Source organism: Salvelinus namaycush, chromosome 40, assembly GCF_016432855.1.
Source record: "Salvelinus namaycush isolate Seneca chromosome 40, SaNama_1.0, whole genome shotgun sequence".
NCBI classification, from domain to species: domain Eukaryota; kingdom Metazoa; phylum Chordata; class Actinopteri; order Salmoniformes; family Salmonidae; genus Salvelinus; species Salvelinus namaycush.
The window spans coordinates 575,690-701,706 of NC_052346.1; the positions used below are offsets into that span (position 1 = coordinate 575,690).

General features: G+C 42.7%; 3 protein-coding genes across 4 annotated transcripts; 2 read left to right on the forward strand and 1 right to left on the reverse strand.

Moving 5' to 3' along the window:
- Positions 1-15,354: 15,354 nt before the first annotated feature.
- On the reverse strand, positions 15,355-70,203 carry LOC120033316 (nck-associated protein 1-like). 2 transcript variants are annotated; one of them, XM_038979615.1, is made up of 31 exons: positions 69,395-70,203; positions 53,477-53,587; positions 50,566-50,658; positions 50,073-50,129; positions 49,831-49,973; positions 49,650-49,740; positions 49,298-49,435; positions 48,938-48,986; positions 48,304-48,460; positions 46,925-46,981; positions 46,719-46,815; positions 46,282-46,388; positions 38,265-38,397; positions 38,065-38,146; positions 37,874-37,932; positions 31,400-31,545; positions 27,358-27,490; positions 26,606-26,725; positions 26,145-26,284; positions 25,931-26,062; positions 23,894-24,112; positions 21,856-21,986; positions 21,463-21,560; positions 21,180-21,273; positions 20,844-20,926; positions 20,404-20,484; positions 19,988-20,081; positions 19,585-19,701; positions 18,167-18,276; positions 17,441-17,530; positions 15,355-16,994 (listed from the first exon to the last, which is right to left on the reverse strand). In XM_038979615.1, the coding sequence occupies exons 1-31, from the start codon at positions 69,500-69,502 to the stop codon at positions 16,878-16,880; spliced, it is 3,387 nt and encodes a 1,128-aa protein (XP_038835543.1). In that variant the 5' UTR covers positions 69,503-70,203; the 3' UTR covers positions 15,355-16,877. The 2 variants fall into 2 exon arrangements, with proteins under 2 accessions (XP_038835543.1, XP_038835544.1); XM_038979616.1 differs by lacking the exons at positions 53,477-53,587; positions 69,395-70,203 and adding an exon at positions 53,283-53,406.
- LOC120033317 (dual specificity protein phosphatase 19-like) lies at positions 69,769-80,124 on the forward strand. The gene is made up of 4 exons (XM_038979617.1): positions 69,769-70,147; positions 78,926-78,972; positions 79,057-79,209; positions 79,449-80,124. The coding sequence occupies exons 1-4, from the start codon at positions 69,931-69,933 to the stop codon at positions 79,629-79,631; spliced, it is 600 nt and encodes a 199-aa protein (XP_038835545.1). The 5' UTR covers positions 69,769-69,930; the 3' UTR covers positions 79,632-80,124.
- A 19,081-nt stretch (positions 80,125-99,205) lies between these two features.
- On the forward strand, positions 99,206-117,819 carry LOC120033160 (calcium/calmodulin-dependent 3',5'-cyclic nucleotide phosphodiesterase 1A-like). Its single transcript, XM_038979445.1, has 13 exons — positions 99,206-99,317; positions 101,190-101,300; positions 101,705-101,809; positions 104,900-104,960; positions 106,202-106,343; positions 106,558-106,698; positions 106,904-106,980; positions 107,487-107,580; positions 108,007-108,129; positions 116,056-116,135; positions 116,643-116,765; positions 116,980-117,082; positions 117,754-117,819. Exons 1-13 carry the CDS (start codon positions 99,206-99,208, stop codon positions 117,817-117,819), a joined length of 1,338 nt encoding a protein of 445 aa, XP_038835373.1.
- The last annotated feature ends 8,198 nt before the right edge of the window (positions 117,820-126,017 follow it).

Consider the following 126,017-nt stretch of genomic DNA (forward strand, 5'->3'; position numbering starts at 1 on the left):
CTATTTTGGTTAGTTCGGGGTGTGACTAGGGTGGGTGATCTAGTGCATTTATTTCTATGTTGGGCTGGTATGGTTCCCAATCAGAGGCAGCTGTTTATTGTTGTCTCTGATTGGGGTTCATATTTAGGCAGCCATTTCCCCACTGGTTTTTGTGGGATCTTGTTTGTGTGTAGTTGCCTGTGAGCAATCCATGACTTCACTTCTCATTTGCTGTTTATTGTTTTTGTGAGTTTCCTTTATTAAACATGTGGAACCCAAATCACGCTGCACGTTGGTCTGAGTATATTTCCAGTTCGTACGATGGTCGTGACAAAAACATGTTTGATGCAATTTGTAAGTCAAAGTTACTGCAGTACTGGTAGTAGAGATGATAGGAACAGTATGAGACAATGTTCAGCAGTTTGCAACTTTGAAATATAGTTATAAACAGTTTTCCATAAACAAGTTCTAAAAACATGTTTGATGCGATTTGTAATTAAAAATGTGTGCAGTACTGGTGGTCGAGATGATAGGAACACGTGACATTTTTATGCCTTTTGCAACTGGGAAATATAATTATAAACAGTTTTCCAGAAACAAGGTCTAAAACATGTTTGATGCATTTTGTAAGAACAAATTGGTGCAGTACTGGTGGTCGAGATGATAGGAGCACTATGAGATAATTTTCATCATGTTGCAACTGTGAAATATAGTTAAACAGTTTTCAATAAATAAGGTCTAAAAACATGTTTGATGCAATTTGTAAGAAAAAAGTACTGCAGTACTGGTAGTAGAGATGATTGGAACACTATGAGACAATTTTCAGCGTGTTGCAACTGTGAAATATAGTTAAACAGTTTTAAATAAACAAGGTCTAAAATATGTTTGATGCAATTTGTAAGTCAAAGTTACTGCAGTACTGGTAGTTGAGATGATAGTGTTCCTATGAGAACATTTTCAGCAGTTGGCAACTTTGAAATATAGTTATAAACAGTTTTAAATAAACAAGGTCTAAAATATGTTTGATGCAATTTGTAAGTCAAAGTTACTGCAGTACTGGTAGTTGAGATGATAGTGTTCCTATGAGAACATTTTCAGCAGTTGGCAACTTTGAAATATAGTTATAAACAGTTTTAAATAAATAAGGTCTAAAACATGTTTGATGCAATTTGTATGTCAAAGTTACTGCAGTACTGGTATTTGAGATGATGGGACCAGTATGAGACAATTTTCAGCATGTTGCAACTGTGAAAAATAGTTGTAAGCAGTTTTCCAGAAAAAAAGATGTCACGACTTCCGCCGAAGTCGGTCACTCTCCTTGTTCGGACGGTGTTTGGCGGTCGACGTCACTGACCTTCTAGCCATCGCTGATCCATTTTTCATTGGTTTTGTCTTGTCTTACATCACTCCTGGTTCCAATATCATCAATTACATGTAGTGTATTTAACCCTCTGTTTCCCCTCATGTCCTTGTCGGTGATTGTTTGTTTGTATGTGATGTGCAAGTTATGTTCTAGTGCGCGACGGGTTTTGTACCCACTTTTATTATTTTGTATATTTTGGTTTTCGTTGTTTTGTGAGCACTTATTAAATGACTCCGTTTATACCAAGTTCGTTCTCCTGCGATTGACATCCCTGCCACCAGAACGCACCCATTACAGAATCACCGACCGGTGACTATGGAGTCAGCAGGAGAAGGTACCCCGGCAAATTGAGGTGGAGGAGCGCGTCCAGGAGCATGCAGTACTACTTCACCATCTTGGTACCGCCATGGATCGCAATGTTTGGACAATGGACCGCTGGGAGAGACAGGGAGTTCTTCCAGCGCCTCCACCAGCACAACCTCTCTTGAGCACCCCTTTCCCGCCTGAACCCAGTGGGATCCGTCTCTCCTTTCCTCGGGAGTACGACAGGGGGGGGGGGGGGGGGGGGTTGGCTGCGAACTGCCAGGGGTTCTTATTACAATTAGACCTCTATCTGGCCACCGTTCATCGGGCCGTGAGAGGGTGTCCGCCCTCGTCTCGTGCCTCACCGGGAGAGCCCTGGAGTGGGCCAACCCCGTGTGGAGAGGGAGATGCAGCGTTGGACCAGTTTGAGGAGTTCACCCGTCTTCGACCACCCGCCCGAGTGTAGAGCGGCGGGTGAGCGCCACTACCATCTGAGGTAGGAGACGAGGAGCGCCCAGGAGTTCGCCCTGGAGTTTAGGACCCTGGCTCCCGGTGCAGGATGGAACAACAGGGCCCTGATCGACCATTACCGCTGCAGTCTGCGCAAGGACATCCGTCAGGAGCTGGCCTGCAGAGACACGTGGACCAGCTGGTGGACCTGTCCATCCGGCTGGACAACCTGCTGGCTACTCGTGGACGTTCAGATCGGGGTCTGGTAGTTCCATCCTCCCGCACCCCCTCTCCGATACCCATGGAGCGGTGAGGGGCGGTGCGCAGGGAGACCGGAGGGGGTTCCCGCTCGTGCACCATCTGTGGCCCTGCCGGTCGGTGCCGGGTTGGTTCCTCTGGGAGTCGAGGCAGCAGGCAGGGCGCTCTGGCGTCACCCCAGGTGAGCCGGCACCATTCTCACCCAGAGTCTTCTGTTGCACAGATGTTTGTGTTCGTCACGTTCCCTGAGTTTCCCCCACATTCCCAGCATAAGGCGCTAGTCGATTCAGGCGCGGCTGGGAATTTTATCGATAGTGCTTTAGCCCATAGTTTAGGGATCCCCATTGTTCCCGTGGATGTGCCCTTCCCTGTTCACGACTTAGATAGTCGACCATTAGGGTCAGGGTTAATTAGGGAGGTCACCGCGCCTTTGGACATGGTGACGCAGGGGCGGGTCATACGGAGAGAATTAGTCTCTTCCTTATTGACTCTCCTGCGTTTCCCGTCGTGCTGGGCCTACCCTGGTTAGCTTGTCATAACCCCACTGTTTCTTGGCCACAGAGGGCTCTCACAGGGTGGTCGCAAGAGTGCTCAGGTAGGTGTTTCCGTTGGTGCTACTATGGAGGAACGTCCAGACCAGGTCTCAACCGTGCGCATTCCCCCTGAATATGCCGATTTGACTCTCACCTTCTCCAAAAAGAAGGCGACTCAATTACCACCTCATCGACGGGGCGATTGTGCGATAGATCTCCTTGTAGACGCTGCACTTCCCAGGAGCACGTGTACCCCCTCTCACAGGCGGAAACGGAGGCTATGGAAACATATGTCTCCGAATCCCTGCTTCAGGGTTACGTTCGGTCCTCCACTTCACCCGCCGCCTCTATTTTTTTTTGTGAAGGAGGGAGGTCTGCGCCCGTGTATTGACTATCTGGGTCTGAATCAGATCACTGTGAGGTATAGTTACCCGCTACCGCTCATAGGCACAGCGATAGAGTCAATGCACGGGGCGCGCTTCTTCACCAAACTAGATCTCAGGAGCGCTTACAACCTGGTGCATATCCGAGAGGGAGATGAATGGAAGACGGCTTTCAGTACCACCTCTGGGCACTATGAGTACCTCGTCTTGCCGTACGGGTTGATGAATACGCAATCAGTCTTCCAAGCCTTGGTAGATGAGATTTTCAGGGACCTGCACGGGCAGGGTGTAGTGGTGTATATTGATGACATTTTTAAATATTCCGCTACACTTGCTGAGCATGTGTCCCTGGTGCGTAGAGTACTTGGTCGCCTGTTGGAGCATGACCTGTACGTCAAGGCTGAGAAATGCCTGTTCTTCCAACAGTCTGTCTCCTTCCTAGGGTATCGCTTTTCCACTTCAGGGGTGGAGATGGAGAGTGACCGTATTGCAGCCGTGCGTAATTGGCCGACTCCCACCACGGTAAAGGAGGTGCAGCGGTTCTTAGGGTTTTCCAACTACTACCGGAGGTTTATCCGGGGTCAGCTGAGGCGGACAGGGCTTTTAGTCACCTGAGGGCTCTGTTTACCTCGGCTCCCGTGTTGGCCCATCCGGATCCCTCTTTGGCATTCATAGTGGAGGTGGACGCGTCCGAGGCTGGGATAGGAGCTGTGCTCTCTCAGTGCTCGGGTACGCCACCGAAGCTCTGCCCCTGTGCCTTCTTCTCGAAGAAGCTCATCCCGGCGGAGCGAAACTATGATGTGGGGGACCGGGAGCTGTTGGCTGTCGTAAAGGCCTTGAAGGCATGGAGACATTGGCATGAGTGGGCTAGACACCCTTTTCTCATCTGGACTGACCACCGCAATCTGGAGTACATCCGGCGGCGAGGAGACTGAACACTCGCCAGGCAAGGTGGGCCATGTTTTTCACCCATTTTGTGTTTACCCGTTCCTACAGACCAGGCTCCCAGAACGTTAAGGCAGACGCATTGTCCCGGCTGTATGAGAGAGAGGAATGGCCCATGTATCCCACTCCCATACTCCCCGCCTCTTGCCTGGTGGTGCCGGTGGTGTGGGAGCTGGACGCGGACATTGAGCCTGGTCGTTGTGGATCGTTTTTCTAAGTCCTGTCGTCTCCTCCCTTTGCCCGGTCTCCCTACGGCCCTACAGACTGCGGAAGCCCTGTTAACACACGTCTTCCAGCACTACGGGGTGCCTGAGGATATAGTGTCTGATCGGGGTCCCCAGTCCAAGTCGAGGGTCTGGAGGGCGTTCATGGAACGTCTGGGGGTCTCGGTCAGCCTTACCTCAGGTTTTCACCTCGAGAGTAACGGGCAGGTGGAGAGAGTTAACTAGGATGTGGGTAGGTTTCTGAGGTCTTATTGCCAGGACCGTCCGGGGGAGTGGGCAGCGTTTGTGCCCTGGGCAGAGATGGCCCAGAACTCACGCCGCCACTCCTCCACTAACCTCTCTCCCTTCCAGTGTGTATTGGGGTACCAGCCGGTTCTGGCGCCTTGGCATCAGAGTCAGACTGAGGTTCCTGCGGTGGACAACTGGTTCAGGCGCGCGGAGGAGACATTGGAAGCTGTCCGTGTTCACCATCAGCAGGCCGTGATACGCCAAAAGGAGAACGCAGAAGAGGTGCTGGTTTCCGGTCGAGGATGTGTTGGGCCCTTTAATGCTGCAGGAGTTCCACCGTCTTCGTCCGGATCGCCTGGCCCCTCGCCCTCCGGGTCTTCCCCGAGGTCGGTGTCGGCGCGCTGCACATGTAGTGCTTGTGCACGTTATGCTGGGGGTTACCGGGTTTTGTTTGACCCATTATTATATTGTTCTGTCTACGTTGGTTTTTATGTGTATTAAACGACACCGTTGTAAATCAGTTTTCGCTCTCCTGCGCCAGACTTCTCTGCCGCCAGTATGCACAACGCTACAATCTTGTTATTAGTCCCACCCTTCAGCTCCATTCAACCCCTCCCATCTATAACACCATCCATTTTGTATTTCTGTTTGCCATAAATTTTTCAACTGTGCTGTGATGTTTCACAAAAGTACTGAACCTTTCTATTCTCATAGCTTCCACAGATTGTACATTTAAAATAATATTGTTGATATCATATTATTGATTGATTGACTCTAGCTTTTCAAATCACCCAGTATTGCTATGTGCAGCGTTAGTTCTAGGCAAATGTTGCAATTCTTCAGCCATTCCTGGACCTGTGACCAAAAACAAGATACATATGGACAATAACAAAGTAAATGATCTAATGACTCTGCCTCCTCACAGCAAAATCTGCAGAGCTGGGAAGATTGTATTCCCCATATATATAACATTCTATTGACTGCAAGAATTTTGTATAGTAATTTAAATTGAAAATTTTTGAAACCGGCATTGTTTTCTGTATCAATTCATAAACCATGTGCCATGGAATGGGTACATCGAAAATCTCTTGCCAACTATTTTGCAATTTATATGGCACAGCTGTCAGTTTTTGGTCCTTAAATGAAATTGGTATACCTTTTTATTTATCACACTTTTCTTCAACCATTTATGTTCTTTAATGCAGGGCCGACATACAAGTTCCTTACTTTTTTCCCTTCTACTTGCCTCTTCCATTTTTGTGGTAATGCTGCAATTAGTTGGTTGTAATTTTGGGTAGAGCAGACATTTCCATATGTCTGTGTTAGCTGCATGTGTGACATAACTCCACCAGTCCTATTTATGATACCATTCACAAAAATTGTACCTTTTTAAAACATATCTTAAAAAAATTTTTTTTAATCAATTATATATTTGAGTTTAACCACAATATTTGTTGTATTATTTGTTCTGTCTTTTCAGGCAGATTAAACTGAAATTGCAACCAACTTTCTAAAGCTTTTAAAAAAAAATCACGATATTTTGGAGATGATTGTCACGATCGTTATAAGGAGTGGACCAAGATGCAGCGTGGTATGTTTCCATCTTTTTTAATTTGGAAGAGAAACTCAAAGGAAAAAACAATAAAGCGAAAAAACGAAACGTAAAGCTCAAAGTAGTGCTCGCAGGCAACTATACCTAGACAAGATCCCACAAAGCACAATGGGGAAATGGGTGCCTAAATATGATCCCCAATCAGAGACATCGATTAAGAGCTGCCTCTGATTGAGAACCATACCAGGCCAACATAGATAATTAATCACCTAGATAACCCACCCTAGTCACTGTCACGCCCCAACCAACATAGAGAATAAACAGCTCTCTATGGTCAGGGCGTGACAATGATTTCTTTATCAAACAACCGAAAGTGAGCAGGTGTAATCTGAATAAAGGGAAAAAGGCCATTCTTGAACATTGGTAGGAATGTCTCATCCTACTTACTAGAGAATCAGTTTGGATTTAAGTATATCTTGTCTGACTGATGCCTTTAGTGAGAGGTCTAATGCTTTAATAGTTAATCATTTCTGCCATCCGAATTCATATTCGTTATACAAATAGGCCTTTTTAATTGTGTGGCTTGCCATTCTAAATAAAATTGAATATTTTTTGTTCATATAATTTAAAAAGCAGGTCACTAGGTGTAGGCAACACCATATATATGAATTACAAATCAATCATGTTTCTAGTCTATTGCATAGTTACAATGTGTAATCATTGATGTTCCAGGAGCAGGAGTGGTAAACACTGTTGAAGTGTATAATTGTAATACATACATGCAGACACAGCATCATTCAAATAATGGAGTTTGGTATGACTGAAAAATAATGTCTCAGAGATTCATACCTGAACCACACCTTTATTTGCCAAGGAAGAGTACATGATCAGTGAATATATTCAATGTACAGGCTACAATGTGGGAATCTCATGTGTGGTAATAACTACAGTACATGTGTATATAGGACTTGCATCCTTGGCACAATAAAGTTATTATATTTTACTCCATCCACATGTAACAGTATAGCTTCCGTCCCTCTCCTCACCCCTACCTGGGATGGAAACAGGGACCCTCTGCACACATCGACAACAGGCACCCTCGAAGCATCGCTCCACAAGAGCCGCGGCCCTTGCAGAGCAAGGGGAACAACTACTTCAAGGTCTCAGAGCGAGTGACGTCACCGATTGAAATGCTATTAGCGCACACCCCGCTAGCCATCTCACAGCCATCTCACACCAGTTACACAGAGGACATGGTCAGTGAATATATTCAATGTACAGACTACAATGTGGGGATATCATGCGTGGTAATAACTACAGTACATGTATATAGGACTTGCATCCTTGGCACAATAAAGTTATTATATCCTACTAAATCCATAGGCTTCATTAATGCCATTCAGACTTGAAGTTGATACAACAACTCTGATAGCTGAGGTTCATAGATTGGTATGAATATTAGTTCAGAACCTAACGTTTTAGGGTCCATACACAGATTGGCTACATACTGTAGCTTGCTACACATCCATAGGCATACAGTTATTTTTATCCTCCACTACACAATAAGCAAGTAAATAGTTAGCTATTTTACTTCAGCTGCATTGCAAGGCAAGCTTACACAATTGTACATTCAATTTGCAGTAAATGCTTTAGCTAGCTAGATTCTTTAAATCCACTGTTTCACAAGACGACAGCCTGGTTTGCTGGTTTTCTAAAGAGTCCCTAAAACATTAAACAACACAAATTACAAATTCATTCTCCTAACACAAGCTAGCTGGCTAATGTTAGCTAGTCAGATAATTTACTAATTATTATAATTAACTTAGCAAGTTAATTTCATGACAAAAAGTCTCTACATTAACTAACATATTCCTCTCAATTGCACATTTTTTGTTTGACTCGTTATGATGTTATAACAACTTACATTTGGTTCCACCGTAATGTTTTGTCAGCCATCTTCACCCAGGGACGTGTGGCTCGTAATTGGAACCACTTAATATGATTGGTCATATAAAAACCTTGGGACCCAAATGCATAATGAGTGCTCTAACTCCCCCCTGTGGAGGTCTGGAGCCATGACGCTGGGTATCTCTAAGTCCCGTGGTGCAAGCTCACAACTTTTAAAAGGAGGAACCACTCTGTAGTACCCTCCAAATTCATCAATTCTGTAGTACCCTCCAAATTCGACCCTAGGTCTCGACCCTGCCCTATGCAACTGGGTCCTAGACTTTGACGGGCCTCCCCAGATGGTGAAGGTAGGAAACAACTTCTCCACCCCGATGACCCTCAACACTGGGACTTCACAAGGGTGTGTTCTCAGCCCTCTCCTGTACGCCCTGTTCACCCATGACTGCGTGGCCATGCACGCTTCCAACTCAATCATCAAGTTTGCAGATGACACTACAGTGGTAGGCTTGATTACCAACAACGACGAGACGGCCTACAGGGAGGAGGTGAGGGCCCTCGGAGTCTGGTGTCAGGAAAATAACCTCTCACTCAACGTCAACTAAACAAAGGAGATGATCATGGACTTCAGGAAACAGCAGAGCGAGCACCCCCCCATCCACATTGATGGGACAGTAGTGGAGAAGGTTGAAAGTTAAGTTCCTCGGCGTACACATCACTGACAAACTGAAATGGTCCACCCACACAGACAGCGTGGTGAAGGCGGCGCAACAGCGCCTCTTTAACCTCAGGAAGCTGAACAAATTTGGTCTGTCACCTAAAACCCTCACAAACCTTTACAGATGCACAATCGAGGGCATCCTGACGGGCTGTATCACCGCCTGGTACGGCAATTGCACCGCCCTCAACCGCAAGGCTCTCCAGAGGGTAGTGCTGTCTGCACAATGCATCATGGGGGGGGGGGGGGGGGGGGGGACTACCTGCCCTTCATGACACCTACAGCACCCGATGTCACACGAAGGCCAAAAAGATCATGAAGGACAACACTCACCCGAGCCACTGCCTGTTCACCCCGCAATCATCCAGAAGGCGAGGTCAGTACAGGTGCATCAAAGCTGGGACCGAGAGACTGAAAAACAGCTTCACTAACATAGAGAGGCTGCTGTCAACATACAGATTCAAATTTCTGGCCACTTTAATAAATTGACTTAATAAAGGTATCACTAGTCACCTTAAATAACGGCACTTTAATAATGTTTACATATCCTACAGCAACCATCTCATATGTATATACTGTTCTATACCATCTACTGCATCTTGCCTATGCCTATCATTAGTCACTTTAAATAACGGCACTTTAATAATGTTTACATATCCTACATTACTCATCTCATATGTATATACTGCTCTATACCATCTACTGCATCTTGCCTATGCCGCACGGCCATCGCTCATCCATATATTTATATGTACATATTCTTATTCATACCTTACTATAAGGTAGTTGTTGTGAATTTGTTAAATTACTTGTTAGATATTACTGCATTGTCGGAACTAGAAGCACAAGCATTTCGCTACACTCGCATTAACATCTGCTAACCATGTGTATGCGACCAATAAAATGTTATTTGATTTGAACTAGTCCAGGGCCCATATCCACAAAGCATCTCAGAAAAAGTCCTAGGAATCATGTTAAAACCTGTTTTCAGACCAAAAAAACCTCCCAACTCAGGTCAGAGTAGGTTTTAGGATGATGTTAAGACACTGCCCAGACAAACTCTGAAACAGGAGCAAATGTAACTTAGTTTTATCTCAGCTGGTAATCATGACAGTTTGATGTACCGCAAAGGAAAGATTGCGATGACACTCATTTACATTGTTGCAAATGATCGTGAAAAAACAATTATTTATATGTACACTAGATAACTTACAGCGGGCGCTGCTTGAAACCACCTCGCCTCCATCTTGGCACTCCCCCACCTTTGAAAAATATATTTTGTAAGCTTTAGAAATACATTTATTAATGTCTACATGTGTTTTTTTTCTCTCACTTTTACTCTATTAAATGTCAACTTTGGGTATGAAAAACGGCCTCTTTCTCTATTTTTAAATAGAAATGGGGGTGCGCCTTCGGTGGTTGATCAATGATGACAATAAGTTACTTTTTCTGACGAGTGGAAGTAACTGTATTAGTTGACAGCGGAGGGTTTCTATCGTAGCTAAGCCACTGTAGCTACAGTTAGCTTACGTAAGATAACATAGCACTAGTAGCTATTACTACGAAGACGAGCTTACTGTAACGTAGCTGATTCCACTATAGTATCTGGGCAGAGAGGGAGAAGTAAAAGATAGATTTGCATCTCCCCCTTTTCAGAGTCTGCCGTGTCGACTCCTCCAATATTTGTCCACGCTATTTCAGAGGATTTAATTTAGGACGGAAGCTGTAGAGATCGATAAGTGGCACTTCTGTAGCCAAATATCGACTTTAAAATAATTTTAAAGTATGCATTTATGTGAGCTAAACAGTTTTTAAAATAATAAAAACATGTAAAAAGAAAAATCTTTGGGAATAATTGGGAAAGTTCAAATGTTACTATAAATACATGTAACTTTGTCTTTGAAACATTTAATTGAAATACTGTCGAATTCCTTTCATTCCTATGGAGGACTGCTTCTTCTGGGGAGTGCCAATATGGCCGACCGGTGACTTCAAAGCCTCTCAATGGCCAAAAAAATAGCATCAGCAATCCAGGGTTTATATACATCATTGGGAAAATCCAATCGTGATGAGGCATCCCCAGCTGTGAACTCTATAGCACGCTTCAGACAACCAAAGAGAATGTGACTGTACATCAAATGTTACAATGGTAAAACGTTTGATAAAATTAGCCTGACATGGTCACTTTGCCCCAAACTTTAAATCGCTTTGGCACAGTAGGCATCAAGTCACTTGCCGATAATGTTGCATTCAACGCTGCATATAACATTTGAAAGGTCTATACTTTTCATTTAACACAATCAAAGTTGTGTTCAATTATATACAGTAAGCCCTAGATTCCTTCAATGGCCTCGTAGGCATGCCCAATTTAGGTTGCCTGGCTACCCAGACTCCTTGCTCCGGCCAAACGCTACCCCACGCCCACAGACATAGTTTCTTCTCCGCCCAATTAACACCCATTCACTCCTTGAAGGAGAGCTTTCCTTGTCCCAGAATCATCCAGAATGCACAGCGCGCCCAATTGACGAAATGGACTACGTACATAATATGCGATAATACGATTCCAATGGAGTTTCCCATCTCCTCAAAAGTATCCCTGGTACCTCCCCAACCCTTCACCGAATGCGAACACATTCGGGACCGCCTGATTGGTCGAGAAGCCGAGAAGCCAGAACACACGTGGGTAAAACAGCGATTCAAAAATGATACTCTGATCGTTTAGAGACAATCCTATCTCAGACTAAAGTATGTAGCGAACGACAGAGCACGTAAAAATCATCTGTCCTCAGTTGCAACACTCACTACCGAGTTCCAAACTGCCTCCGGAAGCAAAGTCAGCACAATAACTGTTAGTCGGGAGCTTCATAAAATGGGTTTCCATGGCCGAGCAGCTGCACACAAGCCTAAGATCACCATGCGCAATGCCAAGTATCGGCTGGAGTGGTGTAAAGCTCATTGGACTCTGGAGCAGCGGAAACGCGTTCTCTGTTCTTGTGCTGACGTCTGGCAGTCCGACAGACGAATCTGGGTTTGTCGGATGCCAGGAGAACGCTACCTGCCCGAATGCATAGTGTCAACTGTAAAGTTTGGTGGAGGAGAAATAATGGTTCGGGCTAGACCGTTAGTTCCAGTGAAATCTTAACATTACAGCATACAATGACATTCTAGACTATTCTGTGCTTCCAACTTTGTGGCAACAGTTTGGGGAAGGCTCTTTCCTGTTTCACCCCCATTTGTCAAGATCAGTGTGGAAGAACTTGACTGGCCTGCACAGAGCCCTGATCTTAACCCCATTGAACACCTTTGAGATGAATTGGAATGCCGACTGCAAGCCAGGTCTAATCGCTCAACATCAGTGCCTGACCTCACTAGCAACTCCATACTAGTGTCCATGATTTTAAAATGAGATGTTCGACCAGCAGGTGTCCAAATACTTTTGGTGATGTAGTGTATGTGGTGGTAAATGTTACCAGTGTGCACATGACTGTACAAAGGAATGATGAGGGGGCCATCTTGTGGCCAAGAAATGTTGTTGATGTGAAGAATATTTGTTGAACCGTGGTGTGCAATGAGAAGCAACCAGGTGCTGCACTGACACATTTATGCACCCATTAAGAAAATGACTGTACAAACTGTTAAATCCCAGCGGATTGATGGGGAATTTAAAAAATGTATAGTTGAGAGGGATGAGGCTAAATAAATGGCAAATAGGTCTGGCTGCACAACAGATTGGCAAATGTACTGCAAATTGAGAAATCATGTGACTAAACGAAATAAAAATAAGAAACCACACTACGAAATAAAGAAGCATAGTAAAAAGCTTTGGAGCACCTTAAATTACATTTTGGGCAAAAAGACCAACTCTGCTCCATCATTCATTGAATCAGATGGCTCATTCATCACAAAACCCACTGATATTGCCAACTACTTTAAAGAAGATGGAAAATTACTGAGAATAATAGCGGATGATATTACCACTCCTAAACTCATGAAAAAAAAAAGTTATACTTTTTTCAGGACCCCGTCTTTCAAAGATAATTCGTAAAAATCCAAATAACTTCACAGATCTTCATTGTAAAGGGTTTAAACACTGTTTCCCATGCTTTTTCAATGAACATGCACCTGTGGAACGGTCGATAAGACAAACAGCTTAGGCAATTAATGTCAGTTATGAAAACTTAGGACACTAAGGCAGGTCATCACCGGCAACAACGTCACCTATGGGCACAAACCCACCGTCGCTGGACTAGACAGGACTGGCAAAAAGTGCTCTTCACTGACAAGTCGCAGTTTTGTCTCACCAGGAGTGATGGTCGGATTCACGTTTATCGTCGAAGGAATGAGCGTTACGCTGAGGCCTGTACTCTGGAGCGGCATCGATTTGGAGGGTCCGTCGTGGTCTGGGGCGGTTTGTCACAGCATCATCGGACTGTGCTTGTTGTCATTGCAGGCGATCTCAATGCTGTGCATTACAGGGAAGACATCCTCCACCCTCATGTGGTACCCTTCCTGCAGGCTCATCCTGACATGACCCTCCAGCATGACAATGCCACCAGCCATACTGCTCGTTCTGTGCGTGATTTCCTGCAAGACAGGAATGTTAGTGTTCTGCCATGGCCAGCGAAGAGACTGGATCTCAATCCCATTGAGCACGTCTGGGACCTGTTGGATCGGAGGGTGAGGGCTAGGGCCATCCCCCCCAGAAATGTCTGGACATTTGCAGGTGCCTTGGTGGAAGAGTGGGGTAACATCTCACAGCAAGAACTGGCAAATCTGGTGCAGTCCATAAGGAGGAGATGCACTGCAGTACTAAATGCAGCTGGTGGCCACACCAGATACTGACTGTTACTTTTGATTTTGACCCCCCCCCCCCCCTTTGTTGAGGGACACATTATTCAATTTCTGTTAGTCACATGTCTGTGGAACTTGTTCAGTTTGTGTCTGTTGTTGAATCTTGTTATGTCATACAAATATTTACACATTTTAAGTTTGCTGAAAATAAAAGCAGTTGACAGTGAGAGGACGTTTTTTTTTTTTGCTGAGTTTATTTGCCATATCTTTAATTTAAACATACTAGAAAGTGTGTGCCCTCAGGCCTGGAGGGAAGCAAAAGTTATTCCCCTACCTAAGGATAGTAAAGCCCCCTTTACTGGCTCAAATAGCCAACCAATCAGCCTGTTACAAACTTTTGGAAAAACATTTGACCAGACACAATGCTATTTTAAAGTAAACAAATTCACAACAGACTTTCAGCACACTTATAGGGAAGGGCATTCAACAAACTTACACAAATGACAGAGAAATTGACAATTAAAAAGATTGTGGGGGCTGTGTTGTTATTCAGTGTGGTTGACATTATCGATCATAGTTTGTTGCTGGAAAAACTTGTGTTATGGATCTACACCCCCTGCTATATTGTGGGTGTTCTCCAACAAAGTCCAGGTCAAATCAGGAATTCCCCAGGGCAGCTGTCTAGGCCCCTTACTTCTTTCAATCATTACTAACGACCCTTGCTTTTTACATTTTTTACTAACTACATGCCAGTGACTTTGAGTAAAGTCAGTGTATCTATGTATGCGGATGACTCAACACTATACACGTCAGCTACTACAGCGACTGAAATGACTGCAACACTTAACAAAGAGCTGCAGTTAGTTTCAGAATGGGTCGCAAGGAATAAGAGTCCTAAATATAAAAAAAACGAAACGCATTGTATTTGGGACAAATAATTCACTAAACCTCAACTAAATTTTGCAATAAATAATGTCTTAACTGAGCAAGTTGAGGAGACTGAACTGCTTGGAGTAACCTTGGACGGCAAACTGTCATGGTCATAACATATTCATACAACAGTAGCTAAGGTGGGGAGAAGTCTGTCCATAATAAAGTGTTGCTTCGTATTCTTAACAGCACTATAAACAAGGCAGGTCCTACAGGCCCTAGTTTTGTCGCACCTGGACTAGTGTTCAGTCGTGTGGTCAGGTGCCACAAAGGAAAATTGCAATTAGCTCAGAACAGGGCAGCACGGCTTGCCCTCGCAAGTACACAGAGAGCTAACATTAATAATATGCATGTCAATCTCTCTTGGCTCAAAGTGGAGGAGAGATTGACTTCATCACTACTTGTATTTGTGAGAAGTATTGACATGTTGAATGCACCGAGCTGTCTGTTTGAACTACTGGCAGACAGCTCGGACACCCATGCATACCCCACAAGACATGCCACAATAGGTCTCTTCACAGTCCCAAGTCCAGAACAGACTATGGGAGGCACACAGTACTACATAGAGCCATGACTACATGGAACTCTATTCCACATCAGGTAACTGATGCAAGTAGTAAAATTAGACTTAAAAAACAGATACAAATACACCTTATGGGAGAGCGGGGACTGTGAAGCAACACAGAGGCACAGACACATGCATACACACGATAACATACGCATTATACACACACATACACAGAGTAGGGGCCAGAGAGCACACACACTTAAGATGTTGTGAAATCTGTTGTAAATGTATTGTAATATTTAAAACAAATTATAACTGCCTTCATTTTGCTGGACCCCAGGAAGAGTGGCAGTAGCTAATGGGGATCCATCCAAAAAGACATACAAATATTCACAGATAATGAAGGAAAAACTATTCCCCCCCTCCTAAGTCAAAAGACTTGACCATTTGGCCTTGTTTCTCTTTCAATGGTGTTCAGATTGACTTGGTTGGTGGCACTGCTCTGACTGCATATTTTCTGAAGCTGGGGGTATGAATCAGATGTTCCCTTTCTTAGTACATGTCTGAGGGGTGTCCTAGAAAGTAAGATCAATGACTTAGCCAGCTAACTTACAAGAATATTCTGAAATAGCTATGTAATATTTTAAGAAGATAAGCATAACATGGTCTAACTGACTCATCAACCAAAAACACCTATGAACCAGAAAATCAATAGTTATTTCAGGTTGTTTATCAATTTTAGCTGGCTAACTCGTTGATCCTGCTTTGTGGTATATCCCTCTGGTCTGTCAGACGTGAAACTAGCTGGGTAGATAAGCATCCGAGTGGCCATCGATGAGCCTCCTCCCCAACAACTTGAAGTTAGTAAAACTAAATGAAAGACAACTGTTGCTCATGGAGTCAGTTTGCACAGTTGACGTTGAGTGGTGAGCGATGTGCACAAAAGGTTGAGAGTTTGTGTCACAGTTGGGATGGAACTCACTCTGGTACAATGGTCCGTCAACTGAATGCTGCTATATTTGGACTAACAGAGCAGTTTGATATAACCTATTGTTTATTTATGTTATGGAAGTTAGTGTAATTTTCAAAAACGTATAACATAAATTGGTTAAGGTAGAACAATTTATAAACATTCCATAAATATGCAATAATTTTAATCATACCATATGGGCAGGTACAATGGTGAGTTAATGACACTGAGGCATCATGAGTTAGTAAAAAAATTATACTATGCTTTGTACAAACACATCTGTTCGTCTTATTATATAGCTACCGGCAACAATGTTGAGTATCAAACCAAATTAGACGCATTTGTGTCAATAATTTGGCAAATATAAAAACCAAACTGTAAAAAAACACACAGAATAACCCATAAAAATCTAGAACCACCACCTAAATAAAATCACTGTTCATCATTAAAGCTCCGGTCAATAAACAGGCAACATGTTCGCATTATTAATAATAAAGATATTTAAAATTCAGCCCCCAAACATCAGATTGTTATTTTTCCATTACACCTTTTTCTCATGTTGAAAAACGGACGCTTCTCATAAAAAAATGGAATTTAGTAGTGTAAAATCATATATATATTTTTTAAATCAAGCAAAACTCATAGGTTACTACTGTATGACTCTTTTAGGAAACGACAGGTCATTAATGCAATTTCACGAGGAGAAAAAATGTATCCCACAATTTCATAGTGTAGTTTTAAGACCAAGTGAAATGAGCACATGGCAGTTCATGTTAGCAAGGCTCCTGTGGTCCACTTGATGCCCCATGTGAGGGACTTATGTTCTGAAGAGGAGACTTATGCAGAGGAGCTGACGCTCTGCTTGTAGACGGCATGGTACGCGTTTCTCAGTAGCGCGTAGGGGAAGCATGACTCCAGGAGGTCCATGGTGAGGAATGGAGACTCTTGGACAATCTGAAACCAAACCAAATACATGTATTTTGTGCCGAAACCTAGTTGTAGCACTCCAGACTAAACATTGCCCCGTACAGCATGGGTTTAAAGCCCACATGCACCTTGTGTATTTCTCTATCTGTCATCCCCACTCATTTCTGACTTTCTATCTCAAAAAGAAAATATGAATAAAAAAAATACAGTATGTATAAAAAAGATGCTCAGAGAAAATGTGTGGGTGTGAACTTTTATTTATCATGCATATGCATAATGATAATGGGTGACATTCATAGATGGGACATTATTTATGCAATTTGCTGTTTTAAATAATGGTCTACTTCCCACGAACATCACATAATAAAAGTAGCTAAATAAATCACCAGTTGCAGTATTCGGAAATCTCCTTGGGTGATGTGCCATACCGTATCGTGCCATCCCAAATATATAGAATCAGCACAAATACTCACCATGTCCAGCAGCAGGTACACAGACTCCCTGTTTCGTGTCGTCATTTTGTCGGTCTCCTGGCCGATCTTCAGCAAGCTGGAAGACGCCAGCTGTAAATACCAAAACAGCAGAGGATTAAAGGTCTGCAGCAACACTGATTGATGTTAAAGTTGCTCATCAATTTTAAAAATACATTTGAAGTTTTCAAAGACACTGCATTTCAGAAACTGCTCAGTAGTGAAAAAAAAAAAAAAGTTGTGACAAATCCATTTGTAATGTTAAAGTGAATCTAGGATTCAAACAACAATAAAGCGGTCACCTTGCCACTTTTTTTGACCAACAGCTGAGGGATGGGGCTGGAGAAATGTAGTCACTCTCAAATTCATAGACAGAGCCATGATACATGGACTGGCCCTCCATGAGGTCAACATTATAGTTTTAACTATGTTCTGAAGCTATACAGTGTTTGTTTACAATTACTTTGCTTACAAACAATGACGTAAAACAAGCTCACATTTTGGGTTTAGATGGGGTAAGAAAGTTGAACTAAACTCATGAGGTATTTATTTATAAAGTTATATCCAAGAATCAATGGCTAATTATAATGAATGTAAAAGTACAAAAATGGATGCACCAATCCAATGTGATAAATCACAGGGAGGGAAAGGAAAAATGCATATAATATATCAATGTTGACAATTCATTGCATATGGTCGATAGGCATAAGAGCGACATGTTGCACTTACAGCCAGAAATTCTTTGAGACGATCTTCAATGCTTCCCTTGTGAATGGTGAACAAGGCAGCAGCTATCTGGTTGACAGCTTTCGCCAGACAGTGAATATTGTTGCAGTGTCCTTAGAAAGATTGAAGAAAACATTTACTTCTCAGTTATCACAGTCCAACAACAATTGCTCAACTGTTTACCTTGGCTACCTCAATCACTCTATAGTTATATACAAATCAAAAGAAAGTAGTAGCCAAATAGTAATTGGTTACTACTTACTAAAACTACATACTGTGTACTAATCATAATACGTACAACTATGGAACATACCGTTTTAATAAAAAATATGCAGTAAGCAACACATATCAATATACTAGGCTCATTCATACTGAGAAAGCATCACATAATGTGCGATCGCGCCTGTTCCCCCCGCCATTCATTTATTTTGGAAGCGCATATCTCCTTATCTTATGATCAGCTGTTTTCGAACACACGTGGGTCTGAAAAGACGTTTCTCTTGTCCAATAGAAAAAAATTGAAAAGCTGAAATGAGCATACCATACTGGCATATAAAGCATACCAAATGTTCAATATTTCACATAGACCTACTAAAAAGTATTATATTTCCGCATACCCGATCAGAGTACTTACTATTTAGAAAGGGTATTCGGACATGGCCACTGTGTACTAACCATACTACTAGTGATGCACCGGTATGACATTTTTGCACGATACCGATATCCAATATTTTCTTTGCCAAAAGACCTGATACCAATATTGACATTTTTAGTGGCCTTTTAAGCATTCTAGTACAGTTAAATAGTTCACACACACACACACAGCGGTCTAAGGCACTGCATCTCAGTGCAAGAGGCGTCACTACAGTCCCTGGTTCGAATCCAGGCTGTATCACATCCGGCTGTGATTGGGAGTCCCATTGGGCTGTGCAATTGGCTTTAATGGATTTGCCTTTGAGTTATCTCGCTGAAATGTTCTTACTCTTTCAAATGACTGCTCGACTTGTTGACTGCTCGATCCACACAGCAGACATTTTGGCCTAGGTTAGGAATGCTGTGTTGCATGTGTAGGGCAGAATTTTATGTGGCGTCATTACGTCATGTACCTACGTTATATAGGTATGCACGGCAGTTTTGACATCAGTTTTTAACATCGGTGTTAAACTAGACATCGGGCCGATACCGTTGTTGGCATGTTTAGCTAATATCGGCCAATTCTGATATGTTCACCGATAAATCGTGCATCCCTACATACTATTAAGGATATACGGCCTGTCCTATAGGGCCTGTCCGAATACCCAGACGTGTGTTCTAAAAAGTACTCAGACAGATCTATATCTGCGCCTGGTGGGTTCTATGGTTAATCAGATATGGCCACTATTACCCAAACAGCCATTGACAAATAGAAATGATTAAAATACCTTCGATTGCAGGGCTATATTGAGACATGACGTTGCTGGCCAGAGTTGGCATGGAAACGGCAACGAAGACCATGAGCAGACAGGCGATCTTATACTCCTCCTCTGGGCTTATGTTTTCTGGAAACAGTGGTATTATGTACAGTTAATAACTGGACGACAATCAAACAGTAGCTCTTAGAAAACAATGTCAAAGCTCTGCCAACTACACCATAATCATGTTTATGTTTTTCCAGATAGCAGTATTCAGTACGGCCAGGCTTTCCTTTTGTAATGAATTGAAGATACACATAAGAAACCTGCACACTGTGAACATACACATGAAATGAACATCTTCCTCAAATGTGTTTATCTCCATTGGCAAACACTGTCAGCCCTTTTGCAGGGGCCTAGTTGTGGAGCTCACCTGATTTCTGTGAAGAAAGGGCCACCACTAAGGCTGGGTCTATCTCACAGGGCAGGCCTGCTGCAGACGACAGCTCATACACATTCATGGCCACCTGACAGGAAGAGGAAATCATAGACTCAGCCAGAAAAACAACAGATCATCATCTTCAAAAGTGTTTCCAAAATCTATCCTCCAGCACAGGGGACACCAGTTCCACCTATTTTATGTATTCCAGAACTAGCACACCTGATTCAACTAATGCAGGACTTGGTGATTGGTTAACCAATTGAATCAGGTGTGCTCATACTGGAAAACATCTAATAAGTCAAACTGTATAGGGGGTACTCAAGAGAGGTTTGGGAAAGACTGATCTAGACTGTTGTCTCCATTGTAACCCACTGAGAAAGGTTCTATATACACACGTTGCCTCCTACCTTCATGTCAGTCTCTCTGGGAATGTGGTCCTTGAAATCCTCGACGGAGCTCACCAGGAAAGGAATGTGGAAGGACAGCACCTGACGACGGGTGAGGGGACAGAAAAATGGGTCACATTTGAGTGCCGGCATGTTGTCATGTTAAATCTAGTTACTGGCATCTTTCTTTCACATCTTATATATTTGTATACATTTTATTGGACAGAGAAAGTCGGGAATAATAGGACGAGAGTGTGTTTTCAAACCCATGTCGACACTGGTATAGAAGTGCTGTAGGCGGTGGCACTAACTGCTATACCACCCAAGCTACATTACTGGCAATTTTGACTTGATCTTATTTGTACCCAGATATACAGCAGAGGACTTCAGTGATGATACAGAGGACTAGTTAGTGACAGTGATACAGTATTGGCCAGGATAAGTGTTGTGACTGGACTTACGTCGCGGAGTGCTTCCTGGGCCAGTGATCGGAATGACAAGATGACTCCAATGATGGTCATCCTCTTCAGGACGCTGTCAACAGCTACAGAACACAGACAAGGACACAAACAAGGCTTTAACCTCCTGTAACAGTGTTTCAAAATGAAAAACATATAACTAAAGAGAGTTCAATGCTCAGTGCTGATCTGATGGAAAACCATTTAGCGAGCACATCTTGAGTCATTACCATATACAGGATGTGTTTAATATGGCAACAAGCACACTGACAAACACACTGTTTCTTCTGTTTTGGGGCTACAAGAGTAAGACATGGGCAAGGCAAGAGAGAGACGTACATGAGAGCTTCTTAAAGAGGGCAGCCATCTGCTCTGGCTTATCAAAGCTGGTCCTCATCTGGTTCAGAACTTCCATGTTGTCCACCACCAGTTTCTATGGAAGTGAGAAGGAAGGGGGAGAGCGAGAAAGACGGTGCCAGACAAAAAAACAGAAAGAACAAAATAAAAGGAGAGGTACTATTAATGAGATTCAGAGATAAAGAGCCCAGGGGCATCAACATCAGTACAAAAAGCTCAGAAGGAAAATAAAAACAAACGCCTCTGGTTCAGTCAGTGACCACACCTTGAGTTCTGCCACCTGGGAGGATATGTGCCACATGAGGCTCTCGCTGAGGAACTTCATGCCATAGGGTCCCAGCAGCTCTGACAGTGACCTCATCTCTGTGGGAAAGACAGAGAGCAGGGGGATGTTTTTGGGATTGCTTTTGAGATTTAAGTATGTAGGTGGCCATGATTAAAATGTACACATATTTAACCCGATAAAGGCAATGCTTTCCCCAAAAAATGACTTGTCCTAGAGTGGCGGAATATTCACAAAACTATATTCACTATACAGCAGCCTCAGCATACACTATACCCATCTCGTCACATTATCCTATTCAGGACAGGCTACAAATTCCTACTCAAAGTATTGCAAGCCTCTATTATGTCTAATAAATTATTCTGATGGTCTCACCGGATATATCTGAGTACTCCTCAGCATTAAAGGTGAGCTCGTTCTCCGTAGGCAGGTTGACAAAGGCCTTCATGGCCGGGAAGTAGGCAATGTGGCCGTTGCTTACCTGCCGGAGCAAGGTCTCCAGATACCTATGGACACACAAGCAGACTCAATCTCACTGGGTGACACGATAGATATCCATTCTATCAAGAGTGCTGATCTAGGATCAGGTCCCCCAGTCCATGTTACCTTATTCATTGTGATCCTAAATAAGCACTGCTACTCTGAGACGCTTAATACATACGGCCCAAATCTCCATCTACTCATTGGACATTTTTTTGTCCTGGTTTTGTGAGGAATCACCTAGGTGACATAATACAGTGCCTTGCGAAAGTATTAATCCCTCTTGGTGTTTTTCCTATTTTGTTGCATTACAACCTGTAATTTAAATGGATTTTATTTGGATTTCATGTAATGGACATACACAAAATAGTCAAAATTGGTGAAGCAAAAAAAAATGTACATGTTTCAAAAAATCCCCAAAAATTCTAAACGGAAAAGGGGTGCGTGCAAATGTATTCACCCCTTTGCTATGAAGCCCTTAAATAAGAGCTGGTGCAAACAATTACCTTCAGAAGTCACATAATTAGTTAAATAAAGTCCACCTGTGTGCAATCTAAGTGTCACATGATCAGTCACATGATCTCAGTACATATATATCTGTTCTGAAAGGCCCCATAATCTGCAACACCACTGAGCAAGAGGCACCACCAAGCAAGCGGCATCACGAAGACCAAGGAGCTCTCCAAATAGGTCAGGGACAAAGTTATGGAGAAGTACAGTTCAGGGCTGGGTTATAAAAAAATATCTGAAACTTTGAACATCCCACAGAGCACCATTAAATCCATTATTAACATCCCACAGAGCACCATTAAATCCATTATTAAAAACTGGTAAGAATGGCACCACAGCAACCCTGCCAAAAGAGTGTCGTCCACAAACAGTCACGGACCAGGCAAGGAGGGCATTAATCATAGAGGCAACAAAGACCCCAAAGATAACCTTTAAGGAGCTGCAAAGATCCACAGCGGAGATACACTCCATACACTCCACAGAGCTGGGCTTTATGGAAGAGTGTCCAGAAAAAATACATTGCTTTAAGAAAAAAATAAGAAAACACATTTAGTGTTCGCCAAAAGGCATGTGGGATACTCACCAAACATATGGAAGAAGGTACTCTGGTCAGATGAGGCTAAAATGTAGCTTTTTGGCCATCAAGGAAAACGCTATGTCTAGCGCAAACCTAACACCTCTCATCACCCCAAAAACCCCATCTCCACAGTGAAGCTGTGGCAGCATCATGCTGTGAGGATGTTTTTCATCAGCAGGGACTGGGAAATTGGTCAGAATTGAATGGTGCTAATGGGTGCTAAATACAGGGTGCTAAATACAGGGAAATTCTTGAGGAAAACCTGCTTCAGTCTTCCAGAGATTTGAGACCGGGATAGAGGTTCAGCTTCCAGCAGGACAATGACCCTAAGCATACTGCTGAAGCAACACTCGAGTGGTTTAACGGAAAACATTTAAATGTCTTGGAATGGCCTAGTCAAAGCCCAGACCCCAATCCAATTGAAAATCTGTGTTATGACTTTGCTGTACACCAGCGGAACCCATCTAACTTGAAGGAGATGGAGCAGTTTTGCCTTGAAGACTGGACAAATATCACAGTGGCTAGATGTGCCAAGCTTATAGAGACATACCCCAAGAGAATTGCAGCTGTAATTGCTGCAAACGGTGGATCTGCAAAGTATCACCTTCGGGGGGATGAATAGTTATGCATGCTCAAGTTTTCTTGTTTGTTTCACAATAAAAAATATTTTGCATCTTCAAAATGGTAGGCATGTTGTGTAAATCAAATGATACAACCCCCCCCCCAAAATAAATTTGCATTCCAGGTTGTAAGGCAACAAAATAGGAAAAATGCCAAGGGGGTGAATACTTTCGCAAGCCAACGTATGTGAACTGAGGACTGGTGTGTTGGTTGGGTGGGACTCACCAGTTGGTGTAGAGGCTGGTGATGGTGGGCTCCCCATGGCTGTCCAGGTGCTGGGTCTGCTGCAGCAGCACATTGTTGAACACCCGCGTGATGTCAATCTGCACATAGTTCTCGATGGACTGCAGCACTGTCATGTAGGAACGCACGCTGGTGAGCAGCTCGGAGGGCTTGGCGATCTCTTGCGTGGCCTGGTTGTACATGGTCATCCCCACAATGGACCTGAGAGAAGAGGGAGCATCATGAGTCTTGGATCGATCTATACATTGTATCTATCGATCACATTGTTTCAATCCATGGTAATGTATCATACAGTTGAAGTCAGAAGTTTACATACACCTCAGCCAAATACATGATTCTGCCACCCCTGTGCTTCACGGTTGGGATGGTGTTCTTTGGCTTGCAAGCCTCCCTCTTTTTACTCCAAACATAACGATGGTCATAATGCCCAAACAGTTCTATTTTTGTTTCATCAGACCAGAGGACATTTCTCCCAAAAGTACAATCTTGTCCCCATGCGCAGTTGCAAACCATAGTCAGTTTTTTTATGGAGCAGTGGCTTCTCCCTTGCTGAGAGGCCTTTCAGGTTATGTTGATATAGGACTCGTTTTACTGTGGATATAGATACTATTGTACCTGTTTCCTCCAGCATCTTCACAAGGTCCATTGCTGTTGTTCTGGGATTGATTTGCACTTTTCGCACCAAAGTACGTTCATCTCTAGGAGACAGAACGCGTCTCCTTCCTGAGCGGTATGACGGCTGCGTGGTCCCACGGTGTTTATACTTTAAGTTTTTTTTAAATGTTACATTTTTTTTCTTTAATTTTTTTCCCCCTCCCCAATTTCGTGGTAGCCAATTGGTAGTAGTTACAGTCTTGTCTCATCGCTACAACTCCCGTACGGACTCGGGAGAGGCGAAGGTCGAGAGCCATGCGTCCTCCGAAACACAACCCAACCTAGCCGCAATGCTTCTTGACACAACGCACATCCAACGCGGAAGCCAGCCGCACCAATGTGTCGGAGGAAACACCGTACACCTGGCGACCTGGTCAGCGTGCACTTCACCCGGCCCGCCACAGGAGTCGCTAGTGTGCGATGAGAAAAGGATATCCCTGCCGGCCAAACCCTCCCTAACCCGGACGACACTGGGCCAATTGTGCGTCGCCCCATGGACCTCCCGGTCGCGGCCGGCTGCGACAGAGCCTGGGCTCGAACCCAGAATCTCTGGTGGCACACTGCGATGCAGTGCCGTAGACCACTGCGCCACCCGGGAGGCCCCATGGTGTTTATACTTGCGTACTATTGTTTGTACAGATGAATGTGGTACCTTCAGGCATTTGGAAATTGCCCCCAAGGATGAACCAGACTTGTGGGGGTCTACAATTTATTTTCTGAGGTCTTGGCTGATTTCGTTTGATTTTCCCATGATATCAAGCAAAGAGGCAATGAGTTTGAAGGTAGGCCTTGAAATACATCCACAGGTACACCTCCAATTGACTCAAATGATGTCAATTAGCCTAACAGAAGCTTCTAAAGCCATGACATACTTTTCTGGAATGTTCCAAGCTATTCAAAGGCACAGTCAACTTAGTGTATGTAAACTTCTGACCCACTGGAATTGTGATACAGTGAATGATAAGTGAAATAATCTGTCTGTAAACAATTGTTGGAAAAATGACTTGTGTCATGCATAAAGTAGATGTCCTAACGAATTGCCAAAACTATAGTTTGTTAACAAGAAATTTGTGGAGTGGTTGAAAAACGAGTTAACGACGCCAACCTAAGTGTATGTAAACTTCCGACTTCAACTGTATATATCGTATCATATCCATAGTATTTATTGTATCGTATGATATCCTAACACAGCATAAATACTTGAAGACCAGAGGGATAGGAAACACTGCTGTTGAAATATACTGTGTCCCAAATGGAAGCCTATACCCTATATCGGGCACTTAGGGCCCTGGTCAAAAGTAGAGCACTAAACAGGGAAAAGCGCACCATTTGGGAGGCATTCTATGTGTAGGTGGGCGGACTCACTTGGTGAAGCGGATCTCCAGGTGGGAGGTGAGGTATTCGCGGGGGGTAAAGGTGTGTTCCCACACCACAATGTTGGGCACGTAGTTAATGGAGAAGCACAGCTCTGACAGCGCCGTGTGCAGCTTGTCCAGGCTGGAAGACACAACAAGATAGAAATGAACATCAGCAACTACTAACATACACCATCACACACACACACGCAGGCACAACTCACTTGGTGACCAGGAGCCTGTTCTTCCTCATGCTCTCAACACCCGGCTTCTCTCGCTCTGGCTCGCCTTTCTTCCCAGTCAGCTTTTTGGACTTCTTGTTCACTGCCTGACTGATGGTTTTCGCACAGTGTTTAGGGAGCAGCTGCAAAGAGATCAAATCTAATCTGAATGAAAATCCACGTGCAATAATTGTATCTATACTTTGATAAGAAGGTAACATAGGACTCCATGAAACTGTCATATATCGTCAATAAGGCCTTACATCAATATGGCCCCTGTCCATTCATTATAAAAGGCAAACCTGATCCTAGAATCGGCACTCCTACTCTGGATCACATACTAAAAATATATGCATTCACTGTACTGAAGTCACTATGGAAAAAAGATACCGCTAAAGTGACAAACGCATCCTTATATACCCTGTTCCACAAGGACATGGTTCTCCATGCCGATGACCCCTCACCTGGTCACTGAGCATGCACTGCTCTGTGCAGATGTCAGTGATGAGGTTGCGCGCCTGCTTGGCCATCTCGTCCAGGAACATGTTGCAGAGTGACAGACTGCGGTCGCCAATGTGATGCCGCTGGGAGAACGCAGGGAAGGGGCAGGTAGTTAACCACTCAGGAACAGTGTGAGATGGGAATCTTAGGGCAACACTTCCATAGTGCAAAATGATTATTCAAAGTGCAAAACTGACAATAAACCTCAATCTCGCAGTGATTTAATTTGAAACGTTTCTTGAACAATGTGCTTTATAAGCAGGCTTCTTTTTTTTCTTTTTACTTGAGTAGTAAACTGATCAATACAATCACTTTGTTATGCACATTGCAAATTGTTGAAGAAAAGTTTCAAATTATATCACACAGATGATTATAGTGACATTTTATAGTAAGTTTTGCACTTTGCACAATGAAAAATGCTGCCCTTAGTGTTTTATGAGAATCTCAAGTTGGGTTGCAAAATTCCAGAAACTTTCCCAAAGTTCCCCGGTTTAAAAAAAAATCCCAGTTGGAGGATTCCCAGAGTCAGAAGGGAAAATGCAGCGAGGGAACACTCCAACTGGGAATCCTGCAACCAGGACTTCTGGAAAACCCAGGAACTTTTAAGAATGTTTCCTGAATTTTGCAGACCTAACCTTACAAAACGAATTGTAGATATGGATGTGATGTTACGCTTCATAAGGGTTTCTTTCAACCATTGGTTGTGGGGCCTTACCTCTTCGGGACAGAGCTCATGGGTGCAGCTCATGAAGTGTGTGCACAGCAGGGGGAATGAGATAGAGTGGCGCGACTGTGAGGGCAGTTCCAAACACTGCTGAAACATCTTCTCAAATGCTCGGCTGTAGAAGCTATCACCACCAATGAGACGAGGACACCAAGAAAGACAAACTCAACATCCATCTAGAGCAATCATATCCAAAACAATAAATGAATTAATCTTGTTTTCATATCTTGTCATTAACATATATTTTCACAAATATTTATTTATGCAATTATTTTTTACATTTGTGTTATGCCCATTTATTATCGTTAGAGGCTCATGTTTATGGCAAATAATTTTACCGAGCGCCTTGATGTCATTCATTGTTTTTTTGGTAAAAAATAAGCCCTTACTGGACTGTATTACTTACTATAACTCTATTACTAATTGCATTTATTGTAAGGTAAATTAAAACATGCTACGTGTTGCAGTAGGCCTTTAGAATAATGCAAAACATATCGTTGACTATCCGAGGTGACAAGTGAGAGGAAGCAAACTACACCTAAACTATACCGAAACTAATTTCACACATAAGTTAGCCTAAAGACAAGATTAAATTGACAATAATCTGATGACTGACAATACTATGAGTTGTAAATTGTACATGAAGAGATGGGCACAGCTTGGAATTAATTGAACGAGGCAGGGACAGGAGCACCACTTTATCAAGTCCTCCTTCAAATCACATGCAGGTAGAACATTTGATATATTAGAATGAGCATATTCTGCAGTTTCTAAGATGCTTAGCTTTGTCAAATAGCTCTCCAAATATCACTTTTTAAAAGAATAACAGTGCTGTGCCGTGTGTTCAGCACATGATAATCGCACCAGAGGGGATGGCTGCCGTTTTATGGGCCCTTAACCAACCATGCTATTTTGTTTGTTTTTTCGCATTGTTTGTAACTTATTTTATACATAATGTTGCTGCTCGCTGTTGTTATTTTACTGCCACTCTTACCACTGCACTTTAATTATTTGTTCTTTAGTAATTCTTATTAAAAACTGCATTGTTGGTTATACGGGATCGGTCATCCACGGGACGGATGAGCTAACATGCGCTAATGTGATTAGCATGACGTTGTAAGTAACAAGGACATTTCCCAGGGCATAGACAAGTCTTATATGGGAGAAAGCTTACATTCTTATTAATCTAACTGCACTGTCCAATTTACAGTAGGTATTACAGCAAAAAAAATACCATGCTGTTTGAAGAGAGTGCACAACAACAAAAAACTTTTCACGGTCAGTGGTTTGGTGACCTCTGAAGGTAAATAATGTACTTACATTTAGTAATCTTGCTCTGATTTGTCATCCTGAGGGTCCCAGAGATAAAATGTAACATAGTTTTGTTTGATAAAATCTATTTTTATATTCAAATGTAGGAACTGGGTTCTACAGTTGGAATCCCTGCTGTGTTTGCTGCACCCCCCATCTAGATGTGTGAAGGTTAGTGTCTTTTCTGTAGGGAAGCTAATTATCCATCATGTATGACATTCCTGAAAGTGTGTAAACTTATATTTTGTATTACCATATCATTTGTTAATAATGGCCTCTTGCATTTCAAAAGGTGGAATATTTTTCTATTTAAACTGAAGTTTTTTTCTTAATAATCTTTTACCAGATCTAATGTGTTATATTAATTTCACATTTCCACAAACTTCAAAGTTTTTCCTTTCAAATGATGTCAAGAATATGCATATCCTTTCTTCAGGTCCTGAGCTACAGGCAGTTAGAGTTGGGTATGTCATTTTAGGCGAAGATTGAAAAAAAGGGTCAGATCCTTAAGAGGTTTTAAGGGCTTGTAGGTAAGCATTTCACTGTAAGGTCTACCAACGCCTGTTGTATTCGGCACATGTGACAAATAACATTTCATTTGATGAGTACTCGTGCAGCAGCATTGCTCAGGCTACTAGGCAAAGACTAGTAACATAGACTTTAATAATAGACCTGCCAAAACAAAATTATAATGATTTCTGTTTTATGGTTTTCATTTTGTTTTTACTTATAGCCTACAGTAACAAACTAATAAATGCTATTATATTCTAATGTTACCTTAACACCTTCATAAACACAACCAAATTATTACTCTTCCGATTGCATATATGACATGTATTTATTAGATTGTTAGAATGCTGACCCGTCATTGGCTGGAGGCTATGCGTATGCTAATGGAGTCCCCAGTGTAAGTAATGAGTGGTCCACGTCTCCCAGTCTGCTGAGGGCTTTGAGAACACCCAATGTGAGTCCAAGTCCCCCCACCCTCGGCCCCAAACTCCAGCGATTTTTGAAATGGGGGAGCAGCAGGAGATTCACCTGCTCCAGCTGGAAGGAATCGTCCTACATGAAGCACAGGGCTCTGCAAACCTGTTCCTTGGAGTGTTACCGTCCTATAGGTTTTCACTCTGGGGTTGGAGCAAAAACCTACAGGAGGGTAAGCTCTCCAGGAACAGGGTTGGAGACCCCGGATCTAGCATCATTGCTGAAACCTCCATGGTTTGTCATGTGGCCGTCCCAGATGCAAGTACTCTTTATTACCTGGGGGTGCGCATGATGGATTTACAAGAACTGTTCCCAACCATCAAAATGAATGTCAAGTGAGTGAAAGCAGAAAAGCTCAAATCCATTTTCAAAACAGCTTATTGAGACCATACAGGATTCGGGTAAACAACCCATAACCTCTGGTCCTATTCCTTCTGCGCGTTGGAACTGCGAGAAATTCAGCCGTAAGTGGTCTCTACATGTTTGGCTAAGAAACCATTGTAGATCTATTTCACCCTAATGAAAAAGGATCCAGACTGCTATCACCAACATTTGCTCAGTACTAAGAGCTGTTAGGCTTACTCGAGCAAGAACCCTCACTAACACTTATTATATTCCATGTCCTCGCTTGAGGCATATACCCAATGGTACAGTTTTATACAATCTTACATCTATAACAGGACAAAATGTGTACTTATCAAATGTAGTTTCCTCAATATTAAGAAAGGAGTGCCGCAGGGGTCAATTTTGGCCTCCGTTCTTTTCACTATTTATATAGACAAATATTATTTATCTTAAAACCTGTAACAATCATCTCTATAAGCAGATAGTACAGCAGGCCATTCATGACTTTCAACATTATTGACCCAATAAAAATTGCTTACTGATCTTAAACTAGTGCTTAATCCTAATAAAACCAGGTTTGTTGTTCTCTGGGTCTCGTAATATTGACCCTGAGAACCTGCGTATTTGCACATTGAAGGGAACCCAAATTGAGCAAGTTCCCCATTATAAGTACTTGGACTGACGATGAGCTATTTTTTTAAAACACACATTGAAAAGCAGATAATTAAGATTGGTTTCTTTTATAGAAATACATCCTGCCTTAATTTTAAAAGTAGGAAGGTTGTTCAAGCATCTCTTCTCCCAGTACTTAATTATGGTGATATAATCCACATTCACGCGGCAGTCTCTGTTTTAAAATCTTTAAATTCAGCACTGCGTTTTATTACAGGGGACAATTTCTGTACACATCACTGCATTTTGTATAGTTTTGTTGGCTGGGAGTCTCTGACTACCAGAAGGGTCCAGCATTGTATCCTTTTTAATATGAAGCGTTTTTTTCAGAGACTCCCCCACATCACGCAATAATTGGAGATCCAGCTAATTTTCAGACCCGCTCTTGGACTGGCTGGTTCTGGAGGTCCCACGGGGTCTCCACTGAGAGGGTGAAAAATACTTTTAGTTTTTATACCCCCAGCTCATGGAATAGCCTTGAGGCCATTGCTGGTCTGCATTGGACAGATTAGATCAAGTTTAAGGACGGTGATGTGAGACTTGTGTTTGTTTTGATTAATCTTGTTGTACTGATAGTCATTGTATTGTATTACATTTTATTGGTGTATGTACATGCTTACACAGCTCCCTTGTATATGAGACCCTGGTATCAATGCTGACCTACCCTGTATGAACAAAATGAAATATGTATATATTTTCTGTCTGTTGGGTTATGTATTACCAGAAGATGGAGATGTCTGAGGTTTCCGCCAACATCTCCACCAGGGAGTCCACCATCTTGGTGTGGAATGTGATGGTGTTCATCATCTTGCCCAGTTCACGGTGGTCAGCGATGCCCAGAGAGGCTTTTGACACACTAGTGTAGGCCTGGAGAGAGCGAGAGAGACAGACAACAGTTTCATCACATCAATCAAAACACCTTGAATTTCAAATCAAAACCATTCTCCATTTCAGCTAGCATCATATTACAAGTCTCTCTTACAACTGGTGTTTAACCCCCTAGAGTCGATTGACACGTCAATCTAAGTTACATATCACATCCGGCCGTGATTGGGAGTCCCATAGGGCGGCGCACAATTGGCTCAGCTTCGTCCGGGTTTGGCCGGGGTAGGCCAAATAAGAATTTGTTCTTAACTGACTTGCCTAGTTAAATAAAGGTTCAATCTTTTATTATTTAATAACGAAAAAAAGAGTGAAATCAGTTTTTCTTGCATTGGATGAGTCTCAATTCACCGCATCCGCCAGTGTCACACTTCCGCTTCTTGGTCCCATGTTTAATGAGCTGAAATAAAAAATCCCAGAAATGTTCCATTCGCACAACAGAGCTTATTTCTCCCAAATGTTGTGCACAAATTTGTTTTCATCCATGTTAGTAAGCATTTATCCTTAGACAAGATAATCTATCTACCTGACAGGTGTGGCATATGAAGAAGCTGATTAAACAGCATGCTCATTACCCGGGTGCACCTTGTGCTGGGGAAAATAAAAGCCCAGTTTAAAATGTGCAGTTTTGTCACAACACAATGCCACAGATGTCTCAAGTTCTGAGGGAGCGTGCAATTGGCATGCTGACTGCAGGAATGTCCAGTAGAGCCGTTGCCAGACAATTTAATATTCATAAGCTGCCAAAAACATTGTTTTAGAGAATTTAGTAGTACGTCCAACCGGTCTCACAACCACAGACCATGTGTAACCATGCCAGCCCAGGACCCAGGGTGGGTGGAGTATTTCTGTCTGTAATAAAGCCCTATTGTGGGGGGGAAAAAACAAATTCTGATTGGCTGGGCCTGGCTCTGCAGTGGGTGGGCCTGGCTGCAAAGTGGGTGGGCCTGGCTGCCAAGTGGGTGGGCCTGGCTGCCAAGTGGGTGGGCCTGGCTGCCAAGTGGGTGGGCCTGGCTGCCAAGTGGGTGGGTCTATGCCCTCCAAGGCCCACCCATGGCTGCACTCTTGCCCAGTCATGTGAGGGCCTAATGAAACTCAGTAAAATCTTTGAAATTGCATGTGGCGTTAATATTTTTTGTTCAGTACATTATGACCAATCTATGGAAAGGGGAGAATCTCACGAACACAATGGTGTTCTCCATTTTGCTCTTCGACCCCCAGAGTGTCACAGGACTCTAATGGAAGCATGAAGGTAGTTTTGTGCCTATAAAAAAAGGGGTTAAATGTGTGTAAAATATATATATATATATACACACTGCAAATACAGTGCATTCAGAAAGTATTCAGACCCCTACACCTTTTCCATATTTTGTTACGTTACAGCCTTATTATAAAACGGATTAAATAATTTTTTCCCCCTCATCAATCTACACACAATACACCATAATGAGGTCCTGAGTGCTCTGGAGCAGGTTTTCAAAAAGGATCTCTGTATTTTGCTCTGTTTATCTTTCAGACGTGACGCTTTGCATTCAGGCCAAAGAGTTCAATCTTGGTTTCATCAGACCAGAGAATCTTGTTTCTCATGGTCAGAGTCCTTTAGGGGCCTTTTGGCAAACTCCAAGTAGGCTTTCATTTGCATTTTACTGAAGAGTGGCTTCCATCTGGCCACACTACCATAAAGGTCTGATTGGTGGAGTGCTGCAGAGATGGGAGAACCTTCCAGAAGGACAACCATCTCCACAGAGTAACTCTGGAGCTCTGTCAGAGTGACCATCAGGTTCATGGTTACCTCCCTGACCAAGGCCCTTCTCCACCAATTGCTTAGCTTGGCTGGGCTGTCCTGGTGGTTACACATTTCTTCCATTTAAGAATGGAGGCCACTGTGTTCTTGGGGACCTTCAATGCTGTAGAAATTTGTCGGTACCCTTCACCAGCTCTGTGCCTCAACACAATCCTGTCTCGGCGCTCTACGGACAATTCCTTCGACCTCATGGCTTGGTTTCTGCTCTCACATGCACTGTCAACTGTGTGACCTTATATAGACAGGTGTGTGCCTTTCCAAATCACGTCCAATAGACTGAATTTACCAAAGGTGGACTCCAATCAAGTTGTAGAAACATCTGAAGGATGATCAATGGAAATGCACCTCAGCTCAATTTCGAGTCTCGTTTTCGCTTTGTCATTATGGGGTATTGTCTGTAGATTAAAGAGAGACAGGTAATGTAATACATTTTAGAATAAGGCTCTAACGTAACAAAATGTGGAAAATGTCAAGGGGACTGAATACTTTCCAAATTAACAGTACATTTCCTGAGATTTTTATAGCTCCTAAACTTAGAACAGACACTTCAAAACCGTGTTTCTTGTTTTTTGAACTGCCCTTTATGCCATTTATGAATGTTATTCAATGCGTTTCTTTGGGATTTAGTAGAAAAGGTCAAAATCAACATTGTATCAAATATTTTTTTTATATACAGTACCAGTCACAAGTTTGGAAACACCTACTCATTCTAGGGTTTTTCATAATTTTGACTATTTTCTAAATTGTAGAATAATAGTGAAGACATCAAAACTATGAAATAACACATATGGAATCATGTAGTAACCAAAAAAAGTGTTAAACAAATCAAAATATATTTCATATGAGATTTTTCAAAGTAGCCACCCTTTGCCTTGATTACAGCTTTGCACACTCTTGGCATTCTCTCAACCAGCTTCACGAGGAATGCTTTTCCAACAGTCTTGAAGGAGTTCCAATATATGCTGAGCACTTGTTGGCTGCTTTTCCTTCACTCTGCGGTCCAACTCATCCCAGGCCAGGTCATCTGATACAGCACTCCATCACTCTCCTTCTCGGTCAAATAGCCCTTACACAGCCTGGAGGTGTGTTGGGTCATTGTCCTGTTGAAAAACAAACAATAATCCCACTAAGCGCAAACTAGATGGGATGGCGTATTGCTGTAGAATGCTGTGGTAGCCATGCTGTTTAAATGTGCCTTGAATTCTAATTAAAATCACAGACAGTGTCACCAGCAAGGCACCCCCACACCATCACACCTCCATGCTTCACGGTGGGAACCACACATGAGATCATCAGTTCACCTACGCTGCTTCTCACAAAGACACGGACAGATTTCCACCAGTCTGTCCATTTTTTGCCCAAGCAAATCTCTTCTTCTTATTGGTGTCCTTAAGTAGTGGTTTCTTTGCAGCAATTCGACTACGCAGGCCTAAATCACGCAGTCTCCACTCAACAGTTGATGTTGAGATGCGTCTGTCACTTGAAATCTGTGAAGCATTTATTTCAAATCAAATCAAAGTTTGTCACGTGCGCCGAATACAACAGGTGTAGACCTTAAAGTGAAATGCTTACTTACAGGCTCTAACCAATAGTGCAAAAAAGGTATTAGGTGAACAATAGGTAAGTAAAGAAATAAAAACAACAGTAGAAAGACAGTGAAAAACAGTAGCAAGGCTATATACAGTAGCGAGGCTATAAAAGTAGTGAGGCTACATACAGATACCGGTTAGTCAGGCTGATTGAGGTAGTATGTACATGTAGATATGGTTAAAGTGACTATGCATATATGATGAACAGAGAGTAGCAGTATTGTAAAGAGGGGTTGGCGGGTGGCGGGACAATGCAGATAGCCCGGTTAGCCAATGTGCGGGAGCACTGGTTGGTCGGGCCATTTGAGGTAGTATGTACATGAATGTATAGTTAAAGTGACTATGCATATATGATAAACAGAGAGTAGCAGCTGCGTAAAAGAGGGGTTGGGGGGAACACAATTTAAATAGTCCGAGTAGCCATTTGATTACCTGTTTAGGAGTCTTATGGCTTGGGGGTAAAAACTGTTGAGAAGCCTTTTTGTCCTAGACTTGGCACTCCGGTACCGCTTGCCATGCAGTAGTAGAAAGAACAGTCTGTGACTGGGGTGGCTGGGGTCTTTGACAATTTTTAGGGCCTTCCTCTGACACCACCTGGTGTAGAGGTCCTGGATGGCAGGCAGCTTAGCCCCAGTGATGTGCTGGGCCGTACGCACTACCCTCTGTAGGTCGGAGGTCGGAGGCCGAGCAATTGCCGTACCAGGCAGTGATGCAACCGGTCAGGATGCTCTCGATGTTGCAGCAGTAGAACCTTTTGAGGATCTCAGGACCCATGCCAAATCAGCTAAATATGCACAGACCACCCCCCCTGTCTTACCGGAGTGTGCTCTATCTTGCCGGTGCAGCGTATATCCCGCTAGCTGAATATCCATGTGGTCATTCAGCCCCGATTCTGTGAAACATAGGCTATTCCAGTTTTTGATGTCACGTTGGTAAGATATTCGTGATCGTACCTCGTCTAATGTATTGTCCAATGATTGCACGTTGGCGAGTAATATTGACATTAACGGCAGCTTTCCCACTCGCCTTTCTGCGGGTTCTCACAAGGCATCCTGCTCTGTGTCCTCTGTGCTTGCATTTCTTCCTCTTGCAAATAATGGGGACGTTGGCCCCGTCGGGTGTTTGGAGAATGTCCTGTGCGTCTTGCTTGTTGGAGAAAAATCTTTGTCTAATCCGAGGTGAATGATCACTGTACTGATATCCAGAAGATTTTTGTGCCGTAAGATACGGTTGCAGAAACATGATGTACAATATAAGTTACAAATAACGCGGAAATCAACAACACATGATAGCACAATTGGTTGGGCGCCTGTAAAACTGCTGCAATTTCTTCCGGCACCAATTTATTTGGGCTGCAATTTCTGAGGCTGGTAACTCTAATGAACTTAACCTCTGCAGCAGAGGTAACTCTGGGTCTTCCTTTCCTGTCGCGTTCCTCATAAGAGCCAGTTACATCATAGCCAATGATGGTTTGAACCTGAAGCAAGGATATGCATATTCTTGATACCATTTGAAAGGAAACACTTTGAAGTTTGCAGAAATTTGAAATGAATGTAGGAGAATAACACATTAGATCTAGTAGAAGATAATACAAAGAAAAAAACATGCGATTTCAAATTTTTTGTTTTGTTCCGTCATCTTTGAAATACAAGAGAAAGACTATTTATATTTTGCCCACTAGATGGCAGCAGTGTATGTGCAACGTTTTAGACTGATCTATTGAACCATTGCAATACTGTTCAATATGTTGTATCAAGACTGCCCAAGTGTGCCGAATTGGTCAATTGATACATTTTCAAGTACATAAATATAGAGAACATCCAAAAATGATATGGTAATAAAAAAATGTAAGTTTACACACTCCCAGGAATGTCATAAATGATGGATAATTAGCATCCCATCACATTAGCTCAACCGTCCCGTGGGTGGGGACACCCCGATCCCGTAGAGGTTTTAAAGTAATGATGGACTGTCATTTCTCTTTGCTTATTTGAGCTATTTGGTCTTTTACAAAATAGGGCCATCTTCTGTATACCGCCCCTACCTTGTCACAACACAACTGATTGGCTCAAACGCATTAAGGAAATAAATTCCACAAATGAATTTTTAACAAGGCACACCTGGTAATTGAGATGCATTCCAGGTGACTACCTCATGAAGCTGGTTGAGAGAATACCAAGAGTGTGCAACGCTGTCATTATGGCAAAGGGTGGCTACTTTGAAGAATCTCAAATATAAAATATTTTTAGTTTACTACATGATTCCATGTGTGTTATTTCATAGTTTTGATGTCTTCACTATTATTCTACAATGTAGAAAATAGTACAAATAATGAAAAACCCTTGAATGAGTAGGTGTGTCCAAACTTGTGACTGGTACCGTATATTTTTTTATACCTAAAGGGGTCCTAAAGTTCTAAACCAAATAGCTAAATGATCCATAGTATGACCAGCTTAAAACAATTCCATGTCAGTTCAGCAATCCCCCCCTACCCCAAAGTCTTATATTGTAAAGAATTAAGGGGGTAAACACCACTGTTTATGTGCTGTAAATGCTGCAAACTAGCATATAGTAAACCAGGACACAATGCCAAAACGTAACTGTTTAGTTCAATTTATGTTGCTCTCAAAACATTTAACTCGCTAAATAACGGCCAAATCGCTAGCTGTACCCCCCTATCGAATACGGCATGTAGCAGATTGTTTACAAATAAACATAATATTCATAGGGACAGCTTCCCAGACACAAATTAAACCTAATACTAGTCTAAAAAGCACCTCCAAAGGAGATTCTAATCTGGGTCCAAAAAAACTGGCCCATAAGGGTATAACTAGGGTAGCATAGAGTTATTGAGCTTTGTAATATGAGGACTGTTTTTGATATGGCTACCATAACCAGTCCTGGGCTGGAAGTGGCTTACCTGTAGACGGAACCAGTCAAGCCTCATGCCCCGGAAATCAAACACGTCTCCGTCCTCCACTGCAACACAAGCACAGAAACTCATATCCTGATGTCAACATCGGCACCCACCACAGTGTCTATACATATAGCAACACTTGGGAAGGAGGTAGTGGCAGGCAGGCGAGTATCGTAAGTGTCAGGGCTGAATACCTTGCTTCACGCTGAGGGAGGTCATGGTGTTCACAAAGGAGGACATGATGATGGACTCGTCCTCAGGGCAGACGGAGAGGTTCTGGAAGGGGAGATCTACGTGTCACTGTTTTGTTGTTGCAAAATGTTGTTGAACGCAAAAAACGTGTATGCGTGTGTCAGCGTGCACAGGTTAATGTATGGGGGGGGAGGTGTCTCACCTGCACAAGCTCGTTGAGAATCACAGCGTCAAAGCCAGACAAGTACTGCACATAGTACCGTTGCATTACGGGACCGTACTTCCTGATGTGTGCCCGGAGCTCCTCCATGTAGAAGATGAGCTCTGCAACATGCCTGAGAAGCAACAAGAGAAAAGGAGAAGTCAGGGGGTGTATTGATTGGTGAACACTGTAGCAAAACAAGTGTTTCTTATGGAACGAGTTCAGGTTAGTCTAAGGCAGCCAAGCCATACTCAACAGTATTTCAACTTCAGGAAATCCGTCAGCTTTTATCTCCCTGCTGTTGAGAGTTGTAATTGTAGAAGGCACAAGGTGCAATTTCAAAATGTGGTATTGCATGGGCAGTATTGCATGGGCAGCTATTTATAACCGGTCAGAAATGTTCAGTTGATCACCTACTAGCCCATGTTAGTTAGGTAGGTAAGTAAGGCTAACCAGCCATCTAAATCTTGTAGTTATTATGGCCAGATTACGTGACCAGGACCCTCGACCCCAAGGGGCCCCAATTTGCTTTTTATTTATTAGGATCGCCATTAGCCGACGCCAATGGTGACAGCTAGTCTTACTGGGGTCCGACATATAACGGAAAATACATTAGACAAAATAATTTTTTATTTACCGGTACACACTACATGTTAATGTTTTTAAAAATGTGTGTGTATGCGTCGATCAGTCACACATACATGTCAGTACATACACACAACAAGTAGGTCACATGTGGGAGAGGCGTTGTGCCGTGAGGTGTTGATTTATTAGTTTTTTTTAAACCAGATTTGCTGTTCACTTGCACTATATAAGAAGGGAGTTCCATGCTCTTATGGCTCTTTAAAATACTGTACCTTGAATTTGTTCTGGACCTGGGGACTGTGAAAAGACCCCTGGTGGCATGTCTGGTGGGATAAGTGTGTGTGTCAGTGCTGTGTGCAAGTTGACTATGCAAACAATTTGGAAGTTCCAACACAATGTTTACTATAAAAACAAGAAGTGACGCAGTCAGTCTTTCCTCAAGTCTTAGCCAAGAGAGACTGTCATGCATTGTATTAATATTAGCCCTCTGATTACAAATGAGTCACAAGACGTGTCGCTCTGTTCTGGGCCAGCTGCAGCTTAACTATGTCTTTCTTTGCAGCACTTGACCAAATGTGTTTTTATTTTTTATTTAACTAGTCAAGTCAGTTAAGAACAAATTCTTATTTACAATGATGGCCTGGGTCAATTGTGCGTTGCCCTATGGGACTCCCGATCACGGCCGGTTGTGATACAGCCTGGGATTGAACCGGGTCTGTAGTGATGCCTCTAGCACTGCGATGCAGTGCCTTAGACCCCTGTGCCACTCGGTATCCCAATAATCAAGATCAGATCAAACTAGAGCCTGCAAGACTTGCTTTGTGGAGTGTGGTGTCAAGAAAGTAGAGCATCTCTTCACTAACAGACCTCTCCCCATCTTTAAAACCACTGAATCTATATGTTAAGACCATGACAGTTTAATATCTAAGGTAACACGTAATTTAGTCTCCTCAACTTGTTCAACAGTCACACCATTCATTACCAGATTCAGCTGAAGTCTAGAACTTAGGGAATGATTTGTATCAAATACAATCCTCTTTGTTTTAGAAATGTTTAGGATCAGTTCATCACTGGCCGCCCATTCCAAAACAGACTGCAATTCTTTGTTAAAAGGACTTCATTAGCTGTGGTTGCTGATACGTATATGGTTGAATCATCAGCATACATGGACAAACATGCTTTGTTTAATGCCAGTGGCAAGTCATTGGTAAAACTAGAAAAGAGAAGAGGGACTTGAGAGCTGCCCTGGGGTACACCACACTTTACATGTTTGACATTAGAGAAGCTTCCATTAAAGAAAACCCTCTGAGTTGTATTAGATAGATTGCCATATCGTGGATTCAGAGCTGAGGTTGAAAAGCCATAACACATAAGTTCTCAACAGGATATGATCAATAATATCAAAGGCTGCACTGAAATCTAACAGGACAGCTCCCACAATCTTCTGATTATCAATTTCTTTCAACCAATCATCAGTCATTTGTGTCAGTGCAATACATGTTGAGTGCATGCTGAAAGACTGATGTTAATTTGTTTACAGAGAAGTAGCATTATCTTTGGTCAAACACCATTTTTTCCAACAATTTGCTAAGAGATGGCAGCAAGCTGATAGGTCTGCTGTTAGAACCAGTAAAAGGCCGCTTTACCACTCTTGGGTAGCGGAATGAATTAGGCTTTCCTCCAGGCCTAAAGACAAAGACGTTCCTCTAGGCTCATAATACAGATATGACATATAGGAGTGGCTAGAGTCAACTACCATCCTGAGTAGTTTTCCATTTAAGTTGTCAATGTCAGGCGGTTTGTCATTATTGATCAAAAACAAATCCACCAAACTAACTTTACAAAATTCTAACTTGCAGTTTTTGTGTTTATTATGGATTAGCTATTCCTGGGGCCTGTCAAAATTGAGGCAGTTATACATTTTTAAAAACAATACACAATTCACAACACACTAAGTGTGTGCCCTCAGGCCCATGCTCCACAACCACATATCTACAATGAAAGATCCATGTGTATGTGTGTGTATAGTGTTAGATAATTTCAGGTCCCCAAGAGAGTAGACATCTCTGTTTACATCAGATACAATAACAAGCATTTCACACATATTATTTAGATACTGACTGTTAGCAATTGGTGGTCTATAGCAACACCCAAAAAGAAAAGGTTTTAGATGTGCCAGGTGAACCTGCAACCACAATACTTCAATAACACTTGACATAAGATCTATGCATTGCAGGGATATGGCTCTGAATATATACAGCAACACCTCCCCCATAAGCACCTGTCTCTTCTATAGATGTTATATCCTTGTATTGCTACTGCTGTATTATCAAATTAAGTATCCAAGTGAGTTTTGGAAATGAGTCATATATTAATGTTATCTGATGTTAGCAAGTTATCCATTAATCAGTTGGTGTGTAAGTGTGTGCGCTGTGGGGTTGAAACTACGAACCAATAAGCTTGGCTCTCGCATCCCTTCCAGGCTTTTGAGAGGAAGGGTGGACAATGAGCCTGTCATGGCGGATGCAAGCAATATCCCCACGAGCTCTGGCAGCTTTCATGGCTGGGATAAGTTATTTTCTCTTCTGGCGCACAGCTTCAGGATAGGCCTCGTTGAGGAAGATATACGTTCCCCTCAAGTTCTTGGGTCTTTCCAGAACAGCTACCTTGTCCTTGAACCTCAGGAACTTGACTACTATTGGCCTGGGTCTGTCACCTGAGCCGGTGGTGGGTTTTCCAGTCCAGTGGGCGCGCTCCACCTCAGTCTTCCTGTGGTCCATCTTCAGTTTCTCTGAGATTATTTCCCCCACTTTATCCTTAGACTCCGTCCAGGACTTATGTGGAGATTCTGCAATTCCGCCCACAACCATGTTGTTCCACCTTGATTGTCCCTTGAGATAATCTGATTTCTCTGTCATTCACATCCAGAACTGATGTCCTCTTTCAATGACTTAAAGATTGCGGTCATCTTGCCGTTCTCCTGTTTAAACTCATCGAGCTGACCCTTGGAGAACTGCAAACTCTTCTTCAGATCGTCAATTATTTTATTAGTTGACTCCACCAGTATTTGGACAAAACACTTGAAGCCATTTTCTTCTTGTTGTATCAACTGCTTGCAGGAGGTCTATTTGTTTATTTAACGGTACTCCAGCTGGCTTTGGTCTTTGTCATGGTAAGAATGTAGGTTAAACTGTTACACTTCGTAGTTTGACACAGGGCAGGTCGCAGAGAATATTGAAGAGAATAACAACAAACAGCAGGGTCTAGACAGCCACAAGCCAGGGACAATCTGCAGTCCCAGCCACAATGGCTAAATGCGTTGCAGGCTGTGTTGCAAGCTTTAGTCCCAGCCTGCAACACATTTAGCAACAAAACCATGCTAGCTTGATAGGCAGCTAGTTAGCAGCTAGGCCAAACAGCTCCTCAGATCCGGTCGGTAGGATCACTGGACAGATAGCAGCGGTCCCAGCAACTGATGCCAACCGCGTAGCGGGATCCAAACTCAAAAAAGTAGTTATGAGTCACTCAGGTATCATTATGAACACACATAAGACATTGCAAAATGTGTAGAATTGCAACATTTTCTCTGTCCAAAAAGAAGGGTGAGAAGAGTTTGGGGTACATGTGTTGCGAGGTGGGGGTTTGTTACTACACCGATAAATAACAATATACATCCTGACCTATGCCACCTAGGAAATGTGCGTGACCGAACCTTCTCAAATAGTGTGAGTACCCCTTGTCTAGGGGTTGGCGATATTGCCTAAAAGTAAAAATACATGTTTTACTTATACACAGTATACAGTACCAGTCACAAGTTTGGGCACACCTTGTCATTCAAGGGTTTTTCTGTATTTTCTACACTGTAGAATAATAGTGAAAAAAAAAACTATGAAATAACACATATGGAATCATGTAGTAACCAAAAAAGTGTTTAACAAATCTAAATATATTTTATATTTGAGATTCTTCAAAGTAGCCACCCTTTTCCTTGATGACAGCTTTGCACACTCTTTGGCAGTGGAAACACGTTCTCTGGAGTGATGAATCACACTTCACCATCTAGCAGTCCAATGGATGAATCTGGGTTTGGCGGATGCCAGGAGAACGCTAACCGCCCCATTGCATCTTAGCTGTATAGTATAGAATGACATTCTAGACGATTCTTTGCTTTCAACTTTGTGACAACAGTTTGGGGAAGGTCCTTTCCTGTTTCAGCATGACAACGCCCCTGTGCACAAGAGAGGACTATAAAGAAATGGTTTGTCGAGGACGGTGTGGAAGAACTTGATTGGCCTGCACAGAGCCCTGACCTCAACCCCATCGATGAAATTGGAAATTGCGGCAATGTTCCAACATTTAGTGGAAAGACTTCCCAGATGAGTGGAGGGTGTTGTAGCAGCTAAGGGGGACCAACTCCATATTAATGCCCATGACATGGAATGTGATGTTCGACGAGGTGGTGTCCACATACTCTTTATCATGTAGTGTATATCGATATTTAAAACATTTCTCTAAATAAGCTTTTCTGTACAATGAAACATCAATATACAGCAAACAGTCAGCTATAATCTAATGAGCTCAGGGCATGTAAAATTATCCCTAGGATAATTATAAGCCTTCCACAACCATAAGAACCCCTTATTAAATTCAATTATTTTATTTAAAAAAAAATGTGCCTGCCTTTTTGCAGTAATGACTGATCTGGCAAGGTTAAATTGATGAAGGCAATAAGGTGATAACTTCTTTCTTATCCAGCCACTGACAGATGATATCGTTATATTATGAATGGCCCACCACTAGGTGGCACTGATGTAATACCATAACACTAATTTTATATCTACTGAAACAAGGCCCAAACCAAACGTCATCACGATGATATTTTAGTGTTAGTATTAGAACGAGGCCCATCAAAATGAGCAGATTAGCGATCTCACTGGCTAGCAAGCTAATAATAATGAAAATAATACAGTTATAGAACAGTTCTAGCATACTAACAAAACTTTATCTTAAGCAAAGTGTTAAATTCTTATTTTTCAGAGTAAATAACCCACAGACACTAGAGAAGCTTTAACCAAGTTTAATTATTCTCAAAGGTTCTGTACACCTGTAATCAGACAGCAAAACATTTCTCTCCATTGGTTATAGACACTCCCTCTCTCCAATCCTTAGGTTATGCCCAAGAGAAAGAAGGTAACCAGATACTAACCCTGATTACTCCCTTAACTTCTTTGGGGTAGGGGGCAGTATTTTCACGTCCGGATGAAAAGCATGCCCAGAGTAAACGGCTTGCAACAAAGCCATAAAAGCTAGAATATGCATATTATTAGTAGATTTGGATAGAAAACACTCTGAAGTTTTCAAAACTGTTTGAATGATGTCTGTGAGTATAACAGAACTCATCAGGCAGGCAAAAACCTGAGAAAAAATTCCAACCAGGAAGTGAGAAATCTGAGGTTGGTCGATTTTCAACTCAGCTCCTATTGAAGATAGTGGGATATTGGTAATGTTGCACTTCTTAAGGCTTCCACTAGATGTCAACAGTCGTTAGAACCTTGTCTGATGCCTCTACTGTTTAGTGGGGCCGAAGGAGAGAGGAATGAGTCTGGTCTGCCATGACCTGAACATGCTCTGACCATGCGCGTTCACGTGAGAGCGAGTTCTGTTCCATCGCAATTCTGAAGACACAGGAATACTCCGGTTGGAACATTATTGAAGAATTATGTTAAAAACATCCTAAAGATTGATTCAATACTTCGTTTGTCATGTTTTTACGGACTGTAATATAACTTTTTTTTACTTTTCGTCCGTACTTTACGCTGGACCTGCCCGCGCGTCGTCAGTTTGGAAAGTGTACTGAACTCTAGAACAAGGAGGAATTTGGACATAAATGGACATTATCGAACAAAACAAACATTTATTGTGGAACTGGGATTCCTGGGAGTGCATTCTGATGAAGATCATCAAAGGTAAGTTAATGTTTATATTGTTAGTTCTGACTTCTGTTGACTGCATAATATGGCGGCTATATTTGTGTCTTGATTGGGCTCTGAGCGCCGACTCAGATTATTGCATGGTTTGCTTTTTCCGTAAAGCTTTTTTGAAATCTGACACAGCGGTTGCATTAAGGAGAAGTGCATCTAAAATTCCATGCATAACTGTTGTATCTTTTAGCAATGTTTATTATGAGTATTCCTGTATATTGATGTGGCTCTCTGCAAAATCAAAGGATGTTTTGTGACTTCTGAACGTAAGGCGCCAATGTAAACTCAGATTTTTGGATATAAATATTAACTTTACCGAACAAAACATACATGTATTGTGTAACATGAAGTCCTATGAGTGTCATCTGATGAAGATCATCAAAGGTTAGTGATTAATTGTATCTATATTTCTGCTTTTTGTGAATCCTCTCTTTGGCTGGAAAAATGGCTGTGTTATTCTGTGAATAGGCACTCACCTAACATAATCGTTTGGTTTGCTTTCGTCGTAAAGCTTTTTTGAAATCGAAAACTGTGGCTGGATTTACAACAAGTGTATCTTTAAAATGGTGTAAAATACATGTATGTTTGAGGAATTTTAATTATGGGATTTCTGTTGTTTTGAATTTGGCGCCCTGCACTTTCACTGGCTGTTGAAGAGGTGGGACGCTAACGTCTCACGTACCCTAGAGAGGTTAAGGGGAACTGACCTCACCCCTCACCTCCTGACCTCAACCCCTCCTTCACCTAATCCACAGATATCCATCCGTCTTCCCTATATCAACACATCGCTCTCCTCCATCAAACACATCCCAAAGCCTTCTCGCTTTCTACAGACTGTCTCAAGGCTTCTTCTCTATCATTTATGCAATATCTCAAAGTTCAAAGTTTAGCCGATTCCAACAAAAGTAACAAGGGATCTTCCATAGTTTGAGTAAAGAAGTATATCAAGTCAATTTAGTCAACTTTCCTGCTGTCTGTCATGATGGAACCAACCTCTTAGCACTGCTGCTGTTGATGCTTCATTCGATGGGTGCGGTTACAACATGTAGGAAAGGCAGGTCAGGATTGTTTGTGATTGGTAGATCACTTTTTGAAACACGGTGCATGTGCTGTGACACAGTTGAGGTGTGCTTTGGTTGATTATGGGCTGACAGACTCGATCCAGATGTGTGAGATGACGCAAATGCTGATGTTATAACAAAAACATAAAAATGTGCTACCCGTGATACAGGCATTTCCTATTACACTCAAAAACTTTTGCAAATGAATAGCCAAAGCACGATTTATCACCCACCGCTACCTTAGTCTAACCACATTTTGGCTGTTTGCTTTCGTTTGGTTCCTAGTGAATACATCCCAGGTGAGGATGTAAGCAAACCACTAATCATTTGAAGCTAAACATCTGCAATTATCCCCCACAGATGGTTTGTACCATTAAGAATACAGCTTACTTGTCAATGAAGTCATCTGTGCTTTTCTTCTGTATGTTGTCTGCATGGCGGAGGAGCCAGATGATCTCGTCCCGGGCAAAAGAGAGAGCCATGAACACAAACAGAGCCTGTGGGAAAAACAACCTGGCCTTTAGACTCAGACATCCTATCACACAAAAGGGAAGGGAACACAGATGCAAAACACATGAATTGAGGAGCAAACTGAAGTGAAGAGGAAATTCAGCAACTCTTGGGAGGACAGTGGAAGTTGATCAAAATAAGCCTTTATCAACGTCCACTGTCCTCCAAGTTTTGCTGAATTTCATCTTCAGACTATCACACATAACATAGATAACGTGTGTTATTTATTGAAGATGACTTGTCGGTGACAGAAGCAAATTGCACACTTATTCAACAATACATATCCATCGACAGATTAAAAAAGGGGATATTTTTACCTTTGGGCCCAGCAGTCCAGGCTGGTCAGACAGAACTGTGGCCAACTCTTTCAGGGCAGACCTAAGATACTTGCGCCTTTCTCTATGCATGGATCCACTGCAATGAATGCAAAATTCATGTTTTATTGATTTTGCATGATGAACATTCTATTGCAAGGCAGTATAATAAAAAAAACTACTGGGGACAATGAAGACGATATACTTACGCTTGCGATAGTGCTTGTTCTTTGCATTCTTTGATGTCATTTAGACGTTTATTGTAGCTGGAAAACAACGGACGTTGTTAAAATGATGGAAGGTGAAGGGAGACTTCTGTACACATTTACTAAGGTACTTTAATTTTGTACAACAAAATGTGTCTGAATTCATTTATTACGTCTCTCTCTCTTTGCAAAGGTACTTGGTTCTTACATGGACTAGTTACTCCGCTATGATCGAAAATACACTCTGCCCTTGAAACTAATGCCTGAGTTCAAAGTTGCAGCTAGCGGTCTTTCCACACTGAGCTTTCAGAAGAGCAAGTTTGGATTTACACAGCAGTGAGTTGACACTTGACTTAGAATTCAACAGTCCTGCCGTTTGTGCTAGTTTGATGACATATCTGGCAGATTCATTGCCAGTACTGGTTGAGCAGATTTCAAAATCAAGGATCAACCCACCAGGAAAATACATGTTGAATCAATGTTCTATCAACGTCATCTTTTGTCACATTTTAATGTTACGTTTTAGTTGACCATTCTGGTCCCAATTTAAATGCAGCTGATAACGGCTTCATAAACACGACATGCTTTATAAAGAGTTCATAAATGTGGCATAACAGTGTGACGTAACCCACTGTCAAATATGACAAACCTGTGCTTTATAAAGGGTGTTTGATTTTATAAAGTTTGATTTGAGAGGAAGTGTCTGGGAACGAGATTATGTGTAATGTGACTAACATGACTTCACGAGCATTTCGCTACACCCACAATAACATCTGTTAAATATGTGTATGTGACCAATTAAATTTGATTAGAATTTGATTCGACTTTAGAGCGTATTCTAACCGACCCAACCCGTCACCCTTTATAAAGCAAATGTTTTTCATATTCTACATAGTGGGTTATGTCATATTTGACAATGGTGATTATGTCAGTTATGCCACATTTATGAACCCTTTATAAAGCATGACATGTGATTATAGATCCTTTGAAACACATGTCGTGCTTATGAAGGCTTTATGAAGCCTTTATGAGCTGAACGTCATTTAACTAAAACTTAACCTAAAACTACAAAAAAAACTTAGTATAATTTTTTAAATCAAAACTAACAAACAGAACTGTAAACTAAAATTAAACTTAAATGAAAAGTGAAAATGTATAATAACCTTGGTACAGATGACTTTGGAATGATACTTCAAATTCAGCATGAACAAAAAACAAAGCAAAATAATTTAAGGGTTTCAAATGTATTTACTACTTGTATCAGTCATGTAAAACAAAACAATTACAAGATATGCTTCATGAATCCTCCTGCAGCTCATAAGAAAGACACAGAGCGGTGTATTCTGAGTGGTTTGAGGGTGGTGTGTTGGCGAGCGGCTTACCCACGGATGTTGACGAACAGGTCCTCACAGGACTTGTGGATGTGAAAGACCTCATCCCTGAAGAGACAGAGGCAGGTGCTGCTCTGGAGGGCCAGCTTCCACAGGCTCAGCGCTGCTGGGTCAGTATTCAGCACCGCGTGGCACAGGACGAACCCGACTAGTGGAGAAACGGGTTAGTACTGTAAAAACTGCTGAATGCTGCTCTACAATTGCAAATATAGTAACATTTATTATTATACTTATTATACTTTTTTCACAGACACACCTGAAGCATTTTAATATTTCTTGTGACTGTTATAAGACAGGATTTTTGGAGCCGGGATCTAGTTTTAAGTAAGCAATCCTTGGACAAGTAAAGCCTTAGGGGCAAGAGCCTAACTCCTGTTAATGTAGCGCGAGGCAGATTGATGTACAAGTAAACCCCCTGGACAGTACACTAATCTGTCGCAGGGCCTTACCCACAATTCAATCTCCTTATTGAGGAGTGCCAAGCAGAGGCATGAAGTCCCATGGTTCGGTATGACTTGACCAGGGATCGAACCCCCAACCAGCCAATCTCAGGGCAGACTCAAAATGAATCCTCCCTGACCAATTTGGAAAAAAAACAACACAATAACTTGAGCAGTAAACTTACACACAATCCATTTCTCCATACAGTCTAAGGAGAGGTATTCACAGGGCATCTAGAACAGAGACCAGAGATTTGTCAGGATATATTCACAGATGAAGTTAACTGAAAATATATTATTGGCCTGTTAATAATGTGGACTATAAAAACAGCTTGTCCAAAACATCTATGAACACAATTGTCCAAACGGCAGAGCTGGCTAGTACATTTACAGAATGAGTAGAATAAATGGGAGAACACATGGCATGTCAACCAGATAAGGTGTTGGATGGGTGAGCGGTGTTAACTGATTGGTGTGAAAGTGGGTTTAGTAGCAGTTTAGTAGTAGTAGGGGCTTAGGAAAGTGACTGGGCAGTAGGCACTGACTGTGTCTGACTGGGCTGGGTTGAGCATGGTACTGGGGGCGCTAATCAGGCTCAGAAGCTGGGCGTTCCTCCACTGGTCTGCAGACAGGTTCCTCCTGGGGTAGACCATCTGCAGCGAGATGAGTGCGTCTGACAAAGACTATCGCCATTGGAACAGAAAGAGAAGGAGATAAATTGGAGGTATTTCTGGGTGCATAATCATTTCTATAGGTATTCACTTGCTAGTTAATAGGAAATTGTGGACATTTCTTACATGGTGCTATCTGTGCCGTGTATGTAAAACAGTGCTATCTATTTTTCGTTTGTATATTAGTGTTATTGAGGAATATATTCACAGATGTCTAGTGTCTCACCTTCCCATGAGGGACAAACTCTTCCATCATCTTTTTCAGAGGATTCTCATAGTCCACGATCATTTGGCCCAGCCTTGGGTATTCCCTGTCACTGGTTGCGGAGGGGAGGGGGGAAAAAAGTCAAAAGACATCACATAATACATTTCACAGAGGATAATCCTGCTCATAGCTCTAGCTGTACCTGGCCCCGTGTGTCATTTCATGGGCGTAGTTGTAGAGTCCAATGATTGCTTTCCGCTCTTCAATACGGGACAGTAGCATCATTAGTGTAGTGTAGGTGACAACTAAGTCAAGGTAGTTCTTGGTGAGGTCAAAGTTAACCGTCTATAAAGACAGAAAGAAAAACTTCAGATAGCTTTGATTAGGATTATAGAAACGGTATAATCTGAGGAGATTTGAAAAAACATTTATTTGTATACTTACAACATCAAAGAAAACCTGGCAAGCGTCAATAGTGTTCAGCAATTCAGAAACATTGTCCTAAAAGTAATATAAAACACTCATGTCTGGATTGTATAGGTACAACATAGCTAAATCGTATATGATTGTACAGGTGCACCATTTTCCTACCACTATTCAGAGTAATGAAGAAATGGCTACACAGACATTGATCTATCCTAATTAACACAGCTATATACACATCTATGAGCGTTGGACTTGTAACCGAAAGGTTGCAAGATCGAATCCCCGAGCTGACAAGGTAAAAATCTGTCGTTCTGGCCCTTAACCCACTATTCCTAGGCCGTCATTGAAAATAAGAACTTGAAAATTGAAAATAAGAACTGACTTGCCTAGTCAAATAAAAGGTAAAATAAATAAATAAATATATAAAAAGCATATTACATTATGCTTATTATTACATGAATATACCTATTAAAGTAGTTTAACATTGAGTTAAAAAAAAGTATTTCCTTACCTTGAATTCCATGACATCCACAAATGTGAAGTAATATAGAGATAGATTCTTTAGTATTTCAGACTTTTCTTTTTGAAGCTGTGCAAGCTGTTGCTGTAAATGTAGAATAAACAATTTGTTAGGTCTCTCAAGGAGCATGTCAAAGTAGTCATGTCAAACTTATCTGTAAGGTTCACTTCTTTCACCAGCAGTCACACACCATGTCATTCTCCTGGTTTGATGGTTGACATTTTACGGCACTATTATTTTCTATATTTCATACCTAACTTTTGAATTTGGCCAATAACCTATAACTTCTTGAGTAAACCATTTGTCAGTGTTAAAGTTTAGATAGTTTAAATACACCAGTCTCCAGATGTTATTAGCTAATGACTTCATGACAAAAATGCACTGTAGGGAACCCTTAGGTACTGAGTGACCAGTATTTTATTTTTTTAAATTATTATTATTACCCTTTTTTACTTATTATTAGCCAATTTCATGGTATCCAAATTGGTAATTACAGTCTTGTCTCATCGCTGCAACTCCCGTACGGACTCGGGAGAGACGAAGGTTGAGAGCCGTGCGTCCTCTGAAACACAACCCAACCAAGCCACACTGCTTCTTGACACAATGCCCACTTAACCCGGAAGCCAGCCGCACCAATGTGTCGGAGGAAACACCGTACACCTGGCGACCGTGTCAGCGCCCACTGCGCCCGGCCCGCCACAGGAGTTGCTAGTGTGCGCCGCCCCATGGGTCTCCCGGTCACGGCCAGCTGCGACAGAGCCTGGACTCGAACCCAGAATCTCTAGTGGCACAGCCTTAGACCACTGCGCCACTCAGGAGGACGTTATCCAGTATGGTTTGTAATTGTGGTATGTATGACTCTAATATTACCATGAGCTATGCTTTATTGCCAAATTGAGACTAAATATTGGTCTAGCTATGTTTATCTAAATCAGCTCTAGCATTAGCTATATACAATTATTAATTGTATTCTCTTACATATATTATAGGACTGTCTTGTATGTCAGTAAAATGTTAATGCACCGATAAGGACATGTTTGTTCTGACGTTAGTAAGTCATTTCAGGCAGTTAGATTACCCATGCCCTATATTACATTTCATGGAAGACCAATAAAATACAAATATTATCTATTATTAATTCAAAAAACTTTTCTCTCCTGCGAAAATGGAAATACAGTCTTAGTTGTTACATTTTCACATGAATAATGCTCCAATCAACATCTCAACCATACAATTCAATATTAGATTTTTTTTAGCTGGGCCAACTAGTTCTGACATAACGTTGCCTCAGAGTTGAATAGCATGAGGGTAAAGGGGCTTAGCTTTCACATATTTTCAAGAAAAATTAGCAAGAACAAGTTGTGTTTGCATGTTTCCCCACTGATATACAGTGTTTACACAGGTAGCTCAACGCTAATATTTTTTTCTCCACTTTTGACCAATCAGATCAGATCTTTTGCCAAAAATATCAGATTTGGGCTAACTGTGTTAACCCAGCCATATAGGTCTAGCTTGTACGATAAATGTATAGTCTAATTGTTAAGAATAATGAGTATTCAAATAGAATGGTTTAATGACCAGATAACCTAGTTGTCAAGATGCATTACTAGGCTATACGAAGGAATCCAAGAACTGAAGCAGAATTAAACTGATTTCCGCCTTAACCTAGATGGGGTGGGTAAAATGAAACTTAGATTCCTTTGCATAGTCTATCAGGATAAGAAGCAATAGGCTAGATGAGAACTAAAACTGTTTCACTACAAAAAGGCAGACTAAGCAAAGCTAAGCAAAGCAAAATGGCACTACAAATAGCACAAAATTACCATAAAGAACAGTCCAGAAAAAGCCAAATTAAGCATGCAAAACATTGAACAAAAACAAACAAAGAATTTCACACAAACACAGCAAAGGCAAATAGTAAAAAGTAGCATATATATGACAACACAAATGTACAGTACATATAATGTACATACGGTATGACTGTGATCATACATTTAGAAGTTACCATTTTTAAATATTGACAGACAATTTCCGGCGACACCATGGCTAAAGTAATTTTATATACACTGAGCGTACAAAACATTATGAACACATGCTCTTTCCATGACAGACTGACCAGGGTAATCCAGGTGAAAGATATGATCCCTTATTGATGTCACTTAAATCCACTTCAAATCAGTGTAGATGTATTTTTGAAATGTATTTAACCTTTATTTCACTAGGCAAGTCAGTTAAGAACAAATTCTTATTTACAATGACGGCCCCCACCAGCCAAACCCGGACGACACTGGGCTAATTGTGCGCCGCCCTATGGACTCCCAATCCCGGCCGCTTGTGATACACCCAGGGTGTCTGTAGTGACGCCTCAAGCACTGAGATCTAGTGACACCTCAAGCACTGAGATGCAGTGCCTTAGACCGCTGCGCCACTCGGGAGCCCAGGTGAGGAGACAGGTTAAAAAAAGATTTTTAAGCCGTGCGACAATTGAGACATAGATTGTGTAATGTGTGCCATTCAGAGGGTGAACGGGGTATGGTAGTAGGTGCCACGCACACCAGTTTGTCTCAAGAACTGCAACGCTAGTAGGTTTCACAGTCAACAGTTTCCTGAGTGTATCAAGAAGGTGTTCTTAATGTTTTGTACACTCAGCATATTACATTTTTTACAATTTAATCATTAAGCAGACTATCGTATCCAGATCGACTTACAGTAGTGAGGGGATACATTTTCATACTGTTCATCCGTGGGAATCGAATCCACAGCCCTGGCGTTACAAGCGCCATGCTCTACCAACTGACTATATGGCAGTTACTGCATCTGAACGCTCACAGACAAAATCAATAACATTAATACAATATCCTACTACATAAGGTCATTTGAATAAACTTAAAACAGAACTTACATTATTGTTTCGTGTCTCTATTGCAGGGAATTTTCGTACGATAAACTTAACCACCGACTCCAAGTTTTTGTCTACCAGGTATGACGGCTTTGCTTTGGGGTCCCCGCATGCCTAAAGTGGAAAGGGAGGAGAACAGAAACAGCTAAAAATGCTACAGCAGTCATCTTTGAATACTGGCTGATTCTCATTGAGCAGCATTGTTAGTCAACTAAGAAGGTTGTTAATTAAGTTCATGATTGACAGGATGAACAGGCAGAGTGAAAATGGTTTCATTTTTGCTGAAAAATGGAGTGAGCAGAGAGAAAGAGGAAGAGAACAAAACATTCTACACAAGGTCTCCTGTTTAGGTCTCGTAATTTAAAAATGCCATCTGGAATCAATAGGTTAAATGCAGTTTTTTGTCCTAAATTATGATCAGGTTTACATTGGGCAGTTCTCTACAAAGGGGATTGTTCTTAAAGGGGAAGTATACCTAAAATAAAACATTTCCCAAGTTATTCCATATATTGAAACTAGTTAGGTGGAGTTATTAAGACTTCACCCCCTCTCTCACTGCAGTCTAGAAGAGGAAAGCTGAAAAACGTTTCTTTGGAAAGTACTAGCTCTGCTCCGTTGTCATTCAAAGACATATTGTAGACATTCTTTGTTTAATTGAAGGCATACGACTAAATAGGTTACCACATTCATAGACAAAAATCATTCGTAAAACCCCAAATAACTTCCCAGATCTTCATTGTAAAGGGTTTAAACACTGTTTCCCATGCTTGTTCAATGAACCATAAACAATTAATGCACCTGTGGAACGGTCGATAAGACACAAACAGCTTAAAGACGGTAGGCAATTAAGGTTACAGTTATGAATACGTAGGACACTAAAGAGGCCTTTCTACTGACTCTGAAAAACACCATAAGAAAGATGCCCAGGGTCCCTGCTCATCTGCGTGAACGTGCCTTAGGCATGCTGCAAGGAGGCATGAGGACTGCATATGTGGCCAGGGCAAAACATTACAATGTCCGTACTGTGAGACGCCTAAAACAGCGCGACAGGGAGACAGGACGGACCGCTGATCGTCCTCGCAGTGGCACACCAAGTGTAACACCTGCATAGGATCGGTACATCCAAATATCACACCTGCGGGACAGGTACAGGATGCAACAACAACTGCCCAAGTTACACCAGGAACGCACAATTCCTCCATCAGTGCTCAGACTGTCCACAAAAGGCTGAGAGAGGCTGGACTGAGGGCTTGTAGGCCTGTTGTAAGGCAGGTTCTCACCAGACATCACCGGCAACAACATCGCCTACGGGCACAAACCCACCGTCGCTGGACTAGACAGGACTGGCAAAAAGTGCTCTTCACTGATGAGTCACGGTTTTGTCTCACCAGGGGTGATGGTCGGATTCGCGTTTATCGTCGAAGGAATGAGCGTTACACCGAGGCCTGTACTCTGGAGCGGGATCGATTTGGAGGTGGAGGGTCCGTCATGGTCAGACTGAGCTTGTTGTCATTTCAGGCAATCTCAACGCTGTTCGTTACAGGGAAGAGATGCACTGCAGTACTTAATGCAGCTGGTGGCCACACCGGATACTGACTGTTACTTTTGACCCCCCCTTTGTTCAGGGACACATTATTCCATTTCTGTTAGTCACATGTCTGTGGAACTTGTTCAGTTTGTCTCAGTTGTTGAATGTTGTCATGTCATACAAATATCTACACGTTAAGTTTGCTGAAAATAAACACAGTTGACAGTGAGAGGACGTTTCTTTTTTTGCTGAGTTTATAATGACTTAAATTTCCTTTATTTGTATGGCATGTTCAATGAAAACAAAGAAACTGACGTTTTTCGGCTGAGCTACTTTGATCAAAAGTAGTATCAGTTTTGAGTCACGAAATGTATACTTTTCCACTTGAAATATTTATATAAAATAATCAGATGTTTTATGTGGCCGACTGCAACAGCGGAGATGGTTAACAACTGCACATGTGCGCTCGTGGGGCAAACTCTGACGCACAGTGCATTCAGAAAGTATTCAGACCCCTTCCCTTTTCCCACTTTTTAAAAACGTTACAGCCTTATTCTAAAATGGATTAAATTAATGTTGTTCTTCAACAATCTACACACAATTCCCCATTATGACAAAGCAAAAACAGGTTTACATTTTTTTGCAAATGTGTTAAATAAAAAACAGAAATGCCTCATTTACATAAATATTCAGACCTTTTGCTATGAGACTTGAAATTGAGCTCAGGTGCATCCTGTTTCCATTGATCATCCTTGAGATGTTTCTACAACTTGATTGGAGTCACCAAGACTCTTCCTAGAGCTGGCTGCCTGGCCACACTGAGCAATCGGGGGACGAAGGGCCTTGGTCAGGGAGGAGGTGACGAAGAACACAATGGTCACTCGATAGAGCTCGAGAGTTCCTCTGTGGAGATGGGAGAACCTTCAAGGAGGACAACCTTTTCTGCAGCACTCCACGAATCAGTTCTTTATGGTAGAATGGCCAGACGTAAGCCACTCCTCAGTAAAAGGCGCATGACAGCCTGCTTGGAGTTGGCCAATTGGCCCCTAAAGGACTCTCAGACCATGAGAAACAAGATCCTCTGGTCTGATGAAACCAAGATTGAACTCTTTGGCCTGAATGCCAAGCGTTAGGTCTGGAGGAAATCTGGCACCATCCCTACGGTGAAGCATGGTGGTGGCAGCATCATGCTGTGGGGATGTTTTTCAGCAGCAGGGACTGGGAGACTAGTCAGGATCAAGGGAAAGATGAACAGAGAAAAGTACAGAGAGATCCTTGATGAAAATTAGAGCGCTCCAGACCTCAGACTAGGGCAAAGGTTTCACCTTCCAACAAGTCATTGACCCTGAGCATACAGCCAAGACAACGCAGGAGTGGCTTCAGAACAAGTGTCGAAATGTCCGAGTGCCCCAGCCAGAGCCCGGACTTGAACCAGATCGAACATCTCTGAAGAGACCTGAAAATAGCTTTGCAGCAACGCTCCCCATCCAACCTGACAGAGCTCGATAGGATCTGCAGAGAAGAATGGGAGAAACTCCCCAAACACAGGTGTGCCAAGCTTGTAGCCTCATACCCAAAGAAGACTTGAGGATGTAATCACTGCCAAAGGTTCTTCAACAAAAGTACTGGGTAAAGGGTCAGAATACTTATGTAAATGTGATATTTCCATTTTTAAAACATTTAGAAAAATGTTTTTATAAAATGTTTGCTTCGTTAGAGGTTTTGTGAGTAGATAGATAAAGGAAAATCATTTCATACATTTTTGAATAAGGCTGTAACGTAACAAAATGTGGAAAACCTCAAGGGGTCTGAATAATTTCCGAATGCACTGTTTATGTCCTTATTTGGAGCTTGACGCCACATGGTATGCACTATATAAGACATCTAGGGAAAAAGGCAAAGTTTGTCTATCTTTCAATGGAAAATATTGAGATGCAGGAGATGGCTAGTAGCGATAAAAACAGTAAATACTATGTAAACATTCCTACAGCCAATATTGCAAATGTATCATGAAGTCCCATTGTGCCACAAATAACTGAGGTCAATTTCCCCATCTCACTCACAGGTTCTGGCGTCAATAGATCGGTCTTCAAACGACTAAGCAACAGCAAGTACCTCTGGCACCCATGTGAGTTCATGTTGTCTACTGGATATTTTCACACCTTTTCCCAATGTGTTGGCTAGCCATGACTTATTTGCATGACAACATTTTAGGCAACTGTAGAGCCTTGTGTGGAATACCTGGCCGCAGGAACCACCTGGTGTAGATTATTTCCCAGTCTGGTCCATTGTTTATCTGCAACTCCCTCCCCCTGTCAATAGGGGCCATGATTATCCTAACAATATGTAGCACAATGGCCATAACAAAAAGGTTTTATAGGTTAGTAAACATGGCATCACTTGACTTATGTTTGGAAGTTAATCCTTTCTCAATACACATAATACTAATTTGGAATATAATAAGGAAAATGTGGACAGGGAACAAGCTACTTGAATAACTTGATAGACCTAATTTTACATTTACATTACATTTAAGTCATTTAGCAGACGCTCTTATCCAGAGCGACTTACAAATTGGAAAGTTCATACATATTCATCCTGGTCCCCCCGTGGGAATTGAACCCTGGTCCCCCCTTGGGAATTGAACCCACAACCCTGGCGTTGCAAGCGCCATGCTCTACCAACTGAGCCACACGGGACCACGTTGTGTTTTTAGTGTTAGTGTTTTTCTAGTGTTTTTCTGCACCTCACAGGACTGTTTCGGTTTCGGTTCTCACTTTGTTATTTTGTTCTAGTGTTCAGTGTAAATAAAAATCATGAACACTTACCACGCTGCGCTTTGGTCCGATCCTTCTTCATGCAACGAAGACCGTTACATCAAAACAAGACATGGTACCAAGAACAAGATGAAACCATATAGCCGAAACGAGTCACTTACGATTCCCCACATGGCAGTTTTTTGTCATTATTATTATTATTATTATTATCATTATTATCATTTGTCATTTTCTTTATACAAGTATTTTTATTATAAAATAGATCATGCATGTACATCACATTTTGAATACATTATGTTAGAATAATATGAAGTACCATATTTCCTGTTACAACATAAGCTACCGGTATTTTGTGAAACACAAAAATTGATCATTAAGAATAAGTCTGTGTGTGTACCATGTAAACATGTCTAACTGCCCTTTGCATTAATTGTGTAGGTGAGAAACACTTCATCCCAAAACAGTGGGTGGCCAACAACAACAAAAAACTTTAAAAAATGAACAATTTATTTTTTTGCAGTTCAGGGAGAAACTGGTTGACCAGGTGCTGGAAAGGTAACATCCAACGGTGGTTTACAAGAATCCTTCACATCCCACCTGCCCAAGCCTACTTTAATCTTCCAGCCAACATTACTAGAGGAGAGACCTGAGAAAGGACCCGGTTAGAAGATATCACTTCAGAATGAAGTAGACAAAGACTTTCATGATGCACATACAATAGGTTGCTAACATGTTGTATACTAGTTTCTAAAATATTTGTATATGTAACTAAAACAATGTTTGAATGTTTTGTATTCCAGTTTGTGGTCCATTTGCATGGATATTCTTTATTTTTGCAGTCACAGTACCTAACCTGAAAAACAAATCACAAGCTGGGAGCATGATAGAATAATTTGTATGTTTTAAGATAATGGCTAAAGTGTTCCACTCTGAAACTGTATCACTGTGTGAAATGTATTAGAATTATAAGACTAATCCAATAATGTGTATTTAAGACAAGTTAAGACAAAAACCATTGTGTTACTATGTAGCAATGTGAGAAATGTATAGTTGAGACATTCAAGGCCAACTGAACTGTCGACTTGTGATAACTCTGAAACCAATAACAGGAAAGAGGCCTTCCCAATCTAGGTAGGGGAGTAGCTGTTAGAAAGGGCAAGCCTCCAGAGAACGAGAAATTATGTGTTCGTATTGTGGAAAAATACAGCCCACCTAAAGGGAGGTGGAGTTTCTACTGGTGTGTGTGGGTATGGGAGTTATAAAATGACTGTGTTCTCATTTTTGATGGGAGAGTACTCTGTGAATAAAGTATTGATCTATTGCCAACTGGGTCTTTGAATAATTCTTTATTAACCAGGGCATTACAACCTCTGGGAATTATTTAAAGCTTGAGTGATAGTTGAGTTCCAACAATTGGGATAAAAATTCTCGTGACAGAGCAGCACATACCTGGGAGTCTTTCACTTCCTGAAAACCAGGGTAGACCCCCTAAGGCAGTGGATATTTGGCTCGGACGGTATTTAAAACGCAGGATGGGAGAGGAATCCGGACTCCTGGACCCAGTGACTCACTGCAGAGGACCCACTTCAAAGCTATGCTGTATGAGACTAGGAATGGGCATTTGACTGTTGAGTACTCACATGAAATATCTAATTTACACCCAAGTCAATACTTTGTAGGAGTACTTTTGGCAGCGATTAGAGCTGTAAGTCTTTCTGTGTAAGTCTCAAAGAGCTTTCCACACCTGCATTGTGTAACATTTGCCAATTATCTTTTCAATATTCTTCAAGCTCTGTCAAATTGGTTGTTGATCATTTCTAGATAACCATTTTCAGGTCTTTCCATAGATCTTCAAGTAGATGTACGTCAAAACTATAACTCTGCCACTGTTACGGTCTTCTTGGTAAGGAACTCCAGCGTAGATTTGACCTTGTGTTGTAGGGTTATTGTCCTGCTAAAAGGTGAATCAGGTTTTTCTCTACGATTCTGCCTGTGTTTAGCTCCATTCCGTTTACTTTTTATCCTGAAAAACTCCCCAGTCCTTAAAGATTACAAGCATACTCATAACATGACGCAGCCACCACTATGCTAGAAAATATGGAGAGTAGTACTCAGTAATATGTTTGAGGCAAATCCAATACAACACACTTTATATTTCAGGACAAAAAGTGAATTCCTTCCTCTGCGGCAACTGAGTTAGGAAGGACGCCTGTATCTTCATAGTGACTGGGTGTATTGATACACCATTCAGAGTGTAATTCATAACTTTACCATGCTCAATGGGATATTCAATGTCTGCTTTGTATTTTACCCATCTACCAATAGGTGCCCTTTTTTGTGCGGTATTGGAAAACCTCCCTGGTCTTTGTAGTTGAATCTATGTTTGAAATTTACTGCTCAACTGAGGGACCTTACAGATAATTGCATGTGGGGTATATAGATAGGGTTAGTTAAACACTATTATTGCCATGAGTCCATGAAACTTGTTATGCAAATGTTTACTCGTGAACTTATTTAAGCTTGCCTTAAAGGGGTTGAAAACTTAAGACTCTAGACATTTCAGCATTTCATTTTTAAATAATTTGTAAACGTTTCGAAAAAACATAATTCCACTGTGACATTATGGGATATTGTGTAAAATTTAATCAATTTTAAATTCAGGCTATAACATGACACATTGTTAGTCTTTAAGAGTACTTATATTTTTATTGCTAATTCAGCCATATGCTTTCAATAAAACAAAAAATGTGTCTCTGACTGACAGCAGAGCTAGCAGTGCACAAAGACACATCACATGATCTGTTTTAGCAGCTTTCCTGTTCTAGACTGCAGGGAGAGGGGAGGGGGGGGGGGAGGAAAACTCCACCTAACTAGTTTCAATGTATGGAATCACTTGGGACATTTGGGATTTTAGGTCAAATTCCCCTTTAACATGGTGGTAAAGAGGCATGCATTTGGGGTACACGTGTCATACGGTGAACAGGATGCTGTGCATGCATGTGTTGTCATCACATAGGTTAATAATGATAGTTACTAAACCTTATGGTGTGTGTGGACTCTAACTGGAATACTATACCACAATCATTGGAGAAAGTAGGCTTGTATATGAAAACGGTGGGCAGTCAAAACATCAGGGTCAAGCTCATTAGGGCATGCAAGAGAAAACGTAAAATATTTTTTAAGTGTTTTGCCCACGGAAAGCGAAAATTTATATCCAGGATGTCCCTCCTTGTTTTAGTCGGTTTTCTTCCGTTTGATGCCTAAAGAACATGACCCTAATTGTAACTTACACAACCTTACTGTATTATTATCAGACTTCCACCAAGTCTTGCCTTATCAAGCCTGAATAACCTAACAGTACAGCATGAAAACAATGCAGTTTTTTGCATGGTGTTGCATACAATTTGCCACGTCAACATGAAAATACACAGAATGATACACAATAGCCTCTGTAGGTGACGTATCTTCATCCACTATAAAACCAGTCATCGTTGGTCAACAATTAACTGCCAATAACAACTTTAAAAAGTATTAAAAAGCTTTCAATTAGACAATTAAGCTCTCTCTCTCTCTCTGTGTGTACTTAAAACAGTGATTGGATTAATTGGTTGAACTGGTTAATGTGGCTCTGTGGAGTGTCAAGCATTCTAATGCTGTCCTGGTGTTGCCTACAGTAGGGTTGTCACGATACCAGTTTTGCGATATTCAGAACTATTATGGCAAAGAAACAAAACATGATGCAGAAACAGCTCAAACACACCGGTAAGATTGTCAAATGCTTGCCTGCCAACCTCTGAACAGTGTCGGCAGTCAATCTCGTTTGTGTTCACACCTCAGACTTTGGAACTCAGCCTTGTTAAAATACTCCAAGCCAGAAGGTGGCAGTAGCGTTGTTTGACAATGCATATCCGTTCGTATTGCTTATAGTCTAGATTCCAAGTGATCTGCGCTAATGTTGCTATTTTGTAGAAAGCACTTGCTGTGGCCATCTGGTTAGTATCAACTAGATAATTACCTAGCAAGATAGCAAAGAAACAATTTAATTCACTCTCCATAATCCCATACTGCCAGTGTCAGACCATAGCCAAATGTTTAGCTAGCTAGCTAACGTTAGCATATTCACTAGCTAGCACAACCTAGCCAGCCAGCCAGCCAAGGACACTGCACTAACTTGGCAGCTAACAACCATTGTGATGAATTATAGTGTCAATACTAGCTACAGTGGTCAGCTAACTTGGAGGAAGTATTTAGTGTTGTGTGTAGAGGTCGACCGATTAATTGGAATGGCCGATTTCAAGTTTTCATAACAATCGGAAATCGGTATTTTTGGACACAGATTATTATTATTTTGTACATCTTTATTTATCCTTTATTTAACTAAGCAAGTCAGTTAAGAACACATTCTTATTTTCAATGACGGCCTAGGAACGGTGGGTTAACTGCCTTGTTCAGGGGCAGAATGACAGATTTTTGCCTTGTCAGCTCGGGGATTCAATCTTGCAACCTTACGGTTAACTAGTCCAACGCTCTAACCACCTGCCTCTCATTGCACTCCACGAGGAGCCTGCCTGTTACGCGAATGCAGTAAGAAGCCAAGGTAAGTTGCTACCTAGCATTAAACTTATCTTATAAAAAAACAATCAATCATAATCACTAGTTAAACTAGTAATATCATCAACAATGTGTAATTATCTAGCGTGTCCTGCGTTGCATATAATCGATGCGGTGCGTATTCGCGAAAAAGGACTGTCGTTGCTCAAATGTGTACCTAACTATAAACATCAATGCCTTTCTTAAAATCAATACACAAGTTTATATTTTTAAACCTGCATATATAGTTAATATTGCCTGCTAACATGAGTCGTTGCAAACTGTGAAGACTATTTCTTCCTAACAAAGACAGCCAACTTCAAACGGGGGATGATTTAACAAAAGCACATTTGCGAAAAAAGCACAATCGTTGAACGACTGTACCTAACCATAAACATCAATGCATTTCTTAAAATCAATACACAGAAGTATATATTTTTAAACATGCATATTTAGCTAAAAGAAATCCAGGTTAGCAGGCAATATTAACCAGGTGAAATTGTGTCACTTCTCTTGCGTTCATTGCACGCAGAGTCAGTGTATATGCAACAGTTTGGGCCGCCTAATTATGACATAACATTGAAGGTTGTGCAATGTAACAGGAATATTTAGACTTAGGGATGCCACCCGTTAGATAAAATACGGAACGGTTCCGTATTTCACTGAAAGAATAAACGTCTTGTTTTCGAGATGATAGTTTCCGGATTCGACCATATTAATGACCTAAGGCTCGTATTTCTGTGTGTTATGTTATAATTAAGTCTATGATTTGATAGAGCAGTCTTACTGAGCGGTGGTAGGCACCAGCAGGCTCGTAAGCATTCATTCAAACAGCACTTTCGTGCTTTTTGCCAGCAGCTCTTCACTGTGCTTCAAGGCTATCAACTCCCGAGATTAGGCTGGTGTAACCGATGTGAAATGGCTAGCTAGTTAGCGGGGTGCGCGCTAATAGCGTTTCAAACGTCACTCGCTCTGAGACTTGGAGTGGTTGTTCCCCTTGCTCTGCATGGGTAACACTGCTTCGAGGGTGGCTGCTGGAGAGGGACGGAAGCTATACTGTTACACTGGCAATACTAAAGTGCCTATAACAACATCCAATAGTCAAAGGTATATGAAATACAAATCGTATAGAGAAATAGTCCTATAATAACTACAAGCTAAAACTTTTTACCTGGGAATATTGAAGACTCATGTTATAAGGAACCACCAACTTTCATATGTTCTCATGTTCTGAGCAAGGAACTTAAACGTTCGCTTTTTGACATGGCACATATTGCACATTTACTTCTCCAACACTTTGTTTTTGCATTATTTAAACCAAATTGAACATGTTTCACTATTTATTGGAGGCTAAATTGATTTTATTGATGTATTATATTAAGTTTAAATAAGTGTTAATTCAGTATTGTTGTAATTGTCATTATTACAAATACATTTTTTTATTTTGTATTATTTATTTTATATATATATATATTATTTTTTTTCGGATGATTAATCGGTATCGGCTTTTTTTAGCCCTCCAATAATTTGTATCGGCGTTGAAAAATCATAATCGGTCGACCTCTAGTTCTGTGCATTGCAACTCTACACTTAGCTAGCTACCATCCCATAGCCTACATTGCATATGAAGTGTGACTGGCTCATCCGTGGATGTACGAAGAAAATGCCCTTATTTGTCATTTTTTGTTGACTCCCCCAGGTGGGGGTTCGTGCTCTCAGATTGGCTCAGTCAAGTTGTTGGCCACTGACGAGTATTGCGATTACTACTGAAGGGCAAGGATTTAAGAATGGGAGAGAAAAGTACAACACGAAACACCATGTTTCTCAAAACACACAGTAACACACAGTAGCTGTCAATCAAAAGCCTTTCTATTATAATTCTGCTTTTAAAGACCATTTTTCTGGCAATAGCTCAATTAGACGGGAAACAAAAGCGTTCCGATTTGGCAACACAGACCTCTTATAGCAGCTGTACAACACTATGTGCTAAGGCACTGTGGTTAACATAGAGAGGGGTCATGAAACATGAGACTAGGTAGAAGGCGATAGGAAAGGAAGGTTGAGATTTAGTGGAAGGCGAAAAGCTGTGCAAACCTTCCAAACTTGTCCTTGCTGGAGGAGAAGCATTGTAACAGAAAGAGAGAAAGGTATACATCAACACAGGCTCTTAAGTGACTAACATGCATATCTAATTGAAAACAACTGGTTTTGGAGATAATACTACATTCTAATATGTTCGTTACAGGCCAAGGACATAGGCCTTTGTTATGCCACGTAGGGGGACCTTCTTATCTAGGCCTATGTGAGTGTCCCAAACTTTCATTCATTCAATACTGATGCTATTAAAACGTCTTAGGGATAGGGGGCACTATTTTCACATGCCCAAAGTAAACTGCCTGCTACTCAGGCCCAGAAGCTAGGATATGCATATTATTAGTAGATTTGGATAGAAAATACTCTGTAGTTTCTAAAACTGTTTGAATAATGTCTGTGAGTATAACAGAACTGATTTGGCCCCCCCGAGCACAATCCATCCAGGGAAAAATTGTTTTGAGGTCAATGTGTTTTCCATTAGTTTTCTATGGGAAGCCCTTTTTAATAGAAATCTGGTTGCAGTTCCTATGGCTTCCACTAGATGTCAACAGTATTTAGAAATTGGTTGATGTTTTTCTTTTGAGAAATGAAGAAGTAGTCCTGTTCTTTCCATGTGTCACTCAGATGGACTCTAGTCTTTTGGTGCGCATGACATGGAACGCGCTTCACGTTGTTTTTATCCGGTATTGAACACAGTATATCCGTCTTAAATTTGATCGATTATTTACGTTTTAGGGTACCTAAGAAAGGATTAAGAACGTTGTTTGAAATGTTCGGACCAAGTTTACGGGTAACTTAGATACTTTGTAGGCATGTTGGGCGAGTTGAAACCGGTGTATTTCTGAATCAAACGCGCCAAATAAATGGACATTTTTGGGGCATAAAGAAGGACATTATCGTACAAAAGGATCACTTGTGATGTTCCTAGGACATTTTGGAGTGCCAACAGAAGAAGATCTTCAAAGGTAAGGCATATATTAAATCGCTATTTCTGCCTTTTGTCGCGCACCTGCCTGGTTGAAATATGATTTTCATGTGTTTGTATGCGGGGTGCTCTCCTCAGATAATCGAATGGTTTGCTTTCGCCATAAAGCATTTCTAAAATCTGACACAGCGGCTGGATTAACAAGAAGTTAAGCTTTATTTTGATGTATTACACTTGTGATTTCATGAATGTTAAATATTTATAGTCATTTAATTTGAATTTGGTGCTCTGCAATTTCACCGGATGTTGTCAAATCGATCCCACTAAAGGGATTTGATCCCTAAGAAGTTTTAATTATGGTGTAGTCTACGTTGTCCCTACTATAAGAACCTTTGCCTCCAGAAGTGGGATGCTCTGTAAGCTTCTCTCCGTCTAGCCTATAGGCTTCCTGAGGACACGGAAGATTAGAGGGTTGTAAGGGTGGATAAGCAGAAAGAACAGCATGCAAGAGAAGCATAAATCAGGGATGCAAACTCATGAGGGCAAAAAAAGGCGACACTTTTTCCCTGCTAGGGGAAAATTCAGGTTTTAACTAATTAAAACACAAAGATCTAATCTACATGATCAATCTCTGTAAAATAAAGTGTTTAATGTGAACCTAACTCACAGCTGAAAAATGTAAAGAAAGCAATCCAATGTTATTTGTTGCCTAGACTTTACTGCAAATGACACTCAAGTCTTGAGAAAAAAAACAGTACACCAATATTGCAGTTAGCCATGACAGCCTTTTAAATAATTATTGTGACCACACACACATCTACAGTTGAAGTTGGAAGTTTTAATAAACTAGTTGTAATGACTCCAACCTAAGTGTTTCAACCACTCCACAAATTTCTTGTTAACAAACTATAGTTTTGGCAAGTCGGTTAGGACATCTACTTTGTGCATGACACAAGCAATTTTTCCAACAATTGTTTACAGACAGATTATTTCACTTTTAATTCAATATATCAAAATGTCAGTGAGTCAGAAGTTTACATAAACTAAGTTGACTTTGCCTTTAATTCCAGAAAAATTATGTCATGGCTTTAGAAGCCACTGATAGGCTAATTGACATCATTTGAGTCAATTGGAGGTGTAACTGTGGATGCATTTCAAGGCCTACCTTCAAACTCAGTGCCTCTTTGCTGGACATCATGGGCAAATCAAAAGAAATCAGCCAAGACCTCAGAAAAATGCCTGAAGGTATCACGTTCATCTGTACAAACAATAGTACGCAAGTATAAACCCCATGGGACCACGCAGCCGTCATACCACTCAGGAAGGAGACACGTTCTGTCTCCTAGAGATGAACGTACTTTTGTGCGAAAAGTGCAAATCAATCCCAGAACAACAGCAAAGGACCTTGTGAAGATGCTGGAGGAAACAGGTACAAAAGTATCTATAGCCACAGTAAAACGAGTCCTATATCGACAGCAAGGAAGAAGCCACTGCTCCAAAACCGCCATAAAAAAGCCAGACTACGGTTTGCAACTGGACATGGGGACAAAGATCGTACTTTTTGGAGAAATGTCCTCCGGTCTGATGAAACAAAAATAGAACTGTTTGGCCATAATGACCATTGTTATGTTTGGAGGAAAAAGGGGAAGGCTTGCAAGCCGAAGAGCACCATCCCAACCGTGAAGCACGGGGATGGCAACGTCATGTTGTGGGGGTGCTTTGCTGCAGGAGGAACTGGTGGACTTCACAAAACAGATGGCTTCATGATGTGGATAAATCGAAGCAACATCTTAAGACATCAGTCAGGAAGTTAAAGCTTGGTCGCAAATGGGTCTTCCAAATGGACAATGACCCCAAACATACTTCCAAAGTATGTGGCAAAATGGCTTAAGGACAACAAAGTCAGGGTATTGGAGTGGCCATCACAAAGCCCTGACCTCAATCCCATAGAAAATGTGTGGGCATAACTGAAAAAGCATGTGCGAGCAAGTACAAACCTGACTCAGTAACAAAATTCACCCAACTTATCGTGGGAAGCTTGTGGAAGGCTACCTGAAACATTTGACCCAAGTTAAAGGCAATGCTACCAAATACTAATTGAGTATATGTAAACTTCTGACCCAGTGGGAATGTGATGAAATAAATTAAAGCTGAAATATATAATTCTCTCTACTATTATTCTGACATTTCTCATTCTTAAAATAAAGTGGTGATCCTAACTGACCTAAGACAGGGAATTTTTACTAGGATTAAATGTCAGGAATTGTGAAAAACGGAGTTTAAAACTATTTGGCTCAGGTATATGTAAACTTCCGACTTCAACTGTAGTATCCTAGCGAAACTAGTGCATGATTGTGTGAATAAGACAGTTTGCCTGACTCAGTAAATTGGATTATGGCCTACACTTCGCAGACAGGAAAGTTTATAGAATATAAGCATCACAAGGCTGACACTGGGCTCCGACACAGTCCTGTCACTATGGTTCAGAAAGACAGAGACTGGCTGGGCCAACAGCTCACTTTGCCTCATTTACACTATAGCCCTACAGCCAAACCAAGCCAAGCTGAACTGTAGGCCTGTATTGGGCTTGCCTGGTTACAAATCCACCATAGTTGCTAGAACTGTGATGGAAATGACAATATGAAAAGAAAATAGAGCCAACATAGTACAGTTCACGTAGGGATGGACACATCCATTCGGATATCCGGATAAACGTTAGTATTCGATTACTTGAGTGACAGAAAAATTATTATTTGATATCTTACTATGGTAAGAGGGGAGGGGGGGAGGGGAGGGGAGGGGAGGTTTGCCCAGGGCGCCATATTGAAACAAATAGCCAAACCAAAAACTGCAGACAAAAATGCTTTCTGCTACTAAGATTTGAGAAATGTGGGCTAAACTGACAACGGAGTGAAGAGCAGAAATCTCAACTAGCAAGCAAGTCCCAGCAATGAAGAACGCGAAGGGGGGAAGAACTCTGTCAGGGGGGGTGATTTTCGGCACAACACCATCCCAAACATGTCTTAGTTAGCTACTTTGCTTAGAAGTCGCCCACCTTAGCCATTTGGTACCTGGATCATTGAATGAGGGAATTATTTAATAAAGACAGAGTATTTGGTTGTAATTGTAATGGTGCATGCTGGCCAACAATCCAGGAGAGCTACTGGGTGTACAGGCTTTTGCTCAAGCCCTGCGCTAACACAACATATTAAAAAACAAGTCAGCTGCTCAACAAGACCTTGAAAAAGATTGGATCAAAATCATGCACACCCAGTAGCTCTCATATTGCGATAGTCTCCAAATTGAGGGTTTTATACCGTAGTCTATCATTGCAGTATTTTACTTTGCTGTACACCCAGTATTGTGATTTGATACTGTGATTTCATTGTGATTCGATGTTCCAAACATATTGCTCACCATGTCTCTGCTGCAGATGGACAAGAGCGAGCCATGAGAACTCGTTTTGATCAATCATGGAAATAAGTGCTCTAAACATATTGCGATAGTCAAAACGATATCGACTAAAATACCCCCCGCCCCCATCACTACTAGCATGCTACCTAAATTGCTGTCATCAACACGTTCACTTATCATCACACTCAACAGCAAACTATCAATTGAAGGGTTTGGGGGCTGATCATAGTTAGCTAGCTAATGTTGTGTGTTAACAGACGTACGGATTCTTGAAATCAGACCTAATATCTATAATGATAGCTAGATAGTAGACCGTACAGAATGTCGTTTCTGGCTATGCACCCACCCGAGCTTTCTGCCTAACGAGCTACTACAAGATGAGGACGATTAGCTAGCAGTCTGTCTACCATTAGAAGCAGGCTAGCTGGCATTAAGGCCTTGCACTGATTGCTGAACATTCCCGATGCTTTGCACCAGTCATGTAACGTTATATTATTAGAACCAAACACAGGTTTCTATTTACTTACCTAAGAATGGATGCATTTATATATACATTTATGAACTTAAGAATGTAACAGACATATCTTAGTTACCTTTTTGATGTTATAGACCCGGGTGAGCATCCCGATTCCCCTGTCGTTAAGGATGGTAAATTTCTCTGCCAGCTTTTGCTGGCTCGGCTGCATTGCCCCCCGTGACATTTTACTTGTTCACGGTGTTCCTCAAACCAAAATGTGTCCTGTATCTTCGCAGTATAGTGTTGGTATAGAATAAATACTTGCTGTAATAAAAATCGTGTTATAGTGTTACAATTCGTCCATTTCAGGAAAACATCAAGGCTAACAAACCCACAATCCACCCGTCTCCCTGTTTTTCTTTCTCGCTACCTAGGTGTTGCCCCCGCTCAGAACGAGGCTGCTCCCTGCAACACGACTCTCTGTTCACGTGACACAATCCCGTTCATATTTCCCATTTGTATGACTGTGACAGGTGGTAGCCCGATAGCTAGCGTTCGGAAAGACGTTAGTTTGCAATAAAAACGCGAGCACTTCATTGGATTACAATATACTGCTAGCGAGATTAGCGGTTCTCAGTATTTGTGCTTGCAAAGACCCATTTGACAGATGCAATGCATTCACTTGCACAGGAAATTCAAGGATTTTCGAAAACAAAACTGAAAAAGCAAAGCACTGTTGTGACAACTGTGCTCGGGCGACGGCATATAGAAACAATGGACGACTCCAACGTGCTCGAAATTGAGGAACCAGGGATGTCAGGCTGTGGATTTGTTCAAGATACCAGTTTGGATCTTCATGTTGGCATTATCAAGCCATTTCTACTGCTCTGTAAGGCATCATCATTAGTTGTTTACATTAAATTGTCCAGTGACATTTTGTTTTTTGTCGACATTTAGAAAGTTTACATATAAAATAGATGCGAAAATGATGTTCTATCGAGCGTTTCCTTTTAATTGTCTCGTGTAGACAACGTCAGGACGTAATGACGTCACACAAGTGGGTCGCACCTACATAGATTCATTTAAACCATGTTTATAGTGAAACTAAATTTAGATTAGAGGAAGGATTTAATTTATTCTAGGTTTACAATTTGGTGCAACGATATGAATTGTTGATTTTTAACCCAGTTTAAGAGTTGGTGCAACCCACCCCAAGTGTTGAATAACAGTGTAGTGGGTGGGACAGAATACAATAATTTACTAATATTTGCCATATTCAAATAATCATCATGTGCCAATGTATCGCCATGGTCCGTGCCATGGTGAAATTTGCACTACTTTAGATCTTAAATAATTGGATGGTGAAACATGCCAGCCAACCAGAAAAGCAAGTCTTGAAAGTGTCTTGTGGTTGTAAAGAAACATTTTTATAGTTGAAAACATTTCTTTAAAAAGCAGTAGTCATTTAGAATAATCCTATTAAATGTAAAGTTCTCTGTTTAGGGGACCTGCGCAGTGCTGGTCCCGGTTCCAACCGCCATTTCCGCTTATAAATTGATCTGTGTACACCATAGATCGAAATGGCTTGCATTGAGCAATAGCCTTGGTTCCCACAGACAGAGTATATTTTCTGAGCCTGTATGATGTAGGACATAAAATTGGAAACCACTTGAAGTTGGGATGGCCCTCCTACCATTTCATTTGCTCTTCCGACTGTCCATCAACTCCTGGCTGAGCCCTATGTATTCGTCTTTGATATATTGGCGATCGCACATTTTTTTATGCACTGCAAGCTAATATGCAGGACAGAAACAAGATTTCCAAACATGGGAAAAAGTACAACACCCCCCAAAAAAGATTTTTTTTTAAACTAAATCAAACCACTTGTCACGTTCCTGACCTTATTTCCTTTGTTTAGTCTTGTTTAGTTGGTCAGGACGTGAGCTGGATGGGCATTCTATGTTATGTGTTTCTATGTTTGGTTTAGGGTTGTCAACTAACCTGATATGGTTCTCAAACAGGGGCAGGTGTTTTAGGTTTCCTCTGATTGGGAACCATATTTAGGTAGGCTGTTCTCACTGTTTGTTTGTGGGTGATTGTTCCTGTTCATTGCGTTCTTCGTTGTCTGTATGTTCACATGTTCAGGTCTGTAGCGTCGTTAGTTTCATTTTCTGTTTATTGTTTTGTTCGTGTTAAGTGTTTCCAATAAATATGGAAACATACCACGCTGCGCTTTGGTCCTCCTCTCTTCCACCTAACGACGAGCGTTACACCACTTCTGTAAAAAAAAATATATATATATACACAGTTGAAGTTTACATACACCTTAGCCAAATACATTTAAACATTTTAACCCTATCAGAACCCAAAATATAAGCTTTTTCTACTCCACTATTTGTAAACAATGTAACTGTAAAGAAACACTGTAGTGTAGGCCTATAGCCTCAACATGGTTAAAACTATCCTTTTGATATAATGAATATTCAAAGCTATGTCTATTTGAGAGTGGTTACATACTGTATCTCCTAGCACAAAACGTATAAGATCTCCTAAACCTGTGTTAAACTACAGACCTTATTTTCGGCGTTTATCGATAAAAAACAATAATTTCCCCATAAGCTTTGGCCAAAGAGCCATGGCGGAGTAGTGCCTACAAAAATATACTATTGCTCTCTATTGAATGGCAGGAAATGTTATGTATTGTATCTGTAAAATCAAAACCATAGTAAGATATCAAATAATAATTTTTCAGTCACTCAAGTAATCAAATACTAACGTTTATCCGGATATCCGAATGGATGTGTCCATCCCTACGTGAACTGTACTATGTTGGCTCTATTTTCTTTTCATATTGTCATTTCCATCACAGTTCTAGCAACTATGGTGGATTTGTAACCAGGCAAGCCCAATACAGGCCTACAGTTCAGCTTGGCTTGGTTTGGCTGTAGGGCTATAGTGTAAATGAGGCAAAGTGAGCTGTTGGCCCAGCCAGTCTCTGTCTTTCTGAACCATAGCGACAGGACTGTGTCGGAGTCCAGTGTCAGCCATGTGATGCTTATATTCTATTCACTTTCCTGTCTGCGAAGTATAGGCCATAATCCAATTTACTGAGTCAGGCAAACTGTCTTATTCACACAATCATGCACTAGTTTCGCTAGGATACTACAGTTGAAGTCGGAAGTTTACATACACCTTAGCCAAATACATTTTTCACAATTCCTGACATTTAATCCTAGTAAGAATTCCCTGTCTTAGGTCAGTTAGGATCATTACTTTATTTTAAGAATGTGAAATGTAGGAATAATAGTAGAGAGAATGATTTACTAAAGCTTTTATTTCAGTCATCACATTCCCAGGGGTCAGAAGATTACATACAATCAATTAGTATTTGGTAGTATTGCCTTTAAATTGTTTAACTTGGGTCAAATGTTTGGGGTACCCTTCCACAAGCTTCCCACAATAAGTTGGGTGAATTTTGGCCCATTCCTCCTGACAGAGCTGGTGTAACTGAGTCAGGTTTGTAGGCATCCTTGCTCGAACATGCTTTTTCAGTTCTGCCCACCAATTTCTATACGATTGAGGTTTGGGCTTTGTGATGGCCACTCCAATACCTTGACTTTGTTGTCTTCAAGCCATTTTGCCACAACTTTGGAAGTATGCTTGGGGTCATTGTCCATTTGGAAGACCCATTTGCGACCAAGCTTTAACTTCCTGGCTGATGTCTTGAGATGTTGCTTCGATATATCCGCATAATTCTCCTGCCTCATGATGCCATCTATTTTGTGAAGTGCACCAGTCCCTCCTGCATAAAGCACCCCCACAACATGATGCTGCCATACCCGTGCTTCACGGTTGGGATGGTGTTCTTTGTCTTGCAAGGCTTCCCCGTTTTCCTCCAAACATAAGGATTGTCATTATGGCCAAACAGTTCTATTTTTGTTTCATCAGACCAGAGGACATTTCTCCAGAAAGTACGATCTTTGTCCCCATGTGCAGTTGCAAACCGTACTCTGGCTTTTTTATGGCGGTTTTGGAGCAGTGGCTTCTTCTTTGCTGAGCGGCCTTTCAGGTTATGTCAATATAGGACTGATTTTACTGTGGATATAGATTATTTTGTACCTGTTTCCTCCAGCATCTTCACAAGGATCTTTGATGTTGTTCTGGGATTGATTTGCACTTTTCGCACCAAAGTACGTTCATCTCTAGGAGACATAATGCGTCTCCTTCCTGAGCGGTATGATGGCTGCGTGGTCCCATGGTGTTTATACTTGCGTACTATTGTTTGTACAGATGAACGTCGTACCGTTTGTGGCCTGCTGGAGGTCATTTTGCAGGGCTCTGGCAGTGCTCCTCCTTGCACAAAGGCGGAGGTAGCGGTCCTGCTGCTGGGTTGTTGCCCTCCTACGGCCTCCTCCACGTCTCCTGATGTACTGGCCTGTCTCTGGTAGCGCCTCCATGCTCTGGACACTACGCTGACAGACACAGCAAACCTTGCCACAGCTCGCATTGATGTGCCATTCTGGATGAGCTGCACTACCTGAGCCACTTGTGTGGGTTGTAGACTCCGTCTCATGCTACCACTAGAGTGAAAGCACCGCCAGCATTCAAAAGTGACCAAAACATCAGCCAGGAAGCATAGGAACTGAGAAGTGGTCTGTGGTCACCACTCCTTTATTGGGGGTGTCTTGCTAATTGCCTATAATTTCCACCTTTTGTCTATTCCATTTGCACAACAGCATGTGAAATGTATTGTCAATCAGTGTTGCTTCCTAAGTGGACAGTTTGATTTCACAGAAGTGTGATTGACTTGGAGTTACATTGTGTTGTTTAAGTGTTCCCTTTATTTTTTTGAGCAGTGTACAAATATACACACTACTGTTCCAAAGTTTGGGGTCAGAAACAAATAACTTTTTTCTGAAACTCATCAGTCTATTCTTGTTCTGAGAATTGAAGGCTATTCCATGCGTGAAATTGCCAAAAAACTGAGTTTCTTTCACAGAACAGCGCAAACTGGCACTAACCAGAATAGAAAGAGGAGTAGGAGGTGTCCTCTTGCTCACAACTGAGCAAGAGCACAAGTACATTAGTGTCTAGTTTGAAAAGCAGACGCCTCACAAGTGCTCAACTAGCAGCTTCATTAAATCGTACCCGCAAAACTGATGAGTTTCAGAAGAAAGTAATTTTTTTCTGGCGTTTTGAGCCTGTAATCAAACCCACAAATGCTGATGCTCCAGATACTCAACTAGTCTAAAGAAGACCAGTTTTATTGCTTCTTTAATCAGAACAACAGTTTTCAGCTGTGTTACCATAATTGCAAAAGTGTTTTCTAATAATCAATTAGCCTTTTAAAATGATAAACTTGGATTAGCTAACACAACGTGCCATTGGAACACATGGTTGCTGATAATGGGCCTCTGTACACCTATGTAGATATTACATAAAAAATCTGCCGTTTCCAGCTTCAATAGTCATTTACAACATTAACAATGTCTACGCTGTATTTCTGATCAATTTGATGTTATTTTAATGAAGAAAAGTCCTGGTGTGGTTGATGCCCGGCGTCTGACCCGCTGGGGGAATGGGGAAAAATAAAATCTGTCGGTCCTGTTTTTTGATAAAGAGCAAATACCCACGCATATGAAGCTTGGTTATGTAAGATATGCTGTAAGAGCTTTCGTCCTCAAACCATTGCAGTGTAATAATTTTTACGGATTTTGCCATGTTGCAAGGGTGTGCAAACGGACAGAGTATATTGAAGAACGGTGTGTAGAAGGACGATGTTGCACTTGTGGTGGGGATCATGATCCTGATTTCCTGAAGTTCCCTGTAAGGGTAAAGGAGATTGAGGTGGAAAAGGTTTGAGCGGTTAATCGAATATGCGGAAGCGATTTAAAATAATTGAGAAAACAAGTGATGCTAGTTAACATATGTTAGTGGACGCACCACAGGCTGTAGTAAATGTTTGCTGCCAGTCAAAAGATACATTGTGTGTTAAAGGGGATTTTGTGGAGTTCATTGCCACAGTTATAAACTGTACGGCACAAGTCTCAAAGAAAAGTTTTTGGGACTCAAGGATTTTACATCTGAAGAGTTGCAAGGGGTACTGGTGCCGGAAGACCCGCCCTCCCAAGTTCCCCTTGAACCTGTGTAGGGATCTGATATACACTACCGTTCAAAAGTTTGGGGTCACTTAGAAATGTCCTTGTTTTTGAAAGAAAAGCACATCTTTTGTCCATGTGTTCAACCTTAATATCTGTCGTCACCCCTGAGATGACTCTTTTGATGGGTGCTCTACTCCGAAGTTCAAAACACAAAACTTCTGTTGTCCGGATTCTTTTGAGGCTCATAGTCACTCTGACAGACTCCACTTTTCCCAGCGCATACTTCACCAGTTGACATCTCAAATGGGTTTCCCACATATGCATCCTTACTCAGCAAACGCATCCCAACAAGAAGCGAATCATTATCATTCATGCACATCCTCCACTCCGATTTTAGACAATTTCCTTTTTGTTCCAGTTTTCACTACTGCTGTTGTCCATTCAGAACATTTATTTTCACCAACTATCTTGACACGCTGCTTGACTCGAACTCAGCATCCACTTCCGCCATATTTTCCTACCGGCCCTCTGAACCCTATGTCAAAGCCACTGACAAAGCACATGGCTGTAATCATAGTGCAGCAGGAGAGAGTGGTGTCATCACAGTAGCACAGGTATTCCCAAACTGGGGTACGCAATGCAGTAGGGAGAACACCAAATAAAATGTGATTCCCTTTTTTTTTGCTTTTTTTCTTCACATTTTCAAACAGTACATTTATATTTTCCAATGGGGCTAAACATTTGGTTGAGGTTTTTTTCTTGCCGGAGTTGCCTTGTTACACTGCCAAAAATAAAATTAAACCATCTAGTGTTCAGCGAAATAACAACACAATGTCAAATACAGGTAGCCTAGTCAAACAATTAACATCCAATCACATTAACCGCTACTCTCTTGCGGGAAACCTTCACTCTTGCGTAGACATTTAGAAACTAAACATGACAATTTGAAAAATAAGCCACGGGAGTTTTGAACAAGAATAAAGACAGATACCATTAATAAGAAGGGGCTAGAAGCATCTGATATGGTGAGCTACCGAGTGGCTAGGACAGGCAAGCCCCATACTATTGTGGAGGACTTAATTATTCCTGCTGACGTGGATATGGCTGGGACAATGCTGGGGGGGAAAGTCAAAAAAACTATACAGACAATGACTTCATCAAACAACATTGTTTCACGACGCATCAGTGACATGGCAGGAGATGTTTTGAAACAATTACTGCTTCGCATACAAGCCAGTGAATTACATTCGTTACAACTGGGTCAACTGAGTCAACAGACGTGGCAGACTGCTCCTCCACTGCTCCTGGTATAAGTCTGTTACGTTTATGGGGGGTCAATTAAGCAAGACATCCTCTTCTGGATACCAGGACAACAGGAGAGGATATTTGTAAAGTACTGGACAGCTTTGTGACATCACATGGACTTTGGTGATCAAGATGTGTTGGTATCTGTACTAATGGCGCAAAAGCCATGACAGGGAGACATAGGAGTGGTAACACGCATGCAAGCAGTTGCTCCCGACGCCACTTGGGTACACTGCAGCATCCACTGAGAGGCTCTTGCTGCCAAGGGAATGCTTGAAAGATGTTTTGGACACTACAGTGAAAATGGTTACCTTTGTTAAAGCAAGGCCACTGATCTCTCGTGTATTTTCTGCATTATGCAATGATATGGGCAGCGATCATGTAATGCTTTTACAACATACAGAAGTGCGCTGGTTAACAAGGGGCAAGGTATTGACACGTTTTTCTTTTAATTGAGAGATGAGCTTAAAGTTATTTACTGACCATCATTTTCGCTTGTCTGACCGCTTGCATGATGACGAGTTTCTCACACGACTGGCCTATCTGGGTAATGATTTGAATCTAGGATTACAGGGACTCTCCGCAACTATATTCAATGTGCGGGACAAAACTGAGGCTATGATTAAGAAGTTGGAGCTCTTTTCTGTCTGCATTAACAAGGACAACACACAGGTCTTTCCATCATAGTTTTTTTTTTGTGTGCAAATGAACTCAAGCTTACGCACAGTGTTAAATGTGATATAGCGAAGCACCTGAGTGAGCTGGGTGTGCAATTACGCAGGTACTTTCCCAAAACGGACGACACAAACGACTGGATTCGTTATCCCTTTCATGCCCTGCCTCCTATCCACTTACCTTTATCTGAACAAGAGAGCCTCATCAAAATTACAGAAAGCGGTTCTGTGAAAATTGAATTTAATCAGAAGCCACTGCCAGATTTCTGGATAGGGCTGCGCTCAGAGTTTCTTGCCTTGGCAAATCGCGCTGGTAAGACAATGATGCTCTTTGCAACCATGTATGTGAAAGTGGATTCTCGGCCCTCACTAGCATGAAAATGAAATACAGGCACAGACTGTGTGTGAAAAATTATTTAAGACTGAGACTCTCTCCAATACAACCCAACATTGCAGAGTTATGTGCATCCTTTCAAGCACACCCTTCTCATTAACCTGTGGTGAGTTATTCACAATTTGATGAACAAATAAGGTTTTATATGTAAGATGGCTAAATAAAGAGCAAAATTATTGATTATTATTATTTGTGCCCTGGTCCTATAAGACCTCTTTGTCACTCTTTCCCACGAGCCGGGTTGTGACAGAAACGATCACTCATTCTTATGTTTAATAAATGTATCGTATGTGTGCGGGGGGGGGTGACAAGCTTACAATGATAGCAAAAAACAACATTTGAGAGTGCACTCACCCTGGTGCTAGAGGGGGTATGCAGCTGGAGGTTGAATGTTTTAAGGGGTACGGGACTAAAAATAAGTTTGGGATCCACTGCAGTAGCACTTTCAGAGATTGATTTATATCCAATAATCTAAAATAATTAATACATTTTAAACAAACACTTTCTGAAATAAAAGTTCAGGAAGCCAAGTTAGAGCTCTAGACATTCACAGCGATGGGAGCAGACATTTTGATCAAGAGAGCCCTTTAGAAAATATGCACATAAACCTGGGTCAATGGAAACCTGCCTAGTGTCTATTGGGTTTATTCTAGACCCTAGTGTATATCAGTGGTTCTCAAACAGGGGTCCTAGGAAAATCAAAGAGACCTAGCAAATAGAAAATAACTGCACTAAGTCCAAAATATCTCACATTATGGAAGATAAGTGTTTTTAAATACTTTCAAATATTACAATGTTTTCAATTCCAGATTGAGTGTCGACAATAAATTAATATCGAGCAGACTGTTTACTTTAAAAATGGGATCTCCGATGTAGGGGGTCCTCAGAATATCCGGAAGTGTTTTAAGGGGGACTTGGGACAACTTTTAGAACTGCTGTGAATGTGACTGGGTTCTCCTGTGTGCCACAAGACTGTAGGTTGTATTAGCCCACTGAGCTAAAGCTTAGGCTTAAGCTCAGGTCGATAACGCAATTCTTAAGGTCTCAGTCAAGGTTACTCATTACACAAGCGTGATTCACTGAACCATTCACTTCAGTCTAAATTATTATTTTCTGTACTGTCTAGTTGACACATAGTAGCCTGCCTTGTTACAACATTGTGTAGGCATGATAGACTTGTTTTTTTTTTTCAGCATCCCAAGACGCAGCCCAAGATATAGAAACTTTGAAGAAATTTAAGGTAAAAACTTGCCTATTGTGGTGTGCATTTCAATTAAACAATAAAAAATATACGTTTCCCTAACGCAACACTTCTTCCTTCCAGGTTTCACATATATTGAATGTCGCCTATGGTGTTAAAAATAACTTCCCAGATCTATTCAGTTATAAAACAGTGACCATTCTGGATATTCCGGAAACAGACATCACCTCATATCTCCAAGAATGTTCACAGTTCATAGATCAAGCCAAAACTGAGGTAATATAAAAATGGTTATTGTGTGCATGTATAAATTAATGAATCTTTGTGTTAACTGACCGTGTAAGACAATAATTGAGATTTGCCGTAACAATAAAAACAAGTAAATAAGGAGTGGGTAGGGTATTTGCTATGAATAGTAACCTATGCACTGTATAACATTTTGTATAACTTTGTAACACCTTATTGCCACATTTCTCAAGTCGTTCATTTAGATTTCTTTCCCCATTTTTCTCCAGAGTGGGGTTGTCCTGGTCCATTGCAATGCCGGAGTCTCTCGTGCTGCCTCAGTATTAATTGGGTACCTCATGTACAGAGAAGGTTTGGGGTTTGATGAAGCATTTGCCGTTGTGAAGGAAGCAAGACCCTCTATCCGTCCCAATCAAGGATTTCATGAACAACTGAAGAATTACAAACCATAGGCAACTTACACAATGTAAATGCACAACAAGAAATATAAATGCAGTGTCGTATGTAGGCCGAACATCCTGAACATGCAACACTCTAATAATAAAATACAAATCATTACAAACCATAGGCAAATATGTTTGTTATGAAGCCAGTGGAACAGGGGTATACTACAAAGCAGGATCAAGTTAGCCAGCTAACTTACTGAAATATTCTTTCATAACTTAAGCTTGAAATAGGAATGATTTAGTTGACTCAACAACCCCAAAAAATTTAAGTTTAGCATTGTTTATCAAAGTTAGCTGTATACCACTCTGTATACTCTGTATACCACTCTGATGGACAACATTGAAAATTTTATTCAGTGTATTGATAAGCATTCTCCTTCGATATAATGTATGCAAATGTGTAGGTCTACAATCTTGTCCCTGACATCCTTGGAGAGTCTTGACCATGGTGGAGAGTTTGGAATCTGATTGATTGATTGCTTCTGTGGACAGGTGTCTTTTATACAGGTAACAAGCTGAGATTAGGAGCAATCCCTTTAAGAGTGTGCACAGCTCGTTACCTGTATAAAAGACACCTGGGAGCCAGAAATCTTTCTGATTGAGAGGGGGTAAAATACTTATTTCCCTCATTAAAATGCAAATCAATTTATAACATTTTTGACAAGCGTTTTTCTGGATTTTTTTGTTGTTCTATCACTCACTGTTCAAATAAACCTACCATTAAAATTATAGACTGATCATTTCTTTGTCAGTGGGCAAAGGTACAAAATCAGCACGGGATCAAATACCTTTATCCCTCACTGTAACTATGGGCAACCCTACCAAATTCACATAGAAATGTGAGTTAGATCTGTCACTCTTTGAAAGCAAGTCTAAGAAGTGGTAGATCTGTTGTTTGTGTGCTATTTCTATGCTTCCCGTTCTTAAGTTTTGTTTTTGCTTCTTTTACTTTCGGTTTTGTACACCAGCTGAAAATACAATATTTTTTGTTATAGAAAATATATTTCACAGCATTTCAGATGATACTCTACATTATACATGGCTTGTTATGTCACAAACTGACATTAGGCAAACTATATTAGAATTTCAGTACAGTAACATGGTTTCAGACAAAATGTTCCACGTCAAATACAATGTAACATAATATTCCCACTTACTTTATATATTTTGCTTACCTAGATACATTATTTACAAAATGTCTGAAACACCTTACTTTAATCAAATTTAAATTACATAGGTCTCCCTTTCTGAAGATCTTGTCTTTACATTTAAATTACATCCTTTTATGTTGTACAATCCACTTAGTTTTTTTAAAGAAATAGGGTCCTGACCTCCTCAAATCGAATCAAATTTGATTGGTCACATGCAGATGTTATTGCGGGTTTAGCGAAATGCTTGTGCTTCTAGCTCCGACAGGGCAGTGATATCTAATAAATTACATAACATATACCCAATACACACAAATCTAAGTAGGAAGGAATTAAGACTATGTACATATGGATGATTGATGTCAGTGCGGAAGAGACATAGATACAGTAGAATAGTGTAGAAAACAGTATATACACATATGAGATGAGTAATGCAAGATATGTAAACATTAAGGGACTAAGAACTTACAATACAGTATATACGTACATATGAGATGAGAAATGCCAGATTTGTAAACATTATTAAAGTGACTAGTGTTCCATTCCTTAAAGTGCACAGTGATTTATAGTCTATGCCAATATACAGCAGCCTCTAATGTAGTAGTGATGGCTGTTTAACAGTCTGATGGCCTTGAGATAGAAGCTGTTTTTCAGTTCTTTCGGTCCCAGCTTTGATGCACCTGTACTGACCTCGCCTTCTGGATGATAGTGGGGTGAACAGGCAGTGGCTCGGGTGGTTGATGTCCTTGATCTTTTTGGCCTTCCTGTGACATCGGGTGCTGTAGGCAGTGGCAGTGTATGGCTCCCTGGGCGAACCCCACTCCCATAAAAAGCTCCATTCTGCACTAATTTGTATTCAGACATTTGGAACACAAATAATAATATTTACAGCTATATAAATCCAAAAATAAGACTCAAAAATATAAAAAAGTTGTAACAAAGACAAATGTTGATTTGGCACTCGAGCATCAATACATTACCCATCCCCCAACACTGTCAACCAAGAGTCAAGACTAAACCAATTCATCTTGGTGGTGTGCAGACTGGTTTTATTTTATATTATATTTTGCACAAATCAGAAAAAAGTGCAACAATATGTCTGTGAAACTATATATATTCACAGTATTATGAATGAATTGTGGTTTATTTGGTAGCATTTCGTAGTGTGACTGATTTGACTAATTCCATTAGTACTGTACAAAGTTAGAGGTGCGCTATTTGATAGATTCCCCCGCTCCCCCTACCTCGGGCTTCCAGTTGGGAGACTTGAGGTCAACCTACCCCTGCCTCATACTTCTGAGTGGGGGACCTTCCCAGGCAGTAGCCTGCCTAGCACACAAACTAGAATCAGGGCGCCCACTCCGACAAGGTTAATTGACCCACAGTCCCACACGATGACATGATATCATTGACGTGACGTGCAAATGAGCGATAGAAAACCGATCGCGCAAATGTCACCATTCCAATTTTTTTTGGTGCGGGCGCCCCGTGACATTTAACCTTAAGTATACTTCCTAACTGGCTTGCAGATAATGGTGTTACACTGTAGCCTGTCACAAGTTAAAGTTATTGGATGCTATATCCTGGGTTGTGTTTATTAGAGCACACAGCAGAAAACGTTTTAAAATACTTTGCAACGGAAAACAAAAGTGTGTAGTCCCTCCCTGTTCCAGTCCGTTTTCTTGGTGCTTAATGTTTACGACCCTGGACTCTTGTGAGAGTTTAGTTGGGAGGATTCATGTTGTGGTCTATCCATGAGAGGATTTCACCTAGCTTGGGCCTATGCCTCATCTCGCCATAACAAGAAGAGAAACCCTGTGATCTTGCATGCATTCATGATACAGATTGACCTGCAATCGAATTAAAGTGTCTATAAATAGACAATGACGGAGAGCACACATATGCACAGACTCTCCCGATCACACAAATACAGTATGCATGCATACACAAGAACTATTCAAACTCTGTATTCAACATTTCTTTTGAAACCTATGCTTACTTTTGTTAATTTTTTTATATACAAAAAAATCCCAGATTCAAAAACATCTTGATGTTAATGTACCATGATGGCCCTGTTAAAATAGATACAGATTTGGAGGTGAATGGATCAAGGTTTGTTTGGATTGTCAAATAAACTGATAGGATTGTTATTCTGCCCTGTTCAATGTATAAGGTGCACTCATCCACTTCAGAGTATGCTCACTCATATACATGCATAGTCATGTCCTGCATCCCAATTGGCACCCTATTCCCTATAGTTCACTACTTTTGACCAGAGCCTTATGGGTTCCAATTAGGACGCAGACATGCACACTCCTGATTGTGCCAATTGGGATGCAGACCAATGATCCTTCTCCTTTCTTATACCTTCTATATCTCATGCCACTGCATGGGAACTTGAATGGTTTTCCTCGCAGAGGAAAAGGAAATTACTGTCTTGCCGATGTATCTGAATGGTAGGCTATAACATTGTATGACTAAAATGCACTGGCTGACAATTGCTGCTGCTCTCCCTAGTTGATATAGGCAGTTATTGCTTCCTATGTACACATATGAAATAATCTAGCATGCACTGTATGGCAAACAAGATGGAAAAGTTACTGTACCCTTTGAGGGAGGGAACACAACTGCAATTTTACCTTTATGGCGCCGGAGTAGAAGGCAGACATTTTACATGCCCCCAGCCGATTGTGTTTTTTTGTTCGTTTATTTGCAATGTTTGTAACTTGTTTTTTTACTTATTTTGTACATAATGTTGCCGCTATCATCTCTTATGACTGAAAAGAGCTTCTAGACATTAGGACTGCGATTACTCACCACGGACTAGCAGAATCCTTCTTTTCCTTTCACGACTCGGACGAGCCCGACGCGAAGGATATACTGCTTCCTCGGGAACAGGACCTGATCCCCGTGATATGCGTGAAGAGAAGGCAGAGAAAGAGGGGCCGAAGAGCAGGCTGCATTCTGAGAATTCGTAGGCTATCGAATAAACCCCCACTTCCCTCCATTCTGCTAGCAAACGTGCAATCCTTGGAGAATAAAATCGACGAGTTACGCAGAAGGTTAAACTTCCAATGGGACATTAAAAACTGTAACATCTTAGGCTTCACAGAGTCGTGGCTGAACGACGACAATATCAATATACAGCTGGCTAGTTACACGATGTACCGGCAGGATAGAACAGTGGCGTCTGGTAAGACAAGGGGCAGCAGACTATGTATTTTTGTAAATAACAGTTGGTGCACGATATCTAAGGAAGTCTCGAGCTATTGCTCGACTGAGGTAGAGCATCTCATGATAAGCTGTAGACCACACTATCTACCGAGAGAGTTTTCATCTGTATCTTTCGTAGCTGTTTACATACCACCACTGTCAGAGGCTGGCACTAAGACAGTATTGAATGAGCTGTATTCTGTCATAAGCAAACAAGAAACGCTCACCCAAAGCGGAAGTGCCATAGTGCCATAGTGCCAAGTGCCATGTGAGCCCTCAGGCTCCAAGGGCAGTGCACTATGAATTTTATCCCAGTCATAGTGCCTCTTGTCAGGCATATTATTTAATGTGTATAGCCCTGAAAGCCTATGCAATTACCAGTGCCATTCTATGGCACTTATGGCACTTGTGGAAGTGCCAAGTGCCATGTGAGCCCTCAGGCTCCAAGGGCAGTGCACTAAGTAGCCGGGGACTTTAATGCAGGGAAACTTAAATCCGTTTACCAAATTTCTATCTGCATGTGCAACCAGAAGAAAAAGAACTCTGGACCACCTATACTCCACACACAGAGATGCATACAAAGCTCTCCCTCTCTCTCCATTGATCAAATCTGACCATAATTCTATCCTCCTAATTCCTGCTCACAAACAAAAATTAAATCAGGAAGCACCAGTGACTAGATCAATAAAAAAGTGGTCAGATGAAGCAGATGCTAAGCTACAGGACTGTTTTGCTAGCACAGACTGGAAAATGTTCCGGGGTTCCTCCGATGGCATTGAGGAGTACACCACATCAGTCATTGGCTTCATCAATAAGTGCATCGATGACGTCGTCCCCACTGTGACTGTACGTACATACCCAACCAGAAGCCATGGATTACAAGCAGCATCCGCACTGAGCTAAAGGCTAGAGCTGCCGCTTTCAAGGAGCGGGACTCTAACCCGGAAGCTTATAAGAAATCCCGCTATGCCCTCAGACGAACCATCAAATAGGGAAAGCATCAATAAAGGACTAAAATCGAATCGACCAACACCGAATCGACCTACACACAGCTCATCACTAAGCTAAGGACCCTGGGACTAAACACTTCCCTCTGCAACTGGATCCTGGACTTCCTGACGGGCCGCCCCCCAGGTGGTAAGGGTAGGTAACAACACATCCACCACACTGATCCTCATCACAGGGGCCCCTCAGGGTTGTGTGCTCAGTCCCCTCCTGCACTCCCTGTTCACTCATGACTGCACAGCCAGGCACGACTCCAACACCATCATTAAGTTTGCCGATGATGCAACAGTGGTAGGCCTGATCATCGACTACAACGAGACAGCCTATAGGGGGGTCAGAGACCTGGCCGTGTGGTTCCAGGACAACAACCTCTCCCTCAACGTGATCAAGACAAAGGAGATGATTGTGGAGCACAGGAAAAGGAGTGCATAATAATTTAACAAAAAATGTCTTATTAGGCTATACAGTGCCTTTGAATTCACTTTTAGAAACATGAATTTGAAGAACATGCAGTGAGCTATGCATGCCTAATTTGTTAATTTAGCCTAGCAGATGCTCTTATATTCCTATGTCCTAATCACACTCAACACAAATATATTTTGTAAGAACAATATCATGGAATAAAATAGAATACATTTGAAGGTGCATATAGCACCAGGGGGTGGTGCGGTCTGCACAACGCATCACCGGGGGCAAACTACCTGCCCTCCAGGACACCTACAGCACCTGATGTCACAGGAAGGCAAAAAATACCATCAAGGACAGCAACCACCCGAGCCACTGCCTTTTCACCCGCTACCATACAGAAGCCGAGGTCAGTACAGGTACTTCAAAGCTGGGACCGAGAGACTGAAAAATAGCTTCTATCTCAAGGCCATCAGACTTTTAAACAGCCATCACCAACACAGAGAGGCTGCTGCCTACATACAGACTTGAAATCATTGGCCACTTTAATAATTGGTCACTTTAATAATGCCACTTTAATAATATTTACATATCTTGCATTACTCATCCCATATGTATATACTGTATTTTATGCCATCTATTGCATCTTGCCTAGGCCGCTCGGTCATTGCTCATCCATATATTTATATGTATATATTCTTCTTCCATCTCTTTATGTCACGACTTCCGCCGAAGTTGACTCCCCTGCCTGTTCGGGCGGTGCTCGGCGGTCGTCGTCACCGTCCTACTAGCCGCCACCGATCCCTTTTTCGTTTGTCTGTTTGTTTTGTCTTATTAGTTGCACCTGTGTTTTGTTTCGTAATTAGCTTCCCTATAATTAGGAGTTTGACCCGCCCTTGTTTTGTGCGGGATTGTTTTTGTTACGTGTGTGTATTTTTGGGTGTTTGGCAAGTGTTCTCTCTGCGCCCTGTATGTTCGGGCTTATTCAGTTTTTGTTAAGATAAAATATAAGGAATATTTTTTCCAAGCGGCTCTCTCTCTCTGCGTCTGGTTCTTTCGCCAACCTAGTCCCGCGTGACAGAATCCCGCACCCAAACAGAATGGAACCAGCAGGAGCAGCCGCGTCTCCTCTCCCATCGATGGAGGAAAGGGTCCTCCATCACACCAGTGTTCTCCACAGAATTGGGTCGGCTATGGACCAAATGATGGAGAGGATGGATCGATGGGAGAGGAGTGGCCTTCCCACCTCATCTCCAGCACCCCCTCCTCCAACACCTCCTGTTCCTGTTTCAGCATCCGGCTCCGGGGCTCTTCGGCTGGCGCTCCCACGGGAGTATGATGGAACGGCGGCCGGGTGTCAGGGGTTTCTTCTCCAGCTGGAGCTTTACCTGGCGACCGTTCGTCCTACTCCTTCCGGAGAGGAGAGCGTGAGCGCCCTCGTCTCCTGTTTGACTGGACGAGCTCTTGAATGGGCCAACGCAGTGTGGAATGGCCCAGACTCGGCGAGGGATCATTACCCTGAGTTCACCCGCCGATTCCGAGCTGTGTTTGACCACCCACCAGAGGGTCGTGCGGCGGGTGAACGGCTGTTCCACCTGCGTCAGGAGACGAGGAGCGTACAGGACTTTGCCCTGGAGTTCAGGACCTTGGCTGCAGGAGCAGGGTGGAACGACAGGGCCTTAATAGACCATTTCCGATGTAGCCTTAGGGAGGACGTCCGCAGGGAGTTAGCGTGTCGGGACACCACACTCACGCTGGACGAACTTATTGACATGGCCATCCGTCTCGACAACCTGCTGGCTGCCCGCGGACGTTCGGAACAGGTCCTGTCGTTTCCACCTCCCAGCCCTCCTGCTCCTATCCCTATGGAGTTAGGGGGGGCAGCGTCAAGGGGGACCGGAGGAGGAGTGTCCTCCTGCACCAGTTGTGGTCGGCGAGGGCACACGGCCGACCGGTGCTGGAGGAACTCTTCTGGGAGTCGGGAGGGCAGGCGGAACACTACTCGATCACCCCAGGTGAGTCAGCACCAGACTCACCCAGAGCTTCCTGTTAGCCATATGTATGTGTTAACCTATTTCCCCGGGTTTTCTCCCTCTCTACAGCATAAGGCGCTAGTCGATTCAGGTGCAGCTGGGAATTTCATTGATCGGGGGCTCGCATTAAGGCTAGGGATTCCCCTTGTGTCGTTAGACCTACCTTTCCCCGTGCACTCCTTAGATAGCCGACCATTAGGGTCAGGAATGGTCAGGGAGGCCACGGTACCACTGGACATGGTAACGCAGGGTAGTCATAAGGAGCAGATTAGTCTGTTCCTTATCGACTCACCTGCGTTTCCAGTGGTATTGGGAATTCCCTGGCTAGCTCAGCACAACCCGGTGATTTCCTGGAAACAGGGGGCTCTTAAGGGGTGGTCAGAGGAGTGTTCAGGCAGGTGTCTAGGAGTTGCCGTTGGTGCGACTACGGTGGAGAGTCCAGACCAGGTTTCCACCGTGCGCATTCCCTCTGAATATGCCGATTTGGCTATCGCCTTCAGTAAAAAGAAGGCGACTCAATTACCACCCCATCGACGAGGGGACTGCGCGATAAACCTCCTGGAGAACGCTGCACTTCCTAGGAGTCACGTGTATCCTTTGTCCCAGGAGGAGACAGCGGCTATGGAGACATATGTTACTGAATCACTGGGACAGGGATACATTCGGCCCTCCGCATCACCTGTCTCCTCGAGCTTCTTTTTTGTGAAGAAGAAGGATGGCGGTTTACGCCCGTGCATTGATTATCGAGGTCTAAATTCCATCACAGTGGGGTTTAGTTACCCACTACCTCTCATCGCTACGGCGGTGGAATCATTTCACGGGGCACGCTTCTTCACAAAATTGGACCTGAGGAGTGCGTATAATCTGGTGCGTATCCGGGGAGGAGATGAGTGGAAAACCGCATTTAGTACTACATCTGGCCATTATGAGTACCGCGTCATGCCATATGGGTTGAAAAATGCTCCAGCTGTCTTTCAATCCTTCGTAGATGAGATTCTCCGAGACCTGCTCGGGCAGGGAGTGGTAGTGTACATTGATGACATCTTGATCTACTCTGCCACCCGCGCGGCGCATGTGTCTCTGGTGCGTAAGGTACTTGGGCGACTGCTGGAGCATGACCTGTATTGCAAGGCGGAGAAATGTGAGTTCTTCAAACAGGCCGTTTCCTTCCTGGGTTATCGTATTTCCACCTACGGGGTGGTGATGGAGGATGACCGCGTTACAGCCGTGCGTAATTGGCCGACTCCGACCACGGTGAAAGAGGTGCAGCGGTTTTTAGGGTTTGCCAATTACTACCGGAGGTTTATCCGGGGTTTTGGTCAGGTGGCTGCTCCCATTACCTCACTGCTGAAGGGAGGACCGGTGCGCTTGCGTTGGTCAGCAGAGGCGGACAGAGCTTTCAGTCGTCTGAAGGAGCTGTTTACCGATGCGCCCGTGTTGGCGCATCCGGACCCCTCTTTAGCGTTCATAGTGGAGGTGGACGCGTCCGAGGCGGGGGTCGGGGCCGTGCTGTCCCAGCGCTCGGGCGAACCACCCAAGTTCCGCCCTTGTGCCTTCTTTTCGAGGAAGCTCGGTCCGGCGGAGCGAAACTATGATGTGGGGGACCGGGAGTTGTTAGCTGTAGTCAAGGCGCTGAAAGTGTGGAGACATTGGCTTGAGGGGGCGAAACACCCTTTTCTCATCTGGACTGACCATCGTAATCTCGAGTACATCCGGGAAGCGAGGAGACTAAATCCGCGTCAGGCTAGATGGGCCATGTTTTTCACCCGGTTTCAGTTCACCATCTCGTACCGACCAGGCTCCCAAAACACCAAGGCCGACGCGCTGTCCCGTCTCTATGATACCGAGGAGAGGTCCGTTGAGCCAACTCCCATCATTCCACCCTCATGTCTCGTGGCACCGGTGGTATGGGAGGTGGACGCGGAGATAGAGAGAGCCTCACGGTTAGAGCAGACCCCTCCTAACTGTCCAGCGGGGGTTCAGTACGTGCCGGGAGGGGTCCGGGATAAGCTAATCCGTTGGGCTCATACTCTCCCCTCCTCGGGTCATCCTGGCATCGAGAGGACAGTGCGGAGTCTTAGAGGGAGATACTGGTGGCCCACGTTGGCTAAGGACGTGAGATTTTATGTCTCCTCCTGCTCGGTGTGCGCTCAGAGCAAGGCTCCTCTGCACTTGCCTAGAGGGAAGTTACAGCCCCTCCCCGTTCCACAACGGCCGTGGACACACTTATCGGTGGACTTTCTTACCGATCTTCCCCCGTCCCAGGGAAGTACTACGATTTTGGTCGTTGTGGATCGGTTTTCCAAGTCCTGCCGTCTCATCCCGTTGCCCGGTCTCCCTACGGCCCTGCAGACTGCGGAAGCCTTGTTTACCCATGTCTTCCGGCACTATGGGGTGCCTGAGGACATCGTTTCTGATCGGGGTCCCCAATTCACGTCCAGAGTTTGGAGGGCGTTTATGGAAAGACTGGGGGTCTCGGTCAGCTTGACCTCGGGTTTTCACCCCGAGAGTAATGGGCAGGTGGAGCGCGTAAACCAGGATGTGGGCAGGTTTCTGCGGTCATATTGCCGGGACCGGCCTGGTGAGTGGGCGAGGTATGTTCCTTGGGCTGAGCTCGCTCAGAACTCCCTCCGCCACTCCTCAACGAACATGTCCCCATTTGAGTGTGTGTTAGGTTACCAGCCGGTCCTGGCCCCATGGCACCAGAGTCAGACCGAGGCTCCTGCGGTAGAGGAATGGGTACAGCGCTCCAAGGACACCTGGAAAGCCGTCCAGGAATCGCTAAAGTTAGCAGGACAACGGCAGAAGAGGAGCGCTGACCAGCACCGCAGTGAGGCCCCCGTGTTCACACCGGGGGACAGGGTCTGGCTCTCGACCCGAAACCTGCCTCTCCGCCTGCCCTGTCGGAAGCTGGGGCCGCAGTGTGTGGGGCCGTTTAAAGTCCTGAGGAGAATAAACGAGGTGTGTTATAGGTTACAACTCCCTAGGTATTACCGTATTAACCCCTCGTTTCATGTGTCTCTCCTCAGGCCGGTGGTGGCTGGTCCCCTGCAAGAAGGTGAGGTGCCTGAGGTCCCTCCACCCCCCCTGGAGATCGAGGGGTCCCCGGCGTACACAGTACGTGACATTCTGGACTCGAGACGCCGGGTGAGGGGCCTACAGTACCTCGTGGACTGGGAGGGGTACGGTCCGGAGGAGAGATGCTGGGTTCCGGTGGGGGACATTTTAGATCCTACTCTACTGAGAGACTTCCACCGCCTCCACCCGGATCGCCCGGCACCTCGCCCTCCGGGTCGTCCTCGAGGCCGGTGGCGGCGCGCTGCGGGAGCCGCGCGTCAGGAGGGGGGTACTGTCACGACTTCCGCCGAAGTTGACTCCCCTGCCTGTTCGGGCGGTGCTCGGCGGTCGTCGTCACCGTCCTACTAGCCGCCACCGATCCCTTTTTCGTTTGTCTGTTTGTTTTGTGTTATTAGTTGCACCTGTGTTTTGTTTCGTAATTAGCTTCCCTATAATTAGGAGTTTGACCCGCCCTTGTTTTGTGCGGGATTGTTTTTGTTACGTGTGTGTATTTTTGGGTGTTTGGCAAGTGTTCTCTCTGCGCCCTGTATGTTCGGGCTTATTCAGTTTTTGTTAAGATAAAATATAAGGAATATTTTTTCCAAGCGGCTCTCTCTCTCTGCGTCTGGTTCTTTCGCCAACCTAGTCCCGCGTGACACTTTACGTAGATTTGTGTGCATTAGGTAGTTGTTGTGGAATTGTTAGATTACTTTTTAGATATTACTGCACTGTCGGAACTAGAAGCACACGCATTTCACTACACTCACAATAACATCTGCTACATCTGCTGTATGTGGCCAATAAAATTTGATTTTGATTTGTTGTTTGGCTTATCAGTATGTTTTTATTTATTCACAGTGCTGAGCTAGTAGTGTAACTGACATGTAATGTTAGCTAATGTTTGATCCTCTCTCGACTGAAGTTCTTTCTGTCTGAAGAGAATGAACTAGCTAGCTAGTACCTTATCTAACATAGCCAGTTCAGCTCTAGCCTCTAGCTATCTGTCAGGTAGCAGCATCTAGCAGCTGTTGTGTGAATGGAAATGTTGTCTAGCCTTTTTGTCCCGTTTCAAGATTAGTAAATTAACTAGTTATCTAGCTAGTTTTCACCAGTTGATGTACCATAAGAGCTAGCCAATACTTGGCTAACGTTAGCTGGCTAGCTCACTAACTTCAGTTATTATTTTTGCCTCAATCACACTAGACCTGTATCAAATGATGAAACCAGCGGCCAAACGATTCTGATGTTTTTCAATAGATGTGAGATTTTATTAGAGTCAGTATAGCAATGTAAAGTTATTGATCTGTCAGTTTCCCTAGTTAATTCCCTAATTTCCACACTGACACAGTATAAACAGCTCTACAGGCTTCACTGTCATGGTGCACAGTCAGTACACAACACTATGCTCATCATGTGTTAGCAAGATCAGATGGTGACAGGTGTCCCTGCAGAGTCAGAAAGCCAATGAAGACCAGTCTATGGATCTCAGGTGAATTTTGCAGTATATTATAACAATCAGTGAATGGATACGGAATTCCATCTTCAGTTGATGGGTAGGCTAGGATTTAGGTTTCATTTAGGTTTTTAGGTTTTATTTATTCTCAAAGAAAATAAGTGAAAGACAAAACAGTACAGATAAAAAACAGGTGAGGTTGCAGGTGAGGTTGGAAGCCCAAAAGGGCTTACAGTATATGAAAACCACACCACAAATATAAGTACAACAAAACAAAGTTTGTTCAATCAGTTAAAGAAAGCATATTAATTATAATTGTACAAGATATACTCAGTATACCAGACAAAAAAACATGTTTGATTATGTGTGTGTGTGTGTGTGAGAGAGAGAGAGTTACGCTACATGGAGGGGATTATTGGGTAGTTTGGTTCATCATGCTGACCCCCAGTCTTCGCTTGAAGTTATTGAGGGATGATGAGATTTTGGCAATGTGAAGATAACAATTCCAGAATATGGTAACTTTGTATCTGATAGAGAATTGACTATCTGAGGTGTGGCAGTGGAGAGAGTAAAGGTTTAATCTCAGTGTCTTGTGTTATATCGATGGATTTCAGAATTAACCTGGAAGAATCCATTGAAGGGTTTAGGTAAAGTGTCTGGGAGGTATGAGTATCTGAGGATGAAAGTGCATAATTGGCGTACATTAATATCGTAAATAGACAAGATATTGAGTTTCTGAAACAAAGATGAAGATGGAGCCAGGTAATTTTGAGGAAGTGGCTAGACTTACAAACGCATTTTGTATGATGAGGAATTTATGTAGGTAAGAGGCATATGTACTGGCCCAGACAATATTAGTGTAAATGAGATATGGGTAAATTAAGCTGTAGTATAGAGTTAGGAAGCAAGCCTGATTAACCAAACCACTCATCTTTCTGATGATACCAACATGTTTCATCACTTTGCGACAGACAAATTGAATATAATCTTTCCAGGATAACTTTTCATCAATTAGATCTCAGAGGAATCTAGTGGATGTGACCTGTTCCATTTCATTCCCACCAATTGAGATTCTGGCTCTTTTATTTATTATATATATATATTCTTTATATATACAATGAAATTAGATTTTTTTTTACATTTAAAGATTATTTGTTTATCTGGAACCATTTAGAAAATGTGGCCATACCTGAGTTGGCTTCATTAAATAGTGAATAAAAATTGAATGATAAACTCATATTGGTATCATCAGCAAAGGGAATGGGAAGTACAGTAGAAGACACAGCATCAAGGTCATGGATATAGATTAGGAATAACAAAGGTCCAATTATCGAACCATGTGGCACACTACAGGATATCTTGGTCCTGGTAGATACACAGCCGTTTGCATGAACAAATTGTTCTCTATCATAACTATTTAGAAAGTAATATTTAATGATCAACCGTGTCAAATGCTTTGGATAAATCTAAAAAGATGCCAAGAGCGTATTCATTGTTGTTAATAATAGGGGGCGCTGTTTTCTCTTTGGGAAAAAATCGTGCCCAAATTAAACGGCCTCGTACTCTGTTTTAGATCATACGATATGCATATTATTATTACTATTGGATAGAAAACACTCTGAAGTTTCTAAAACTATTTGAATTATATCTGTGAGTAAAACAGAACTCATTTGGCAGCAAACTTCCAAACAGGAAGTGAATTTTCTGAAAATGGCTCTCTGTGTAAGGCCTTGCCTATTCAATTGCCTTTTATTTATGGATCTGTATGCACTTCATACGCCTTCCACTAGATGTCAACAGGCAGTAGAATGTTGAATGGGGTGTCTAGCTTGATCTGAGACCGAATGAGAGCTTTTGGAGTGACAGGTCCACCATATTGGCAGTATTTTCCTGCGCACGGGAGAGCACCATATTATTTTCTGCAATGCCTTAGGTAGACACGACGAAATGCTCCGTCTTGGACCTTATTGGATACATATGAGAAAAACATCATAAAGATGGATTTCCAACTGAGTTTGACCAGTTTATTCAACGTTTATTGTGACTTTTGGAATTTTTCGTTCCATGCGCCAAGAGTTGATGGACATGTGCTCTCCACAATGCTAGCCAAAGTTGCTAATTCGACAGAAGAAATGGACATTCTAAAACAAAACAACGATTTATTGTGGAACTAGGACTCCTTGCACTACATTCTGATGGAAGATCATCAAAGGTAAGAGAATATTTATGATGTTATTTCGTATTTTTGTGGAATATGTTGGCTCCAACATGGCGGAGAATGGCTGGGCGCTGTCTCAGAATATTGCATGCTGTACTTTGTACTAAAGTAATTTTTTTAAATCTAACACAGCGGTTGCATTAAGAACCAGTGTATCTTTCATTTGCTGTACACAATGTATTTTTTAGCAAAGTTTATGATGAGTTTTTTGGTTAGATTACGCGACTGTCCAAAATTTCTCCGGACAATTTGGTGCATTATGGCGCCGTATTCACAATGTAAAACCAGGATTTGTAGCTATAAATATGCACATTTTCGAACAAAACATAAATGTATTGTATAACATGATGTTATAAGACTGTCATCTGATGAAGTTGTTCAAAGGTTAGTGATTAATTTTATCTCTATTTGTGGGTTTTGTGAAAGCTATGTTTGCGGTGAAAAAATGGCGTTGTGTGTTTGGCTGTTGTGGTGAGCTAACATAAATATATATTGTGTTTGCGCTGTAAAACATTTTAAAAATCGGAAATGTTGGCTGGATTCACAAGATGTTTATCTTTCATTTGCTGTATTGGACTTGTGATTTCATGAAATTATATTATATGAATATCCCTGTGGCGCTAGGCTGGGCTATGCTAGTCAGCTTTTCTGATGAGGATGATGCCGGATCCGGGAGGGTGATTAAGTGGGCTGTAAAGATTTTATCCACAAGTCACAAAAGAGACATATCTGTGGAGTAGTTTTTACAAAACCATATTGGTGCTCACAGTGTTGATTTAAATGTTTCAACATTCTCTTACAGACCAATTTTTCGAGGATTTTTGAAAAACATGGTAGTACAGATATTGGGCAATAATTTAAAAAAAATCTTGGATCCTCAGATTTCTAAAGGGGGATAGTTTTTGGCAATTTTCTAATCTTTAGGAACAATACCAGTTCGCGTAGATTTGGTGAAGATATACATTAGAGGCTCAGTAATTGAGGAAGACACTGATTTCACCACAGTCAACAATCTCATCATGACCTGCTGCTGATATCTTTAAGTTACCAATTACCTCCATCACCTCCATTACATCAGGAGGATCAAACTGAAGCAGAGAAGGCAAACATTCCTTAATGTAATCCAAAGGATTTCCATTAGTTTCCTCAATTTTCTTTGACAGAGAATAACCCACATTCACAAAAAAGTTATTAAATTCAAATGAAATAACATCAGGATCACTTTAGGTCATATTTCCAACAATAAATTGAATTGGAATAGTTGTAGATTAATTTTCAAAGTTCAAAGATCACTTCATATTATTTAAGGATTTTTGGGGGGATATCTTAAGTAGGTGAGAAAATTTGTTCTTATACTTTTAGTAATTTGCAGAATTCCGGGGAGAGGGATTTGTGAGAAACTTTTTATACAACTTGTTTTATTGACTGAGGATTTTTTTGAGACCGGTTGTAAACCAAGGTTTCCAGGACCCTTATGCTGCTCTCATACGTGGTTTAAGTAAGGGAAAGCAGAGGTGAAATACAGAATTGAAAGATGTGAAAAAAGTCTGTTAAGCAGACTCTACATCGGCCTGATTATAAAAATGTTCTCATGAAATATAATCAATCAACATCTTAAAGCGCTCACAATTACTTTGGTTAAATATTCTATATTTAATGCTATTAATCATTCCCACCTGTTCCTTTCTGAAGAGAAGTGGAAAATTGGAAGTGGTCAGAAATGTCAGTATAAACTACTCTGTGTGCACAAGTATTAGGAAAATTGTATTCCTCAGGATAAATTGTATTGTTGAACAAACACAATGCTCTCAGTCAATCCAAAATATTATTGAACCTCAAACCTGAATGTTTAACAAAGGAAAAGTGAGTTTTGTATTTCTCAGGGGAATATATACGTGTGCAGAATTATTAGGCAACTAAATTACAAAAATAATTTCTTGCAACTAACTTGTATATTCTAATAGTAATTGTAACAAATAAGTAACACAAAATGACAATTAAAAAACTTTTTGGCCTCTCAAAAATATTCAGTGACCAATATAGCCACCCTTTTTTCAATTACTGCCATGAGCCTTCCATCCATGGAGTCGGTCAGTTTATTGATCTGTTCACGATCAACTTTCGCTGAAGCAGCAACCACAGCCTCCCAAATGCTGTTCAAAGAGGTGTATTGTCTTCCCTCACTAAAGTTAATGTTTGAGAAGGGCCCAAAAGTTGTCAATAGGATTTAAGTCAGGTGAGGAAGGGGGCCAGGTCATTATTCGGGCATCTTTGAGCCCCTTGGTGGGTAGCCAAGCAGTGGAGTACTTGGATGCATGTGATGGAGCATTGTCCTGCATAAAGATCATGGCCTTCTTGAATGCTGAGGACTTCTTCCTGTACCACTGTTTGAAGAAAGTATCTCCAGAAACTGGCAGTAGGTTTGGGAGTTAAGTTTCAGTCCATCTTCAACCCGAAACGGTCCAACTACCTCATCCTTAATGATAGGTAGGTAGGTTGCGATCAGGAATATGGTGGCACTGGATTATACTGGGTTCCTTGTAGCTTGATGTTTAATGCTTCTCAAGTTTTTTGCAGTTAATTTGTGCCTTTTCTTCTCTGTGCGTTTTTTGCGCCCCCAGTTGACTATTCGCAACAAAACGTTTGATTGTCCGGTGGACACGCCTCAATAGTTCAGCTATTTCAAGAGTGTTGCATCCGTCTGATAGGCATTTTACATTTTTTTTAGTTTTCAGTGTCAGTTAAATGTCTTTTTTGGCCCATTTTACCTGAGGTAATCCTAATAATTATGCACACCTTGATATAAGGTGTTCTTCACTTTCGCCACACCCTCCCTCATTACACAAATACATATCACCTGAAAACGATCCAATAAGCATTCAAGATTATATGGTTTGGAGTTGGAAAATGTGCATAGAAATAATGATACGATCAGAATACTCACTTGCCTAATAATTGTGCACGCAGTGTATACCTGTATTAGTCACATTATTCAAAGAATTTGTAAAGGCACAGGACTCACCAGGCTGGGGAGATATGCAGGAGGGTTAGGGCTTAGCACAGGCACAGAACTCACCAGGCTGGGGAGACATGCAGGAGGCCTTGTCCTTGGCCGAGGCACCGGATGCACTGGACCGTGGAGGCGCACTGGCGGTCTCGAGCGCAGAGCTAGCACAACTCGTCCTGGCTTAATCCCCCCTGTAGCTTGGCAAGTGCGGGGAGTTGGAACAGGCCGCACTGGGCTGTGCTGGCGAACCGGGGACACCGTGGGTAGGGCTGGTGCAGTATACCCCGGGCCGAGGAGACGCACTGGAGACCAGATGCGCTGAGCCAGCATCATCCCTCCTGGCTCGATGCCCACTCTAGCCCGGCAGATGCGAGGAGCTGCGATGTAGCGCACCGGGCTATGAACACGTACTGGAGATACCGTGCGCTCCACCGCATAACACGGTGCCTGGCCAGTACGACGCTCGCCACGGTAAGCACGAGGAGTTGGCTCAGGTCTCCTACCTGAGTCCGCCAATCTCCTCGTGTGCCCCCCCCCAAACAATTCTGGGGCTGCCTCTTGTGCCCGTTACCTCGAGCCAATTCCTCGTAGTGTCGCCGCTCCGCTCTAGCTGCCTCCAGCTCCTCTTTCGGACGGCGATACTCCCCCGGCTGTGCCCAGGGTCCCTTGCCGTCCAATATTTCCTCCCATGTCCAGGAGTCCATTTTCCCACGCTGCTTGGTCCTTTGGTGGTGGGTAGTTCTGTGTCTGGTGTTCTATGTTGTTCTATGTTTTGTTTTCTATGTGTTTGGCCTGGTATGGTTCCCAATCAGAGGCAGCTGTCTATCGTTGTCTCTGATTGAGAACCATACTTAGGTAGCCTGTTCCCACCTGTGTTTGTGGGTAGTTATTTTCTGTTTAGTGTATGTCGTCACCTTACAGAACTGTTCGTTTGTCGTCTTTTGTTGTTTTGTTCAGTGTTCAGTTTAGTGATTAAAATTATGAACACTTACCATGCTGCACCTTGGTCCTCTTCTCCTTCTTCCACCAACAGTCGTTACATTTAATTTTAGCAGTCAACCAATAGGTGCCGTTTCTTGTGGGGCATTGGAAAACCTTTCTGGTCTTTGTGGTTGAATCTGTGTTTGAAATGCGCTGCTCTACTGAGGGACCTTACAGATAATTGTGTGTGTGGGGTATAGAGACAAAAAAAAGACAAAGACAAAAATATGTTAAACACTATTATTGCATACAGATTTATACAGACGTGCAATTTATTACTGTATGAGACATGATAAGCACATTTTTACTCCTGAACTTATTTAGACTTGCCATAACAAAGGGGTTGAATACTAATTGACTCAAGACATTTCAGCTTTTCGTTTTTTATTAATTTGTAAATATTTTGAAAAACATAATTCAACTTTCACATTATGGGGTATTGTGTAGACCAGTGTACATTTTTATCTCCATCTACAGTGCATTCAGAAAGTATTCACACCCTTTGACTTTTCCACATTTTGTTGTGTTACTGTCACGGTCTTGGAAATGAGCGGACCAAGGCGCATCGTGAATTGAGTTCCACATCTTTTAATAACAAAATGAAACTAGAAACAAAATAACAAAACTTACAAAGACTGTGAAGATGTGGTGCCCAAACACACTAACACAAACAATCAATATCCCACAAAACACAGGTGGGAAAAAGCTACCTAAATATGATCCCCAATCAGAGGCAACGATAAACAGCTGCCTCTAATTGGGAACCATATTAGCACCAACATAGAAATAGATATACTAGATCACCCCCTAGTCATGCCCTGACCTACTACACCATAGAGAACCAAGGGCTCTCTATGGTCAGCGTGTGACAGTACCCCCACCCAAAGGTGCGGACTCCGGCCGCAAAACCTGAAACCAAATGGGGAGGGTAGGGGGGTGATTAGTGTCGGTGGTGGCTCCGGTGCAGATCGTAGCCCCCGCCCAGACCCCGGATCCGACCATCACGCCGGGCTGAACGCCGTGCCTGGACTGGGCACCGGTGCAAAGGAGGGCTCCGGCCATGGGAGCTGGGTTGGACGCCGTGCCTGGACTGGGCACCAGCACAAAGGAGAGCTCCGGCCATGGAGCTGGGTTGGGCGCCATGCCTGGATTGGGCACCGGCTCAGAAGAAGGCTCCGGCCTTGGAGCAGGACTGAACACTGTGCCTGGACTGGGCACTCACGTAAAGGAGGGCTCCGGCCATGGAGCTGGTCTGGACGCCGTGCCTGGACTGGGCACCGGCGCAGAGGAAGGCTCCGGCTTTGGAGCTGGACTGGACGCCGTGCCTGGACTGGGCACCGGCAGAGAGGAAGGCTCTGGCCTTGGAGCGGGACTGGACGCTGTGCCTGGACTGGGCACCGGCGCAGAGGAAGGCTCCGGCCTTGGAGCGGGACTGGACGCCGTGCCTGGACTGGGCACCGGCGCAGAGGAAGGCTCCGGCCTTGGAGCGGGACTGGATGCTGTGCTTGGACTGGGCATCGGCGCAGAGGAAGGCTCCGGCCTTGGAACTGCCCTGGACACCTTGCCTGGAGGCTCTGGGCCGTTGACCGTCGCTGGAGGTTCCGGAGCGTGGACCGTCGTTGGAGGTTCCGGCCCTTGGACTGTCGCTGGAGGTTCCGGACCGCGAACCGTCGCAGGAGGTTCCGGACCGTGGACCGTCGCAGGAGGTTCCGGACCGTGGACTGTCGCAGGAGGTTCTGGACCGTGGACCGTCGCAGGAGGTTCCGGACAGTGGACCGTCGCAGGATGTTCCGGACCGTGGACCGTCGCAGGAGGTTCCGGACTGTGAACCGTTGCCGGAAGCTCCGGACTGTGACCGGTCGCCGGAAGCTCTGGACTGTGAACCGTTGCCGGAGGCTCTGGACTGTGAATGCGCACTGGAGGCCTAGTGCGTGGAGCCGGTACAGGTGGCACCGGACTGGTGACATGCACTTCAGGGTGAGTGCGGGGAGCTGGCACAGGACGTACTGGACTGGGGAGGCGCACTTGAGACCTGGTGCGTGGAGCCAGCACAGGTGGTACTGGACTGGTGACACGCACTTCAGGGAGAGTGCGGGGAGCTGGCACAGGACGTACCGGACTGGGGAGGCGCACTGGAGGCCTGATGCGTGGGGCCGGCACAGGTTGCACCGGATTGGTGACACTCTCTTCAGGGCGAGTGCGAGGAGCAGGCACAGGACGTACCGGACTGGGGAGACGCACTGGAGGCCTAGTGCGTGGAGCTGGTACAGGTGGTACCGGACTGGTGACACACACTTCAGGGCGAGTGCGGGGAGCAGGTACAGGACGTACCGTACTGGGGAGACGCACTGGAGACCTGGTATGTGGAGCTGGCACAGGACGTACCGGACTGGTGGGTTATTGCACTGTCTGACGTGACGGTCTGTTGGGTTATTTTTCATTCTGCAATCGAAGGTAGCCTAATGTTGCAGGTTTTGCAGAATATTTTATTGTCATCTCGTCTGGGTTTGGCCGGGGTAGGCCGTCATTGTAAATACGAATTTATTCTTAACTGACTTGCCTAGTTAAATAAAGCTTACATTTAAAACATTTAAAAAAAATGTTACAGGCTGGTTTTGCGCCAAGTATTGTTGTAACTCATGGTTTTGTTATTTGTACCTATTTGTGTAATTTGTGCGCTATCGCTTTTTCCCACAACACTCACGCGAGTGTTGTGACGCAGTTGCGTCCGGCTGTTTTTCTCTGCCTGAATAAAGTGTGCCTGTTCACTCATCTCTGCTCTCCTGCTCCTGACTTCCTTCGATCAGTTGTGCACACTCTGACAGAATACCACACCATCTTATGGAGTCAGCAGGAGCAGGTACCCCTGTTTTAGGGGTCGAGGAGCGCTTCCGATAGCACGCGGCGATGCTCCACCATCTCGGCGCCGTTATGGAGCGCGTCGTTCAGACTATGGACCGCTGGGAGAGACAGGGAGTCCCTCCAGCGCCTCCACCAGCACAACAGGGGTCGCCACTACTTGCCCCTCCTACACCCGGTCCCAGGGATTCGTCTCGCCCTTCCTGGGGAGTATGATGGGACGGCGGCACGCTGCCAGGGTTTCCTGCTGCAGCTGGACCTGTACCTGGCGACCGTCTACCCGGCTCCTTCGGGACGTGAGAGGGTGTCCGCCCTCGTCTCGTGCCTCTCGGGGAGAGCCCTGGAGTGGGCTAACGCCGTGTGGGTAGAAGGAGATGCGGCGCTGGACCACTTCGAGGAGTTCACCCGTCGCTTCCGGGCAGTCTTTGACCAACCCGCCCGAGGGTAGAGCGGCGGGTGAACGTCTCTTCCACCTGAGGCAGAGTACGAGGAGTGCCCAGGAGTTTGCCCTGGACTTTCGGACTCTGGCCACCGGAGCGGGATGGATTGACAGGGCCCTTATCAACCACTATCGCTGCAGCCTGTGCGGGGATGTCCGTCGGGAGTTGGCCTGCAGGGATATAACCCTCACATTTGACCAGCTGGTGGACCTGTCCATTCGGCTGGATAACCTGCTGACCACCTGCGGACGTTCTGTCAGTTCCCTCTCCCAGCACCACTGCTCCGGTGCCAATGGAGCTGGGAAGTGCTGCGCTCAGGGAGGCCGAAGGAGGGGCCTTCACGTGCACCATCTTTGGCCGCAGAGGTCAGACTGCCGGTCGGTGTCGGGTTGGTTCCTCTGGGGGTCGAGGCAGCAGACAGGGCACTCTTGCGTCACCCCTGGTGAGCCTGCACCATTCTCATCCGGAGCCTTCTGTTGCACACCTGTTTTTGCATGTTAACTTTCCTGAGTTTTCCCCGCATTCCCAGACTTAGGCGCTCGTCGATTCAGGCGCGGCTGGGAATTTTATCGACAGAGCATTCACCCATAGTTTAGGGATCCCTATTGTTCAGTGATTAGGCCCTTCCCAGTTCACGCTCTGGACAGTCGACCATTAGGGTCTGGGTTGATTTGGGAGGCTACCACTCCCCTGGGCATGGTAACGCAGGGGGGTCACGAAGAGAGAATCAGTCTCTTCCTCATTGACTCTCCTGCGTTTCCCGTGGTGCTAGGCCTTCCCTGGTTAGCTTGTCATGACCCCACTATTTCATGGCAACAGAGGGCTCTCACGGGGTGGTCGCGAGAGTGCTCTGGGAGGTGTTTAGGGGTTTTCGTTGGTGCTACGACGGTGGAAAGTCCAGACCAGGTCTCCACCGTGTGCATTCCCCCCAAATATTCCGATTTGTCTCTCGCCTTCTCTAAGAAGAGGGCGACTCAATTACCACCCCATCGTCGGGGGGATTGTGCGATAAACCACCAGGTAGACGCCGCACTTCCCAGGAGTCACGTGTATCCCCTGTCACAGGCGGAGACAGCGGCTATGGCTATGGCTATATGTCTCTGAATCCCTGCGTCAGGGGTACATTCGGTTCTCCACTTCACCTGCCTCCTCGAGTTTCTTTTTTGTGAAGAAGAAGGAGGGAGGTCTGCGCCCGTGTATTGACTATCGAGCCCTAAACCAGATCACTGTGAAGTACAGTTACCCACTACCTCTCATAGCCACAGTGATTGAGTCAATGCACAGGGCGTGCTTCTTCACCAAACTAGATCTCAGGAGCGCTTACAACCTGGTGCGTATCTGGGAGGGAGACGAGTGGAAGACGGCGTTCAGTACTACCTCAGGGCATTATGAGTACCTCGTCATGCCGTACGGGTTGATGAATGCTCCATCAATCTTCCAAGCCTTTGTAGACAAGATTATCAGGGACCTGCACGGGCAGGGTGTAGTGGTGTATATGGATGACATTCTGATATACTCCGCTGCACGCGCCGAGCATGTGTCCCTGGTGCGCAGGGTGCTTGGTCGACTGTTGGAGCATGACATGTACGTCAAGGCTGAGAAGGCTTGTTCTTCCAGCAGTCCCTCTCCTTCCTAGGGTACCACATTTCCACCTCAGGGGTGGAGATGGAGAGTGATCGCATTTCAGCCGTGTGTAATTGGCCGACTCCCACCACGGTAAAGGAGGTGCAGCGGTTTCTAGGGTTTGCCAATTACTACCGGAGGTTTATCCGGAGTTTTGGTCAGGTAGCGGCTCCCATTACCTCACTGCTGAAGGGGGGCCCGGTACGTTTGCAGTGGTCGGCAGAGGCGGACAGGGCTTTTGGTCACCTAAGGGCTCTGTTTACCTCGGCTCCCGTGCTGGCCCATCTGGATCCCTCTTTGGCGTTCACAATGGAGGTGGACGCGTCCGAGGCTGGGATAGGAGCCGTGCTCTCTCAGCGCTCGGGCACGCCACCGAAGCTCCGCCCCTGTGCCTTCTTCTCGAGGAAGCTCAACCCGGCGGAGCAAAACTATGATGTGGGGGACCGGGAGTTGTTGGCTGTTGTCAAGGCGTTGAAGGCGTGGAGACATTGGCTTGAAGGGGCTAAACACCCTTTTCTCATCTGGACTGACTACTACAACCTGGAGTACATCCGGGCAGCAAGGAGACTGAATCCTTGTCAGGCAAGGTGGACCATGTTTTATACGCGTTTTGTTTTCACCCTTTCCTACAGACCAGGTTCCCAGAATGTGAAGGCAGACGCACTGTCCCGGCTGCATGACACAGAGGAGCGGCCCATGTATCCTACCCCCATACTCCCGGCCTCCTGCCTGGTGGCGCCGGTAGTATGGGAGCTGGACACGGACATTGTGCAGGCGTTACGTGCAGAGCCCGCTCCCCTCCTGTGTCCCGCTGGGCGTCTGTACGTTCCGTCTGCTGTCCGTGACCGGTTGATCTATTGGCTCCACACGTCACCCTCCTCTAGTCATTCAGACATCGGTCGGACGGTGCGCTGTTTGAGTGGGAAGTACTGGTGGCCTACCTTGGCCAAGGAGGTGAGGGTTTATGTCTCCTCCTGCTCATTGTGCGCCCAGTGGAAGGCTCCTAGGCACCTGCCCAGAGGGAAGCTACACCCCTTACCCGTTCCACAACGGCCATGGTCGCACCTGTCGGTCGATTTCCTCACCGATCTCCCCCCCTCACAGGGGAACACCACGATCCTGGTCGTTGTGGATCGTTTCTCTAAGTCCTGCCATCTCCTCCCTCTGCCCGGTCTCCCTACTGCCAAAACAGACTGCGGGGGCCTTGTTTATGCACGTCTTCCGGCACTACGGGGTGCCTGAGGATATAGTGTCTGATCGGGGTCCCTAGTTCACGTCGAGAGTCTGGAGGGCGTTCATGGAATGTCTGGGGGTCTCGATCAGCCTTACCTCGGGTTTTCACCCCGAGAGTAATGGGCAGGTGGAGAGAGTGAACCAGGATGTGGGTAGATTTCTGCGGTCTTATTGCCATGACCGTGCCTTGGGCTGAGATTGCTCAGAACTCGCGCCGCCACTCCGCCACTCCTCCACTAACCTCTCGGCCTTCCAGTGCGTACTGGGGTACTAGCTGGTTCTGGCGCCTTTGCATCAGAGTCAGATCAAGGCTCCTGCGGTGGACGACTGGTTCAGGCGCGCGGAGGAGACATGGGACGCCGCCCATGTTCACCTCCAGCGAGCCGTGCTGCGCCAGAAAGCCAGCGCAGACCGTCACCGCAGTGAGGCCGGGTCTGGCTCTCGACCCGAAACATGCCCCTTCGCCTGGCCTGCCGGAAGCTGGGGCCGCAGTTTGTGGGGCCATTTAAAGTCCTGAGGAGACTGAACGAGGTTAGTTACAGGTTACAGCTTCCCTCCGATTACCGTATTAACCCCTCGTTCCATGTGTCTCTCCTCAGGCCAGGAGTCTGAGGTGCGGGAGCTTCCCCCGGCCCCTCTGGACATCGAGAGGGCCCCGGCGTATTCCATTCGCTCCATACTGGATTCGAGGCATTGGGCGAGGGGCCTTCAGTACCTCATGGAGTGGGAGGGGTACGGTCCGGAGGAGAGATGCTGGGTTCCGGTGGAGGACGTGTTGGACCCTTCACTGCTGCAGGAATTCCACCGTCGCCATCCGGATCGCCCTGCACCTCGCCCTCCGGGTCGTCCCCGAGGCCGGTGTCGGCGCGCTGCTGGAGGGGGGGGTTACTGTCACGACTCCCGCCGAAGTCGGTCCCTCTCCTTGTTTGGGCGGCGTTCGGCGGTCGACGTCACTGGTCTTCTAGCCATCGCCGCTCCACCTTTCATTTTCCGTTTGTTTTGTCTTTTTTCCCCGCACACCTGGTTTACTTCCCCTCATTACTCTACGTGTATATTATCCTCTGTTCCCCCCATGTCTGTGTGTGGTATTGTTCGTTCGTTACGTACTACAGGCTGGTTTTGCGCCGGGTATTGTTGTAACCCGTGGTTTTATTATTTGTACCTATTTGTGTAATTTGTGCGCTTTTTCCCTTGGGCCGGAGTGTAACGGCTGTCGTCGGAAGGAAGAGACCAAGGCGCAGCGTTCTTAGAGTTCCACATAATTTAATCACGAAGTGAAACTAAAACAGGACAAAACAATAAAGAATACAACGACCGAACAGCTTCGATGTGCAAACTCCCTGCACACAAACAAAGAACAAGATCCCACACAGAAAGAGGGAAAAGGGCAGCCTAAGTATGATCCCCAATCAGAGACAACGATAGACAGCTGCCTCTGATTGGGAACCACACTTGGCCAGGAACAAAGAAATACAAAACCTAGAATTACAGAACATTGAATGCTCACCCAAATCACACCCTGACCAAAACAAAATAGAGACATAAAAAGGATCTCTAAGCTCAGGGCGTGACACGGAGTGTTGTGACGCAGTTGCGTCCGGCTGTTTTCCTCTGCCTAAATAAAGTGTGCCTGTTCACTCATCTCTGCTCGCCTGCACCTGACTTCCTTCGACCAGTTGCGCACACTCTGACAACTGCTTATATTTTCGGGTTGGACTTAGTTCGCAAATTACGTCTGGCACTCTGTTCAGAGGGGCTAAGTAATCTCGGTAGGCAAACGCTATTGGTGTGTCCGAGCCTTCAGGAAAACAATGTGTTATTTTGTAATTTGGGTGAAAAATCCCTTTAAGACTTTGACTTATGTTCCTTATATAACTGTCAAACTCAGTAAACGTTTAAAGTAGTATTTTCTCTTGTTGCCTGCAGGATGTGGACAAGTGGTCATTTGATGTCTTTGTGCTCCATGAAGCTAGCGGGGAACATACACTCCAGTTCTTGGTCTATGAGCTCCTCAACAGATATGACCTGATCAACCGCTTTCGGGTCAGATGTAAAAAAATATTCTCATCAATCAGACCTGGGTTCAAATACTTTGAGCGTTTTCCTGAGTCTGCCTAGAGGGCCAGATGGGCAGGTTTGCCATTTTGACACTTTTATATTGGTTTATTTAACCAGGGCAGCTCCAACAGGCTTACATAAAGTATTTTAAATGACTACTTAGGCTTGAGGTGTAAATGTCCTATCCTCCCTTCATCAGATACCTGTGTCTTCCCTGGTATACTTTGTGGAGGCTCTGGAGGTGGTCTACAGCAAGCACAGGAACCCCTATCACAACCTGATCGATGCTTCCGATGTTACGGAGACAGCACACTACCTAATGCTCCACACCGGTGTTATGGTGAGTTAAGCCTAATTTATACCCTAGGTACGTTCACAATGCAATAACACAATTTGCTCTGCAAAATGGCAATCCTGCGTACTACCTAACAATGCAGTGTCGCCATTTTGCATAGCTAATTGTAGTTATTGTGTTGCATACGCACACACTGTCACACATGCAAAGAAGCTATACTAGATCTCCAACCTGGATATTCATTTTGCAGCACTGGCTCAATGACCTAGAGATTTTAGCCACTTTGAGCACACAGGGACCCACCAACAACTTCCATATCCAGACCAGGTCAGTCAGCACTCTCCCTCTTTGGTATGTCTCATTTAGAACTGGGTTGGGGGTCAATTCAGAAAGTGATTTGAATTTCAAATCCCAAAATGGATAGAATTGAATAAATACCTTCTCCTTTCAGCTTGCTGACCAGTTATTGAATTGTAATTTCAGTTTACTTCCTGAATTGACTGACTTCAATTCAAATTGACCCCAACCCTGATTTAGAAAGACAAACGGTTCTGTAGATCACAACACTTTTCAGTTGTGAAATGTAATTTGACACTTTTTTACATGAATGGGAACAGTTGTCAGTATTGAATAGAGTGGAGTAATGACTAAATGTGGGGAAAGAGCAGGAGATAAATATATACTGTTAAAACTCAACCTAAAGATGACTGGCGATAAGGGGTTTTTCATTAGCAGATCCAGGGAGACACAGAGGAAACAAAGGAGCTAACAACAGGTATCCACGTTTGTGTATGCATGTGTGAACTTGTGTGTGTGCCTGCATGTGTTTGCAGGGAGCTCCGTGCACTGGTAATTGAGATGGTCATGAGCAGAGATCTGTCGTGCCACTTTCAGCAGATCAAGACCACGAGGAGTGCTTTTGCAGCAGTCAGATGGGTGTGTCTTCACACTCTGTCCACTCCTTTCTCACTGCTCCTCTCCTCTATCTGTTGCACTCCAGACCATCCCTCCTATCTTCCTTCCCACTCTACTCAAGAGGCTTTGAGACACTTCAGATCTTCTAATTGCACCTCTTAACAATGCTTTTGTCCTGAAGATTCCTCTCTAAACAGAGGGGCACAAACACACACACACACAAACGCAAACACACACATACACAACTAATCCTTTCTTTCCTTCCTCTGTGTGTGTTTGTGTGTGTGTGTGAGCCTGTATGTGTTTGCATGCATATGTGTGTGTCTGTTTGTGTGCATGTCTGCCTGTGTGTGTGTCTATATGTGCATTTGCATGCGTGCTTGCATTTTTGTGTGTATGTGTGTGTGTGTATGGGCTGATGTATGCTTGTCTGTGGAGTTCAGCGTGGACAAGGCCAAGGTTCTCTCTCTGATGCTACATGCGACTGACATCAGCCACCCAGCCAAGGACTGGCCTTTGCACTACCGCTGGACACAGGCCCTCATGGAGTTCTTCAGACAGGTACTGAAGGTCTTGTGGACAGCATTTTTGTGATTCACATTTCTTTATTGATTTTCACACACAGAAATTAACAGTAACAAACAGAACAGACTCAACAAAAACAGTAAACACCACACAACGTCATATAGAACATCATAAATTATGATAATTCAAATAAGCTTGTCGCCATGGTGCCAGAAGCTGATCGCTCCTGTGGCTTAGTTGAAATTAGTTGTTTTAAAGTTATGTTTTTTGAGATTGTTACTGTTTCCATTGGGTAAAATAGTATGTTAATGCTGTATACAATTCTCTAAAGCCTTGTTCACATTGGCAGTTGTGACTCAAATTCATACATTGTTTTTGCATGTCTGATTCAAATTTGTGCTTTTTCCTCCAGTCTGAACACCCAAAAAGCACATGGAATCAGATATTTCAAGCCACATTTCACAGGTGGTTTGAAATCAGATATAAATCTGATTCCTGGCCATGCGACTTGTGTCTTAATGGTCAAATCTGAAACATTCCCCTCAAGTGGTTTTTAGACTGTTATTTGGCATATCATGTTGCTTGCTTGCTAACTACCCCGTTGATAGTTTTGACAGGAACATGTGGTAGCTGTGGAGCTAACTATCTTGTTAATTGTTTACAAACAAATGATTGAACGTGCTAGAAAGCTAAACATCTACCTAGTTAACTAGTTGACAGCTGTGGCTGGCCAAAAAGGACTAGTCTTGCAAGTTGGATCATCTTATCTATCCTTTGAGGCTTTAAAAAGTGTTCTTACACTAAGCAACTGGGAAACGTCCGTAGCAGGCATTGTTGTCACCTTCGCTTGCAACATAACTTCTAAGTGATAGGAAGCACGAGCACCACCACCAATCAGCCTACACCACTGTGCACACACCCGTTGTTACTATGACAACAAGCATAGCCATGTCAGCAAATGAATGCTGTCTGAACACATAGAGTGGTTCCTCTAAAAGTTGTGTCATACTGCAGCACACCTTGCGGGCTGCTGCAGCATTCTGTGGCACGTTATCTACATGTCAGCCATTTTTTCTGTCAATGCAAGTTATTGCTAGTTTGACCAACAGAGGGCATCTTTGAGAAGCATTTGATAGTCTTCCATGTTGCAGGCACGCGGGTGACCGGGGTTCAATCCCCCAACAGGGAGGAAGGAGTAGACTGTCCTTGTAAATAAGAATCAGTTCTTAACTGATTCCATATGTGTTATTTCATAGTTGTGAAGTCTTCACGATTATTCTACAATGTAGAACATAGTAAAAACATACAACAATCCTAAAATGAGTAGGTCTGTCCAAACTTTTGATTGGTACTTGCTTAATTAATTAGATTAATATTATGGTTAATACTATTCCATGAAAAACAAAAAACCCTGACTGTCGGCAGTACAGTACTGGGCTATTCAGCTAAAGAATCCCTGTGTTGTGTGGGGTTCAATTCGGGGTTCAATCGGGGTTCAATTCCCCAACGGGGAGGAAGGAGTAAGCTGTCCTTGTAATTAAGAATTTGTTCTTAACTGATTTCATAGTTGTGATCTCTTCACTATTATTCTACAATGTAGAAAATAGTAAAAATAAAGAAAATCCTGGAATGAGTAGGGGTGTCCAAACTTTTGACTGGTACTTGTTGGGTAAATTCAGACCGTTTCGCTCTCTGAGCGCACACTGGATGTTCGGGCCGAGGAGTAGAGTTGATTTGAGCATTCTGGCCTTACAATAGCAATCAAGCACCCAAGCTAACGTTGGCTAGCTTGCTAACTACTTCCAGACACAAATGAGACCACCATTTTACTCACCCTAGCAGAGCTGGTTAGGCAGTTTTTGTGTTAACCAGAGCGTTGGTGACTGTAACTGTGCTGCTGGAAACAATGTAATTACGCTTTTTTTGATACCGGCCATATCATATCGGTATCATAAGATACCGGCCATATTCAACGGGTGTTGAGCGCTTGTAAATTCATTATTCCGCCCTCTGGTACACTCAGACGAGAGTGCTCTGAAATCGGAGTAGATAGCCAGGGCGAATTTACGAATGCTCCCGAATGTCCATTGAGAACGACTATACCATTTAGCTAAGCTAAGAAATAGGAATCATCAAGTCAATAAATGTTGGGTTGTTAGATAGCCTATAGTTAATATACTGTCAAGTTTGATGTATAACTACTAACGTTAAGGAGATAGCTAACATAATGGTACATACTGCTGTAATGATATGCTACGTGGTTCGTAAGAACAGCGTAGCTAGAAAATTGTTAGCCAACATAACGTGCAAGGTAACTTATTTGAAAAGTCATTACTTTATTACATTGAGTAGCAAGCTACTCCTTGACCGTTAAATCTGGTCTGTGATAGAAGGGGGGAGGGGGGGGGTGGGGGGGGGGGGGGTGGTTCACACCTAGCTCGGCTATTAGACTAATCTTTAGTAAAGGTTGAATAGTCTATTGTTCAGCTATTAGCCCCCCTCCCCAACTTGCAACAAATGTATTGTATTGTATATTGTATTGTATTTTGTTGTCGAGAGCAAAACGTTATTTTTTTCAAGTCAAAAATAATTTTTCTGAAAGCAACTTTTATATTTTCAATCGAGAAATAATTGTTCTGACAATGAGGCTTCAGAGTAAAAAATAAAAAATGCAATCAAATAATTTGTAATAGAGTGCAAAACTTTATGCATTTTATTCCCCCCAAAAAATTTGAGAACAAGAAATGTATTTGAAAACAAAATGTTGCCATCAACCAGCCTCCACTTTGACCATTTTTGAGTGTCAGTTTGGCTACAACCAATACTGTTCAGCATTTCTTTCCGACACCAAGGAAGTCATAGCGGACACCTACGAAGAAGGACTGTGTGATGATGGCATCTCAGGTAAGCAGCACTGGGCGTTCTTCCGTCCAACTTTTACATTTCTAGTAGTTAGCTCCTACGATTCAGTGTCAATTCATAACATTGTACAATATTACATACATATAATGATAAATCATGCAATTAATATTCTCAAGCTAACCAAAAGCATTTAGCTATGAATGCCTGTTCTCACCATTTTCAGTTGAATTAATCTAACTTTCTTTCATAGCAACTCATAAGGAGGCCATGTCCTATTTATTTCATAGTCGATATATAATCATATTTCATGACAGTGTAACGGTTACGTTTTTTTACAGAAGGATGAAAGAACACAATATGTTTGTCAGGGAATGCTATTCTGATATAACACACAATAACAGTCATATAAAGAGTTAGACCAGAAAGTCAACGCCATTAAGACAAGGATTCCCAAGGATTTTTATTCTTTCTTATTCTTAGAAAAATGTTCAATGATGTATGAAATTAGAGTTGTTCTTCATCAACTGTTAATACATAAATAATGAAGGTTAATTGGTTAAACATTTCACTTTTAATTCCAATGCTTTTTTTCAAGATACAACAGGTTAGTATATTATTTTGTTTTCATACTGCATATTTCCCATCACCTAATGAACAACCACAATACCAGTCTGGTGTTAAGCTTTCTGTGTTGTATTGACGTATCCTGAAAATGACATCTGCTGCTCTAGATTGAGAGGTCATATCTCAGTTATTGTTTTCATATCTACAAAAAATAAGCTATTTTCTTTACTTTCAGAGTGCGAGTTGATCAAGGGGTCGAAAATGTAGATATTGCCAGATGTTCACTGTCCGAGGAACTGGCAAAAGTGTCCGTAACCAGATGTAATTAAACTGTTCTGAGTTCTTTTTCTCTCTTCCTCTCTGCCTGTCTTGTTGTACATGGAACCTGTTTCACATGCACAGTTTGGAGGAAGAAGAATATCCACCTCTTCTGTGTGGGATATGTGTTCCTACCTCGTCTACGGGCAGATCTGCAGCATTTCACAGAGAGTTGGAATAATCACCCTTTAAGTACAAAGGTGAACCTGACACCTCACCAGCTGTGGCATATTGGAATGCTGCAAACACCTGTGCACATTTTGGTTTTTGCCTTAGCACTACACAGCTGATTGAAATGATCAAGTCATCATCAAGCTTCAAGTGGTATTTATGTCTAATAATGAATTATCTTCTATTGTTTGTCTTCATGTGTCTGTTTTTCAGCATAAAGTACTCTGTAGCCACTTACTGTGGACACCAGGTGATATCACACACACACAATAACAGTCTCTCTCCTTAACTTCATCCCGCTCCCCCTCTCCCTAAATCCTCTAGGTTATTTCAGCAGTGTTGGTGAACCCCTCCCGCATCTGAACTGGCTGACACAAAGAGCACAGCATGATCATAGCTGAGAGGTCACTTGGTCGGGTCAACAGGATGTATTATTAATGAGATCCTTTCCATTGAAATACAGATAGAGATGTAGTAGTCCCAGAGTTAATGATCCAAGGTCAGATTTGCATTTCACCTCCTGATGATTATGATGACTGACCGTGTTAGAATAAAAAAACAAGGCTTAATCATGCTCTCTCTCTATCCATCTGTCTCTCGTCTCCAGGTATGTTTTGATGTGAGAGAGGCAGCCAGTCCAGTCATCGCGACCTCACCCGCTCTTAAGATAACCTTTGGGCCAACTGGGGGCCCAAGGCTGGTTAGGAGACACTGTAATTGTGATGAACTGAGAGAATATTATGCTAGCACTGTAATTCATTTAATCATATGCTGTCTGCTTCTGTTCTTACCTCTTTCCCTTTCTGTCTACTACACCTCTCTCCCCACCTCGTATTTCTTCCTCGTTTTATGATGCACACCAGATGTGCATTGAAGTACAGATTGAACTTGTATTTATAATATAATATTTCAATTATCATAATTATAATGCATGTATTATGTATTTATGACACCTGGATAATGAACTTCTTTCAATAAAATGTTTCACATTCTCCACTGGTTGAAATGAAGTATCTCATTGAAATATTATCCTGTGTCCTCAGATTAATGCAGATGAAGGGAGTTTGATATGCAAAGTTTTTTTTTCTGTATTCATGAATTACAAATCAGCCTTTACTTAAATCATGTTTCTAGTCTATTGCATAGTTACAATGTGTAATCATTAATGTCCCAGGAGCAGGAGTGGTGAACACTGTTGAAGTGTATAATTGTAAAACATACATCCAGACACAGCATCATTCAAAGAATGGTTTGATACACCTGGTATTGGATATGACTGAAAAAGAATGTCTCACAGATTCATACCTGAACCAGACCTTTATTTGCCAAGGAAGAGTACATGATCAGTGAATATGTTCAATGTACAGGCTTCAATGTGGGGATATCATGCGTGGTAATAACTACAGTACAAGTATATAGGACCTGCATCCTTGGCACAATAAAGTTATTATATCCTACTCAATCCATGCCATTCAGACTTGAAGTTGATACAACAACTCTGATAGCTGAGGTTCATAGATTGGTATGAAAATTAGTTCAGAACCTAAAGTTTTAGGGTCCATACACAGATTGGCTACATACTCTAGCTAGCTACACATCCATGGGCATACAGATATTTTTATTCTTATTCTCCACTACACAACAAGCAAGTAAATAGTTAGCTAGCTATGTTACTTCAGCTGCATTGCAAGGCAAGCTTACACAACTGTACATTCAATTTGCAGTAAATGCTTTAGCTAGCTAGATTTTTTACATCCATGGTTTCCCAAGATGACAGCCTGGCTTGCTGGTTTTCTCGGGAGTCCCTAAAACATTAAACAGCACAAATTACAATGTCATACTGTAACACCAGCTAGCTAGCTGGCTAATGTTAGCTAGTCAGTTAACTTGCTAAATCGTGATTTTCGTAAATTAACTTTATGACAAAAAAATATGAACAATTGTTTGTCTCTACATTAACTAATATATTCTTCTCAATTGTAAATGTTTTGCTTGACTCGTTATGATGTTATAATTGCTTACATTTGCTTCCCCTGTAATGTTTTGTCAGCTATCTTTGCTGCAGAAAGTCACCAGGGACGGGTGACTCGCGTCAAATTCATCATTGGAACCACTCAATATGATTGGTAATATAAAATCTTGGAACCCAAATGCATAATGAGTGTTCTAACTCCCCCTTGTGGTGGTGTGGAGCAATGAAGCCGTGACGCTGGGTACCTCTAAGTCCCGCGGTGCAAGCTCGCAACTTTAAACTTCTTTGGGACCGGTGGAGCAGTATTGAGTAGCTTGGATAAACGGTGCCCAGAGTAAACTGTCTGCTACTCAGTCTTAAAAGCTAGAATATGCATATAGTTAGTAGATTTGGATAGAAAACTGTTTGAATGATGTCTGTGAGTATAACAGAACTCATATGGTAGGCAAAAACCTGAGAAGAAATACAACCAGGAAGTGGGAAATCTGTGGTTTGTAGTTTTTCAACTCTTTGCCTATCCAAGGTACAGTGGAAATGGGGTCATATTGCACTTCCTAAGGCTTCCACTAGACGTCAACAGTCTTTAGAACCTTGTTTGATGCTTCTACTGTGAAGGAGGGGGGAATGGGAGATAAATGAGTCAGAGGTCTGCCAAAAACATCCTAAAGATTGATAGTTTGACATGTTTAAAAGCGCGAACAAAAAAGAGGTATTTGGACATAAATTATGGACTTTATCGAACAAATCAAACATTTATTGTGGAACTGGGATTCCTGGGACTGCATTCTGATGAAGATCATCAAAGGTAAGAATATTTATAATGCTATTTCTGACTTTGTTGACTCCACAACATGGCGGATATCTGTATGGCTTGTTTGGGCTCTGAGCGCTGTACTCAGATTATTGCATGGTTTGCTTGTTCGGGAAAGCTTTTTTGAAATCTGATACATCGGTTGCATTAAGGAGAAGTGCATCTAAAGTTCCATGCATAATACTTGTATTTTCATCAACATTTATGATGAGTATTTCTGTAAATTGATGTGGCTCTCTGCAAAATCACCGGATGTTTTGGAAGCAAAACATTACTGAACGTAACGCTCTAATGTAAACTGAGATTTTTGGATACAAATATGAACTTTATCGAACAAAACATACATGTATTGTGTAACATGAAGTCCTATGAGTGTCATCTGATGAAGATCATCAAAGGTTAGTGATTCATTTGATCTCTATTTCTGCTTTTTGTGACCCCTCTCTTTGGCTGGAAAAATGGCTGTGTTTTTCTGTGACTAGGTACTGACCTAACATAATCGTTCGGTGTGCTTTCGTCGTAAAGCCTTTTTAAAATCTGACATGTTGGCTGGATTCACAACAAGTGTAGCTTTAATTTGGTTTATTGCATGTGTGATTTCATGAAAGTTTAATTTTTTATAGTAATTCATTTGAATTTGGTGCTCGGCATTTCCACTGGATGTTGGCCATGTGGGACGCTTGCGTTTACTACGTTTACTATGTTACGTTTACTACTACGTTTACTATGTTACATCTAGTCTATGATACCAGGCTGACCAAAGATGCTGCTCCCTCCACTCCCGTTCTGAACTGCTTCGTGTCAACTCTCCAATCAACTCTTTATTCCCCTTATCTAAATCGACTCATTTTAAATGTTTGTCTGTACACGTTTACTCTAGCTTGGTCCCAGATCTGTTTGCACTTTTGCCTACTCCTTTGTCATTGTCAAGACTAACAGTCTGGCCTTTCAGAAATCTTCAAATATGAACATTCTATCATCAATGACCTCGAGGAGAACAGAGGATTTGACCCTTATTGGATAACCTCCAATAAGCTGCAAATACGTAGAAGCTCAAATAAACCTTAGCACACAATGAAACCTTAGCATTCATACATGAAAAATATTGAACACAAAAAAGAAAGGCATTGTGTGCTGTACGTGTGTCCTGTATATGTGCATACTATATGGAGCACTTATTAGTGTGCGAAAACACAAACGCACTGTCCTCATGTCTTTGTTCTGGCTTTTTTGTTTGTCATTGGCTTTTTTTGTATGTTTTCAGGGTGACAAGGAGGCTGAATTTGGACTGCCCTTCTCCCCTCTCTGTGACCGCAACACAACCATGATCGCTCAGTCACAGATAGCCCAGTAAGAAAACTCTTAAAATGCATCCTCATTCATTTTTCATTTGTATTTCATTTGTATTTTATTTAGCGAGGATAGTCCATTCGATTCAATGCATTGGAAAGCTTGCTCCAATCCTATAATGTCAGATCAGTGATTACTTCAAGGAAGGAAGGAAGCATTTCAAAGTGTTTGGACAGGGCCTTTCACTACCTCAGTCTTAATCACAGGGCTTTACCACCCCGTGTGGGCAGTGGAATATTGGGAAATTAGCTTCAACAATTGTTGTCTCCTTCCCTATATCTGCACTGATCTAGCAGAACTGGAATAGAGAAAACAACATAACTTCCAACATATTGCTTTTCACCTGTTCTGTGTTTTCAGTATAGTAGATGAGGAGAGGAAGACACTTCACTACTAAGATGCACCCTCTCTGATGAGGAAAATGTTTGACCTTAATTTAAAGTTTGGCATGATTACAAAATTCTTTGCAATTACTCTTTGGAATGGTCTCCCCTCTCTCTCAGGATTCATTGACTTCATTGTTGAGCCGACGTTCTCTGCCCTGATCGACTCCACAGTGAAGGCGATCTCTCCTCTCATAGAGGAAGCTGTGAAGTCAGGAGCCTCTGGAGTCAGAATGTCCAGGTACTTTCCATGAAACCCAAGCAGAGACCCATAGACTCATCTGACACTAGAGCAGATATATTAAAAAATGGCATTTACTTCCGTGTGTTCAGGTATAAGTAAATTCAAAGCATGCATGTGTGTGCTTATACGTGAGGGTGCTTGCTTACATGTGTGCGTGCCTGCACGTGCATATGTTGGTGTGTGCATTTGTACGTGTTGGTCTTTCTTTAAGCATGACTGGCACAGACACGGGGACAGTGATGGAGTCGGTACAGAGATACATTGGCTGTGGAGCTCCATTTGACTACTCCCTGCCCAGCATAGACCTCAGACAGGTACACCGTCTAACCCTAACCCTAACCCTAACCCAGCACAACAAGGAAAGATGGAAGGAGCTAGCTGAGCAAGGTAGCCCAACCTAACTCAGTATTTTATTGATTTATCAAACATAACAACCAGACCAGTCTTGTTTAGCGTCTTCTAGAGTAGAAGCTTACTCCTAAGCTTATTCCTACATTCAAAAAGCCAACAGAATGCAGACTAACTGTTTGTACACGTAGAAAAAATAAAGAACATTGCACAATATAATATTCTCAGCTCTTACAGTATATTACCGCATGACTAAATGGTCTAACCCTAACATTGTCTATGCCTAGCCAGCACAAATCTGTCTCTCCATGTGTTTCACACAACTCCAGTCTATTCATCCGGAATTGTGTACAAAGTGTTTACTACACTTGTAATGCCTATGTAATAATAACACAATAATGTCTAGTGAGCTGTCTCAGTGTCATTGTCTTCTGTTGTTTGTTGATGACCAGAGCTGGCCAGCAAAGAGAGGTTGTGTCAAAGAAATGAGCATGGACAAGACCAGTCGAGCACAGTCACAGTGGGGTCAAAGGTTTCACTGACACAGACAGCTTTGGAGAGGAGTGATGATATAGACGATACAGAAGATACAGAGGGTCTAAATGAACTGGATGATACCCATAATGCCCTACCACAGGACTGCTGGCCCTCCTTTGTAGACAAAGGGGTGGACACACCCCAGAAACACCCGTCTCGAATTTGACCACAAGGACACACAGACAGACATATGCCATGTGCACGTGCGAACACACACACACACACACACACACACACACACACACACACACACACACACACACACACACACACACACACACACACACACACACACACACACACACACACACACACACACACACACACACACACACACACACCACTGTGTGCACAGGTATGTTGGGTGTATATATTTTTAACAAGAAGATCACAGTGCTTTAGGATTCCAACCTTTTGCTTCATTTGGATTCAGCTGGATTTTTACATCCATAGTATTCTAATGCAGACAAATGTTCCAATTATATTGTGCATCCTTCTTCCCCTGAGACAAATGTCATGTTACCTTGGCGACATGCGTGTGTGAAAGACGTTATCGTGACTGGTGTGTGATATGACTTCACAGGAGAGAGTACAGAGATAAATGAAGAGGGAGAGGAGCCCCAGAGCCCTTGATCCACCTTTTTGCAAAATTGTCTCTCATGTTCAGTATCAGTACTATTATTTTTTGTAAATGCTTTATTTTCAGCTATTTATTAAAGGTAGGGTACTGACTGCAGCACAATGTTTTATTTTCAACAATCAGTTCTGCATAGGCTACATTGTTATGCTGTATTGGCACCATTTTCGTGGCGCTAAAGAGAACAGAGCTGTGCAAAAAGTACTGATTTGATTTGAAACTTTTCTTAAAAAAGAAATGTGATAAGGAGGCGTTTTCAAATTCTCTGTTTACAAAACTCTGGTTACAGTATATATGTGCTCCCTTATAACACACATTGTTGAATTAATTATTTAAATGATTAAATCATGCTTAGTCACCTTTGTAAAGGTGTCCAACCCCACCCTCATACAATGGATTACGGAATTGAATCATGAATCATCTAGCACTGTGCTCTGTAGCATACAAGGATAAACATGTACAAGGACAAATATCTTTATTTTCTCCCAAAATATCCAAACAAGAAATAGTGCCAAAGCATATGGTTAACATACATGTTTGTATCTTGAACATAATATTAGGCCTATAGTACAGGCTGGCTACAAAATAATAGATAAGAAGAGTCAAAGACAGATGGAGGATTGGCAGGTTTCCCTCTGGAAATATGGACCCATCATGGATGTGTCAGCTGAAACCTAACTCTCCGGTCTAGTCTAATGAAGAGGAGCAGAGCACTCAGTTTGATTCAATTTCCTTTTGATGGCCATTAGGGGCCATGGTAAAAGCATTCGCTAAAGGTATGGGTAGTTCTGGCTTGGGTAGTTCTGGCTTGGACAGATGCATTAGGTGATATAGCCTTTGCAGCAAACCAATTCCGCTCTAGTATATATACTGAACAAAAATATAAACGCAACATATAAAGTTTTGGTCCCATGTTTCATGAGCTGAACTAAAAGATCCCAGAAACGTTCCATATGCACAAAAAGCTTATTTCTCTCAAATGTTGTGCACAAATTTGTTAATTTAAGATAAGATAAGATAATCCATCCACCTGAAAAGGTGTGGCATATCAAGAAGCTCATTAACCCTCCTGTTGTGTTCGTTTCATGTTAGTTAATTCTGTGTTCCCGGTCCAAAATGACCACCCCATTATAGCTGATTATAAATCCATAATAATACATATGTTATCACCTAATGTCGTGCTAGATGTTTTTATCAACTTAAGTTCTTGTGAACATTACAAGTTTTGAACTTTTATTTGCTAATTATGGCCTGTAGTCCAGATTGACCTGAGCTCATAAAAGCATAATGTACGGATTATTTTGACTATACCAAATACTCAGATGAAACATATTGTGCTATTTATCACAGACTACTCTGTGTCAAAGTTTAACAAGGACTCTCTCCTCCTCACCAGTGTCATGATCAAAGATATGATCAAGAGCCTCACATACAGTATATCGTTTGGTCATTGTGCTGCCACAGAATGAATTGTGAGCAATGCCTCAAAAATCTTTATATACCAGAGCCACAAGAAAAGTTCTATATATTATTGAAACAATGTTGCGATTGTTTGTGAGAATGCTAACAGGTGTGGTTCCCATGGGGGAAATATTATATTGGGGAAAGGTTCTCGTGGGGGTTGACATAAACGCCAAGAAGGGGAGTGAGGTGTGTGTGTGTGCTCAAACACACATGTATGTGGGGGTCTGGCAGAGGTAATGTGTCCATCTGATGAATGGGCATGTGCCTGAACTCAATTTTATACACTAGTTGTAGTCTCACTCATTCAATTCTAATGACCGGTCATTTTTGACCGGTGTCACGCCCTGATCTGTTTCACCTGTCCTTGTGCTTGTCGCCCATCTCCCCATTATCCCCTGTGTATTTATACCTGTGTTTTCTGTCTGTCTGTTGCCAGTTTGTCTTGTTTGTTCAAGCCTACCAGCGTTTTGTCACAGCTCCTGTTTGTCCCTAGTCTCTCTTTTTCTCTTCCTCCTGGTTTTTGACCTTTGCCTGTCCTGACCCTGTACACGCCTGCCTGACCACTGCCTGTCTCTGACCCTGAGTCTGCCTGCCGTCCTGTACCTTTGCTCCATCTCTGGATTACCAACCTCTGCCTGACCTGACCCTGAGCCTGCCTGCTGTCCTGTACCTTGGCCTCTGCTCTAGATTATCGACCCCTGCCTGCCTTGACCTGTCATTTGCCTTCCCCTGTGGTTACAATAAACATTGTTACTCCACACAGTCTGCACTTGGGTCTTACCTTGATTCCTGGTAACCGGGAACACCACAGGTGTACAAAAGTTAAACAAAACACCCCATATTTTAGGAACATCATCAAAATGTATTTTGTTTATTCAGATGCCCTGTGTGGACAAAGTCATGGAACCTTATGACAATCAGATTAAATGAACTACATTTTTCAGAGAGACAACTTGTAAGTCGGTCCAATTCGACCGGAACACAGCAGGAGGGTAGATCTGAACATCAGATTTAGTTTAATATTGCATTATTGTTAGTAAAGAAATTGAGACTGTTAATCTGTTGTTGTTTTGTGTTATATAGCTACATAGAAATGTGGTCAACGAAAGTAGCTAGCTAGCAAGAGACATTATATAAATTATTTTGCAACATATTTAACAAAACGTTAACATTAGCATAGGTAACGACCCTACTTGTCTAATACAAAAGGTAACTTGCTAGTGCAGTAGCTAGATGTTACCCCTCATCATGATCCATGGTTATTTAGCAAGCAGCCCAAGTTAGCTGGCTAGCTAAGCTATCACTCGTCATGATCCATGGCTATGTGGGCTACTACTGGAGTAGTAGCAAGGACTCTGTCAACCCTGGGAAAACATGCCAATATAAAACCTGGTACTAAACCTGGTACTAGCTACACTACAAATAAACATCCGGACAATACAGACCCGACAGCTAGGTGAATATCCATCCAGAGGAGGGAAGCTAGAGGGCAGCAGTGGAAGGAAGCACTGAGAGCTGCTGTCGTGGCGCTGTCTGTGAGTGTAGGTATCTCTTGTGGTCTTCCCAATGATTGCAGGGGATTAGTTGTGGTTTGCAGATGTCATCAGGCAGTCAGCACTGGTCGCCATCTTCTGCGTCAGATTAAATTTTTTAAGTGAGAGGGTGAGAGCCGGCAGATGAGAAGTGTGAGTGCCCTGTAACATTCCCATTGCACAACTATAACCTGTAATGTTACTGCCTATTCTCTTAATCTGCTGCCTGCCAGACATCCAGGCTAATGGTAACACAGATGAAACAAGATAACTACATAAAGAAAAGTTTAAGTTCATAATTATCAGCTAACTATAGGTGAATCATAACAATCGAGCTAGGCAGCTAGTTTAACAGGCAAACCAAAACTAATGGAATGCAAGGGAGATGACTAGCTAGCTGTCAATTATTCATGGGTAGCTAACGTTAGCTAACCAATTCTTGTGGATAGCCACAGTTGAAGTCTGAAGTTTACATACACCTTAGCAAAATACATTTAAACTCAGTTTTTCACAATTCCTGACATTTAATCCTCGTAAAAATTCCCTGTCTTAGGTCAGTTAGGATCACCACTTTATTTTAAGAATGTGAAATGTCAGAATAATAGTAGAGAGAATTATTTATTTCAGCTTTTATTTCTTTCCTCACATTCCCAGTGGGTCAGAAGTTTACATACACTCAAGTAGTACTTGGTAGCATTGCCTTTAAATTGTTTAATTTGGGTCAGACATTTCGGGTAGCCTTCCATAAGCTTCCCACAATAAGTTGGGTGAATTTTGGCCCATTCCTCCTAACAGAGCTGGTGTAACTGAGTCAAGTTTGTAGGCCTCCTTGATCACACTTTTTCAGTTCTGCCCACAACATTTCTATAGGATTGAGGTCAGGGCTTTGTGATGGCCACTCCAATACCTTGACTTTTTTGTCCTTAAGCCATTTTGCTACAACTTTGGAAGTATGCTTGGGGTCATTGTCCATTTGGAAGACCCATTTGCGACCAAGCTTTAACTTCCTTACTGATGTCTTGAGATGTTACTTCAATATATCCATATAATTTTCCCTCCTCACGATGCCATCTATTTTGTGAAGTGGACCAGTCCCTCCTGCAGCAAAGCACCCCCACAACATGATGCTGCCACCCCCGTGCTTCACGGTTGGGATGGTGTTCTTGTCACGACTTCCGCCGAAGTCGGTCCCTCTCCTTGTTCGGGAGGCGTTCGGCGGTCGACGTCACCGGCTATCTAGCCACCGCCGATCCACTTTTAATTTCCTATTTGTTCTGTCTTTGTCTTACACACCTGGCTTCACTCAACCAATTACTTGTTTATTATTTAAACCTCTCTTCCCCGTGTTGTGTTTGTGAGTGATTGTTTGTTGTAATTCGGTCCGTCTTTGTGGGCTCGGTATGTTCCTTTGTATATTTGTATTTTTGAGTAAAAGAACGTTGATTACTCATATCTGCTGTCCTGCGCCTGACTCTCTACACCAGCTACACACAGGACCCTTACAGTTCTTCGGCTTGCAAGCCTCCCCGTTTTTCCTCCAAACATAACGATGGTCATTATGGCCAAACAGTTCAATTTTTGTTTCATCAGACCAGAGGACATTTCTCCAAAAAGTACGATCTTTGTCCCCATGTGCAGTTGCAAACTGTAGTTTGGCTTTTTTTGTGGCGGTTTTGGAGCAGTGGCTTCTTCCTTGCTGAGCAGCCTTTCAAGTTATGTCGATATAGGACTCGTTTTACTGTGGACATAGATACTTTTGTACCTGTTTCCTCTAGCGTCTTCACAAGGTCGTTTGCTGTAGTTCTGGGATTGATTTGCACTTTTCACACCAAAGTACGTTCATCTCTAGGAGACAGAATGCGTCTCCTTCCTGAGCGGTATGACGGCTCCGTCGTCCCATGGTGTTTATACTTGCATACTATTGTTTATACAGATGAAAGTGGTACCTTCAGGCATTTGGAAATTGCTCCCAAGGATGAACCAGACTTGTGGAAGTCTACAATTCTTTTCTGAGGTCTTGGCTGATTTCTTTTGATTTTCCCATGATGCCAAGCAAAGAGCCACTGAGTTTAAGTTAGGCCTTAAAATACATCCACAGGTACACCTCCAAATGACTCAAATGATGTCAGTTAGCCTATCAGAAGCTTCTAAAGCCATGACATCATTTTCTGGAATTTTCCAAGCTGTTTAAAGGCACAGTCAACTTAGTGTATGTAAACTTCTGACCCACTGGAATTAAGATGCAGTGAATTATAAGTGAAAGAATCTGTCTGTAAACAATTGTTGGAAAAATTACTTGGGTCACGAACAAAGTCCTCACCGACTTGCCAAAACTATAGTTTGTTGACAAGAAATTTGTGGAGTGGTTGAAAACAAGTTTTAATGACTCCAACCGAAGTGCATGTTAACTTCCGACTTCAACTGTAGCATGTTAGCCCTGTTAACTTACAGTACTATTGGATTGCGATATACGCACATTACCGTCAGTATTTTTTGCAGGTAAACATGCCAAAATGAACACAATGTATTTATTAATGTATCAAGATAAAATATTGTAGTCAGGCAACATGTGAGATAGGAATGGGCAACATTTTATTCCAAAGCCTGAGTTTATTTTCTTTCATTTCAGCCCAAATAATGGGCACCATGGATTTCACTATATCATATTTCATCCATATTCATGCATATATTTCTGTCCATACTTTTCATTGAAGCTTGCATCGATGCATACTTCGAAATGTGTACAAGCCGAGTACACATCAGAGAAGTCCCCTCCATGCTCCGTTTTGCATACATTGATTTAGACTCATACTCTGACTGATGCATGAGAAACACCCTGGGAGTGATACGGTCAATTGTCCAATTGACAAAATCTCATGGCCAAATCAACTTATTTGGTTTGATGTTAGTGAAAGGTTTTTAACTTTTTTTATTTCTCACAATATCCCTTTATCACTGTCATTGAATGTCAGCTAGCGGTAGTTAAAGTTAGCTGAACTATGTAGTGGTTGTAAAGAAAACAGAACCACGGATCACAGTTTTTCTTGGCCACTTACACTTTCAGGGTAGTCAGTGGGCCAAGTTGTAAAATCCTGAACTTCCCCTTTAACGTGCATACACTGTTTATAAACAAACATACAGTACCAGTCAAAAGTTCGGACACACCTACTCATTCAGCGATTTTTCTTCTTTTTACTATTTTCTACATTGTAGAATAATAGTGAAGACAAAACTATGAAAAAACACATATAGAATCATGTAGTAACCAAAAGTGTTAAATAAATCAAAATATATTTATATTTGAGATTCTTCAAAGTAGCCACCCTTTGCCTTGATGACAGCTTTGCACACTCTTGGCGTTCTCTCAACCAGCTTAATGAGCTAGTCCCCTGGAATGCGTTTCAATTAACAGATGTGTCTTGTTAAAAGTTAATTTGTGCAATTTCTTTCCATCTTAATCTGTTTGAACCAATCAGTTGTGTAGTGACAGGTTAGGGGTGGTATACAGAAGATAGCCCTATTTGGTAAAAGTTCATATTATGGCAAGAACAGCTCAAATATGCAAAGAGAAACAACAGTCCATCATTACATTAAGACATGAAGGTCAGTCAATACGGAACATTTTAAGGACTTGCTCTCATGAGGACCGCCACAGCAATGGAAGACCCAGAGTTACCTCTGCTGCAGAGGATAAGTTCATTAGAGGTACCAGCCTCCGAAATTGCAGCCAAAATAAATGCTTCACAGAGTTCAAGTAACAGACACATTTCAAGAACAACTGTTCAGGGGAGACTGCGTGAATCAGGCCTTCATTGTAGATTTGCTGCAAAGAAACCACTACTAACGGACACCAATAATAAGAAGAGACTTGCTTGGGCCAAGAAACACGAGCAGTGGACATTAGACAGGTGGAAATGTGTCCTTTGGTCTGATGAGTCCAAATTTGAGATCTTTGGTTCCAACCGCTGTGTCTTTGTGAGACGCAGAGTTGGTGAATGGATGATCTCCGCATGTGTGGTTCCCACCGTGAAGCATGGAGGAGGAGGTGTGATGGTGTGGGGGTGCTTTGCTGGTGACACTGTTGGTGATTTATTTAGAATTCAATGCACACTTAACCAACATGGATTCCACAGCATTCTGCAGCAATACGCCATCCAATCTGGTTTGCGCTTAGCGGGACTATCTTTTGTTTTTCAGCAGGACAATGAACCAAAGCACACCTCCAGGCTGTGTAAGGGCTATTTGACCAATGAGAGTGAATATGCTGCATCAGATGACCTGGCGTCCACAATCACCCATCCTCAACCCAATTGAGATGGTTAGGGATGAGTTGGACTGCAGCGTGAAGGAAAATCAGCCAACAAGTGCTCAGCATGTGTGGGAACTCCTTCAAGACTGTTGGAAAAGCATTCCTCATGAAGCTGGTTGAGAGAATGCAGAGAGTGTGCAAAGCTGTCATCAGGTTTTTGGTCACTACATGATTCCATATGTGTTATTTCATAGTTTTGATGTCTTCACTATTATTCTACAATGTAGAAAATAGTAAAAATAAATAAAAACCCTTGAATAAGTAGGTGTCCAAACTTTTGACTGGTACTGTAAATACGACAGATACCGCATACTATTCAGTCAGATCCAATGTTATGGCAGTGTCGGAGGTGGAACTGCATTAGTTCTGTCAAATACTGAAGCAGCTCCTGGCATTATACTTAAAGCGGACATTGCTATTAA

Coding starts and splice junctions, on each gene's coding strand:
- LOC120033316 (XM_038979615.1), bottom strand. CDS start 69,502: ATGTCACGGGGGGCAATGCAGCCGAGCCAGCAAAAGCTGGCAGAGAAA. Junction 19,702..19,987: donor CCTTTCTTCACAGAAATCAG/GTGAGCTCCACA, acceptor CACTGTTTCCAG/AAAACATAAGCCCAGAGGAG. Junction 17,531..18,166: donor GTCTCAAAGAATTTCTGGCT/GTAAGTGCAACA, acceptor TGGTATTTACAG/CTGGCGTCTTCCAGCTTGCT.
- LOC120033317 (XM_038979617.1), top strand. CDS start 69,931: ATGCATTCACTTGCACAGGAAATTCAAGGATTTTCGAAAACAAAACTG. Junction 70,148..78,925: donor CAAGCCATTTCTACTGCTCT/GTAAGGCATCAT, acceptor TTTTTTTTTCAG/CATCCCAAGACGCAGCCCAA. Junction 78,973..79,056: donor AAACTTTGAAGAAATTTAAG/GTAAAAACTTGC, acceptor TCTTCCTTCCAG/GTTTCACATATATTGAATGT.
- LOC120033160 (XM_038979445.1), top strand. CDS start 99,206: ATGGGAGCTGGGTTGGACGCCGTGCCTGGACTGGGCACCAGCACAAAG. Junction 106,981..107,486: donor AACTTCCATATCCAGACCAG/GTCAGTCAGCAC, acceptor ATGTGTTTGCAG/GGAGCTCCGTGCACTGGTAA. Junction 108,130..116,055: donor TCATGGAGTTCTTCAGACAG/GTACTGAAGGTC, acceptor GTATGTTTTCAG/GGTGACAAGGAGGCTGAATT.